At 39.0% G+C, this 144,179-nt stretch overlaps 1 protein-coding gene across 1 annotated transcript; it reads right to left on the bottom strand.

Annotated features, from left to right (window-relative positions):
- Nucleotides 1–29,495: 29,495 nt before the first annotated feature.
- On the bottom strand, nt 29,496–117,820 carry ADAMTS20 (ADAM metallopeptidase with thrombospondin type 1 motif 20). The gene is made up of 39 exons (XM_063396616.1): nt 117,653–117,820; nt 117,016–117,362; nt 104,027–104,189; nt 102,942–103,201; nt 90,069–90,152; nt 89,232–89,356; nt 88,377–88,417; nt 87,957–88,062; nt 86,720–86,866; nt 85,957–86,098; nt 84,551–84,655; nt 78,510–78,655; nt 76,948–77,129; nt 76,715–76,851; nt 75,490–75,607; nt 71,776–71,871; nt 70,415–70,581; nt 70,176–70,305; nt 69,043–69,169; nt 68,145–68,355; nt 66,605–66,769; nt 65,765–65,929; nt 63,991–64,113; nt 62,978–63,085; nt 61,794–61,958; nt 61,284–61,574; nt 60,769–60,930; nt 59,124–59,300; nt 41,697–41,864; nt 40,303–40,476; nt 37,419–37,589; nt 36,606–36,806; nt 36,342–36,471; nt 36,093–36,187; nt 35,900–35,994; nt 35,364–35,497; nt 34,496–34,587; nt 31,731–31,835; nt 29,496–31,096 (listed from the first exon to the last, which is right to left on the bottom strand). Exons 1-39 carry the CDS (start codon nt 117,738–117,740, stop codon nt 31,007–31,009), a joined length of 5,733 nt encoding a protein of 1,910 aa, XP_063252686.1. The 5' UTR covers nt 117,741–117,820; the 3' UTR covers nt 29,496–31,006.
- Nucleotides 117,821–144,179: the final 26,359 nt, after the last annotated feature.

The raw sequence follows: 144,179 nt of genomic DNA, 5'->3' as shown, positions 1-144,179 counted from the left end.
TTGCTGGTTTTATCCTGGTGGAAAGGCTTTGGCTCCTCCCACTGGGTGGAGCATCTCACAATGGAATGAGGTGATGTTATCAGTCATCTGAGAGGCCTTAAATGGCCCATTCACAGGTGATGTCCCTCGGAGGAGGATGGGTAAAGGAAGAGATAAGAAGGCACTGCCTTATCTGGTGTTATCAGGTGTCCTATTAATAGAAGGCATCCACCCTCTTTCCCCCCCTAGAGTTACAAGAGATAAGGAACAATATCTCCCAACCAACTTCAACAGATGAAAATAGAATTCGGTATTTTTGGTTACATTTTTCAACCCAGGACTCTTGCAAATGGAAACAACTTTAAGTAAATTTTGGCCGAATGCAAAATAACACAATAGGGTTTAGAAAATCCTGCTTAGAAATCATCTGTTTGTTTTCTTCCCTAAAAAATTAAAGGAGATGCAATGGGCCCTTTAGAGAATTCTTTCCTAAATGCAGCTTTAAAATTACTTTACCTGAATTGAAAGAGGTCTGTACCTTCACAGTGGGCCAGCTCTTGCCTGACTGACACTAAACAAAGCTCTGTGGCTCTGCAGGAGTGGAAAAATAAGGATGACTTCAAGATCAGCTCAATCTTCAGTAAAGATCAGAGAAGCCTGTTCTGATCCTGCTTAGTTGATCATCAGGGCACAGAAGTTACACACATTTTTAATCTTGAGATTGAACTGACTGTGGGGATGTATTCTACTTGAGGAGAGGCAAAAAGCCATCACCCTTGTGGTATTTAGAGACCTCTAGATAAATGTACATGTCTAGATAAATAATTTAGCTTTCTAGATAAAATAATTTAGAAATTTACCAAGAGTAAAACCATCTGCTCATGTCTGATAAGGTCACACACAGTTGCCTCATCAATTTGGACAGTATATTTGTTTTGAAGAGGCACACAAAAATTTTCATTTAGAACAAGTTACACTTAATGTGAGACTTAATTACTTAAAATTTTTAAATGAGAGCACCTGTAATATTTTGTAATGTTAATTTTCAAGTAAACTGAACTGATATGACAGCATTGCAGTTGTTCAAAAAGGAAGATGGTTAAAAATGGCTGTAGCACTATATCTGTACATAAAAGCCATGTGCTTACCACCTCTGTGTCCAGCATGGTCCAGTTCAACCACATCATTTCAATGCCAGATGGTCTGTGCAAGCACATGCTTGTGCTGAATGAGGACTGGAGTCCCAGAGGTAAGGGATTCCCACAGATGAGGGTGGGAATTGCACTGGGGAAATTAAGAGGAGTGATTTGTGCTGGGAAGGTGCCACTGGGAGAGCAGAGATGGGGAACTGTCAGGGAGTAAAGACAATCACACAGAGGTGGGGAAGGCAGTGCTCACCTACCACAGACAAGGTCTGACTGGGAAAAGGATGACTGGAGCTCAGGTCCTGGGGTTTTACTGTCTGTTCCCATGGTAGATCCTCAATGTGCCTCAGGCCTTACACAATTTTGGGATGTCAAACTCCCTGTTGAGGTGGCTCCGTGTCTCACAAAAAAAAACCCTAGACTTTATCCAGCACAAATAATCACCATACCATTCTCTCTGTCTACAACAAGATCTAACAGTTATTTCTTCCTTCACAGCACTCCTAAGTAATTGAATTTTTTTAGTAGATGTTCACATGCTAGCATCAAGAATGTTCACACACATGTAGAAACACATGTAGATATAATTGTGTTCATTACAGTGTTTGGATAATATGCTCTTTTGATGGGAAAACTATTTGATTTCAGTTTTATTTTCATGTTTCCTTCTCTCATTGCTCACAGTTCTGGACATGCCAAAGCCACTCCACTGTTTAAAATACTAAAGAATTGCATGTCATATCTAATGATCTAGTTAATGATCTAACAAATAGATAATTAATAAACCTTACTGTACATATTTGTGTTAAGGAGATGGAAATTGCAAGCACCATTATTTTAATTTTTTATTTTGTCTGAACTGAAAGTATTCCACCCCCTCCCTCTTCCTCTTTAAACACCAAAGGGAAAAACCACATCTCATTGTGTTCCTCAAAAGTCCCAATACCAGAGAATAAGGGAAGTTAGCTTCTGGTCAAAAGCAGCTTAAAAGATTTATGTCATCAAATATATAAAGAGGATCTTGGGGCAAGAAAATGATGGGTTGTAGGAAAGTGTTGGTTGTAAGAAAGTGTTAACACATTTATTATAGCTCTAGGGAAAGGTGTATTTTACATTCTTATCAGACCAGCTGTTAAACTGCAAAGGCACTAAATTTTGAAACTGCTTTTGAGCTCCCAGAGTCACATGATTGACACAATCCTGAGTTGAGCAGATATATTTTTTTAATTATCAAATGCCTTGTTACACACAAAACTGAGGAGTGTGGTCATTATGGTCTACAGACAACAGTGGAATTTTGGCTTGTATTAATTTTATTGTCAAAGATACAGCTGTTGTAGGAAATATTTTGAATTTTTAGTACCATCTGGTGTGCTGAAAGAAGAAGAAGTGCTTTAAACTTGGCATAAATCCATTTTCTAAGTGGGTAATGTTGGTGCTTTGAGAAAGGAGCTGTCAGAGCAGGAGATGAGAGGAGTTGTTTATTGGGGCTGTTTTCATTGCTCTATCACACTACAAACCCAACCCCACCTCAATTAAAACAAAAATGTTTATGACTCTTACCGGGTCCTCAGAATGACTTGTCATTGTTACCTGCATTTGAATTATCAAGCCTTTTTTTTTTTCAGGGTACAGCATTTAGCTATTTTGGGAAGTGACCGACATGGGGATTGCAGAAGGCAGCAAATGGAGAAAGCTGAGACCTTACTCTGAGGCAGTTTTAGCAGCCTCCCCATGAGATGAATTTAATGGCCCCTCTGTAGTGCCTGTACCTCTATTTGCCTCCACACAATGTCAAGGCAAGCAAAAATCTTACTGCTTTAACCTCCTTTTGTTGTGCAGATAACCGATAGTGAGATTTACCTTTGCTGTACATAGTTGGATCAGAGACAAATAACTGAGCATCTGAAGGAATGCTAGATGTGTGTCTCTGTGTAATGTCTCCTCCCCAGAGGAATCTCCCATGGGGATGACTTGGCTCAGAGGAGGAGCAGCAGCTCTGATGCAATAGCACATTTCCACATGAGAGCCCTGAGCTCCTCATTCAGACTCTCCAGGGTAACTATGAACATTAGGAATATATTATAACCACAGAAACTGAAGATAACAAAAGTTAAGCAATTTGTTCCAGGGCAAAAAAATGAGATGAAAAGTCCCATGTGTAAATATTCAATATATTCATAAAGTCTTCAAAAGTCCTTTTGAGCAAAACACAGACCTCAGTTTCCAGGTGATCAAATCTCTAGAGTGGACATTATAAGTGTCAGTTCAGTAAGGGAGATTTGGCAGCTGCAGGCTGTCAGTGGTGCATAAATCCTACAGAGTTTTGAGGAAAACTCATGGAGATCAGGAACCACGTGTGTGTATGCTGCAGCTCCACTGTGGGCTGCATGTCTGTCTGTCCTGGGGGACACTCAGAAATCACATCACCCAGAGCAAGGGGAGTAACTGAGATCTGACTGCTTCTCTGTTAAAAAACCATCCCAAAAAAAACCGCAAACAAACCCCAACTCAATTAACATCTTTTTGAGAATCATGCAAAAATAAAGTTTTCTTTCTTACTTTCCATAAACTACCGGTTTTGTATAATATCACCTTGTTGCACCAATAATCTTGCCAAAATATTACATTCTTTTTTTTTTCTGAAATACTACTAGAACCTGTTAGCATCATCTCTGGGTATCCCACAAGGGATTCTTTGTGCAGACAACTGGTTTCCTGAGACCAGACTTAACATCCTGCCTCTCTGTGGGATACTTTCTCCTTCACCAATACTGGGCTGTAATTTAACTTTATTGAGTCTACAGTTCAGAGGAGCTTCGACACTTAATGGTAAGCATATATTTTATTTTCATTTCTATTCCCCTCATTTACAAAGCTATACTTTGGAAACACATCCTTTTCACACTAATTGCTATAGTGGGGGCAGAGATGTTTTGAATACCACTTCTAATAAGCATTAGAACTGGATGCTCTTTCTCTCAGTGTTCAGTAATTTAAAGGCTACCCAAATGAGAGCTCTATCACCACACCATAGAGTGGAAATCAAGCCCCTGAAAACAGGGCTGAGGCTCATCATAATTATCTCTCCTTGGAAAAATACTTGGTCTTGCTCTGGCATTTTGTAGCAGCAGGAGACCATTTTGCGATGATATGCCCTTCCACCAGCATTATCACTTAATTCCCCTTTTTTGAAGATTTTTATAGGGATTGGGTGCAGCTGTTTCCCATCAGTCCCTTCTTATTAGAATTTCTAAGAATCCTGATTAATTTAAAGCCTGTTTCAACTGCTGCTTAAGGAGATTGAACATTTTGGCCAGCTTTCACAGTAGCATTTAAAACATTGTGTGCAATATTATGAATTTCCTTTTATGTTTTTTTGCAAATACATCCATAAGCCTATTGCTAGTGGAGATGTTTGTCTTGTTCTGAGGGGCTTAATTTTTTCTTTCTTCTTTTCCATCTCTTAATTTCTTCAAATGTGTCTAATTTGTAGGATAGGACAAAAATGTGGGGGAATAGTTTTAAGCTCAGAGAGGACTCTTACATACCTAATGCTGGAGGTTAACTAAAGCTAAAAAGCAGATCACTCGCAGTAACTTGCAGGATCTTCCATGGTTCCCCTCCAGCTGGTTGACTGTGAGTTTTCAGGGATCTAACCTGAAGAAATTCTTAGGGGAAAGGGTTTCTCTTCAGCAGATAGTAATTTAGCTATCCTATGAAGGATTTAAATACCTTTTTGTGTTACTTCCCTGCTGAAGATATTTTGCTCTCTCTCTTCTTGAAAATTGCTGTAGTTCTCTATGTTGCTGCAGCTGAAACCAAGCCTGAGGAATTGTGGTCTCAGGGCTCCCACCTCCCAGGACTTGAACTTGAGCAGGTGGACAGTGTTCTGAAAACATCCTTCTGTTATTCTTGAAGCAAAAGGAGATGGGCATGGCAGAGTGAGAGGGGCTGCCAGAGGCAGAGAACCGTGAGAGCACGGCTGCATTCAGTCACTGCCTCCCAGGTAAGGCTGGGGAAGGCTGTGCTGCATCTGCACTTCTGGTGGCTTTTCAAGCACACACTGCAAGACTCCAGGCAAACCAGAGGGTTTGTGACACCAAGAACACAGCTCCAGTGTTACGGGTGGGAAGAGCAGAGGATGGTGCCTTGAAGACCAAGCAGGGCTGTGGCTGAGTGAAAATGTCAAAGAAAAATCTTAGCAAGTGCTGATAGAAAGATCTTAGAAAGCTAGTTGACTGGAAGCAGGAACATAAATCCTGTAAGATGCCTGTCTGTAGGGTACAAGCATTTCTAAAATGTTTTTGTTTTAAATGCCAAGTAACTGTCCTTTAAAAACCCTAAACAAATAAATAAAATATAATATTATTATGTTGATTTCCTGCAGGTAATTTCAGGGATAAGGAAAGTAATTTCCCTATGGAATCTAAAGACTTCTGGTTTGGTCCTGTTTTAGTTTCTTAACCTCATGCCTCACACATGTTTCAGCAGATGTAAGTTCTCTTCTCCAGAAATCCTCCTGATTGCTTAGCATGGCCTGACCTTGTTCTCCCATAAAGTCTTTTGAAGCATTCTCCCCAGACCTTACGAAGATGGTTTTTGAGCTACTAGGCTCCTGAACTGAGTGAATTCTCCCTGAATTGAGGAGCAAGTTCACCGTTAGAATGCCTGGAAAAAAATCATTCACGAATGTATTTCAAATGTTGGGGGTTTTATAATAAACAATATTTTTGCTATTATTTACTGGTTTCAATGCAATGGGAGTTTGAAGCAATAACAATGAAATTAATACCCAACTGTTAGATAAAATGGAGTAATAGCCTAATTATTAACTAGATGATTTGATAGAGCCTGTATGCCTCAACCCAGTTGTCTTCTATGTAAAAATGTTGTATATTCATAACACCTTTACCAGTTTATTGGGGGAAAAGGGTGAATTAAGGATAAAACAGTTATCTTCTTAGATTACTGCAAAGACTATACACAACCACCACAAGATTCTTGTTTTAAATACTGTTATGGTTTCCCTAAGTGATTCATATGTTCAGTAAATCTTAATTTTATGCAGGGTATCTAATCAGTCCCACACAGTGAATGTGTTATATGGAGAATACAAATTGTCTCCAAAATAGGAATAGGATCGTGGGACTTGAGGTTCTGTATCCTTTTAGGATGTATTTGAGCTTTCTAACTCTCAGTAATATAATTTCAGCCTGACTTTTCTCCCCTAACAGGAGTCTACCTCTTTTTTAAAGTGAATGACCCAAATGTCTCAGTGTTACTACAATGCTCTCATTTTCTCATTGGATTGCTCTCCCATTTTCACACTCCTGTGGAAGTTCCCCTAATAGTCACAGAAATGTGTAATACTCAATTCAACAATATATTTCCAAGCCCATCTTGTTAAAATAGATCAGAAATTTACTAAATCAAGCCTGATATTTTTCCCTTTTCAAAAGGGAAAATGTGATCCTTGAGGATGTTAACACATTTGTAGCTAGGAGGTTCCAGGGAAAAATCTGCAGTAGGATTTTATTTTCAACATTGAAGGAGTTCAATGAAAAATCCTTTTCCATATGACCAGTGAGAAAATTCAGAACTGTAATGTTATCACACCTATGCTGTACAATATTTCCTTATCTAACCCAATTTACCCTCAGGTAGGCTTTGATTCAGGTGTCTAAAATGACCAGTGAAACTCACTTGCTTAGAAAAATCCCAGTCTTGGTTTTAATGGGCAGTCCACAAAGTTGTAGTGGGGAACGGAGGATTTTTGGAAGCCACAATTCAGGTTTCCTTATATACAGGTACAATCCAGAAACTGATATCCATAAACGTGTACCTACCCCTGACAATCACCTTATTTTGATTTCACTTATTTAGTTGTAACAACAGAAGTTCTTCATTTTTACAGCAGAGTAAAAGTCCTGAAGAGCCTGGTGCAATGATTATGAGACCAACGGGAGAAGCCTACAAGGGGCACAAGAGACTCAAGCATGGCTCAGTTCCAAATCAAGTTGAAGAGACCCTAATGGTGAGTGAAGGGCAGAGGAGGGGAGTTCACTGAGCAAGGCAGAGCTTTTGATTGACTGCTATTTCACTTAACTGAGCAAATGAATGTAGTCTTTAATAAAACTGTTTTGTTTCTGATAAACCACTGTCTGGTAATTTAGTTAAACTGTGTTAGTTAGAAGTTAATCCCCAGTTACTTGATTCCACTGTTTGCAGCAAGGCTATGGTTCAGCTCCAGCTGGGTGCTGATGGAGTGATATGGGCAGCAAAAGGGACTGGTGGGGGCACAACAAACACTGTGAGGTTTGTACTTGCTGTCCTTACACACCTTCTACTCCTTACAGCCTTTGGCAGCCAAGGCTGTTAGACGATATTTATAATGCATGGTAAACTTTATTTGTCTATCTAGGTAGCTTTGAATTTTCTGCTGCTAAAAACAAAGAGGGACCATAGATGCAAGGCTAAGTTACTAACAGGATGTTTATTCTCCCTCCATCTTGTTTTACTTTGCTATCAAAACATATTTTGTTTCTGCTAATGTAGAAAATTAAGCTGTAGTAATCTAAAGCCATTTACCCTGAATGAAACCATTCACATGCAGCTTGAATATGCTATAACTTACATAAATTGACTTCACACCTTTAGCTGATTGATTTATTTAACTTTCCCAAGTGACCCTGTGTAGGCAATCCAAAATGTTTAATTAGTAAAATGAGGACTGCCCTACAAGCTGTATCTCTTACAGCTTCTCTCAGCCCCATCCTGCACTTTTTCATTACTGTGCAAACGTAAATTCTTGCAAGGGGCCCTAGGCCAGCTTTAGCTCACTGCTTGGACAACACTTTGGACTCAGCCTTTTTCTCACTGCCATAGGATCTTGCTTCCAGGCCTGTTCCTGCAGCCCTTCATCCTCCCACCCAAGCAGATTTATGGGGTCAGGGCTTCTGGTGTGGTGTGCCAGGGTGTCCTCCTACATTACCCACCCACCCTCATTTTTCTTCTTTCCCATTCTGACAATTTTTTCTGCTTCTTTATGGTGCTATGTTAATTTGGTGTTTTTCCTGGAATTTTTTCCATCAAGGGCTCTCTCAAATACGTTTCCTACCAACACAGCATGAAGCAAAGCCCTGAGGTAGGAAATCTAGGAGTGCCCCCTCTCGTCTTCTTCCAGTAAAACAGCACAGACATCTCCATGGAGGGAGAGGAGAACGCAGGAATTTGGCTTAATCAGTCCATTTGCATTTCTTTACAGACTGAAATGGAATAAAATAGAGAAGTTCACAGCATGATAAATGTAGATGCCTGCACATACTTGCAGACTGAAAGGCTGGGCTGTCCCTTTTCGGTGTGAAGGAGATTCAAAAGGCACATGTAATATTAGTTTTTTCTGCCTACTCCACATTCCTCAGTTTTTTCTCTGCAGGCGGAGAAATGCTTTCGGTATTGCTTTGATCAGAAAGATCATAGATGATAAAATATTCCCTTTTTTCTCAGCCCTGCTTGAACCTTGGGATTCACTTTTCCTTGAAACAGGATCTTCAAAATGGTTACAAGACGATATGAAGAAGTCTGATTTCCCAGCTAGTCAGATCCATAAATATTAATGTTCTTATAGCCCCTCTAGAATAATATAGGAAAAAAAAAATCTATCCTTTTTAAATGTCCTAGGTGATGAGAATGGAAGTGGCAAATGGAGGTCACACCAAGAACTAGCAGGAACCTGGATCCCCCATGGTTGCTATAGCTGGGCTATCTTCAGAGCCAAGTCTGCAGAGCAGGGCTCTGTCAGGGCACTGTGCTGCAGGATGCCTCTGGACAGGGAAGGCTGTGGGGTAGGACCCACTGGGAGGTGGATTTGTGCAATCTGCATGCTTGACAATGTCCTCTGGCTGGGAAATCATCAGCTCCTTGCAGTTTGATGAATATGGAGAATATGGAGGGCTTGAATACAAAAATCCTAATCTGTGGGTTTAAATATTTCCCCCCAAAACCCCTGAAATGTTTTTGTATCATTAATTGAAAGTCTTCAACACAGCCTGATTTTTGTTCTCTCTTTGTCTTGTTTTCATTTTCCTGCACAGCTTTTGGTTTGCTGGCTGGAAAGTGACCCCTGGAGACAAAGTTAATCTTATTTCAGGAACTGTGCCCACAAAACTGGGAGATGGCTGCTGAGTTCTGGATAGTATTACATTTTTAAAAAAACCTGCAATGCAGCTCTGAAGTCTGTGTGAAGGCAGACCTTGGGAGAAGGGCCACACTGACAGTGACAGGGAATAGAGGCTCTGATTCACCCAGGTTACATGCAAGTCCAGTGCTCTGTTTCCCTGCTAGCACATCTATTGTCAGGACTTTGTCTTTACCATCTAATCAATCTGATGCTGTGGCCAGCCTAATTAGCTCCAATTCTTTGATTAGGCCAGTCAGGATGCTATGCTGATGTGGCCAGGCTGTGTTGGGACCTCAGCAAGTGTCTCTGCACATTTTGCACCGCACAGACCCGTCAGCTTGATGGGATTTGAGAGGCCACCCTGAGCTGTGAGGGATGTGGACAGGGCACTCGTGGGGCTTGTTTGGTGCTCAGCCCTTGCTGAACCCCCAGACTTGGTCTAACCGAGCAGCCTGTGTGCTTTGTTCGTGCTGGGGTTCTCTCCTGGGGCAGTGAATGATCCTGTAGCAATTGGCAGGACCAAAACTTATTTCAGGGCTTTGCCTTAGTAATCTCCAAATAATTGACTCAGTCACAGTTTCTGTCTCCTGGGTGGATTCGCTGAGGAGAGAGTTCATGTCTCACTCTTATTACAACTGAGTTTAAAACCAGTCATCTATGGGGAGTCCACCAGAAATGGGGTTTGATGAGTGCCAGAGGACTGAGAGAAGACGCCTCTCCTGGGCCCACAGGATGGGCTGACACAAGCCTCCTCCTCCACCTTGCCCAAGTCACCCAGTGAGGTGATTTCACTTATCTCTGATCTTGTCCAGTTTTTGTGTTTTTTTTCAAGCCCTTCAATGCTAACATATTATTTTTATTTTCTTTACAGCTTTGGGATATTTATGCTTTCCTAGGATACTCTTCCCAGCTGAGACTGCACAGTATTGCCTCAGATCTCTGCCAAATAGAATTACAGATGTTTCAAAGGAAATGTGCAGAAAGCATGTGGCTGAAACAGAATAAATTATGCTTAAAATGAAGGAAATGTCCTAATAAGTGAGAAATGCACCAATTTCTCTGAGAGCTTTTTTTCCCTGCCTCTACCACCTGTGTTTATTTTTGTTTTTTTTACTTTACTGTGTGGTACAGCAGATGGTTCTTTCACACTAAAAAGTCTGCAGTAAGGCCAAGGTTGGAGAGGATTTTTAGAACTTCTGAAATTTTCTAACTTCAGAGTACTTTACCAAAATTTACAGATGTGTTTCTTTGTCTGTACAACCAGAAAACATGGTTCTGGAGCAGCTCTTAGAATTGCAAGCCTTCTCTGACAAACCACAGATGGAACACTTGGCCCAGTTATCAAGCAGAGCCCCAAGTGTTGGCAGAAGGGTCCCCACCTTGACTCAGTGGAGTGAAATAAGTTCCTGAACTCACCTGGATGACACATCTCACTCTCTGTCTGCAACAGGCTGTGAGAGACTGAAATATTAAGGGTTATAATGGCTCTGTAAAAGCAGGGGAGATTTGCTGACAGTGTTAGAGGTAACAGCCCAAGAGCAGAGAGTGTGAGCACCCACCACCAGAGGCTGCACACTGGAGTTTGAGCCAGCCAAAGAAAGAAGCAGATCCTGCCTGGTGACATAGTGCTTTTACCATGCCAATGTCCTCCCCTGCACAACTGGCTCAGAGGTGAAAATTCCCCTCTGGGGAAGTGTCAGGACATTCCCACATGGACTTAGTTCCCTCTGCTGGGGCATAACTCCACTGATGTGAGAGGCAGCTGTCATGTCATGTCATGTCTCAAAGACCCCAAAAATGTCCCCAGACTCATTCCTGAGGCCTTCCACCAGAGGACTGCATGTGATATGCAGTGTTGAATCAGATGGTATAAAACTCTCTACCCTGCCCAGGGGGGGGTACCTGGACATTCCATAAACATAAACTTCTACAAACCCATTGAACTCATGTGTTTTGTAGGCTTTCCCCACTCCTGATGGATTAAGACTGAGACTATCACTTCTACCAACAGAATTTGAAATTGCAGCAATCTCATTGCTGAGTCCACAGGTGGTGGTATCTTTGACCCTTATCTTCTTTTTATCTTCCTTTCTTTTCCCAATACATTTTCTTAAGTGTTATTTTTTTTATGATTTTATATTGCTGTATTTCTACAGATAATAAGCAAAATGGCTAAATACCTTCTTTCCATTTCAGCCAAATCATTCTGAAATAAACCTGCTGATCATTTCATGTCATTTCTCTCTAATCCACCCCGAAGGATCTATAATTAACTAGGACCTCAGTTACTCCTGCTTCAGGGAGGGTTGTAGTACACGCTGTGTTCAGAGAGGAACATTACTCATTTTTGGTCTTCCTGTAGTTATATCCCAGGAGAAAATGCAAACTTGAGTGATGTCTCGTCTCCTTGCTTTCCAATGAGCTTTTCCCTTACTTAGCAATGCCCATTGCTTGCACATATATGCACTCCAGCAATGTAAAATATTTCTGGTCAGCTAATTTTAGACTTTTCCTTTTTTAACTCTACTTGAAACACTACTTCGTTTTCTGGCCCAAAGTCTCAGAAACCTGGTTCAACAGAAGATGCCAGATTTTTACACCTTCCTTGCTGAACCACAGCTACTAATCAAATCTGATGGGATCACCAAGTCATTCTGGAGAAAGGGCATTTCCACCCATTTCAGTCAGGAAAATACTTAGATTAAAGTTTATCTGAAGACAAAGATATTTTTCTATACATTTCTACTTTCTGCTGGATTGTCTTCTGTGTTTGACTTCCTTAATTTATCATATTCTCATACTATCAAAGCTCAGGTTCCCTGAAGAATCACAAGAATCACAGTAATCACATTCATACTATGAGGTCATCTGTCCTGTTATGGGAGAAAGCTGTAATTCCACTGGAATGTCACTATAATTTAGCATGCATTTGTGTCTGCTTATTTGAAAGTTTTTCTGGATAATGAATTGCATCCCTTAGGCATTCCATAATAGTTCTTTTTTTTGTAATACTACATCTTCTATGCATTTCTAACTCCAAAGAAGTCCATGTCAAGCAAAATGATCAAAACCGAATTAGTTTCCTCAGTGTAATTTAGCCCAAATTTGAATTCCTTTCTAGCTATGTATTTTAATTATGCAAACTAGGCACTCAAAGTAATTTTGCCATGTTAACAGAAAGGACAACTGATTTTCCCAGTGTGAAAAAATGCAAATCCCCTCAGCCTTTGCTTGGTTCCCAGACTTACTGTATTTTGTTGCATCTTACAACTCTGTTGTACCATGTACATAGACTCACCTCTCAGGATCTCATTGCCCTGAGTGTGGGTTGTAAATGTGTAGGGTTTTTTTGTAGTTTGTGAGTAAGCTATAGGTTGCACATTGGTTTTTTTGATAGTGTGTGATCCCCGATTGTCTGGTCTATGTTTGGGAAGAGGTCGAGCGTTTTTTTCACAGAAGTATTTGAAACCACAGAGTGGATATGAATCCTGAGGCTGTTCTCAGTGCCCCCCATCCACCCTGTAACACTAAACAGTGTGCCCAGTTAGGGCTCTCACACTGCTGGGATCTGCACATGCTATCCTGTGTCACTTCACACACTGCAGCTATTGTCTCCCCACGTTCCCCTCAGCAGACACAATCGTGCCTTCCCTGGCTCTGCTATCACAGCCACACGGATTGTTTTCCTTCAGACTCCAATAATAAGTCAATTAGGGCAGGATTAGCCTCTGGGAAGTGAAACCAGTTACTCTCTCTCTCCCAGAACGAGTTAAGTGATCTTCTTGAACATTTTGATTACCTTCCTTTTACTTTTTCCCCTCAATCTGTCGAATCCCTTCTAATTAGCGTGCCAGTCGCCATCTATCAGGCGTTTCTCTCATTAACTTACAGACAAAAGAGTCCTCTGCAGCATGTTGTCAGGCTACAGCCAAGTTTGGTAGAGCTGGAAAACAAACAACCAACCTATCCCACCTCTAAAAGAACTCTGCCTGACTCTGTGCTAAGTTTTCACACGGGATTTTCCTCCCTGGCTGATAATCATTTCACACCTCTAGCAATTGGGAAGAATCATGGTGGAGATCTTTTTTATAAACACCAACATGCCAGTGTTTAGAGAAGGGGACAATGATTTTCACTTCCTCCATTAAGACAGGCAGAAAAAAAGTGGTTAGCCAATATAAATGAGTTTTGCCCTTTTTCTGTGTTAAAAGGTAAGCAAATTCAAAATACCAGCCAGTTTACTGTGGCTCGAATTTTAAGGATCAGCACTGACACCTCGATATCACATCCAAGCCTTGCTGCAATGTCAGGAAAATCCAGCTCTTCTCCTGTTTGCCAGGCTGCTTTATGAGGGCAGTTGTTCCAATGGACTGTCATTTGCTCTGGAAGACCCTTAGGGTTATGAATTTGCCCACTGCGGTTCCCCAGAGCCTCTGCTCCCCCAGGAACAACAGCTGAGACTGGGAGTGGCAACTACAGGAAAGGCATGGAAAGAGCCAGGGAAGCATTTCAGCTGTGTGCACAGCTGTGTGAGGTCTCCCTGCATCCCCTGCTACTGCCCCGAGCCATGCAGGGGCTTCTCCATGGTGTTTGGAATTTTTGCACTAAGTTTCATACGATATGCATGATGCGGGTTTTGCTGCAGGGCCCCTCAGCCATTAGTAAGGAAGAAGAGAAGGCAGAGCATTATGACAAAATATGATGGCAAATGAGTTTCTGAGGAGCTACTAAGAAAAAAAACCTGCAAAGACCCTGGAGCCTGGCTGTGGACCTTTTTCAGATGTTTCCTTAGAGCCACAGAAAATATACATCTTGTTTCCAAACAAATCACTGTAACTGTAATCTGACTATAGCATGGGCCTTGATTTATCAAAGAGCATATCAGAAAATTTAAGTGAATGATGGCATGGATTTTTTTCAAGCAAACCTTTTGAGAAAAGGCTGTTTTCCTCAAATCTGGAAATACTTCTGCTTTCGACTTTTCTGCCTGCTGGGTGCAAGGAGACTGCAGATGTAGCTGGATGCTCTGGGTGCTTTGCTTGGGACTGTGTTCTGAATTGCACACTCACAAATCTTCATCTTCTGAACTGCAAAATGCATCCTATATTTTAAAGTTAATAAAGCAAATGTCCGTTGACAGGGAATGAGACACTAATGCCAGGTGGAGCAGTAAGAGAGACAAATGTAGAGATGTGCAGGCAGAACACATCCAGGCAGTTGCCAAGCAGCACTTAATCCACTCTGCTGGCAGCTTTGCACAGTGTTCAGCAGCACCAGTGCCTGCCATGGCTCTCCCAGCCATCCAGGCTGGACTCCCAGTGCAACAGGCTCTTCTCAGCATCCTCCTCCTGGCACTGGAGCTGTGATTAACAGCCCAGCCAGGCTAGGCCAGGGGCCTCCTGATATATTCGGTATTTTAGAACAAAGCCATCATTCTCCAGGCCAGCTGAATGTGCCATAATGAACTGAAATAAGGCAGAATGTAAAGGCTAGGAGATACAGGCACTCTGCTGGAAAGCAAAGTCATTAAAAATAATGAGCAGTCTTTCACTTCCTTCTTTTTATTAACTTTCTGCAGAGGACAACCTGGCACTTTATTTTTAACACAGTCTCCACTTTACTAATATCTGTCGGACAGATGGCTAATTTTTTTTTCTACAACATGCTCCACAATATTTAGAAAAACCTTTAAACGAAAAAAAAGAAAGAAAGAAAACCTGAACTTTCCCCTCCCAATTTCTTCTCTATGTACCTCAGATGGCTTATTTTTCAATAACCTCTGAATTTTGCAAGTTCTGTTTCTTTTTGTGTCAATCACATGAAAAGCAATGCAAAAGATGCCACTCCCAGCAGCATTTAAAGCATGTGCATATTAACTATCAGTGACAATTGGTGAAAATTTGAATGAATAAAGTTTTGCAGTCTCTTCCTTGGGACAGAGGCATGTCTGGAGCTACAGAGAGAACCCTGGCTTCCTGACTAGGTCTTGGTAAATCAGTCCTGCTCTGCAGAGCAGAACTGAAACACGTGAAAGGATCCACCAAGCATTGCATTTCTTGGGTTACTTTTGAAGTTGTTGCTCAGGCACAACTCCACAGCCCTTAGAAAGGTCTGATCATAAGAAACCAGGCTGTTAATCACTCTAGCAGCTCTCTCTTCTCCTATAACCACAGAAACCTTCAGCCGTAGCTTGGAACCATAAGGTCAGAACCTGACCCCATTCCCTGGACCAGTATCCTTGGGCTCCCCTGCCCATGCACACTGCCCAGGCTTGTAGCCCTTTGTAGACCCTGAGGTACCACGTACACTGAACATTCCATTGCTGTAATCAGACATGTGGGTCAACTCACTGCTCCAGATCTAAAGAGCTGTTGAGTAGCATTTAGGCTTCTAATTTACACTTGCAATTTGTATTTGTTGCAGCTTTAAACTGAGGGGGTTTTTTAAAATTTATTACTGCAATTCTACCTCCTGGCCAAGGCCTCCTGGGATCCTAAAAATCGAAGCCCCTCCCCAGACCCCCTTGGGTAAGATTCGTCCCTGCTGTTCTCTTAGAGGGGTTCCTGATTTCTGCACTCACACACAGCGCTTCCGTGCTTACATCACAAAAATCTGCCATGAGGCCAGAAATGAATATTTCAGAAGGGTGCAAGATAAAGTGAATGAAACATCAAAATGAATAAGCAACATATTTGCATCAGGCTTGAGAAGTGGGTGGGTGGGAAGGGAGAGGGAGCTTGCTGAAGATAGACAATGTCACACAGCCCTGAACTACCTTCAGGCTACAGCCTGAAGTGTTGGGAAAGCCTCAGAGGTAGAGCCAAAGGAGCCATGAGCAGCATTTTAGTGCTCTCCTGGTCTGCTCAAGCATGTACAACCCTTTGCAGAGCCTCCGAATGAATTTAGCTTCAGAGGATGACACCCTGAAGCCACAGAGGCCCAAATTATTCTTTACAAACACCTTCACAAGCTGCTGCATGGTGATTTGGGGTCTACGGTATAAAGGTGTAACGAATTTATATAGGCATTTTCCTACATGACTGTAGCAAAACTCCTATAGTTCATGTCAGCCGTGCTAGTCAGGATTTACAGGGCTGTCATGATAACCTAGTGCTGATCCCCTGATAAAAGAACAAATATTTAAGTCTGGCTTGGTTGCAAATATTTGCACTGCAGTTGTGCTTCCCAGTTGTAACTGATAAGCTGAGAGCTGCTGTTTCTGTCGAGGAAGGTCTGGTGACATTTTCACAGTACCTTCCAGAGGGATATCTCTCTGAGTTTGCAATCCATACTCTGGCTAGCTTTACAGCAACTTCCAGCAGCAGCAGAATGGACAAGTCCATGCACCAGCAGCAGGTCTGCATTTCATATTGGATGTTGAATTTTCCAAGTTAAATATTTTTAGACTTTCCTACTTGTGTCTGCGTTTATACATACGACTGTGTATAAAAATATGTCTGTCCTGGTTGGGACTGAGTCAAATTTTTAAAAATCTTAAACTTTTCATGAGCAGCATGAAACAGCAAAGCCTTTGTTTCAGTCAGTTCACTACAGAAGGCCAGAGGAAATTCAGTTAAGAGAAAAATATTCCTTGTGCTTATGTATCATCATGTATTAATCGTCTTCCTCCCATTCCACAAATTGCTTGGGGCTGTACTGGTATACAAGGTATACACCAGCTGAGGATTTGTTTTTGAAATCCCTTTTGGGTTTGCACTCCAGCAGGGCCTGTGCCAGAGACTATCTCTGACAGCTCAGAAGAGATATGAACTGTAATTGATTGTGCCCCTGAGAGCTTTTCTTCCTGTTTGTCTGTGTGTGTGCCTGAGAGAGAGAGGGAGAGAGAGAGAGAGAGACTGTCTTTTATCTTTTGCCAAAAGTGGCTTTAATCCAGCACTGAGCTTTTCTTCTTCACTCATGTTCTGAAATGCTCAACATTTTGTGTTTTCAGGGTGGGATCAGAAAAAGGCAGCTTTCAGGGAACATCTTGCTCCAGAAATTTCAGAAAGAAGCCCTTTTTCTTTAGTTGGGAGGAAAGGGAGGCAGCAGCAGTGATGACAGAGCTCAGTTTAACGACACGAAGGGAATAGTATTGCCACATCATGGCAGCCCTCTGTCATACTGAAGGACTCCACCAGCAGAGCACTGCCAGGGCAGTTAGAGGGGACACAGCTTGTCCTTTCTCTGCCCCCTTACACCCCCTCCCCTGCCCAAGCCCCTGTCCTGGTACGTGGGATGCCGTGGAGTGGAGGGCTGCATTTCACATCCAGCCTGCAGCCAGTGAGGAGAAGACTAGTCTTTTCACCAGGCTCTGACAGAAAGTAGAAGGGCATGAACCACTTTCCCTGCTGCTGCATCTGCCCATCTTAATGCCTATATATCAGAATCATAGATTCCTTGGACATCCCAGGTTGGAAGGAACCTCAAATGATCATTTGGTTCAACATTTTGTGGGAAAGGGAGATTATAGATGGTAGTAGCACCCTGACCAATCAGATATTGAAGTTCTCCAATGACAGGGATTCTACCACATCCTGGAGAAGTTATTGCAGTATATGATTGCTCTCACTGCAATAATTACTTCTGTATACCAAAATGAAACCTCTCTTAGTGCAACTTGTCCCTGGTGTCCCTTGTCTTCCCAATGTGACTGCTTGGGGAGAGAGAGACTCCATCCTCTTTGTGGCTGCCTTTTAAATACTGGAAGGTTATGGAGCTGTTTCTTCTGGAAGACAATCCAAAGAACATAAAAGATGGGAAATGTTTGGGAACGGCCAGAGTGGAGTGAGTGATGAGCAGCCTGGTATCCTCTGTACTGAGGTGACTGGGAATCAGGCAGGGGGGACAGGACATAGAGTTTTCTTTGACTGTACCAAGGCTTTCTACAGTATCCTTAGAGGAAAACTGGCAAGACATGGCAAGGCCCTTCAAGTACAGGATATGTGGAGATTGATTCATTGGATGGTGACCAGCAGGGCTTGTTCAGTCCAGAGAAGAGATGTCTTTGGAGGGACCTTATTCCTGTCCACAAAAATTTATTGGGGTCGTAGAGAAGGAGAAACCATATTCTATTTGGAAGTGGGTAAGTTGTAACACAGCAAATTTCAATTAGATAGCAAGATGGAATTTTTTTCCTCAGTATGAGGGTGGTCAAACACTGGAAGAGGGTTCCCAGAGACTGTGAAATTTCCATTGTTGAAGATATTCAAAACTCAAATATCCAGTGGGATCCTGAGCAACCTGATCTGCTTGGCCTTCCAGCTGGAAACCAACTAGGAATGAAGGGGTGGGGCTCTGCATTTTGTGTGGTAATTTTCATCCACATCTTAGTTATTTTCCCCCCTCATTCTTTTATAGGGCCAAGAACTAGTCCCTGTGGGGCCTGATTAAACAAAAGTCATCTCTGGATGTTTTCTACAGTTACATTTTCCTTGCTTCTGCTAATGAAAAAATCCCACAATGATTGTGCTAAACGCCCTACAGAAGCCTAAATAACTTTATAATCCTAAAAACTCTATCAACCAATCTTATTTTGCTAAACTTTCTGTGTTAAAATAGGTTGAAATATGTTCTATGTGAGCCTGATGGACTGTTTTACATAAAGCCAGATAAAGTGGCAAGGCTGATAGCATTGAGTTGCAAAGAGAACTTCTCATCAGTAACTGATGTTTTGTCCAGGATTGATGGCAACACCAGAAGCTTGCTTTCAGATCTCTGTATTTATGCCTCTAAAATAATGGCACACATTAAGGTCTTTCTTACAGGCCTCTGGAAACATAAGCAAAAACTTTCCCAGCTGGGTGCCAAAGACTGCACATTTAAATGATGTTCTCAAAGGCCATGAGAATGGCAGATGCCTAAAAGTAGGGCATGTTTATTTATGTGTTGAACATGGGTTTAGGCATCTAGCTTCTTATATGAAAATTATACAAGTGTGAATCGCCCGCTTCCAGACAAGCGTGGTTGTGCTTGTGATCGTCCTCCTTGCTCATATGCAAAAACATGCTAAAAGTGGGTGTAGGCAGCAGGAGCTCACACAGCATGGCTGTGCCAGCAGGGGAGGGCAGGATTTCCTCCACCGTCAGGTTTCCAATGCAGCATCAAACAACAGCAGAGGTGTGGATTGTACAATATGAGGGAAGCACCTGTGTGGGAATTTGCCATGGAGAAGGTATGGGATGGAGATCATGTGGCATTTGAAGAGATACAGAGATGCAGAGAGAGGGAAGGAGGGAGGGAGACACAGAGAGAGAGAGAATAATCCTTAAAATTAAAGTGGGAAAATGGTAAGTCCTGCCAAGTCCTGCTAAGCTGCTGCTCCTGGGGACAGGGCTGTCCCCAAGTTCAAACCATTGCACTCACTACCACTCACACTGCCATCAAAATGTGCTTTTCCAACTGGCTGCATTCGATCTCCCAGACTAGGAGTTACATACTGCTACAAAAAAATCCGACTGAATCTCATATGTAGTGTTAAAAATCATGAGCATATCACAATCCTTCTGTGTTGGTTGTGGCCAAAATCCATAGGAAAGAAATTCACAGCAAATGTCTTTGCAGTGCAGAGGGTGGGAGGTGAGATTTTGGAGGCAATCTAAGCACAAGCCTCAGCAGGGATGATTTTCCTGCATGGGCTCACGTGGGTGCATCATGTCTGATAGTCAAACAAGCTTGTTTGGAACAAGATGAGCGTCTCTGTACACCCCTGTTTTATCACAAAAGCTTTGGCTCCTGCCTGCATAAATAGTTTTTAAGTGGTACTGCTGGCCAGAAATGGAATATATTTAGAGACCAAGTTCATACTTAGATCACTGAGAATTAGATGACTGAATACCTTTGAACATCTGGTCATGTGGCTTTCACATTTCACTGAAATGCCTCTGTAAGTCTTAGCCAAAGGATTGATCTGATCTTGCCACCTATTGATAGAAACTCACAGGTACGGCTGGGAATGTATTTTCTTCACAATCTTTTTCTGGTACCTGAAAGACTGGAGCCATTCAGTGTGTTAAACTCGGCTACCCCCTTGACAAAAATAAAGAGCTTGTATTTACATTGTCCCTTGAGAATGTAATTTTTATTGTTTCTAAAACAGTAGGACCCTGGGAAACAACTGTTTCTAATACTGGATAATCCTTTCACTCTTCGAAGACCAGCAGTTTATAATGTAGAATACTTTCTCCATCTCCAACACTCAATTTGAGGGCACAACATCCAAGAGGCAAATTCTGCAGTTTGGGCCCAATTCAGGTTCCTTTGCTTGGTTGCTCAAAGAAGCAACTATCCCAAACTGACCATAGTTAAATATAAAAAGAAAGTCTAACAAAATATTTTGAGACTAAGTGTAAGGGAGAATGTTTCCAGCCCTCCCTAGCACCTCACTTCTAGAACCTCATTTCTTCCCCATCCTATTTCCTCCTGGTCTTGCCTCTGGAGAGCACTACTCTTCAGTGGCTACCTTTCTTATGTCTAATGCCACAAGACATGCCACTTTTCCATGCTTAATTCAGAAAGGAAGTAATTTATGGACCAAAAGACCTCACACACACACACACACACACAAAAAAAAAAAAAAAAAAAAAATCACAGAGAGAGGGATGGAGGGAGGGAAAGGAAGCAGACTGCCAAAGGGATGGATCAGAAGCAATAAAAATACTTTTCCTTCTCAAGCATCTAGGGAACTTGTAATTCCTAATGTGGAAGGACTGAAACTTGCTATGTAGTCCTGAAGTTAATATAAACTACAATCAACAAAGTACTTAAAAAGAATGAACATCTGTCAAATGAGTGAGCCATTAAAACATGTCCAAAGTATATTAGATAAACAGACTTTAATGCAACTGCATGGTAAGAAAATATTTGCAGTGGCTAAGTCTGTACATAGTACAAATCAAAGTGTTGTGTTATTACAATTGTTTTGTCACCACCTTGTGTGCATTAGGGTGACATCTGGCTTGCTCCTGATTTCAGTTTGTGGGTTCAATGTGTGCTGAAGAAAACAGTGAGAAAGTGACTACTCTAATATTACAGTGGTGCAATAGATGCAAATCATACTGCAAAATTTCAGATCACTTCAAGTGCACTTTAGGGCTCCTGCAGATTTATTGTGCTACTGAGCAAACTTTCCAATTTGCAGGTCAAATACTTTTCTCAAAGGGTGTATGCAGATTCTTATAAAAGTTGCACAATAAAGAGGGAAGAGAAATCAGATTGCTAACATAAACAGCTATGTCTTCTCAGAGAATGTCTCTGTTTCAGCCATCTGATTTCAAATGGTTTCCTTAAGCTCTAATTTATTACTTCAAATTCAGAAACTGTGCCTAGTCTGAAGATGCTTAAGAAATACACTCCCTCTCTCCATTGGTCCAAGCAGTTGGTGTCTGATGCAAACTTTTCTGGGTAAATGTGAAGCAGATGTTTCCCAATCCTAATTTGTGAACTTCTGTCCCAGGTTTCTATGCTGAGGCAGTGCAAGAGAGCTGTGCAGCAGTAAAGGACTGTCTGGGTAAGCACGCTGCTCCAGACACCATTCAGTGAAGCAGCACTTCTCTTCTTGTGCTTGGCCATCAAAATGCAAATCTCTCTCTTTCTAGGGCCACTGAACAGCACCCAGCATAGCAAAATATATTTGTACTGAACAAACACACCATATTGTGTGTTTCTAGGAGAGGTGCCAAGCCTGTGTGGGCTCATTATGGCAATTCCTCTGCCAGCTCTGCCCATGGAAACCACCTCACAGCCAGCCTCCTGCTGCTACTGTGATAGCCAAGGACATCATATCTGAGAGGTCTGGGCTCGAGAAATCCGGAGTCAGATTGTATTTCACAATTATTAATAAAACTTCTCTTGAAATAAAAGTAGAGGATCTGATGCCCCTTAGTGTTATTCAAAACCATGAATTCCCTCTCTCCCACAATCTGCCAAAATTAAAGACTCTTCTGCAACTTCTTAAAAATTTGAGATGTTTTCATCAAGTGAGCATCCTGCCCCTTCAAAATGCACCCAGGGATGTTTAGTGTTTCAATTTAGCATTGCTTTTTATGAGAGAGGGAAGGCTGATGTTGACCCAGCACAACAACATGCATTGGAAATATATTAGCAAGAGTTTCATCACTGCATTTACTCCACCTTTTGCAGAAAATATCTCTAGAAATGATGCTCTGTGGCCAAGGTGAAGAGTGTAAGCTTTCTGTGAGAGGAAAAAGGAGAATCTCTTCGCTGTCAGCCTCAGGGCTGCTCCTGGGCCAGCAATGAAACACAGCTGGAACATGGGATGACCTCTGTTTTGCTGGCTCTGGCATTGAATTATTGACACATTTCTTGGTGTTTTTTGGCCTCTACTGTTCTCCAGACTGTGTGTGGGCACCTTTTGGAGCAGCATGTGCCAGAGGCTCCCTGCAGCAAGCAGGGACCCTGCCTTGGAGTGGGTATTTATACCTGTAGACATGTAGAGATGAACTGTGCTGTGCTGTGTTGTGCTACTACTTACTAGGGCAGATGTGGTCAACGACAAAGGCAAGAGTTGAATTGATGCCTGGCAAGATCTGTTCAATATTTCTTGTCTGTATTGAGTCACATTTTCTTATTAAGAGGTGCCTTCGACTCTAATGCAGGTATGCAGAGAGCTGGATGGGAAATCATCAGATCATTTCCCAGATTTGAACAGCATGCTACCTTATGTCTTTCATTGCTCAGCATTTCACAGTCCCCCTGTCCCAAAGCCTCTGGCTATATAAAATATATATAAAATAGACCACTGATGTCAGATGGAGCATCTTGTTATTACAGTAATGAACTTGTAAGATTTGTTACACTTAATAAGCAGTCAAGGATCCTAAACCACCCAACTTGAGATTTGAAGGAATCTTTCATGTTTGATGTGTCTTTCAAATGAGCTGAGAGGCTGCTGGCTCCTGGCCTTCAGCAGGGCAGAAGGAGGTCTGTCCTGAGCAGGGCGCCGAGCCTTGGGGCTGCACACAGGACAGGCGCAGGAAGAGCTGTGAGATGGATTCTAGGAACCAGCTACCACCATGCCCCATGGTGATGTGCAGGCATGAGCTCTATGCCAGCTGCTGAGCCCAGGCTGGAAGCAAGCAGCTCCCTGCCTCCCACCTTACAGCCAAGCCCTCACGATGACAAAGAATCAGCACACTATCACTGGAGAAAGGGCAGGGTCAACGAGCTGAGTGAGGATCGCTTCCCAGATGAATCAGCAGGGATTTTATACAAGGAGCACAAGCAAGGGAGATTCTTGGACATACTCTGTAGTACAGCCAATGGGATCATGCTTTTTTTTAGGAAGAAGATCTAGATTTGAGAGTATCATCTGCTAGTTGAAGATATATAGAGATGACAACCTGTCTCCCGCATGCCAAGAGGTCAAGAATATTTTAATATTCTCACATTTATTATTCTGATATCTTTAGCACATACTTGGCATCACATGATTTAGGTTTGGCTCGTATGGTAAAGGCAGCATGAAGTAGCAGCACGGTATACAGTTAGATCTTGAAAGCAAAATAGGCCCTCAGATTTGCATGAAATTTCTGCTTTCAAAGCAAGTTATTCTTGTACAGCTACGGAGAATTTAACTGGCAGCCTCTCAAATAAGACAGAACTTTCAAGTAGCAACTCCTGATGAAAAAAATAACTCAAGAGTTAACTATGTTACACCATTTATCCTGTATTTCTATCAGCAATAGCACATTTTGAAAAACAACAATTTTGAAAAATAACAAATTTGAAAAATAATCACATGTTTTGTCCTGAACAAAATGCTAGAGGAAGGCATATGGCCAGGAACAAACATCCAAAAAAACCCCACAGCCTGAGATCTCAACATGGGGAGCTGGATCCTCATACAAGATCTGTGCACCAGCGCAGAATTACATGGGTATTATTGTGTTTCACTGAAGGACTAGAAGTAAGGCCAGCTTGCTGACTTGTGGAATCAGACCCCATAACCTTTTCTTATACTGAAGAGTGGTCATGCCAATTCACATACAGTTTTTGTAATGTCCCATATTACAAAGAAACCCAAACAACTTTGCCAGGTTGGTTCTCATGCTTGTGCTGGCTTATGTCTTTTGATATGGAAAATGCCACTGGCTTGATCAAAAATGTAAATGTGGGAGTGTGCAAAAATACTTAAGTACTAAAATATCTGGTTGCTTGAATGTGTGTTTCTAGGGCAATATCATTAAAATAAGAAACTTCACTTTTTACTGTGAGTAAAGCATAAAGAAAAAAAATTTAAGAACTAACGTCTCCAGAAGAATCATTTTTTGGTTAGAAAAATCAAGCACACTCAAGAAGTATGAAATGATGTTTGCAGTGTACAGAATAAAACAGAGAGAAAAAGTTGCTGAGCACTGCAAAATTGCCTGTAGATACTTTTTTTAATTAAAATTTTATAGTTCTTACAGCTTATATATAATTTAATATGGCAGTAAAAATGCAACACTGGTAACAATGGTGAGGGGGTTGGTTGCATATTGGCTAGGTAAGATTTTCAGATAGCCAGAAGCACATTTCCTCATTAAAGGCCTCTCTCTCTCTCTGCTTCAGCAGGGTGTAAGTTACTGCTGGAAACAGTGCTGCACACTTCACTTCCTTTGCTGCTTGCGAAATACTCTGAATTTCATATGAGGCAATGCTGTCGACAGCTGGTCAAACAAACACATTGCAGGAGGCTGAGCTCCCAGCCCAAAGACTATTTCCCTTCTTTATACTTGCCTATCTGCATTCTCCAGAGACCTGTCTCAAAATAATCTCTCGGTAAATATTTGGCAGCATGATACCAGTAATTCATTTGTCCACAAAAGAAAAAGCAGCAATGACTCTCTAATCCTGCCATGGAAAAGAGGCTTCTAGGAGCAAAATAATCACTGTGCACTTTCTGGTCTTGCTTTTATGTCAGCACACAGGTTGTCTGATTACCCTTTGAGGTAGTAACTATGAATTTACTTGTTTTCTCTTCTTTCTCAGAAGTTAGAAATGGAAATATAGTTAAGGAACTGGAGACATTTACTTTTCTGGCAAGGCTAGTAATAAACCCAAGACAGAAAACAATAATGGAAAGGCAAAAGAATTCTTAGTTAAATACCTTGTAAACCCTGATCAAAGGGGCTGCTGGTGGCAGCCTTCTTAGCCCTGTCTGATTTGCAGAGCTTCAAGGAATGCAAACACTAACATGGATGCTGTTCTCTTTACTGAGGTGTAAAATAAATGTTTTTACAACAAGCTTTTCTGCAAGATGTTTTAAATATAAAACAATAAAAAGAAACTTTAAAAAAAGTTTGAAACTGATTTTTACAAGCGCAAATTTCTATTTGTGTTCTGTGCAAGCACATTTTTAATTATTCCATCTTCCAAAAGTAAATAAAAAAACTCATGGAGAACTATGAACTGACCATGAATGTCATTAACATGATCAACAAATGACTGCCAGAGACAGCTGAAGTGCAAAGAAGGATTTCATCCTACAAGGTGTAAATATATGCTGCTGCTATGAATCACTTCAGTCTTCTGCAAATAGAAAATTCATGAGCTCTCCTTGAATGTCTCTTGCTTCTGTAAACCAGAGTGCAAAATAAGCCCATACAGTTATTTCAAAAAAAGCCTTTCAGTATTCATAAATGAGGGGTTTTGCTTTCCAAAACAAAATAGTAATGATGAGCAAGACGGAAATAGCTTGTTTTATTTCAGCTCTTCAGAGAGAGCCATTTGCTAGCATTTACAGCTTGCATTCTCCATGTTGCATGCTTTGTTTAATTATGCAAATAAGATTTGAAAAACATATGTGGACAAGAAAGTTTTGTTGCAGGAACAGAGATAAAACACACACACAGATTAAAGAGGGAAACATTTTTTTATTGAAAAGGAAAAGGTTCTGGATGGCAGCAAAGAGTCAAACATGAGACAGATGAATGCATGCACAGCTGTTCATGTTTAAAGGCAGAATATAGACATAAATAGAGTTAGATCTTTGCTCTGCTCTGCTGCTATGGTATTTTTATACAATCAACTCAAAGAAATATCTATCATAACTGAACACAAGGAGAAATTTATCAGAAACAGAGCACAGATTGCTTCTTTAAAAGCCAGGATAAACAAAGCTCTAGAAAAGCCTCTCAAGCGATAGTACTGCAAAATAAACTTAACTGTGCAAAAGCAAACCACGTTCTGTGGATGGCAATATTAAATGTCAGGTCCAACTCCAAGTCGGATAGCTTGTACTTCTGTTTGAGCAAATGCAGGTAGTTTACCCCTCCTATCATAGTTCTGCTCTGTCTGAAGGAAGGCCAGTACTGTGAAACAGGAATTCTCTTCAAAAGCAGTACTTTTTTTTTTTTTCTGTGATCTAGAAAGGTTATTTTCAAAGCACACCAGACAGAAAGAGCCCCCCCCCCGCCATGTTTTAATGATTAGATAATGGTTAGAGGCCATCCTGAACAATCATAAATGCTCAGGAAATGATGGCTAAATACTATAGGAGAGCAAAACGGGCCATACAAGAGAGACCATAAGCAGGTCTATAGGATACAAATACTTCCCCAGTGTTGCCACTTTCTAGCCTTTAGAGAACATTAGTTCATATTGGTTCAGTCAGACTTTACTTGCATCAAGGATGATACCACATAACTGCTCAAGGCATTTAAGTGAAGCCTTTAGTATTAGATGGTTCCATTTCTACAAAAGTAGAAACATGGAAGTATCATGAAAATTAATTCTTGGAAAATGCTCTGACAGGCTTCTTTGGTGTGCAGTAGGAATTGTTTCAATTTATAAATAAGCCCAACATAGATTAACTGCCAACATGGATTACTTTGAAATCTCAGCTGTGATGTTTATATATGATGTTCATTTTAATATTCCTTCTTTAAATATTTAATTCTCTTCCTTCAAAGTTATTCTTGTAAATAGTTTTCCTTTATATTTTTTAAGTCAAAGTTAAAACATTACAGCATATTTGTGATCCACGTATAATTCAAGTTCAGCTTTGACAGCCACAGAACATCAACTTTCACATATCTATTTGTTTCTTTATGGAGACTAAAAACAACCTCACTCCTTCCTAATCTTATTTAAAACTTCACAAGATGTAGAAAGCCCTTGCAAGACAGTAGTATTTTATTCATATTCTGAATTTCCCAGGAATCTCATGTTTTACTGCAATAAAAATGCAAAGACACAAATCCCCTTCCCTGCTACAAGTAACTTTCATTTCAAATAGCCAGCAAAACACAGAAGTTATGCTGAACGTATTCCAGGTTACAGAAGTGGAAGAAAACCCCAAACCTTTCCTTCATTTTGTCAAGTATGTTTTGGATATTAGAGCCTTTCAGTTAGATTAGAAAACACATGATTGTCCATCAGAAGCCTGCATAAACACACACATGTGCTGAAATCACTCAGTCCCAACTCTGCCCATGAATGTTGGATTGACTGTTTGTACAACACACATGTTCCAGATCCAACACATGGGCACATCCTGCTTCTCTGCACAGGGGGAGTGGCACAACAGACCAGGATGAACTCTGCTAGAACAGAGACCTCTTAGTGCACCCAGAGCCAAAGTTTCCATCTCTTCTGTTACTTCCCACATACAACCTTTGGGGAAACACAAGTAGAAGATGTCTAGAGGATGAATTCCTCAAGAGAAGTCACAGGTAGTGTCACATGACACATCAAGTGACATTTTGTTAGAAAAATGTGAGAAACAGGGTTTTTCACATCTAGTCCCTTTTTGGCACTTAATATTCAGATAAGCATTAAATACGAGTGTGCACACACAGGCAAGTTAAGTGCAGTTCTATCGCCTAATATGTAATGCTGCCATTGATGGGATTGAGAAGATCCTAGAAGCCATCTAACAAAGAATTGTTACAATCCTTTTTAGCTATTATCATTTATTATTATTTTTTTCTCTCTATGGAATCGTGATAGGGCATGAACCCAGCAGGGGAGCTGTGTGACTGTGACCAGCCATGGGCAGCTCAGCACACGCAGACCCAGGATGTGGAGCTCACAGCACTGCCATGGAGCACCCTGGCACTCTGGCAAGCATCTCAGCTGCCCAGTGGACTGGAAATTCAGAGTAATTTCAATTAAAGGATATGGAAACATCTTACTGCAAGTACAACCCATGATCCGCTTTTTTGTTTGCATGGCGCCCTAACATGTCAGCACCATCAAGTCTCCAATTTCTTCAGAGCTGATCATCAGGCTTCTGTTTTTCTTAAATTGCCCTCAGGATAAAAAGTTAGAAAGTTGAAATTGGGATGACTGATTAAGCCCTTTTTCCTCACCACTGTCCCCCACCCCAAAAAGAAAAAAAACTTCTTACAGAGGGAAGTCACAAAATGTCAGAACACAATGATTACTTTTTCCCTACAGCAGGGCTGAAACTCTAAATCAAGGGTATAAGAAAGAACAATGCAAAAAACTACAATACAATGTAGTGCTGTTCCATGCAGAAGTTTGAATCACGATATGCTAGATGTATCAAAAATACATTGTTACTCAAAAATAATTTTATTATCCTAGAAAAACATGGTGTATTGAATACCACATTAAAAGTCACTTTGTTTGGCAGTGGATTTTCAGAGTGACTTTGTGGCAGCAGAGCTGAACACTTTGTCGCTTTTAAATGAGATGAAAAGAAAAAGTCCTCTTGAGTCTAGAGGTGAACTGCAGTCACCCTTCTGCCAAAGCAGCAGGCAAGGGACCATGCTATAAAGGTTTGAGTGAGCACAAAGACAGGAAAATTATTTCAGATTTCTACATTATTTAACAATTTACAGGGCAATCCCCCCCAAAATATAGCTAAATGTGGGAGGATAACTGGAAAGAGCAGACAGACATGGAGTTCTTCCCCTTGAAGCAAGATTTCTATAGAAATTGTTCTTGTTACTATAACCTCCAGTTTTCCAGTACAAGTCAATGTATACCACTGTAAAGAAGTAGTAAGAATGTAATTATTCTGTGTATAAAGAAGCTGAAATGTTTTTGCAACATTTTGTACTTAGAGTACAATACCAAAAAGAACCCAGACAAAAGTACCTTGGTATCATTCACACAAGCATATTTATTATATAAATATTTTATAAATTACAAGATTTTAATTGCAAATATAAACACTTCTAGGAAATAATGTTTTATAGTCTCATTAATGTTTACAACTATTATAAGGCACATAGTGCAAAAATACATTTCTGATGCAGAGATCACAAAATAATTACCTATATGTGTTATCTTTAAAGAAGCTGCATACACTTCTGTGGTACAGTATTGTTTTTAATTAATACATATTGCTAATTCATGGCTAACTCTTTGTGGGTAAAAATATGACACAGCTGCCACTTGATCTACCAATTGTACTGGTATGCAAAATAAATATTTGTTTTACAGAATGCATATAGTCCAAAAAAGCATGTATAGTTATCTGGTACATTATAGTTATCTGGTACAATAATATACATTATGATGCAGGTAGAAAATTTTATTCCGAATACCTGAGAGTGGGCCCTAAAACACATTATCTATATATGCATATATTTCTACAGTTCTGGACCGTAAAGTAATACAAACTGACAAATCAAAGAGCTAGATAATTTTTTTAAACCTTGTAATTCTTCTTTAAATAAAAGATGTTAGAACTGTATTTACAAGTGTTGAAAAATCAAACTGAGTCAAAGATGGACACCAAAATCCCTGTGGGGCTTGATGCTACCTTTGTCCAGATTTTTCACAAAGGTTATTGAAAATTATGCTGAATCAGACCTGAAGGACACACACTACAGCCTGTACTAATGTGCCATTGGCCAGGGTGTGGAGTAACGTGGATATGGAAAGTCTTTAAGCAAATACATATTTGTGCAATTATACACAAGACCCTATGGTAAACAGAATTCACTGCTTTCACAGTATACTTGGATGAGAGGTGGGGATTTAAAATCAGGTTTTGAAGCAATTTGTTTCCTTATTTTCTTTTCCTGTAACCACAGCAAACCTAAGACCTGATGTTTAACATGTGCTACAGAGACTACAGAGGTTAAACCACACTTCTCAGTATTATTGCTAGGATTTCAGCACCACAAAGAATGTAATGAAAGGGATGGGGAAAAATGCTTTCACTGACAGAGAAACTCACAGACCTATAAAACTATCTCAAGCATTTGGGCTATGTACTTTTCTGCTGTGATTGACAGATAATTTCTACAAGTTTGCACAAAATTAGAAGTATTTGACATTATCTGTCTCTTTATATAACAGTAAAGCTTTCCTTTCTATATTTTAGCACAATCTAGCAAAAATATCAGTAGAGTATAAATTTTACTGAATACTGCATAAAGAATTATACTGGTAAGTTACAGGTAAAGAATTAGTTATGATAAAATTTAGAGTGATACCCATGGGAGTAATCCCAGTGCAATTTACTTGCTAATATATACTGCCCTTTGAATAAATGCTTGTCCTTTAATATCTGAAGGCTTCTGATTGTGATTTATGCACTTGCTAGCCCACAAAAGATAATACAACCTTGAGTAAATCCTGAAGAAAACAGGAACATTAGTGAACGTAACAGTAATGAGCACTACAGATATGAAAAAATTATAATATACATATACAGAGCACCTACAATTTGAAAATAAATGGAAAATGTCCCTGCTTTGATGCTCCTAGTATATCAGAGTTCTCACTGTATTTGAAGTTGGAGACCAATAATTGTGTTAGGAACACATTTTCCACAAAATCCTCCACATCTTCCATATATTTTAGTACCATCCTGGGGATAAGACAAAGAGAAGAGTCAATCAAGACAAGTGATTGAAATCACAGTTGCACAAAAGGCTTCTTGAGGTTTGCACACAAGAGACCTTTTGACAAATCATACCTAGAAACACTAAATCAAGAGACAGCAGCATTAGAGGGGAACAGGAACAGAGATCCTTTATCACTACCACTCTGCACCTAGTTCCCAGGCTTACCATCCAGTGTTGTCTTAAACCATGCACACTTACTGTTCTTGTAACAGTAAGTGGTGCTTTGGTTTCCCATGCTAATAAAATTGGGAATAAGCAACAAAAAGGGTCATCTGTAGTAGGATGATCTTGAACAAAATGTGGAGGACTGGGTGTTGTGTTTGGGTTTTTTAAAAAGCATCTTCAAAGCTTCTAATAAACCCAATTAATACAACAATAACCTCTTTAAATCAACTAAGAGAAGGGTAGTCAGGGAGTGCTGATGTGAATTAGACACTGGACAGTGTGATTAAACATTGCTGAAGATGACTTAAATGGGTCAGAGACCTTCAATGCTATTTCTGATTCACAAAAATTACTGTAGCTTTCACTACAACCAACACTTGCACCTCTTGCCCAAGCTGTAAGAGCAGGTAAAGGAAAAGAGAATTGACTCACTTGGGATTTGTGTATGTCAGCAGTTGCATAGTTGCCCTGAGCAATCCACCTCACTGTACTGGATAATCTCAGACCTGTACCAGCCAAGTTAATGCTGAACTGTCCCTAGGGAAAAAAAAAATACAGAGCCGATAAACAGAGTTCAAAACACATTGGCATATTTGCACATATCATTTAGGATGTGTCTTAACATGAAGTACTCAAAGGTGTGTACAAAATATAGGCTGGTTATGCTGCAATTTGCTCTTTCTATGGGCATTCACAACACAAAACCAAGTTATTCTGCAATAAGCACCAGCTGTGCATCAGTTGATCTGTAGCATCTGAGTATGAAGACAAAACCAGCATCAGACAACAGAAATTATTTTTGCCCTTCTACAAATGAAATTTTAATTTACAAGAAGTACAGATTTGCAATAGGCAAGAAAGAAGCTGGTTTTCTTGAAAGAAGCTTTTTTTTTTTTAAGTTCCTGAATTTTTTGGAAATAACTTGATCAAAACATGCTGCTGTCTGTAAAGACAAATTACTTCTTGGACATCTAATTTTCACGTTTGCACAATGTCTATGCATCTTCGTCTTATTATGTTCTATTACTTTTTCAGTATAACAAACAAAACAATTGAACAAGAACATAAGTGGCTGTTAAAATAAATAATTGTATTTTTAAGTAGAATATTTTGCAACACAAACCATTCACAACAGATATAGAAGATATTGATTCTAAAACATTTTGCCTACACAAATACAGTCTCTGAAAACTAGCTTCTGTCAGTTCCTATGAGAATAGAAAATATATTAAAAGTAACAAATTGCACTACCTTGGTAAACAAAATGGGATACAGAAAATTATTAAACTGCATTCACAGAGAAGTGCAATATGCTACAAATAAGTACTACCTCCACAAAGAGCCTAATGATCAGTTCAGGCAGCACTACAATCAGAAAACTTCACACCTCTGCATTAATCACTGAAAGCCTGGATTTCTGTATTCAGACCTAGTAACCTTTTATTGCAAATGGTAGCTTTTGTGTTTTATTGCTTAATAATGTTATACATATATAAATATATATATAGCTTTTATGATGATGATTCACTTAATTTCTTTTGCAAAAACTCAGTTATATTGCTCAGTATGTTAGATTTATTTTGAGAGCACTTCCATGTAAAGTTGCCGTGCTTATAGCAGTCATATAACTTGGGATGAGATCATATGGATAGGGCAGGTTGTTCTTCAAGTATCCACAGAGTGGAAGACTTCCATTTAATAAAGGAGGAAATTCATACAAATGGTGTGGAATAATTTCCACAATTAACACTCCCAGAGTAACGTCCTTCATGGAGATATAATTTTCCAAAAAATAAATGAGAAATGCTGTTAAAATTACAATGACAGCTCAAAGGCTGTCTGACATATCATGCACCATATGCAAGGCCAGATTTCAAATACTAAAAGTACAGGGATGGGAGCCTTTTGACTGCATCAGAAGTGTTAGCTTCGGCCAGAACTTATAGATGGAAATGTGTCGGTGCCAAGCCATGTAAGCAGAATGGCCTCCCAAGAGAAGACAAACATGGCAAACAGATTTGTATCGTACTGCACCCAAAGGATTTGCAGGTTGAAGGCACCCAATACTGTAATGATGGTTTTCTTAGCAGTTTTCTTGTCAGGGGTTTAAGTCTGTCAAACCTAGACACTTAATTTGTACATAAGTTGCCCATAAATTGTCTCTAGCTGCCCTTGTCTGTGTCCATCCACATAGCTGGTCTTAAGTTTAGGCAATCAGGAGAGATGGACAACAGGGATTCACTTCCAAGCAAGCAACTCCTTTATAATCAGTGAAAAGAAATTCACTTCCAGAGGACAGCTGATCTCATCCTAAACTGTCTCATACAGTAAAATAAGTGGGAGCATTTTCTAAGGAATCCTGTTTCTCCCAGTGGGCTCCAAAGGTTGATTAGTCCAGACTAGGGCTACATCTGCTTCATCAAGAAGGATAATGCAGTATAAGCAGACCTGTAAAGTAAATATTGTCCCAAAGAGCCCAATGTCTGTAGATAGTGCACAAATCAGAGGTTTATTTTGGACTAGTCCCATGGACTGAATCCTCAATAGCATTAGAGTGTATTAAGATCCTTCCTCTGAAGCTCATTGTTGGCTTTAGCTTCATCCAGAAGGGATCCTGCTCATGTCTTTCAAAACTACTCTGTGATGTGAAACAACAAACAGCAAACTGGGACATTATAGAGATTAATCTAAAAAGCTCCACCCAATACAACTGGAACACTAACGTAGACACAGCAATGCATGTAGAAATTTTAAAGTAAACTGCTCAAAAAGATTGATTTCCTCTGGTAGTCTTCAAAGACATGAAGCATCAGGAGAGAAACTGAGAAAAGATAGGGAAAATTATGCAGGATTATAGAAAAGTCACTAGAGGAGAACAAAGAATTAGAAAGCATTAGAGAAAACAAAGGATATATCACATCCAGAGGGAGGCAGAGCAATACATGAAACACACAGAAAGCTGGATACATGTACATGGAGCCTACAGGGAAAGGGTGTAATAAACAATTTGAGGGAGAAGATATGAGGGGGAGGATGGTGGAAAAGGAGACAAGAGAGTAAGAAAAAAAAATACTTATTAATGTACACTGATCTCACAGAACAGGAAAAAGGTTTAGAACCTTACAGATCTAAACAAGTCACACATTTATTTTCCCCTCTTAAGTAAACATTTCAAGGGAGTAAGAAATCATAAATACCTGTGGACATCTGGCTGCACTGTAGCAATCTCCAGCTGTAGCAAATGGTACTGCTCTCCCAAGTATAGTCTGAGCAAAAAGAAAATCTGTGGCTAGAAAACAGAAAATTACACAAACTGCTACATCTGAAGTTCAGGGTGAAACAGTGAATATATATAATAAAACATGGGTGTTTTATGGTTTGCATTGGGTGGGGTTTTTTGTTTCTTGTTGGTTGGGAAGGGAAGGGAAGGTTGTGATTTTTGATTTGAGAAACAATGGTTTGAATTTTGGTTATTGCACCAGTAGTCCAACCTACAAATTGAGATTTCTCTCTGAGATATGAGTGGGCTAGGAGGAAGATGATGTGCACCTGGACACTGCGCCAGGTGAGCTGGTTGGGGACCAACTCGCCAGCTCCAGGCAGGGCCTTAAAGCACTGCAAGATTCCCTGTCCGTGTATTTAGTGTCTGCCGAGGTCTGAGAAGGGACTAGGCACAGCATAAAAACGAAGCTTCCACAGAAATATAAGCCATGGATTAAAAATAAAATGAAATAATGGGAATAAAACCTTAGAAAATGAAGGCAATTCACATATAAAATATGAATCTGTGAGATTCATGTCACTTGACCACTTGGGACAAATTAACAAGATACGTAATGGTGTTCTTTTTTCCTTTTTCTCTTTTTTTTTTTATTTTCTTTCTTTCTTTCTTTTGAAATTGACATTGAATTCCTAAATTAAATTTTGTTTGAATTAAAAGAGTTTTGTTTGCCCCAAGATGGCACAGCTGGATCTGTAAGTGGGTGAAAATAATAATTTGGTAATTGTGACCGCATACAATTTCAATAGAATGCTCAAATTAGCTAAAACTAACAAAATGCTTACTTTTAACTTGCATAGAAGCTACATCAAATCTTATTTTGCTAAAAACCGTGAAGCCAGCTGCAAGGTAATCATTTTGACAGGCACAGTCTTGCCTTCTGCTTCCATTGAAAGGACATTCATATGGATTCTGCAACCTAAAGAATAGCAAATATTTAGTTTTCCTTTTGAGATTTTTCCTCAACATAATATCATGGTGAAAAATAAATGAATTGCAGTATGCCACAGAAAAAATATTAAACATCCTTTACTGAACAAGAAGCAGCTTTTAATCTTGGCTCAAGTGAAACACTAATGTGGATCAAAGCCATTTCAACCAAAGTCAAGACAGAAAAAAATGATAACCATTTAGTACAACTAACATAATTTCAGGCTGGAAGTATCTACATTTCCATATGTGTGCTCACATGCCTGGATATTTAAAACAGAAAATCAAGGGGAAAAAAATCCTACTCATATTTCTCACAAAAAGTAAATATTATTCTTTTACTTTGGAAGGAATAAATGCACATCATAAAGTTATAAAATCACTTCTGTACCTGTATCCATATACTTCCGAAAAGTTTTCTGCTTCACCTTTTACCAATGTCAAATATTCTTTGGGATTTTCTAAGTGCATGTCTGAGCAATAAATCTGGGAGACAAAATGCAACCCTTTAGCAAAATCTTTATTAGAAAAGTGTTATTTCATAAAAATATGTTCTCATAAAAACTCATAAATATTAACAGTACCTTTATCATCCTTCCCTTAATGTTGAGTAGGTATTCACCATCCTTTCTAATCCCTTTTTTAATCTGCATATCTTTGCAGGTGGTAAGAATTTCACCTTCAAAATGAATGATTAAATCATATTAATATTTCAGGAACAGAGATTAGCTTTAGGGTTTAATTTTGCATAATTGCAATCCAAATATATTTATAGCTTTAATATAAGTAACCTGGGAAAACATTAACTGCATAAATTCACAGCTATCACTTACATTCTTTCTGGTGGCAGATCTTTCTAGCATCTGGTTTTAAATGTCGCAGGCACAAGTCGCTAGACAAGCCATTTTCAGTCATACACTCTACTCTTCTCTGCTTTATCCCCACTCCACAAGATGCTGAGCACTACACACAGACAGCCATTAAGACTTAGTTTAGAAAGAAGCAAATAATTAACATCATTATGTCAGCAAGTTATTCTTGGCATTTACTCATTTTAGAGGCAGCTATAAACAATGAGCTCGCACATCTGTGCTCACCTTGGTCCACCTCCCCACAGCCCAGGTAGCAGCCTGTGAGCACCCTCTGACGTTGCATTTGTAGGTGTAGGGGGATGGCTGCACCGGGCACTCGCTGTACGCCGCCGCCCGCAGGCCGTGGGCGCGCCGCCGCTCAGCAGAGCCGACTCCAACGCAGTACGCGATCCTCTGCTGGACACCGAGCCCACAGCTCCCCGAGCACTGGAATAACACCCCAGGCACAGACATCACTGCTCTGACACTTCTGCAGAACTGCGTTACAGGGGAGCCAGCTCTGATCCTTGCTCTGGCAAAAGCCTGGCACAGGAGGCGTGCCGCCTTGGGCTGGAACACCTGCGCACAAGTGACAGTCTGCAAGGGTCACCTGTGCAAGGAGTCACAAAGCCCCATGGTGCCCTCTTCTCAGAGGTTCCAGAGTCATTCCCTCTCTGATACATGCACAGACATGTGCAGATGTGCAGGGGAAACAAAGCACTGATCAATCACTTCACTGAAATCAAGGAAAAGCTTCTTGGTTACTTCAGCGTGGTCAGCTTGCAAAGAGTTTCCTGGACACCAGCAAAGGAATCCTGTGGTAGGGGCAGCTCTCCTCTAGTTAATCATAGGCCCCGGGGGTTAAGGAAGAACTCATAACAACCTCTACAATAAATCATGGCTAACTTGGAAGGTGAGTGTGGAAAAAGTTTAGACAGCCATGTTCAAATGCAAATTAACTTCTTTTTTCTCCACAGATGTAGACTACATTTTACAGCAATATAATATTTTTAAATGTAAGGATGTATAAAAGATGTGTGACCAGGACAATTGGTGTACCTGTGACAGTTCTCCTGTGAGCACAACATATTTAGAGGGAGATGCCCTGCAGGTTTGGGATGATGGAGGCTTTGTGGCAGGATCACAGAAGATTTCATCCACTTGGAGCTGGTTTTCATTCACACATTTAACTTTCCGATATATTTCCTTTCTTCTAAATGATGCTGAGCACTAAGAATGAGAAAATCAATCACAGTTGAACTAGACATTTACAGATTGAAGTTACCTACTGATTGCTACACACCAGTAAAACCCAGACAACAATACTTTTTGACATCTGCTATCAATGTCAGACTAAATTATTCACTGAATCAGTCTTTTGCTTTGTTTTTGAAGTTCAGGTACTTCTAATCAGCTGAAAACAAAAGCATATATGACACTGTAACTGTTGGGTGAGATAGAAGAGAAAATGAAAATGTCAAGCCATATGAAATGAAAATGTCAAGATGATAGGTTAAGTGTAAAGGCCCTTCCATATGAAAAGGAAAGAGACAGAAAAGGATTTCAGTGAAACATGAAAGGAATATATTGGTCCTGAAAACAAAACAAGTTGATCTTGAAAGCAAAAGGAGAGGGTGGGAGAGGTCCTCAGACCTCTCCCCATGGTGAGAATGGTAGAATGGTGGAATGGTGAGCCATCACAGCTCTGCCAGGACAGCATAAGAACTTTGCTGCCTCCAGAATCCAGAAAAGTGGAAGTACAGGCCAAGTTATATATATATATATATATATATATATATATATATATATCTCAACAGCACATCCCCAGCTATGGATACCTGAAGTAAGCTAATTTTTAATGGTATGGAGCAGTTTAGAATATTAGGCATATAAAGAATAATCCGGTCACAAAGTAGTGGGGACAGGCAGAAGATTATTTTCCATGATGCTTTATATCTTAGCCTTGTGAGCTCTCCCTAGGATAAAAACGCTTCACCCAATCTGCTGGCTACAAACTGGAGAAATGTTAGATCTGGATATATTTCTGCTGTGCTGTGACTGCTGAGGCAAGGCAATGACACACAAGCACCCAGAGCTAAGAGATTTGGGCAAAACATTCCGAGTTTGGTGGAGAACAACCCGCACTGGGAGTGGCATGCAGACAGATAAGCACTTGAACTACTAACACTACATGTACAGGGCTGTGCACGAGTGTGGTGAGAGAAGGGAACAGAACATAGGAATTTCAAGGAAACAGCAATATACATGCGGAAGAAGTTATGAAATAGCTGGAGAACATACTGAAACACAATGGGTCTGTAGTGGAGAACTCCAAACACCCAGCTGGAATACACAAATGTTTGCTGGCAAAGGAAAATTCAGCCTCATTCTCTGAAAGTGTACATTTGTGCTAAAAGCGCATTCTGTACCACTTCCACTTATTCCTGATTTTGACAGCTACATATGATAATAGAACACTGGAAGGAAACGTGTATTTGTCAGCTTTCCCTCTGTTGCCATGAGTTTTTCCCGCTTTTGCTGAGCGTTCATATTAAAGGAGAAGTTCGTACCTTCTCACGCTCTTTTAATGTAAACATCAGCTATGTTCTATAAACATAGCCATTGTTTTTACATTCCCTGCTGGGACAAACAAGACTGTGTGACAGTCCCCTTCACCAATGTGATGTGGAGGTGGGAATTCCTTCCTCCAATCCACAGGCCTCATAGTAAAAGTATAAAAGTAGGTTTTTGTAAATAAACCGGGTCTTCTGCCCTGCTGCTGTTGTTGCACCCAGATCTGTGTCTCCAGTCTGTTTTCCTGGTTAGGCCTCCACAGTGATATCCCTCAATATAGCTTAACAAAGGAATATGGGTCTGAACTGCATTAATATAATCCAGGTTTTGCAGAGCACCAGCCAATGTTTCACATATTAACAGTTATCACTTCTATAGTACTGTGTCCCTGAGACTTTAGAGTCTTCATGTTCAAGGGAGGTTGCCCTAGAAAATTTAGCATGGCAGATTATTAATATGACACAAATGTACAAAGTTATTTTTTGTTTAATGTTAAAGAAAGGCTCTTCTCCACCATTTTAGGTATCATACACAATTTTTGGTTTTTTCTCTATTCCCTATCTTCATATGTTTGCATGTTTGCAAAAATAGCAAAAGCTATTAAATTTTTAGCATGTAGAAAATAGTAATTACACCTTTAGAAATGACAGCTCTCTCCTGAAGGTATCTGTAGATTTTCTTAAATATGAAAAAGCATATTTGGTAAGAGAATGCTGAGTTTTATTATCTTCCTTCCTCTTTGGTAGGAGAATAATGAGATTTATTTTGCTTCTTATCTTTTCTTTAACAAGAAAAGATGCTTCAAGTTTTTAAGATGCTTTAAATCCTCCATACAGACTCCTTATAAACATGATTATCCAAAGATTTTATCTCCAAGGTGTTTACTTCCACATGACATTTCTTCTGCATTTCTGTTCTTAAAAAGCTGCTTTCAAAAAAGATATTTTATAGTACGGATTTATTAAATATGTTATGCACTATGAAGAGAAGTATGTAGAGGCAGTCCTACCAATAAGTACTTGCTCAGAACTCCACCAGAGCTTTTGTCTACAACAATAGAAATGAAAATCCTGCAGAGATTATAGAAAGAGAGTATAAATAAAGCCTTTGACATTTTTTGTCACTTTTTAAGTTTTGCAAGGTTGACCTTGAAAATTTCCAGCGTGGCCATTTGTTACTCTGCAGCATAACAGCTACTAGAAAAGCATCCAAACATGGGGGGGGGGGGGGGGGGGGGGAAGGAAAAAAAAGGGGAAATAAAAGGGGGAAAAAAAAAAAAACCAGAAAAACAACCCAGAACCCCCCAAACTTTTTATGCCATATTACATACCTCAATTGAGTCAGCCAGTTAAAAGCAAGCCTTACTCACATTCTCCCAGTGGTGTGCCAGCCAGCGGTAGGGGCGGCAGGCGGGCAGCTGGCAGTGCCTGGAGCCGGCGGGGCGCGGGGCGCGGCTGCACAGTGCGTCGCTCACCCGCCCCAGGCCCCTCACCTGGCAGGAGACCTCCCTCTGCTGAACCCCCGCGCCACAGGACACAGAACACTAAAATTGACCAAAATCAGGTGAGTCACTGTGAAATGAGACAGGCCCCAGAAGGGAGTACAGCTGCCATTAGAAGTTCTCGGGTTATTATTTAAAATATACTCCACAGCCCTTGTGATATGAGTACAGTAACACCTGAAGAAACTTATGTTGAAAATGCAAAATTACAATTAAAATGTTTTTAAAATACAGAAAATAATTGCATCTGAGGTACCTAACTGAGCTGTCTGCCTACCTCAGTTCATGGTAGGGACAATCACTATAGACATATGCAAAGCAAAAGTTTACATTTTTGCAAGATCAACAGTTGAAGATCAGAGTTTACATCTTATCTTTATTAGAGACTGACTGTCTTGTCTGTTGTTTTAAAATGCAAATACTACAATAAAAGAGAAACAAATCTCAGTTTCAGGTTAGAAAATTTTGCAACAAGTGTAACATTCTGAGGACTATCGTTTGCAGATATTACTAAGAATTTTGAACCCTGAAGAGCTTAAACACCAAATACCCCTTTTGTTTCTTCCTGTCCAAAAGAATTTCACTATATTATTAAGCCTGCTGAGACAAACAGCCCCTTTCACCTTAGGCAGAAGCAGAATTGTGTTCCAAAGTTTGCCCAAAGGCCCCAGCTGAATCCTAAAGTTCACATTGTTCTATCAAGTGTGGCCAAAATGTGGAGAGTGGTGCTGTGTCTTTACCAAGGTGGGGAATTGTGTGTTGAAAGAGTGAGTGAAATGTATGAAATGTAAAATATTGCAATGTGTTCAGTTATACACAGCAAGGTGAGAGATGTTTTATAAGACCAAACCAGGGAAAAGGCGAGCACTTATGCACACAAGCCCTTTTTCTTGTCCTTTTCCCACAATCCAGGCTCTATCTCACTATTTAGACTAAGATAACAAAGTGATACTTCTGAATTCATTGCAAAAGGTAAGAAGTAAACTTTAAAAATTTACTGTTAATTTATAAGGTAAGATGAGGAAAGTCCTAAGTAGCTATTCAGTGCAAAATTCAGATTAGCAAATAATTTCAGTTTTCACAGACATATATTTTTCATTATTCTTAAAAGAAAGAAAAAGGAAATACAATTAAGTATGTGCTAATTTGTAACTTTCATTGCAATATGTGTACTGACAATTATTCCCATTGAAGCAATGTGTCATGACTACGATCTTGTCTTGTATGTTCATGGAGAACATAATTATGGAAGTTTTACATACCTCTTTCCATCTGTTGGCCTTCCAAGAAGGACATCTTCCAGCTCTACATATTTTGTATGCTCGTGGTTTTTTCAAATGTTTGCAGTTTTCTTCTTCTATTTTTGCTTGGAAGCTGTTAATACAATGCACATCACGAAACTTCAAACCTTTTCCACAGGAAACAGAACACTGAAAAGAGAAGTGCTATTTTACTACTTTGCTAAAAATCTCAGAGCAATAAGAAAACCAGAAGAAGCTGTGGCCTCACCCAGAATGGAGTCAGCCACTATAGGAGTTTTTGCAATATGGCACAACATCCTCTGTACGTGTCTGAAATTTCTCTGTGAGCTCTCTCATACTGAGCATTCCTGATCAGGTGCCAAATATCTCTCACATCTTGTTGATTCATTGATGTCATCATTGAGAAATACCTGCTCTCAGCCATCCATATCCATACTTGATAGTAGGAGCTCACAAGAACATGCTCTAGCAGCTGCCTGTTTCCAGCACATGTACTGCTATTTTCATGTAGGCATGAAAGCCTACAAGTACCAAAGGTTGTAGGCTTTCAAGCCTATCACAAGCACCAAAGAAAAGAAAATGTAATATCATGGCTATGTGTGTTTCTACCTAGTAGGCTACAAAGTCATGTTTACTTGGCGACTCCCCTCCATGAGCTTTGGGTATCTTGTGGCAAAGAGGCAAGAGAAGAGGTCTGAAGTAGACACCGCCAGTTAAAGTGCAGTCCTTGGAGGCATGGACTTGCCCCACCACCCCAGGACCCCATTTCATCCAGAAAGCTTCTACAATATACCCAGCTGGTTCTAGGACCTGCCTTCCTTCCTCCAATGCCAAACTGATGGTGCTGCAGGCTTGTTCTGTGAAAACCACCCTGGCAGTGCACCCTAGCCGAGACTAAAGGTGCCTGGTGGATCAGGCTCCTTTGGAGAAGCGGCCACTCCTCTGCTAAATTGCTGGGCTGCTGTCGGACTTCAGTGAGGTTTGATTTTAATTCATCACATCAGGGCTGTCCTGTACACCTACAGGGTAGGGCTGCAGGACCTTGAGAGCTTCCAGTCAAACAAGGAAGTCAAACATCTGAACTTCTTCCACGTCATGTGGCTACTCAGCTGATTTCTCTTAAACCACGAACAACATGAATATAAGTACTTTAACATTTTCTTCTTAAATATTAGAATTAATCCTATTTTACTTCTCCTGTTAAAAAGTTTAGATCAATAGAGACAATTGTTTTCTGTCTGGAAAGAGAACATGCTTAATTTGTTCTAGCATTTCATCCATGCTTTATTTTACGCTTTGAAGCTGGGACTAGCAGTGGGATCGGAGACCGAGCAACGGAGATCAAGCCAATATGGTTATAACACACGTTCTCCTCTTTATTCACGAAATGGCTGGTTATATACAGCAAGAATAGTTTACCATAACAGGCTCATTTCTATTGGCAGTGAGCATGGACAAATATGTAAACATTCACAGTTTAAGGCAGCCACCGCGTTTTCCCAGTAATTGCTCTATTCTATGGATACCTATACCTTAACCCAGCTTCCAGTGCCTTACAAGCTTATCTCGTTCTACGTAGGGTAAACGTTTGAGGCCTAGCAGGCCCAGGTCTGAGGCCTAGTCTGAGGCCTAGTTTGGGATAGCTCACATCTCACTCCACAGCACATTATGCCCACAGTCTCTAAGAAACTCGGTTACAACGCTTGAAAAAGCACTTGCTATGGGACGATAATTAATTCAGGTAAAAAAATAATAGTCCAATAAAAACTGAACTTTTTAGTGGATATGAAAATAAATTTAAATATAGTCTTTCCTCAAAAGCAATGAAGATATTTCTTTTCCCTTTATGTTACATAATCCTCATCCACGTCATTAGCATTACATTCTAACTTAACAAAGTGTTTTTGAATATATATGTCTTTGATTTCAGGAAATTAAGTTCAGGTCATTCAGCTTTCAGTATAAAACCTGGTAAACATTTGCCTGACAACAACAGCTGGATGAAAGTTTTTAAAATAGAAAACAAGCAGCTGAATAAATTAATCTGCTAGTTAGGAAACATTTTTGTTTAACAGAATCTCATCTTACTCAGTTGTCCTCAATATCACAGGGATTTCTATGTCTTTAAATATTGATATGTATAATCTGAAAGGTTTAATTGAAACTACCACTGTGTTTAAAATTAAATCTTTGCAAAATGAAGCAATATATTTATCACACAAAGCAATGGGTGGCATATTTCTCTTATGCAACTATATTTAGAAAAAACATAAGGGCACTGATTTGGCTACAGTTTGCCTTTTAGGGGTCTATTTTAAAATCTTCATAAAAGAACATTTGTTTCTAAATTAAATTATTTTGATCTCAGCAAAACCTTTCAATTTATCTTTTTAAAATAATGTTCTTGTAGTTTTACAGTTTATGTTTTATTAATTTGGAAAATGCTTTAAAATAGGAAAATAACAAAAAATACCCAAAATTTTAATATATGACTAATGCAGCTCAGAAAACTTAAAATGCTCAAATCATATAATTATAAAACTCTTTCTGAAAACTTAGCTCTATGCAAAGAAATGTCTTATCCTGCATCTCAGCCTTAGAAAGATCTTCCCATTTCTCTGCTCACTAGAATCAGCATTACATGTTGACTTTTACACAGGTGAGACCTTGATCACAATTTTTGTGTGGTTGGCTTTTTTTTTTCTTTTTGCTGGTTCAAATTTAACTGGGTTATATCTCTGTTATATTTAAATGCCCTCATTTGATTTTTATAATTTGTGCTATTTCTTCTAAAGAAAAAACTAAATATTTGTGTGTTAATGTATTAGATGATATTATTAGCAGTTCCAGAGCAATACCTGCTTCTCTTTTATAAAGATGTTCTACTTACTTTTGTAATTAGAATACAATTACACAGGAATTAAGAGGGGGAGTTCAGAAAGGAAAACACCAGCTTAGATGTTAAAAATAACAGAGGCTTCATGAACAGTTATTTCAAATATTTCATTCAAATGCTGTTTAGCTTTGGTGACTAAAAGCAGCTGAATCCTAGGTATCTTAATGTAAAAATGCAGAAACACAGATGAAAGATACCTAAAATCTGAAGGCAGAAATTACTTTCAATTATTTTAAAAATGTTTGTATTTTTAATAAATAAAAATTATAGTGAACATAATTTTTCTTTTCAGTAATGTAACTTGTATAAGTCATCTGATTTATTTTTTTTCCTTGCTGTAAAAGACAGTAAGTTACAAAATATTGCCAACTCATACCACGTAAATATCCACATTTAAATAAATTTTTCCAGGAAGATTTTCACTCCATATTAACTTAAGTTATGTTGAAAACTTAAAAAGACATGTTCAACATGTTGGGGCTCTATCAAAAAACATTAATTGCGTTAGATCCTTAAAAGTGTACAGAGATAGCATTTCTACATATAGATTAGATTATTTTTTCCCATGTTCATCAAGATCTAATTCTTGGTTTACATGTATCCAAACCTTCTGTTGAATGGACCTTACACTGAAAAAAAAGGACCATCAGTCTGCAGGAAGTGATTCACTTGTATCCTCTTATGGGTTTCAACTTAAGAGCTTTTCAATTGGGGATTTTTTGTGGAGTTTTTTGTTTGTTTGTTTTTGTTTTTGTTTTTGTTTTGTAATTGGTTTTGTTTTTTTTTACTTAATTCATGAAAGAATGCTGATCTTTAATTCATTACATTAATGTGGTTTTGCTCTGAAGGAATGAAACTCCTGATGCTTTTAAAAGCTAGAAAACACCACAGATATTATGCATCTGTAAACTTCTGCTTAAATATAATTGCCAAAACTTAAAAGCAAATAAAGCACTAAACTAAGAGATGCCTGTAAGCAGCTTTGCTACAACCAAGTGTTTGGGGTAGTGCATCTCCTGGAATTTCATGGAGCTGCTCCTGCCCACTTCAGAGTGGCTCCACAGTGCCAGACTCTTACATCTGCTGCAGTGACCATCTCCCATCAATCACAGTGTGAGGAACAGAAACCTAAATATCTCTAAGGACCAGATCCTTTACATTTTCGCTGGGACATCAATAACATTTAGGCAATTGATTTAAGGACTGTTATTCTTAAAGCCTTGCAAACATATCAGTTACAAGAAGGGCCTAGATTGCCCTGAGCAACAGCCAAGGACCTTAAAAAAGTGCTCTTAAAAAGTGCTAACAGTCTAATTCCACATGCATACACAATCTCTTTAACAGATTGGCTGGCTCAGTGCTTTACAAACCCATAAGGACAATTAACATCCTGAAAATAGATTTTCCTTTATTTCTAATAACAAGTTAGAGAAAGAAATTGCTCTAAGTGCACACTGAGTGCGCAGCAGGTGAGTGAAGCACATTGCAAAACAGTGATAGATGATATTTAGTGCAACTGAAGAAAAAAGAAATGCTCTGATTTTACTTTTTTTCAACACACGAAAAAGCTAATACAATTGCCATGGATGATCCAGGATCATCAGCGGAAAGTTTGAGAGGGTGCACTACTCTGCATGTACAGGATTCTCCTGAAATTTGGTATATTCTGGCTTCATTCCTTGGATAATTTATAAAACATTCTTAAAAAGATCACTTCCTTCCAAACTGCTTTGGCATCATATGCAGGCAGGCTCAGCTGTGTTCCTTATTGCATAGTGACCCACCTTCAGCAAGAGAAGACCATTCCAGTTCAAAACATTTCTCATGGAAGTCTCCTGACAAGTAGGTAAGTGTTGCCTGTCCTCCATTACAGAGAACAAACAGCAAAGACAGAACATCAAATCACTCAAATGCTGAATAAAAACATTTCATTAGTTTCAAGTGGTGGATGACTTTACATTTCTGTAAGGACAGATCCTGCTCATTTCCTTGAATGAAAATATAGATTCCATGGAAGATCTGAGTGGGGTTTTGAAGTGCCTAAAGGCATATAACTGCAGCTTACAGGGACATGTCTTGCATTGACCTCTATCCCCACCAGACAGTGTGTTCTTTAGAGAGCTGCATGCATACAGAACACTGACCTAAGACATCTGCCTGCCTGGTTTTCCTTCAGCTCTGTAACATCAGTAAGAGTCAAATTCTCACTGGTGCAGGAGCAAAGCCTTGCTCTGTGCTCAGGAAGCCACTCCTGTCCTCTCAGTGCATCGAGCCCACAGCACATTTCTTACAAGGCTGAAATTTACCCTCCACAAGCCTGTGTTCCTTCTTGAAGCTCCTAACTCTCCATGGAACACAGTCCTCTCACTGCTTGGTGCCCACCCTGCTGTGGTGGTGATCTTCCCAAGGCTTAACTCTCCTGACCAGGGAAAGTACATCCACAGTAATTCTGGCTGCTTGATCCCCCTCAAACTTGAACATGGTCCTTGACTACTTGAGTCTCATGGCTCCATGTCTATAATGGGGTTTCTTTTAAATGACATTCCACACAATCAGAGGTTTATGGAGACAGAGCACAATTTTTCATATATTTTCTGCAGATTAACCATGTAGGAAGAAAAAAATCCATAAGAATGTTAAATCTCAGAAGAAATATGAACATTTACTCAAAAAAAAATGTGAATTGAAAAAAAACCCCATCCTGTAACCATTTTACAGAGAAATTCTAGCACTTGTCTCAACATTGGATAAAGTAATATTTCCCATATGTCATGTTCTTTTAAAAACATAAATCTGCAGTAAAAAGCTGGATTTCATTACTATTGTTCAAAGTCATTCCATAAAACTGGTAACTAGGACTCATCTGTTTCTTCACAGCAATAAAGTTCTGTAGGGATCAGCCTGACAGAACTTTCTGTGGCACAGGTGGACTCTCAGACATGCATGCCATCATCAATTCTTAGCAAATCAGGGCTCTTTCTGCAGCAGATATGCAACTTCACTAAAAGCTTTTTGATTCTTTTGCTATTGTTATTTCATTGAAAATTTGAACACCTTGTATTATTTGGTGGATCCTTAACCTTTTCTTTAAAGGAAGTGCTTTGTGGAGTTTAGCTGGTAGCCTAGTGGGCTTCTGGATACTGAAAAACAGAGCAGTAAAGGGAAAGCGTGTAATAGTTCCTTTCTGTATTTGTATTAGAGAGACTTGAAATATAAATGCGTGACTAGAAGATGATAGAGGTAATTTTCTTCATAGTAGCTAGTGCAACCTTTTGGACTTGTGACCAAAAGAGTGTTGTAAATACACAGATATTTTAGTTGTTGCTGAACAGCGTCAAGGCCAGTGAGGATGCTAGATGTGCAAAAGTTTTGAGAGGACACAGTCCAGACCAAGTAATGTCATGGTCAGCAACAGAAGCTGTGGGGAAGGAGGAAGGAGACCCATGTGGAGTGATGGCATTTGTCTTTCCAAAAAATGATCATGCATGAAGTAGCCCTGCTTTTCTGGGGATGGCTGAACACCTGCCTGTCCATTGGAAGTGGTGAATGAATCCCTGGGTTTGCTTTGCTTGTTGGTGCAGCTTTTGCTTTACCTATAAAAATTACTTTTCTTAAGCCATGAGTTTTTCTACTTTTATCCTTCCAATTCTCTTCCCCATCTCACCAAGGGGGAAGGAAGGAGTAGTTGTGTGGTGTTCAATGTCACAACAGCAGCTATAAAGGATAAAATATATTACAATGTTATATAATATATAAATATATATATATAAAATATTTAATTATATTTATATACTATATATATTATATATATAATTTATATATTTTTATATATTATATATATTTTTAATTATATTTATATAATTAAATATATTACAAATGTTAAAAGGTATTTTCTTCCTTTTTCTGCTTTTTTTTTTTTTTGGTCAGGAACTTTTCCTGAAGTTCAGTTTAAAACAGGATTAAACACAGTAGTTGCTTGAGTTGTCTGGCAAACTGCATTTTGATGATCTCTAACTAGCCCAAAAGCTTGTTTGGACTCTTAATACTCTAGAAGTAGAGTGGGATCACAACTGCACAAGACATTAATAAAAACACTTTGAACATTGCTTAGTTGAGAATTACTTTCAACTTTTCATTTGCTGTACGAGAACTAGATCTTCTTGTGTCTGCCTCCTCTCCTTGCTGCATCTCCCCAAGAGTTTTTGTGATGCTTGAACACAATATGTATTTCTCAGATAAAAAGCACTCAAGAGTTGTTTGTTCCTTTAAGTATGTTGACAACTGTTAAGAAGAAACACAGACTCTGTAATTAGATCCTAATGAATTCTTTGATTCAGAGTCGGTAGTTCTTTGCTAAAACAAGTACAAACATTTAGGCCATTAGCTCATGCACCCAGAAAGAACCAAGGATCAAACATGCCATCTCTCCTGAGAAAGAGTGGATTGAACTCCAAGAAGTGTGTATTATTTACTGTTACATCTCAGTTATAGCTATGTCAGCTACAGAAGTTACACTGAAGATATTTTTAAGTTCTCTCCTTGAGTACAGCTTGATTTCAAAGGTTCAGTGCTATATCACATTCCTGTGATGTTCAGAAGATATCTTGATTTGATTAAGTTCTCCTTCCATCTGCAGTCTGTAAGTCTGCTTTGCCACTTTTCTGACTGTGCTTTTGCAGCTCTAGAAATGGAAGGGAAGAAGGCTAGACTAAGAAGGACTTACAGACATCATCCAATCCATGCTGCTGCTCAGTTTGAATCAGCTCTACATGGACCATTCCTGACAGCAGTTTATCTGGCTTGTCTTCAGTGACAGGGATGCTCCACCCTCACTTGCATGAAGTTCATATTTTTTTTCTTTCCCAGGCTTTAGGCAGAGAGAGGTCAAAAATGTGGGTATATTTTTGTTCAAGCTCTACAGTGAGACTTCACAGTACAAGCTGCCAGTTCCATGACATAAAAAGGCATATTTTTTACTTATTGCAAGTACTACCACCCGAACAATACAGTTTTAGATTGTCTGTCCAAGACTCAATGTCTTTTTTTAGACCTGCCTGATAGTCCTTTCTGAATCTTTGCTAAATGTGGATAATGGTTCCACAATTGCCATGCCTCACCTTAATCATAAAGAAAAGAATTTATAGACTTTGAAATTCATTTTTAGCTCCAGATCCTTATCCATACAATATAAGCAATAAATTGCTATGAGCTGTCAGGATATTTTTACAAGGAAACATGTAGGCAAGCTTAAGAGTCCCAGAGCCACTTTATTCTAACATGTGAAGAAAACCTTCCTCTGTGACCTGAGTTATGTATAACTAAATTCTGCAGATTAAAAATGTGTTTTTCTAGTTAATGTTGGCCTAAACTTCATCCAGAAAGTATCACTGGGTATTATTTTTGCATCAGAATTGCGGTACTTATGATAACACCTCTATTCAGATAGCTTTCAAGTAAGAGTACTGCTCTGAGTTAAATTTATTTATAGTGTTACTTCAAAATCTTATATTTGAAGACCACTTTTTCTCCCCACCGATTTCACTTCAATTACTTATAATTAATTGAAAAACTCACAAGTGTGGTGTAGTATAGATGCCTTTTGTAATGAAAAATACTGTTGAAGGTCAGTTCTCATTATTTTTTATGAGGGACATTTTTAGCTTTACTTTTCAGAAGCCATTCTCTTCAGCTGAGCAGCTCAGGAGGACAGGCCCTGTGCACAGGAACTGCCGTTTCCTACTGCCCTGAGTGGAATGGGTCGGAGCAGTCTACTCCAAGTATCATCATCTAATACTGGAATTTTTTAACTCAGAACAAAAGAAGGCAGTAATCATTTTCTCTAGGCCCCAGAGGGACTTCTACATTTTTTTCCCCTTTTCAGTCTAGCTACATATTCTGGCAGTGTAACAAGCTGAGAAGCAGGCACACCCGCATTGTTTTCCAGGGCTTCCAGGCATGTCCTGGGGATGGTGACACCAGCACTGTCACACAGTCCCAGGCTGTGCAGGAGCCCCTGGAGTGCACTGCAGTACACCCTAACAGCTGTGTGCAAGTGCCAGCTGAGCAGAGACTGCCGTGGCCCTCTGAGCTCATCCAGCCTGGCCACTGTCCCCAGCCATACCTTTTCTGTCAGTACTGAGCACTGTATGCTCCACTGAAATACTGCTTCTATTGGACTCCTTTTTAGATCATTTTCTTTCAGCTTGCATCTTAAGGGTAACAAAAAATTCCTGAATAACCATTTTCCAAGCATGCTGAAGTATTTCTATATAACAGATAGATATAAATGAGAAGGTACATACATCTAAATACAAACACAAAAAGCAGGAACGACGGAGGTTTAAAGAGGTTTAAAGACAGATCTCAGGATTGATGTGGATAACAGGAAGGAGAAACTGCTATGAGAGTATATATCTGGCATCTACTAGGAATGTACTATTCCTCTTAAACATATTCTGATTAAAACAAAGTCAGAACCATCAGCATGTACATTGAAGGTAAAAGGATTTCACATCTGAAGAAGCCACACTCTGCTGATGATGCTGAGAAACTTTAGATGACAATTTTTTAAGTTGACACCACATGGTCTAGATTCTTTTGTCCAGTGCAGCTGGCAGTATCCTTAATGCCAGAAAATGGCAATCTGCCTGGATGTCAGATGAACAACCATACTCTTTACAGCTGTTGGAAAAAAATCAAAACCAGAACCCTTGAGATTCCACTTAATGATCACCTACAGAATGTCTTTTATTCAGTCCAGTTACATTTATGAGTAAGTCTTAACTTGGCCCACTTTTCTGACATCTCAAATACTATCTATTTCTCCAAGTTCAGAACAAATAAAACAGATGAACAGGTCCTTCTGGGAAAGCCCTATCATGTCTTTCCCCTCAGGATGAACACCACTATTCTGCCCATCACTGCCTAAAGCCTGACATCCTTCTTGATGCCAACTACAGAGCATTTGAAAACCAGAGCATGCTCATGGGCAGACCAACTCCCCATGAGTTATTATGCTCATCTCCCCACCTGCTGTGACACCCAGACAGGCTTCACTGTGCTGTGTGTTCCTACACTGTCTACATGTATCTCATAAATGAGACTGAGCTTTTACAGTCAGGAACCTTCCCTTTGTTTTACCTGCATGACTCACATAACACAATTAGGCTTTCAAACAAGCTTTTAGCGATTACAATAGCACAAGAACAATGGATTATGGAGATGTTAATGTGGGTGGAAATTTAAAAATAATAATCCTACTTTCATGAGTTCTCATTCAACAGTGGTGACACACCATATTTGCTATCTCATTTACCTCTTCCTTTATATCTTCCATTTCATCTCTCAATTACAGTAAAAAATGAATTATTTTTTGGTTATTCTTTCTGCCTTACATGCTCTAAATTTGAGTCTTCTTTGTCTGGTTACCACCTGGGAATCAGAAAACCAAAAGGTATTTCTGCCTCCTCTCAGCAGCCATTTGGTGGGCTCAGCTACCACATGTGCAGTCTTAAATCTGTCACTGAAGGTTCTGCGTATCTCTGCTAGGAACTTCACCATCAGCCCTCATTCAAGCAATATTGAAACTGTTATTCATGGTGGTATATATTAAAACAATGATCAGCTATTAAAGCTATTTAAAGATATATTAAAGATATATTAAAGCATGATGAGCTTATTAATTGCTGGGAGTGAGAGAACAGACAAACTGCTGTGTTCAGTCAGCATTCCTGCAACAACTTATCTGGTATGTGTACTTTTTATCATCTTCCAGTTGAATGATACATACAACAGACAGATGGCTGAGACAAATCACAATTAAAAATACAGAAACATTAGTAAATGAAAAAACAAAACCAAAAAACCAACATCCCCAACAAACAATTCTGCCTTACCTTTCCTTCTGAAATCAGTGGCAATCAGGAACACAGCTATTCTCTTACTAGGGCTTTTTGAAAATCTAATCTACAAGTATAAATTTGTGTCAAAGTTACAAAATTGCAGTCTTGCTCTGTGCCTTTGATACCTTCTGCAAGAGCTTCATATGGGCATTTTCAACATTACAGCATCACAGATGTCAAATTGCTGACTTGGCCAGACTTCAGCAAGACTCATCTTTCTGTACCCCACATTCATGTAGCACTAGCAACACTTTTAACAATTACAGCAAAGCAGCAGCACTGGAGACCTTGAGTAAAGTGCAAGCATCAAGAAATGGAGACGTAAGACCTTAAGGAAATCTACCATGAGAAAAAGAAATGCAGGGGTTTCTCTATGTTTCAAATAAATGGAAAAAATTCCAGACACATTTTTCAAACAGAGAAAAACAGATGTATCTGTGTCCACCCAGCAACAGTGTTCAAAAACCTTCATGAAAACAAAACAGCGACCCAAAATGAATTCATTTATTGCTTCCAAAAACTGGACACTGTTTAGCAGACTGTATCACAGGTAGGTTAGCCTCCAGCCTCCTGTGAAGCTGGGGAAACCAAATAAATGCACAGGAATTACATAATCTGCACTCTCACTGAAGAGTATCTGGTCCCTTGAGAGGGACATTTTGTTCACAGGTCTTCACAATGAAAGTTGGAGCACATTTTTAATATGATGGAGGAGCTCTGTTATGGAAGCTACATTTCCATAAAGGGGTTGCTGCACAGTTAAAAAACCTTCTCTTGTAATATTTTAACTATTTAAAGCTTCATTTTATTATCTTAAGGGATAGGGTCTTTTCTATCAACCTTACAAAAGTAAGTAGACATAACATTTTACAACAGTAGATGAATTAGTTTCAGGTGAGTTTGCAAAAATCTAAATATGAGCAAAAGACATGCTGGATCCCAGCAAGTGCAAGCTCTGATTTATCACTTTTAGTGATGTTAGCAATATCAAAACAGTAGCTCAGAAATTAAAGGAATGACAAATGTATGAACTGTATGTGCCTTTCTGCACTATAAAAAATATTACTTCATATCACTTCAATTTTGTCATTTGATTAAAATCTAAGATTTTGTATTTGAGCTTTTAAAAACTGGAAATACAAAGCAATATATGCTGGCATAATATAGTATTGTCAGAAATTTTTTACACTTCTCAGAAGCATAGAAAATATAACTTTATCTATGGCACTTAACTAAATGTAACTTCAAGAATTACCACCCCCCAATTAAAGATAAATATTTAATTTATAATTAAATATTGATATTTAGTATTAATAATTAAATATTAAATATTTAATTTATATTAAATATCATTTTAGCATGAAAATATGATCTATTTTAAATGAGAACTGGAACATTTTACCTACCTTCACATGTTGAAATCCAGTTTCCTTTCAATCTAAACCACTTTTCTGTATATTTTCAGTTTACTAACAATATTACCAACATTATATCTCCTGGGCAGGCATGGAAGCTTCCGAAGGACTGATTCAGCAGGAAATCTAACTGTTTGATCCTGCTGTCACTGAAGTGAAAGGGCCATGGATAGATGTGTGCTAGAACACACACTGATCAACAGAGCAGCCTGTCTTGGGGGAGTCACCAGTCTCCCACAGTTAATGGGTTTCAAAGAAAGGACTAGGAACTCCTGCAATACAGAGCTACGGAACATACTATTCATTTCCTAACCCAGGTAATAAAAATATCTATGTATTGACCCTCACAAATGTTTGGAAATACTAATACTTTAATATACATTTAATAATTTTTAAATTTGAGTTCCAAAACCACTTTGAACTAACATTTATGAGTTCTGACCGGGGTTTTTGAAGCTGCCACATACATACAGGCAGCTCAGAATGATTTTCACAAGGATCTGACCACCTAGAACCCTTCAGCTTTTCTGAAAGTTCTAATAAATACACCAGTAGCTTCACATTCCTCTCATTCTCATTAAATGGCTGTATGTATTTAGGCATGATATTATGCCTCACCTGCTTCCTTTCCCCTTTCATTATATCCTTGTTGTTGGGGGTTTATATTTGGGGTTTATTTTGGGGGGTGTGTGAATTCATTACTATTATTATTATTTATTGTTTTTATTTTGACTATGTCCCACTCTTACTTGTCCTCTTTCTAAATGGAACGTCTGAAATTTCTGCAAACCTCTTCCGGCCAAAAATCTTTTAGGAATGTAAAAAACCATGTTATCTCTTTGAGATTAAGAGTTGAGCATTATATTATGATCCTCACTCTTCTCTGTGTTTTGTCACTCAAAAGTGGGAGAGGACTGGGCCACAAAATTCCAGTTCCAGCAAAAGATTCAGGAGCTAGCATCTTTGAGCTTTACCATCAAAGACTATGTGCCAAATATCTCTTTCAGTCCATCTAGTCAATGGCATCAACTGCTGTTTTTATCAGAAACAATATTTTTTTTTGGTGTTCAAATATAAGAGCTTTCCCCATGAAAATAATCTCACTAAAGTATCACATGAAGTTAATTTCAACACGCAGGTTAAAGAAAACCCTCACTTTCAGCAAGTGGTTAGTACCTGTTCCACCCTTTATTTTATTAAGGACTTTAAACATTAACATTCCTGAATAAAGAGAATAATAAATATAAACACAAAGCTACACAACATGCATGAAAAAGAAGGGTTAAAACACAACTGTATTTTCACAGACACAAGTCACAGTCATTAAATTAAATTATTACACATACATTATAACTTATTGATTATTTCAAGCTATACAGGCAACATAGCACCAAACAGGAGAAATTTCCTCTCAATGAACATTACATAAATACTTTGTTTTTGAATTTTGGAAACAAGTATTTTCTTTCATTTTTATCAGAATGACATTAAATAAAATTTACTATCCCAAGTCTGTTTTATGACATTATTTGGGCAGTGACATCTGCTATCAGTTATCTCTGATAAGGCCCCCCTCCCACTTGCAAAGTTTTAAAAAATGAATAGCAGATGCTAACATCAAGATTTCAAGCAGAGAGATATTAATTTAATGTGCTGTATTGGCAATGAGGTATTTTGAAGCTCAACATTAGGCAGCAGCAGAAGTAGAGGTAAAAAAATGAAGGTGGTTTTGAAAACCAAGTTCACTGATTCTGAATTCCCTTTTAATATAAAAGATTATTTTTAAAGATATAAATACTTTGTACACATTAGAAAAAGTGAATGAAGGCACTTATAAATAGCGAGAATTTTTGCATTAAAATGAAAACAAATATATATTTTACTTATGCAAGTCTGGCCTGCTTCTGCTCCTGGAGAAGTCAGTGGAATGCCTGGAAGTAACAACACTGGAAGGGAACTGGGACTATTTCTAAAAAATAGATTCATATATATTAAAACTAATCAAAGATTTCTTCCACTACAGCAAAGACAGAATTACATCTAAATTATTCTGGATCAAGTAAGTAGAAAACAGAAGCACTACAAAGACTATAAATAACAGCCACATTAAAGAATTATTACTTTATGTGTCTGAGGGGCAGTAAGAACATATTTCTGAGGCTTCAGGGTAACTTTGAAAATAATCCACTATTTTTATGCCTATTTTCTCTGAAATCACAAGTAATACTTATGAATTACATCCAAATCCTAAAAATGAGGAAAAGAAAAAGAATTAAAATCTTTACTTTATAAACATTTCAGACAAACAAAATATAATTATCTTCTGTAAGGAGTTATCTATTCTTTCTAAAGAAACAAGAAGGGATGAGAACCAAACATATTTCAAATTGAGGCATATCTGGTTAAAATTTTAATGATAAAATTAGGTTACCAACACTCATACAAGAATTGATTGCCCAAATGAAATACAAAGCTTCCAAGTTAACATCAACTGCTACCACCAACTGCCTAAGCAGAAACCTTGCTGTTTGGTGCCTGAATCTTCAAGGGTTTTTGCAGGCACTGAAAAAGTACAGGGGGCCAAAAATAAGATGAAACTCCTAAAATTATCAAAATTCTTGTTGTCCAAAAATGTGAACAAACTTTCCTCACCATGCAAAGCCTGAAGGTACTGTCTTCCCCTATATGAATAATTTATTCTATTCCTCAAGTGTGATTCCTGCCCAAGCTTCCTAAAATCTTTAGCAAATATATAAAACCTTTAGAATTTGAGATTTAACTTGCTTCACATGCAATTGGACAACTGCAGAAACTAGGAGCAGAGGAGTACACAGCCTTTACAGCTGTGTGAGGGTCAGCTCCAGTAGCACTGACAGACACTAAAAAGTGTAACAGCCAACAGCTGCTAAACTGCAGAAAGCATCAACCAAAATTCTGCCTTCAAATCATAAACTGAACCTTCCTTGCAGGGGCCCTTTTGTGCATTTGCAAGATGTGGTTTATGTTAATTATGTTGTGTAAAATCAATAACTATAATAACAATAAAATAAATGTACTTAGAACGCATACTGCTAAAAGTGCTCTGCTCTCAAATATATAGCGATAGGTAGTGGAAGAATTCAGAATTACAGAATCGTGGGGGTTGGAAAAGACTTCCAAGACCACCTAGTCTGGCATCACAGTTTCTGCTTAGGTTTTAACACTGGAATCCCACTAGTAGACACAAAAGCTCAATGCATTGCTCACCTGGCACAGAAATTTTACTCAATACTCCTATGAAAAAGATAAATAGTTATTTGCCTGGTTCTTGCAATCTTATAGAGAAGGGGATAAGTGTAGGTGTGAAAGGTTTAAGAATTTCAGCAGCCAGAGAGTGACTAGTCATTAACAGTTCCCTATATTAGAGCATATTTTATGCCAGAAATGTAAGATAAGCAGGGCCATGAGCTATGGCCAGACTAACAAATTACTAGTCAACCATGGCTAAACAAAGCTGTTTGTATTAGGCTACAAGCCTTCCTGTGAGTAAAGCTTTTACTGCTCCTTCCCAATAGCCATCCTTAATGAATGCATTTTGCTCTGCTTAAACAGCAACAAAAAACAACTAAGTCTCTGTGTTGGCAGCATTCAAACTAGCTAAGTTATTAAAATGTGACAGCACATTCAATATGTGAGCCTGCTTTTGTTTCCTAAATCTGCTACATTTGTTTCTGCAGCATGAGAGAGTGTCATGAAATCAAATCTTTTATGGCTCAACTATACAGCTTGCAATCAAATATAAAAGAGGCCTCTCTGATAAATAGAATTCATTCTCAACTTAGTTTTTGAAGGATTAAAATGGCTTTTTATGTCACTTGAGAAACAAACCAACAGGAAAATCTTTATAAAACTAAGCTATACACAACATTTACAATACAAGATCTTACAGGTAATCTGTTAATGGAGGGCAAACTGAATTACTCAGGGAATGAACAGGTTGTGAATAATTCTTGATCTAAAAGGAAAATAAACATTGAGTTCAAAAGTAATTGTGTGCTGAACCCTGTTTGTCTTCTCAGCACCTGATGAATATTAATTAGCAAGTCATGAGTAATTATTTGGAAAATAGCTAAATAAGATGGTGTCTGCTAAACACAAACCCTAAACTCTGCTTTGCATAGTGGAAGAAAGAGGTAACTGTGGTAAACCATTAAATCAGACTTACATTTTACAGTCTCTTTGCAATAAATTGGAATAGCTTATATAAACATTAACAATTGTTATAGTTGAAATTGGACAATTTTTTAAAATGCTGCCATGTTAATTCAAAGAGACAAATTACATAATTTCATAAATAAAAAAACATAAATAATTGTTGTCCCAGACTAACTTCCAGAGATGTCAGTGACAGAATTTTTTGCTGATTTTGATGGAACCAGAACTGGATCCAATCTCCTTTGATTGCCATGATTCCCCTTAGAATTGAGCACAATAATCAATATTGTTGTCAAATTCACAGCTTGGGAATTATAATGTGCTCTATATTGCAGAGCTTGCTATGATTACTTCAGAATGCTAATAATCTGCTAGTGGCAATTCTAAAGATTAATAGAGGTTACAGTAGGTATTTTGACGTATTAATAGACAGTGACATGTAGACAATAACATATTATAGTTACATACATAATTACACATAGATGACTTTCATTAGTCCCTGTTTTAAAACCACTAATATAAACTTTTATACACAAATGTACAAGTAATACAGAGCAAAATGTTTGATGACAGAGTATAATATACATGGATGTGAGTTATTTTGTACTTAAATATACCACAGGAAAAAAGTTATGCAGTAAAAAGTTTAGGACGTTTTTGCAAATATAAATACTATAGCATAATTTACAGCATAAACTTTTAAATTTAAATATATCAAATAGTAACCCTTCCAAATGGAACACCTATTTGGTACTGTTATCAGTTATGATGATTTCAGGTAATTTGCAAAATATTCCCTATGATGTTTTACAGAACATGATTCTGTTCCCACTGAAAGAACTCATTTAATTCTATGACTGCAGGAATAATTTCTTTATAAAACTACATAGACTATTTTCACATGCATTATTATTTCACTGTTAGCAAATAAAATAATGACATAAGATCTTTTGAAAGACAATGGGAAATAGAGTGACAGAAAGAACAAGAAAGCAAAAAATATTATTGAATGCTATCATACCGATTTCCACGGTGCCCGATGCCAAGAAACATCACCAGGGCAAGAATGCACATTACACTGTGCCATGTTAGGTGGCTTGTCTAGAATTTCACAGTTTTGGTCTCCCAACATTTGGCCAGTGGGAAGCTGACAAATAACCAGTCTTGTCTTTATTCCATCTCCACAAGTCTGAGTACACTGAAACACAGAATTTTATACGCAATAATTTTATTAACAGTCACATATACTATCAAACCAAAAGCTATAGCAATAATCAGAACATCCTATTATTTACTATGTCTATTTCCATATTCCCTGGACACTCCACTCAAGAATAAGTCCTTAGAGTCTAATCTCATGTAGTTGTCTCACCAAAACCTTTACCAAACTACATTTTTATGGTTTATCGAGTGATTTTCTGCAGAAAGTCTCAGTTACAGACATTCCATTAAGGAGAAGTGTAAGAATAAATGTACATGTATCTCTTTCTTTATTGAGAGAAAAAGAGAGAAAATTGTCTTAAAAGTTTTCCCTGCCAGACAGTGGCAGAAAACTCAGAAAACTCAGATACTGCACTTTCACACAATCCAATTTAAATAGACTAAGTGTAAAATACTTATAGGATGTGTTTTCTGGGTTTCAGTTTGCTTGTACTTCTTCAATACCAGTTCTCATTCCTAATGAGCTTTTAAAACCGATTTATAATAGTTCAAACCTTTTTACTGTATTCTCAATTATTCTAAATTAGAAAAAAACTGCATGAAAAAACTGCATGAAAAAACTGCATGAAAAAACTGCATCCCAAGTCTATGGCTATGGACAGAAAAAATATGACATTTAGACTGACCTTGAGAACTGAATGGCTAAATCTGGCTAAAACAAGGAGGAAAAAATGTAAATAAAAAAGTCATTTGACCAATTTTTCTTCTTTTTTCAATTGCAGTAACTGACTTTCAAAAGTAAGAAAAGTGGGCAAGAATCACAAGAAGTTAGATTAGAATAAATACAAAAATAATCAGCTTTAACTCTTTCTGTAGGTTTTGAGCAGGAGTGTGTGGTCAAAATATGACATCACACAGCACAGAGAAATATTCTTTGTCCAATAACATAAAATGTGTCATCAAAATGTTCTAACTCAGGCACAGCTTTTAGATGCATGATCCTCTCTCTATGCTTCTAATTTGTAACTACAACCCAGTAGCTACTACTTGCAATTACTATTGTTAATACCTATGAAATTATATGGAATAAAGTTTCTCTACAGCTTCTTATGTTCATTTTTTTTTCTTAGACTAGCTATTGCACTGAGGTTTACCTGCATATAACCCAGCTTTTTGTAACCCAATATAATTTTCTATGTCTCAAGATACAGTTTTGTATAGTTGTACAAAAACTATATGATTTGTTGCTGTTGTATATCTTTAGCCTCATACAATACTTACTACTTCTTTTGGATGTATATTACTCATATTTCCACTACAGTTCTGGATTTGATCAAAGAATAAAATTTAGATAAACAGACTGAAACTCATTATTTTTAAATTTTCAACTCTATTAAATAAGGAAAAACAAGGTGTTCAGTTCCACTCACAGTCACACAATTAGGTTTCTACTTCTAAACTTGGGCAGTAAACAATGTTCCCTTTTGTAGGTGAAATGCTCTTACTTCTCCCCAGCTCCCAAAGTTCCACTGTGGGCAGGGTCCAGAATCACAGTGTCTCCACTCCAAAGGTTTTGTTGCCTCATCACAGTTACTGGCACTTCTTCCCTCCTCATCTTGACATACTACAGCTCGGCGGTGAAATCCACCTGCACAAGTACTAGAGCACTACCAAAACAGGTAAACATACATTTTGCCATTGCATGATCAAAGAAGTGTCAAATATGTTGGTTAAAACCTGGTTTTAAGTTCGTTAAAGCTTGGTTTTAAACCTTAACTTTCCAAACTGAAATTTTCAAATAGAAATTACTACTACGTAGAAGTAAATTTCAAATTTGAAATTTGAAATCACAGGAAAATTACATTTAGAATTTAACATATTCTGAATAACAGTAAGAACAACAATACTTTTTAAAATGAATGTGCTTCTCTTTTGACCAAATCTGTACTGCAATAACATTTCTAGAAATGTTAACACACATGTGAAGAACAAATTAATATATTCTAAAAATATTTCTTACTGCTCCCCAGGGTCCAGTTCTCCACTGATATCCTCCCACAGAAGGACGGTTCCACTGGTTTAAATTGTCTTGTGGAGGATGTATTGGTAGGTAACCTATTTCTGGAAAATGGCTTGGATGGTCATGTACTTTTGGAACATGATGATAAACTGGTGGACATGGTGGCATGCTACATTCTTGCTCCTTAGGAGGTCGGCCTTCAGGATCACAGTAATTCTCATTAATTTGCTGATGATAGTTGACACAGATGACTTGTCTTGTTACTATTCCACTGCCACACGTAACTGTGCACTGACAGAAAGATGAACACAGTGTTTGTCACAGAGCATTGATAATTAATAAACAAATATATTTATATTTATTTTTGACAGGAACAAACATATACTTTGCTTTTTCAAGAGATTCAATTTCAATCACGCTTGCAAAAAAAAGGAGCTCTCAATTTCTAAACAGAGACTTGGCCAATAATCTACATACACACATTAAAAAATTGTTACAATTAATACTTACAGGGGACCAATTCCCAACTTCCCACTCTCCACATGGCGTAAAGCAGCTTGAAATTTCAGCTGGTCGTGGTAAATGAGCACACAAAGCTTCATCTGCTATCTCTCCATGAGCATCTCTGCAACTCACGTAGCGAGCACGATCGCCCTTCCCACAGGATGCAGAGCACTGTCAGTGAACAATTCAAGGTCATCACACTTCGGGAGACTGAAACAAGATCATGCAAGCACCCAAAATACTAACATAGTTTCTGTTGGCTTGGAACTGAATTGCATGGCCCTAATTCTCATGAATCATTCCAGTATATATAAACAGAAAGCATTTACACTATAACATGGAATAATTACATCATTGCAAGTAACAACAGAAACATCAGTAACTTCCATAACACTTTGTTACACAGGGATGCAATATTTACATAAACTAAAACCTGATATTAACAATCTGTTTGCCATGATGGTTTGTATTAGCAGATTCCACTAAGCCCCTTCTGATCTTTATATCTGAGAAATTAAAAGTGGACTTAATGAAGAACTGCTGAGTAGCCTCAGTTTACACACACTTTACTGCTAGTTAAAAGAGCAGTGCAAAAATATAACTGCATTATATGCTTTTAAAAATATCTGTGTCAAGGGATTAACAGACACATCCACATTTTATAGACAATTTTAAATTTTCACATTGCTATCAAGTAAAACTAATTTTCAACATTATCAAAATTTAAACCATTGCATCAAGGAAAACTTACATACTAACTGTTTTATTAATGCTTATTTTACAAAAAAACGTCAAATTAGAGCTTTAAAGACTCCAACTTTACACAGAAAAGATTTAGATAATATTTTAAAATCAAAGATGTTCTCCATACTTCAAAATGTGTCAATTACATTTAACATAACACTTCCTAGTGCACTATCAACCCTATGAAAACTATTTCACTCAGAACACCAGCTCCTAGAGCTTTTTTTCCTATTATTTTTCCTGGTTGAATTCGAAGCACACAATTTGCTGGGAGAGTCCATCTGCTCCTTAAGAAACAGTTTCTTGTCTTAAGAAAATATTAGAACTTCTTTTTAATCTATCCCAAGCAGATTTCAGTCTGAAAAATATATTAATGAAAGCTTCATGGAAAAATGGGTGAATGAGTACAGGACTGCTCTGCAAGGTGTGACTGCTACATTACATACTGGGGTCCATGATCCATATCTCCATTGGGTCACCTTCCCCACGTGAACTAGAGGAAGTGAAGTAGTCAATAATTTTGTATTTTCTGGACAAGAGGGCAATTCACATTCCTGTGGGGATAAGGAAAAAAATAAATCTTTTGAAATATACATTTCTGAAGAGCCAAATGTAAAGCAAATTGTTAATTAACATGTAAATATTAATTACATTAATTAACATGTAAATACCATATTTTATATTTTCCCTGGAATTATTCAAAGGCCTTTCATTGAATTGTTTTGTTTCATTTTAAATCGAGTATCAAAGAAAATTTATTTGCTCCTAAAACTGCATTAGCAATAACTAATAATATTGGCACTCTGAGAAAGAACAGTTTTGGCCAATTTGATGAAGAGGAGAAGAGACATGACAGTGTCCTGCTTCAGAGCTACAGGCAACACAGAAGGACCAAGCAAAGACAGTGGCTGTTAGCCTGTCCTTTATACCTTTACCTACCAAGAATACAAATTTGCCCAGTTTCAGTCAGTAGCCAAACAGGCTAAATGCAAGGATCCTCAAAAAAAATCCTAATTAAAAACGCAAGGATCCTCAAACCCAACATTTGCACAAATAAGCAGAAATAAATCATACCAATTAACCCACTTTTATATTTAGAAGCTTATTAAAGAAGCTGGTTGGGTACTATTTATTAAGCAGGATGGCAGGCAGCATCCTAACAGTATTCTACATGTTGGAGCTTTCCCCACCGCCAAATTATCACAGGCCTTTGGATTCCTTGAAGTCATATACTCTAATCTTTCAATCACATACCAACTTTCAAACATCCAGACTTAAAATTACCCTTCTTTTACTTAATTCCCTTGGCAAAATTTGACCTTTGTGAAGAAAAGCATAGAGTTTCAGGGTTTTTTCTCATTTTAGAAGCGATTTCCTCTAAGTTCCCACACAGAGTCAGTAGAAAAAAGTTGTATTGAGAGGGTTCTGACAGAGAAGCAGAGAGGTATTTTTAGCTTACCTGGCTGTCTGCAGGACGAGTGGCAGCACTGCACTCGCTGTCGTCGTTCAGAGGAGCACGGTACGTCCCAGGGACGCACTTGACTGCGCGCATCCGGTACCCGCGTCCGCACGTCACAGCGCACTGTCGAAGGCAAGAGTTTCACACACTTGAAATAGCCCTGTCTACAACCAAATTTCATTCTTAATTACATTTTCCACTCTAAAACTCTTTCCTTAATGAATAGGAGTGACTGCTGAGATGGTGCTAACTTCCACTGTGGCAGGCCATCAGGTACTGAACCAGTGTCCGTGGCGCACCAATGAAGAGTGTGTGTGCAGGACAAAGGCTTTCTCTCTTTCCCCTTTTCTATTCCCTGCAGTGAGTAGGCTGGAGGTGGGGCAAGAGACATTACAGGAGACTGGGAAGGAACACTGCCAGAACAGCTGACCTGACCTGATCGAAGGGACAATCCATGCTCTGTAATGTCATGCTCAGCAATAAAAACTGGTGAAGAGGAGGGGAAAGGGAGGAGTAAGGAGTAACTTCAAATGAGTCACTAACTATAGCTGTTAAATGTCTTTCCCTTCACCATAGAGTTTGATCAGAGTGCACTCAAAGAAGGCACCTAAAACATTAGATGGCTGAAAATATTATGATACAAATCCTATCCCTATAAATGTTGTGGTTAAAATACAAGTACTTGTAAAAACCTGGTTGGGAATGGCTATTACAAGGTAGCACAGTGGAAAAACTGCAATAAAAAGTTCTGCTCCAGTAACATGGGTTGGTAAACTACTTGTACAAGCTATTTCAGAAAACTATTTTTTATTCATAAGAATACTATCATGGGACTGAATTAATTTTTATTTAATTATTGCATTTAGCTTGTACGAATGGAAAGCCGTCACCTTGTGATCACAAGATTACATTATGTTAGATAACAGTGTGGTTATGTCTAAGGTAAAAAAGTAAAATCTACATCTTAATTGAAAATATTTGTATGTAAAAAGATAAAGATCAGCTGTGATTTGGTTATGATTTCCCACTAACATCCAAGAAACGCTGAATAATCTTCTGTTGGTTTGAGCAACCTGATCTTATAAAAGCCACATGAAGCTGAGTACCTTACTTTTCAAAATTAATTCTCATCTATTTACTGACAAAAGTTTCCTTCACAAGTTAATTCACTTTCTTCTAGCATTTTAAATCCACTCTGGTTTACATCAGATGAGTGTCACACAGGAACATATTTTTCAATAGCACTTTCACATAAAGAGATAGCAGATCTTTTATCAAGGTAAAAGCAAAATGTAACAATAAAATACTAAGTCCTTTTCCCTGTTGTTAGCATATACATTTCTATGATTGATTGAAATACATTGTAGATTGAAGCCTAACTATATTAATTGAAACTACCACTTGAATATGCCCACTTACCTATAAATATTTGGTCTTTTACCTGTCTCATTCATATGAACATTTTGCTACCGTCATTTTCAATATTCTGATGGTGTAATACACTGATGTGCAAAAGTATTTTTAATATTAAGGCTCAGGATCAATTACTATTTTAGGCATTTAACTTATATATGGGTGTTCTTAATTTGCATTATATTACGCCCTAAATTTGTAATTTACAAGTCAAATACCCTATAGGACCCTGCAAACAAATATATGAATCAATTCAACTAAAACATCTGCTTAAGCTTCAGCTAAAATATTTAAAAAGTACTGTTCTGTGATTACTCATAGCCTGAACCATAAAACAAGCCAGGAATCTTTATGTACTCACTGATCCCCAAGGCCCTACTTGCCAAGATGCACATTCATGAAGTTCACACGATGTTATTGACTCTGGTCTGTCATCTGGGTTACAGAAATCATCTCTCAGTTGTTCATCATTAAGTTGGCACCAGACTTGACGATGCTTCATTCCTTTGCCACATGTCACAGGACACTGTAAAATTATAAACATCAGTTTGCAGAGACATGAATCTGCATTAATGACTTCAATTTCTTTTTAGTAACTTGTTGGATTTTAAAAATCACATAAATAGCAAAAATATTCCATGAATGTTTTTCAAAACCCCCTGTTTTTTAATGAACTTTTCATTTCCTGTTAAGTTCAGCTCAAATGTTAATACAAAGAAATTATTATCCAGATTCTAAAGCTAAAATTATGAAAACTATGTGCAGATAATTTATTTCCAATACAGTAATAGCACATATATCACAGCTTTCACTGGAGAAATGTTTAAACTGTCCACAATTCTTTTATATCCATCTAACCTATAATAAAATTAAAATAATTCTATTAAACAGGTGTCTGTCTAGTTCTCATTGCTTCATAAAAAAGGTATGCAAATTACTGCCAATACATTTACTTTACGTATCTTCACTACCTCATTTGAATGTAACAAAATTAAGGAGAAAAATAAATTCTAGGAGCATTTTACACAAGTTCTCATGCCATTCATAGATGTGTGATGTGTATCAGGCAAATCATAGGACTTCAGAACTTTAATAACCACATGGCTCAAAATAAAATAAAACCCCTACACACTTAATGCAGCTTATTTTAAGATCGATGACCATGACCAAATGTGCTTTAAGTTTTAGACAGTTTCATTACCTCACTCCAGTCAGTAACTGACCAGCTTGGACATAAGAATTCATTGCAACTCTGTGTCACAACTCTTGGAAGTTCCTGGCATTCTCTGTCAGGAAGATGACGACCCAAGTTGTTCATACAAAAAGCTTCTCTGGTTCTGACACCTCTTGCACAGCTCCTGGAACACTGTGGTGTATGGTAATGAAACAGGAAATAGAATGCAATAAAACCAGACCAAAATAAATTATCAGTCTTAAAGGTAAAATATGTTAATAATTTTGCCAGACAAAAGTGTCCTCCATTTAACCCACAGAATGCTAATGTGTTCATTTGAGATAAATTCAGCCCTTTGTGCGATAGTTCCAAGATGAAACTCTAATGAAGAACAAAACCAAAATTGTACAGAACTAAATTATTAAGATTTGTAACTCTGGAATTGACATGCAGAATAACAAGGTGGAGGCAAGAGGTCCAAAATGCAGAGCTGCTCCCTCAAAAAAAGGATGAGCCTGTTTATTTCTTTCATTTTTATACATTAGTGGGTCAGCTGTGGATTGGCTTCTGGGGTTACTTCATCCCACTGGCCAGACCAGCTGTCAACTATCATTATTTTCAGGCTAGAAATATGTAAACAAAGGACAGTGAACAGAAACAAGAAAGTTTATGTTCCAAGGCGTGAGAACCTGAAAAATTGTTCCTAATATTGTGCAGAACCTAAAGAACTAACTCCATCTTATGAACAAGTAGAAGGCTTTAGAAAAACTCAGAAAATCTAGAGCGACATGTAACTAAAATATATACCTTTAATTACCATGTCTTTGCTGCTGATATCCAAAACCTAGCTGCAAACAAGCTACCTATTCTTACAAAAATATGAGGAAGTTGGTGAAGTATAAGGGTTGGTATTAGCTGATTCTACATATCTGTATTTGTCAAACATTGTTTCCTTTTAGTTATTAAATTAAAAAAAAATATAGAGGAATAGAAGTGATGTTGGGAAGGATGAAGTAGAAAGACCTTGCAAATATGGTGGTTTAGATTCTGTGAGTCTGAGTTCAACAAGCGAGATAGAAATGAAAGCATGCTTTGAGATTTAGGGTGTGGGGTACAGGGCCATCAGCTTGTGAACAACGACCTGCTAAGCTGAGGGCCAGCCCCCTTGATTAAACAATATACTTCTGCTAAGCTGAGGGCCAGCTCCCTTGATTAAACAATCCCCTTCTGCTTGCCTTAGGTGACGGGGCATTTCTATTGGCTGTATGTAAATGTTGTTATCTTGTATTAGATTGGTTGGTCCAACTCATACTATTCAACTTGGAAAGATATTTAATGTACGGTATTCGGGGCTCTGCTCTCTGTTCGCTGTTCCTGCTCTCCTGGCCTGCTTTAGCTGTGCCCAGCAGCTACAAGCAAGGCCCTCACAATAAACCACCTGCTACCCCTGCAACATTGCTTATAGAGATACTTTGTCGCCAACTCTTCAGGGAGATACTCCTTCAAAGTTTGGTGTGAATGTTAACCAGAACTGTAATGGTACAATTATGAAGTTCTAAATCTGTACCTCTGACCACTCTGTGTAGTGCCAGCTGCTCAACATGCAGTCGCCATGGCAAGGCTCCCTGTTGGCTGGTTTCGGCTGGTGGGCGCAGTGCCCATCCTCCACTGGGGCACTGGGCCCTCTGCCAGCAGAGTACCTGAGGCAGTGGATCTCAACAGACCGATGGCCCGGGCCACACCGCGATGTGCACTCACTTCTGCCAACGCTGTGCCACCTAAAACGACAAACCATGGGAGAAAGCTAAATACGTTTTAAAAAACATGACCATGGCAATTAGAGCACTCGGAGAATGCACCAGCAATTGTAAAGTAAATATAGATATGTGTTTTAGAGAACAAATAAAACTGTAAACCATATCTCATTACTGGATTTTCAAAGCAATGTAAAAGAATTTGACTCATAGGCTTAAAAGAACATTTTAAATTTAAAGGATCTTTTGTCTTAATCTCCTAGGTGACTTTGAAAAATGTAAGCTATAATTCTAACTCTCCATCCTCTGAGTGTTTCAGCGTGGGCTATCTTGGAGTGCAAAAACCATAAGTCTGTTTCAAATTATTTCCAGTTGTGGGTACAATTCTGGTGGAAAATGTATTTCATGCAGCAGTATAAGTCTTTTGCCAGAATATATAGAACAGATCCACAATTCTAACAAGAGATTTTGTCTTTTACCGATAAAACTTAGAGAAGTAGCCTAGTTCTACGTGGAGTTGAAGGTGTAAATATCATGTATAAAGCCATTACACCAACAGATTTGAGGAAAACAAGGAGAGATGGGAAGGATGAGGAAGGTAGAGAGGGATGGGGTACAGAAGATAAAGCAATCTGAATTACCTTGTTTCAATGTCAATTAATAAAACCATATAAGACCACAATAATTCCATCAGTTAGGAACCTTTTTTACCTCAATTCACAGTCTGTATTACACTCCTCAAAGATACTTGGTACAGTGGGTATAAGCTCACATCTTTGATCAGACACTACCACATGATCACTTTTACGTATACATGTCATTCTTCTTCTTCGAATACCTTGAAAAAGAACCAAAAGAAGCAAATAAAGGGCCAAAATAAGGCTGCCTTATGGATTCCATTTGTCATTTAGAACTGAGATACCCCTTTAACACAAATTGCTGTATACAGCAGATTCTGCACAAACATGCTCCTTTGTGCAGCTCACTACATTCCAGGTGGAGAACAACCTTTCCCAGTCACCTTTTCCACCTCCCAGCTGTCCTGAGAATTACAAAAGTGCAACAGTCCATTTACTCATCAGGCTAAGTATTCCAAATGCATCATGTATGTCCTGCTAATTAACATATTTCCTAAACCACCATGTTAACACAGATGTTGTGATCCTTTCCCTTAAGGAAGCAGAAAATATGATCACAGGGTACTTAAAAGATGTGGAGTTCTGGAAGAAATGAGCATGTATGCAGCCTGACTCAAAACCAGAAGAAACTCATCATGACATATTTTCAGGCTTTTCTAGCACCCACTAATATTTGTCAAAAATCTGTGTACATACACTTTTATATATACACATTTCATAAATGCTGTGGCTTTATTTTTATACTGGAATGACCTAGAGACTAACCATTTAAAACAGACAAATATGTATTTAAACAGCTTCATCCCATGTGGCAGATAATCAAAAAGACAAATAAGTGAATATGAAAGACACCAGACAAATCAGTGATCACCTGGAAATGGTATAATGGAAGCCTAATGAATATTAATAGACATACAATATCACTTTATAAGAATGTATTAGATTTGATTCACTCTTTTTTACATAAACTGCTCCTATGTCTGCAAATGTAGATTTGAATATAGAATTGTACTGAATAAGTACTAAATATAGCAAAAACAAAAATCAGAAGCTATTCTGTCCTTAAAGGCTTTGTGAACTTAAAGCTTGCTGAGGGTAACAAGTTTCTTCGTTACAAGTAATGGTGAAATGTCAGAGAACTTAAGATGAGTCCACTCCTTAATCCCACCAGGTCTTTGGTTCTGGTAAAAAAATACTTCATAGTACCTTGGCACATCCTGCTGCAGTCTTGCCAGGGTCCATAAGGATCCCATGTAAACAGATCACTTCCATCTTCTATTGGGACATTGAAGGAATAACGCACATCAGGGTTGTACAAATTCCCTACACACAAAACCTTGATTGAGATAAAATGATAGCTGTTTTTGAGTGAATTTGAACATAAAGTTATGAACATTAGGATCATGTAGGAAATTTTCAAACATATGCAAAATGTAAACATGCACCTGTAAGGTCAGTTCTTCTTCAACTCTGTCAGTGCAGTTAATTCGTTCTATTGTATTGTTTGAACCACTGTATTCAAAAATGGCTCCTTGTATATTGATTTCTCTTTTGGACATGCTTACAACAAAATTTCCATTCAAGATAAAATTTCCATGGCTATCTGATAAAGCTGTAAGTGAAATAAAACATTGGAAATCTATTTAGTTAAAAGATTCTAAAGATAAAACCTCACTAACATGTAGCTTTAGTTTAGTCAATGTAAAAAGTTGTATCAAACAGTTCAAATTAAGGAACTCAATCCTAATCATCAGTAGCTTTCACCTGAGCACTGGTCAAGGATTTTCCAAGGCATGGATTTACTCTGCATTATAGTAATTAAATAATATTTATTCTGAAGGACTGACTGCAGTCCTGACTTTTAAATTTGACTAGATTCTACTACTGCAGAAGAAAACAATAATTATTGGTATTTCTGCCCTATTCTACAGCCCACATCCTTGTATTTGCTTCAGCGACTTTTAGTGAAGTGGGTTTTAAAAGTAAACTTGAAAATAAAAAAAAATATTAAGCATTTGTGATAGTCAATAAATACAATGACATATTTGCAATAATAAAGGTTAATGACAAGTTAAGCATTTTTAAAATAAGGTAAAATTTGTAGTACAAGATGCTATTCAGGCATTACTACATTTGAAATGGAAGTAAATGTCAGGGGGCAAGGGTTGTTTCTGGGCAACAGGTAACAAGGAGAATCTTTTGAGAATTCTACAATTTGTTGGCTAGGATAACAATGGAAGAAGAGATAGAAGGTAAATATGTTTCAACATTTTTTCCAGGCACTTCAGATACAATGTAACTACTGTGAAATAGAACAACCAAGATTTTTGGCAGTTTGTATTTATGAATTCTTTGTTGCCTACACACATTTGCAAATCTCTCAGCATATCCCAGACGTAATAGAAAAAGAGATATATGAGACAACTGGGAAGTTTGCTGATGGTCAGACTGCTTTGTTCATAAACAAAGTATATGCTCCCAAGACTTAAAACAGCAAATACCTGCATTATTCCTGAATTCACTTGTGGAATTCCAATTAACATTGTGACAACAAAGTAAAAAATTGATAAAATTATGCAAGGTGCTATAAGTCTTATTCTCTGATGAATGAACACACTTATCTAAGAACTAGCAACCTTAAGAACATCTCACTGATTTACATACTAGTTTTCTCACCAATAAATAAAAAACTAATTAGATATTTTCTCCAATGTCTTTATCAGACTTCTCATAATATATATCCAGTGCAGATCTCTGTCAATAGCACAAAACCTATCCATCAATGTTGTACACTGGAGGCTTTTACCAAGGTAGTTGTCATCTTCTGGTTTCCCTGAGTAGCTGTGCTGTTGAATATCAATGTTTGTTGCTCCTCTGGGAATATTTACTACAACATTGTAACCTGAAAATTAATTATATATAAAAATAGTCAAGTATTAGTAAATACGAAAATACATTTTCATTTACAAAGCCCTACAGTGCACCAGAGACAACCAATACTGAATGCCTTCACATGTTAGGAAGTGTTATGTTCTGTGTTCAGATATGTGAATTCAATTTCTTACCACTGACATGAGCTCAGTCTACTCAGGAAAATCCCTAGAGAGCAGAACTACTCTAGAAAGCAGTCACGTCTATCAAGAGGGACTCAGGAAACACTGTGACTGCTCAAAATTTAAACTTTTACAGAAATCTGGGTAAGCCACTTAACATGACATATCTTCATTCCCTGTTTACATGATTGAGGTAGCTTTTCTCTCACAAGAGAATTTAAAGACAGCACACTAAAGAATGAGTCGTAAATACTAAAATATTGCAGCGTTGCAGGCCATATGCATAGGTAGATACAGCTGTTAAACTAGCCATGCTTGATCCACCTTCTTTTGCTTAAAATATTGAGTTCACTCCCTTCAAAATACAAATGCTTCACAAATGAGTCACCATTTCTCGTAATATCTCCAAGTAATATTATGGTAGCCTTGCAACCAGGTAACAAAATAAGGTGCATCAAGATCTACTTTTTCAAAAAGTCACGTTGCATATAAACCTGTGTTAAAAAATCCAAACATGTTTCCCACAGATGCTAACTACGAATTCAAAAGGATACTTAAGGCTGAGAAAAACTGAGTATGGCAAACATTGGAAATATATAATAAATACAAACATGAAATCTAGAGGTATTAACAATTTTGATAATTTTTCCACCCATTTCACTGTGTTTCGCAATATTACTGTGGATTTGGTTGATGCACCTCTGTGGGTAAAAAATTTAAATGCCACTGTCCTTTTCATTTTGTACTGGGTTCAACTGGGAGAGAGTTACTTTTCTTCACAGTAGCTGGTAGGGGATGTTTTTGGATTTGTGCTGGAAAATGTTGATAATTCAGGGATGTTCTAGTTACTGCCAAGCAGAGCTTACAGAGTCAAGGTCTTTTCTGCCCCTCACCCCACTCCATCAGGGAGGAGGCTAGGGGTGCACCAGGAGTTGTGGGGGGATACAGATGGACCCCAGCTGACCACAGGGATATCCCAGACCATACGGCCTCATGCTGGGCACATGAAACCAGGGAAAAAAGTAAAGGGTGGGATGTTCAGAGTGATGGCATTTGTCTTCCCAATTCACTGTCATGCATGACAGAGCCCTTCTTTCCTGGCTGGACACCTGCCTGCCCATGGGAAGTGGTGAACCAACTCTTCCTTTGCTTTGTGTGAACATCTTTTGCTTTACCTATTAAACTGTCTTTATCTGAACCATCTGAGATTTCTCACTTTCCTTCTTCCTCTCTCCCATCCCACTGGGAGGTAGTGAGTGAGCGACTGGCTGTATGTTTCCAGCTGGGGTTAAGCCATGACAAATTTCATAATTCATTAACTTCCAAGTGCTTTTAATCTATTTAAACTATGTCATGCATTTAAATGAAGATTTAATCTAGTTACAGGTCCATCACATTTACCAGCTGGGGGCAGCAGTGCAATTGCAAATTGACAAGATGCATGCTTTGGATAAACACACGGTTTGTCAATCTTTCAACATACTGAGAAGAAAGCCAAAACAGTTAAAAAAGCCCCTCATCTCACACACTGAAGACCTTGTGGTCTATGACCTTCATAGAATGAAAGAAGACAAAATACAGGAGGAAAGTATAAACAAAATTGCAAAGTATGTTTTCAAGGATACACAAAGGGAATAAATCACATACTAGGACACTGAGAATGACCATAGAATAACCATTGTCCATGAAAGTCTCAGATACTCTAACTTAATGCAACAATAATAGCCAACAAAGTAATAATCTGTACATAATTAGATTATCATCTCCTAAAATGGAAGCCAAGTAAATTAGTATTTTGCTGTAATGAATTTTTGATTATTTCTTCATTACTGTTTACAGAGTTACTGACAACATCATAACTGCATGAATATAAGTACACACCACCGGCTGCTATTATCAATTCCAAATTCTGCCTTAGTATAATGGCTCATTTCAGTTTGAAAGGGAACCAAATGAAGATAAAAGAAAAAGTTCAAGTGCACACCAGCATTCTTAGCTTGAGATCCTAATTCAGATTTTTTTGGAAAATAGTGTCTCCTCAGACAATGCCTTCAGCCATTAGCCTAGGGATGTGTTAGACCTCCATTGACACTGGAATTTTAGTGATCAGCTAAGTATAATTTCTTGTTTGCATGGCTGCATTCCTACTTGAGCACACCTTGTGATAATCCCAAATGTTCAGCATACTGTTCATGCATATAACTCAGTATTATCTCTTATAAACTATAATTCAAGAATTTGAACATAATTTACAACATTCCACTAACTATAAAACCAAATAATAACTTAAAATTTTCCTCATTCCAAACATGGGGGCTTTTTTCCCCTCCAATTAGAAGCAAATAAGTCTGTGACAATGGAAAGTTGTTAAATAGGAGAGAGTGACAGTCTTGACCATATTTGCATAACGGCAGTTTCATATAATGGTCACTTGACTTGTAACAAATGTGTGTGTGACAAAATTCATGTGCTATCTATAAGCAACTTCTTAGAACAGACACAAGAAAAACTACATGTATTTTTATTGCAAGGGTAGCTGTATAATTTTTGGTAATTTTTGATGAGTGTGTGCCTTCAACCAGGGGAAAAGAAAATCCAACAGGATACTTGGCATACTTTTCTCTTCATCAACTATCCCTTTATTCTATGAATATCCTATTTTGGTAGCTCCCTAGATATAATTTTCACTTCACCTATGGTCTCTTTCAAGCAGTGAAGTGGAATGAAGGAGCCTCTAGGCTGATATTAACCTGGAGACTCCTGTGTGTAAATTCTGTGCTCTAACTAAACCGCACTGCTACACACACAGTAGTCTCTCCATGCTTCACAGAAAAGACCACATAGATAGAAGATAGAAGAGCTATCAGTAGCTCTACTAGAGAAAATAAATAAGTAAGAAATACCAGGGTTATTCAGAACTTTCTCATTCACTACCTGTCAATGAGGAAGAAAAAACATAACCATTGTTAACCCTGTTCTCTGGAAGGAGAACAGGCTCACATCTCACAGGCTATATTTTTCACTCAAGGAGAAAAGGAACCTCATCAGCTGCTTACAACACAAACTTGTTGCTGTCTCTTTACACAACCAAAACAAGACTTTGGAATATTTGGTCCAAATATTTGAAGGACTTTGGTCCTTCAGCTGCAAAGTTTCAGACCAGAGAATGCAAAATACAAAGCAAGAAGCATTCATCCTTTTAAAATACTTTTATTCTCATAATTTCTTTTATTTCTGGCTTTGGTCTTTGAGGAGATTGATTTTTTTTTCACTTGAATGGGTTAGTATGTCATAGTGTTTGCCTCTGCATCTTTGAGAGGGAATGTGACTGAAAATCAAAGATATTTTTGTTGCCAGAGGCCCTAAAGAACATACACTGAAATACTGCTTCCTTAAATGTAAAGAATAATTTCTAAGCCATAGTGAAGTGTGCATTAAGATTAAAAAAAAAGGCAAAACAAACATACCATAATGAGCACTGTTGAAAGTACCTGCAAGTGTCTTACATGAAGAATTATCACCACCACAGATTCCACATTTGTCTCTCCTTGCCTTTGAATTCAATACATGATCACAGCCTGCTTGCTACAAAAAATAACAAAAGTAAAAGGCCCTGTGTCACTCAGCCCAATGGAAAACAATGCAAATAAGTAATGTAAGCTTCCCACTACCCCAAAACATTGTTGTTTACTGTATATATCTAGTCTTCCTTGGCAATTCATTGAAAGCCATCAATGATTTTGGCTTCCGCAATGCAAGGGCAAAATAGGATGGTGCAATCCCAATATGCTCTATATGTCAAGAACTGCATAAGAATACATAACAGTACATAAAGATTTTGTATTAAAAAAATCAACATAATTTATGAATTTTAATTTATATTTACATTAAAAATCTTAGAAGTCTAAAAGCAGTATGCATATATACATGGTCATCAATTCATTTAAAATCTGTCATTACTGAAAAGAAGCAAAGGAATACACATAGACTGTGCTGGTTAAACTAACATAAGCACAATTTTGTTTATGTATCTTTACTTAAACTTCCTGGGGTTTTTTGAATATGATAAACAGGACAATTCTTTGGTATTTCTTCTTTATTCAACCATATAAAAATAAACTATATTTTCCCCTCATTCTGAATTTGCTCAGTTTCACTCCAATCAGCAAAACCTCAACAAGGTTTGACAAAAAAGTCTTGAATTGTCAAAATATAGCACCTTGCTTCTCCCAACAAACTCTTGTGGCAATGCCGCAGCTGCTACTAAGCAAAGAGTGCTGAATTGATTTAAGGGTCAGTTCCTGATTTTACAGTAAAGTAATAATTACATAATCTATCTACCCTTGGATTTTCTACTATTTACTTCTTTGGTAGCAGAAATACAATGCTAATAATCATACAGCCTGATTCTTCTTCCCTTTATGCTCATTTTGGATCTCACTGCTCACTTGAACAATATTAACTCTTTCACATATGAGGCTTAATGAGGCAAGATTGTGGGTCTTCAGGTTCAATTATATTTTCTTAACTTAATTGTTTCCGTTTCCAGATCTTTAATTTAGTAGGTAATAAAATTAGCTTAAGTGAATTAAGAACATATTTTCAGTAATGCTTATTTGTATTAATATTTAATATCTACTTTAACACCTGTTAAAATTGATTTTAATAATTAATAAATTTAGATTTAAATACCCTGCATAAGCCTTGAACACAAAGGTCATTGGTTTCTGCTCCACAGGGAGTACCATCAGCAACTCTGTCCTTCAGCTGATAGTAGGAAGTTGTTCCAGAAACTCGGCAAAAAAGTTTACAGCGATCTTTCATAGAAACTGGAAAGAAAATCCAAGAGGTTTCTTGTCTGTTTTAAAACTTTATTTAAAGTAGCATTTTCATTGTGTTAATTGAAAAGACGTATAATTACTTACTACCGCTGTATTTCGGAAGCCAGCGAACAGCAGAGGTCAGACCATTGATATTGAAGTGTTTGCCATCAAATTCAGAGCACTGCTGCTCCCGAAAATCTTTTTTGCCTTTTGGACATGAATCAGTATTACAAGACCGAAATTTCATCCTGCGACCAACACAGTACTTTCCTCCATTTTTTGGCCTAAAAAGAAGGTAAATGTAAAACACTCATTTTCTAAAATTGCTGTTTTCCACGAGAAGCAGCCTCAGCCATTGATCTAAAGAGGAAAATCTCACACAGCAATCTGTCAGCTGTGTAACTGACACACACACTGCTTTTACTGTGCATTCAATTATACCCAAAATAAACCCAATCCTTGTAAAATACTGTTGTTGAGGTGGTAGTCTCACTACGGATGTTTATTATTATGCATTATTATTTTTACTTCTCTTACATCGGTAACTATTTTGCCTGGGCAAAAACATTAGTAATTTTAATGCTTTTATCAATTTAGCTGAGATTACAGTCATATTTTTACAGAAGCAGCACCTCCCTCAGTAATTTGAAATTAATATTATTTTACAGAGTGACACAGAAAGAAGACAATTAGGAGCTGGCACGGTCTTTTCTGTAGTGCTAATATTGGTGTCACTTTGGGGATAAAAAGAATAAAAAGGGAAGGCTGTGGAAAAATATCCCATTTACTGTAAAGTCTAAAATACATTTTAACAGTTATAAAGCCTGACACAAAATAATTCAGTATTAGTATGTTCTTGGTGAAGAAAAAAAAGAATAAACTAACAGCATATTAATATTATCAATCACTACAGACTGAAAGCGGCATTATCTAATGGCAATCTAGTCTACTGCCTCTTACTTATCAGAGAAAATAAAATAACTTGGGCCATTTGTTTGAAGTTCATTTGTCCTACTGGTAATACCAAGCTGACATGACTTCCTAGAAAAACCCTGAAACTACTCAGGCACCAGCTGTGGTTCTGCTTCTGGACAAGTTAAAGTTCTCCTTGAATTTACTACAGAGAACAAAACCCACATGGAATTATTCAGTCAATGTACTGTTCTAGTTATAAAGGTAAGTTTTAAATGACTCTGTGTAACCAGTGCTCCTTGTGGTTGTTACTGGTGGTGCTGTTGTGGAAAAGCCTTAAACCAAAGCAAATCAAGTTTAGTTTCACTAAAGAGTACGGAATACATATATTTATTTTTCCAGTTCTTACTGCAAAGAAAGCACCTAATGTTTAAAGAAACCTCAACAGTTGGGGTAAACCTAGAAAAAAAGACCCTGCCAAACTAAGATTTTAGGAACATGTGCAAAAATGGAGAATATTGTTGAAAGACGTGAGTAATCTAAAAGTCCTCTGCATATTAGAGTCTGTAAACTTAACTCTTTCCAAACATGGCTGAAACAAGCATTTTTTTGGTGCTTCAAACTGATCTGCACAGCCCACAATACCTCTATTTTATTTTGAGCCAATCCATAATTTTTTAATATCTTCATTATGTAAATGTAAAACATATCAAAACACACTAAAAAATGTAAAACACAATTTAAAAACATACTCTGGTCGATTACACAGCCTGGTGGTGCTCTTAATTCCACCTCCACAAGTTCTTGAACATGAGCTGTAAGGTCCCCATGGTCCCCATTCTCCATCTACAGGACGCAGCTCCAATTCTCTGCTCACACAAATTCCATGGCGGCAGTGCTGCACAGTTGACAAACAAAATAAAATTCATAATTCAACCAAAAGGTTACTGTATATTTTAGGCACAAAAAGAACATAGTTTCAGTGCTCACTACTCTTATCTGGATCTGGATATTTTCTAAAACATTCAATTTTCTTTAAGATAACTTACTCACTAGTCACGTTTTAAAAATGCTATCTAGAGTTCTTCGATTTCTTTAAAATCTGCTGAATATTTATATGTCTTTTCACTTTACCCAAATATCTCTAAAAGATCTTAAATTCCTGATACACTTTCATACATAAGGTCCAAAAATAGATTTACAACTGTTTTTTATGTACAAGATTTTTTAGTTTAATTTTGGATTCCTGCTGATACAAAAAGTGAAAAGTTAAAAGAAATCACCAAGAAATTCAGGGTGCTTTCAACGTCTCAAAAGCTAACTATCTAGTGAGATTGCTTGGGAAAAGCAGATAAGCATGTAAGACCTTGATTAGGTAAAGCAAGATGATGCTATAGATTCATTTCATCTGCTGGGATTTACATTATTGAGAAGACAAAGACTGCAAGACTATTTTATTGTGGTCACGTCAGTTATGAGACTTCACCACATTGTAACTGTAAGCGTTTATTATTTATAGAAAGTAATTATCTTTTTTTCCCCCTGAAGCATCAATCTCTTGCTTCTAAGTATTTACTATCCCTGTTCCTGACTGCAAATATGTGTCCACTTCAGTGGTTATTCAAGAAGTGCATGACCAAAAAGTCTAAATGAGAATCTTATGATTGGTGCATGTGTGACTTTTTCCAAAGAATATGCAGGAATTACCAGGACTAGTCCTACTGATTACTTATGGAATTTGGAATTCTGACTCACTTGTATGCTTTAGAAAACCCCAAGTTTTATGCTTGATCACAGCACAGTGGAATAGTTTACATACTAAAATAGAATATTTACGAGATACTATAATTTCAGTACTATATATCCTGCTGACTTCTAGGTGGAAAATGTGTCCAGTGTGTACTTGACTTCAAACACCTTCTGAGCATCAAAGACTGCTCTTATCTGGACACAGGAACTGGCACAACTGCATACGTGGGGTCAATACTCATACATAATAGATTTCTTTACTTTAGATGCCTGTTTGCAGGTTCAGGATTAGACCATCCATTAATTAGGTTTGTTGTCAGGAGGGATTCTGCTAGTTGTATTGACAGGGAGTGGCTCATTCCATCTTTCCCTGCAGGAAATACAGTATATGGATCAGTCACTAGAGCAGGCTCTATCAACTCAACTGCTTGTTATTTCTGAAGCCTAGGCTTTGCCTCTCTGCAAGACAAAACAGCCTCCAATTACTCTAGAAGGATCTTGATAAATAAAGTCTCTGGCACATAAAACAGTTTAAGAACCTCTGATACACAAAAGATTAAATAATAAAACAAGCATTAAACCTTCTTTTTATTAAAAAGAGAACTAAAAGCACAAAAACTAATGCTTTAACTTAAAACCAAAAAGCCACCATTATTTCACTGCATATGAATTCTCACTGGAGTGCTTACTGTTATTTTGTGTTTTGTTTTCAAGATGGCCTTTGGGTACCTTTACATCCAAGCCTTCCAGTACCCAACATCAAATTCCTAGCAATCAAAGGCAGACTCTCTACATAGTCCATCCATAAGGTGAATGAGGAACATTAAGAACTTGCCTTTCCAAGAACTGCCCTTAGCACCTTAGGAAATAGTTTTTTACACTATAGACTCAAGCATCTAAATCCTCCTTCACAAAATGAATACTGCATTCTAATAGACACCAACCTAGCATTTGGGTTCTTCTTCCATCCAGAAAACCATTTACAATAACTTGAAGGGAGATTTCAAGAGAAGAGTTGTAAAACAAAATTTTATACCCATACACAACAGTATAATTTTGATCCATAAAAATGCAAAGCATATGCTCACATCTGGGATTATTTTAATAGCTTATCCAACAAACTTGTCTCAGCTATTATTCTGCTGCATTCCAACAGAAGCAACATGATGAAGTCACGGTAGAAAACTCCATCACCAGACATGTTCCAGATGTTCCTCTGTGTTTGCTTGAATCATTGTTTCACTGAGAATAGTGTGACATAGAGCTTTCCTAAACTTAAATACAATTGCTAACAATTTTTTTCTACATTTTTGATAGCAAATATAGCACATGCATCATGTAATGTGGTATCACACAATTCCAAACATACAGATTAAAGCAAGTGGCAAGGCTGGTCTAGTTAAGATCAACAGTTGGTTTGTCAAAAAACCCAGAAATGTTTCAAATTTGGAATCAATAAATCTATGGGTGTCCAAATTTGTTTTTATTAATAATCTCCTTACAATAAGCACTTTGAGTCTTTCCTGTGGATTAACCTAGGTTTGATAAATTCATTTTGAGAGCTTCCAATTTATCTCTTACTGAACTTGCTAAATTTCCAGGAAAGCATTCCTTGACGACGTTTAACTTTGACTGAATCAAGGAGAGCAGTAGATGCATGCAGAATAGGACTAGAGCTCCTCTGAAATCAAGCACTTCCCACACAGCCCACCAAGATGAGAAGTAGGACCCTAAGGCACTTAAAAGGAGCTAAGCCAGAGCAGTTAATAAAATGAGCATACAAGGCAGAAGAAATGGAGCTTGGAAAGACGTCTGACTGAAGGTGTCTCCACAGCATCTCAGGTCTTTATCTCTGTGGCATGGATTTTCAGATGGGTCTACATTTATCACTCAAATGACATTATCTACAAAACTCACACAATTTGAATTTTTCCAATGTTTTCAATTTTTCTTGCAAAAAATCTGCATACTTTATTTCTCCCTTCAAACTTATAATTTTTCTGAAATTATAGCTCATAGAAAAATATTTCATAGAAATACCACTTTACAGAAAAAATTTACGGTTTGAGCCCATACTTTGCTCTTGAAGTTCAAAAGATCTGCTGCTGCTGTGTTCCAGATGGTGAACATATTCTCCTATCCCCAACTCTGATAAAATCCACCTGAATTTTTTATACTTACTTTACATATATACACATAAAATGATTTATTCTTTCAGATTCAATATCTTCATCTATTACATTCATGAGGTAGTCAAGGTATGCTATGATTTTTAATAGTAATCAATAAATGGGTGCTACCTACAAGTGAAGAACAGCAAACATACTTCAGAATTAGACAGGTATTTCTTTTAGTCTTCAAAGCAATTCTTTGTTCTTCTGCATCCTCATTCTCAGTTGTCCCTGTATCCCTGTCTCCTATGCCAAAAGGACTAGGATGAAATCCTAATTTACCTGATAGCTACTCTGAATATTTTTAGATGCTAGCTCAATACACATTATATATCTACAGTGACTAGAATTAACATATCTCTAAAACACAAAAAGGCACGTTTTCCAATCCAACTGTTACTTGTATCGTGTGAATTCCTTCCTGCTGTTAAAGAGATTTTTCCAAACTTCAGTGACAGTTTTTTGTTTAAGTAGCAAACTGCCATCATATAGAACACTGGGATATCCCCAGGGCATGGAAAAGTTTGGGTCAGAATCATACACCTACCTCCTACCTCTCCATTCCAATGCTCAAGGAATCAAGAGGATACTGGCATATTTCTATATTCCTCAGGAATCTAGGAAGGATCAGACTGCAACCTTCTGGAGTGCCTCAAAATAATAATAACAAACTACTCACACTATTGGGTATTTTTGCTCTTATTTTCATAGCAAAAAAGGGTGGTTTCAACAACTTTTCTTCTTTGGAGGTAGGGGTTTTTTTGACTCAGATATGCTTCACTAAATCCAGTTGTTAAAACAGTCCATACAGCAAGATCCATCATGACATGACATTTGAAATCTGAGATTAAAAAGTTGAAACTAAAATAACAAATGCCATAAATGGATCTTTTCTGTATTCATCACAGCAATAATGTCACCAGTGCCAAATATAAATCATTTTAGCTTGCTGGAAAATATTAATTACAATTAATAGTCACCATGTCTTACACCAATTAACATCAGCAGCAACTTGCAGTCTGAGCTTGAGAAGAGCTGTCCCTTAGTCAGGAACAGATGACAATTTGTCAGATTAATTAATTGCTGTTCTTTCTTACATCTTTCAGAGGTAATGACTGTAATTAGCTCCTTATTTCCTAAGAAAAATGGTTCCACTGCACTAATTACATAAAATAGGATTTTTGTACTCTTATATAAAAGAAATCCTCTGATGTTGGCAAATTAGAGTCAATTTAACTGAAGATTACAAATGAAGTCTACATAAAAGATGAACTTCCTTTCTGATGCGTGACTGACTGAAAAATGGGTTAAACATTGTAACACCAACGGCATACATGGGCTGTAATCAACCAAAGCTTCCACTACAGCCTTCAAGTAGCTTTTTCTAATCTTGCAAGACAGAAAGAAGCCATTTCAGACACTTTACCCACTACATTTGTTTTCCATTAAGACACTATTTTCAAATTCATTGCTAATATTGTCTTACCAAACACAGAATCTTTAAAGATTAAAAGTTATTGGAGGAAATTTAGAAATAACTGAGTGAAATGTAGCAGCCTATTATAAATAGAAATTAGAGATTTAAATGATTTTTGAACATATACAATTATTTTTTAAAAAATTAACATTGTTCCCACAGCCCCTCAAGCTGCCAAAGCACACTACTATATAAAAGCAGCTCAACATATTAAACCACCCACAATTAAGACAATCACTGTCATACCTGACCATGTAAAAAATCTAAAAAATATTTATTCTCACAATACCCTGGTAAGTAAAAACAATTCTGTTTGCTGGTGGTGAAGTGAGACCTGAAGAAGCCAAACATTAGACCAGTAAAGAACTTAAGCATCTAATTTCTGTTCACTTCCCAAACTACATACAAATCCAAAACTAAAAGCCTCAGATCTTCACTGGAAACTGGATACAACTATCAAGGTTCTGTGAGTGCCTTGACTATATCTACTAATTAGATGTTTATGACCCTTATGGACAGCCCAAGAAAGGCTATATTGTCCAAATTTACAGATCAGGATCTGCATTCCAAGACTTGCAAATGAGGAAGCACTGAGCAGCACCCAAAAAATCTTTACCAGCCAAAAAATCTTTACCAAATAAACCAAGGAGCAGAATATAGGAAACGCTGTTTCCGCTTCTTTTTAATCTGTCAAAGCAATCAATCCATACTTCAAGCAGCCAGGCAGTCTTACACATTGGGGTATAAATGAGAACAGAGAGATCCTCTTTTCAGTAATGACAGACCCAAGTATCCTGAATTATGTTACAATAGGCAAGACAGAAAATGAACGTAAGTTATGTGTGCTAAAGGTCCTTTCTGGAGTGGGTGAAGAGGTACTGACACGACTTCATATTTTCTCTGAAACATATACATACACAAATATCTACTGATGCTAATCCAAAGACTCCCTCTTTCCAAAAAAAGACCCGTACCTAAGTGACTCATACTTAATTTGTTCTGGCTCAATAAACAGTCTCAACAAGATGAACTGGGGGAAACACACTTTAGGGATGTCATATTTCAGATAATGCTACTTTAGACACTACCAATCAGGAAAAAACCAATTCATTAGGCATGAACTGAACATTTCAAATGGAAGGAAAGATGTCAACTTTTCCCTGACTTCTTTCACCTATTTTTAACCAGTGTGTAAACTTTAATAATTACTCTGAACAGACAAACTGTGGGTTTTTATGTCACAAGATTACAGAACTAAGAGAAACTGCAGGTATAGTCAGGTGGACAATTTTCACATAATCAGTATTCTGTAGGCACAGGATCACCAGGCAGCAAGCACTGATCTTTCTTACTTACATCCAAAATTGCAACCACTGAGAAACAAAACAAGGCTTACCATTCCTACACCACAAACTGTTCCATCAGCCAAAGGCATGTCCTGAGTACGACAACCCTTGTGAACACCTTCTGTGCTTGTGCACCATAAGCGTTTGCATTGTTTCTAAAAAGAAAAGCAGATTACTTTTGTTGCTCCTGCAATACCATTTTAGATATCAGCTGTGACTTTTTAAATTTTCTTACACTGTGCAGGCTAGGTGTTTGCTATTGTACTACTATTTTTCACAGATAAAACCCCACAAAACCAAAATAGATTTTGCTTAAAGCCAGGCAGGGATTTGGAATATCTGAAATTGATCCAATCACATTAATAGATAACTTAATTTTCTACTTCAGTAGAAAATTTTATTTAAAAATATGTAAGCGGTTACAGTTAATACTGTATGGCACAGATTCCATATAATCCCCCAGAAAAAGACTCTAAGTGAATTTAACAGGAATTAAATGTACTGACTAGAAAATTAGGCAAAGTGTCATTTTCAAATTGCTAAAAGACTCTGAACAGACAATTAACCCTCACGGATTACAAAATTTACAAAGCAGTCTTCAGTAACACCATTTTCAGGTGTTTGAAGCCCCCTTTTCCTCTTCTTTAATATTTTCACAAAGCCTGACTCCTCTTAAACAACACTTTACCTCAACAAAAAGCTCCACTTAATTCAGTCTGAATCTTAAATGCTTAAATTCTTTACACAGCTCCGACAAGATGTACAATACTGGTAGAGGAATTTTACAAGTTGGTCCAAAATCTAACTCTACATGAAAACCTGTCAGCAGCGAATAAAGTAATAATGTTTTATTTGTGTTTATATTGCAATGGCCAGATTAGGTTTTCAAAATACAAACTTAAGTTTCAGTACTAATCTGGTCAAGTTTTCTTTCCATATCTCAGTTTTGTATACTAAATATACACTCTGTCAGGCATGAAAATATTTCTTGACTCTGCAAAGCAGAGAGAATCCACATTTTAGAACAAACATTCAGAAAAAATGTTTGAGATAGTTTATTTTTAACTTGTAAGTCTCTAAAAAGTATTAAAAGAAACAAAGAAGCAAGATGTGCTAATAATTCACCTGTATAATTTCACCTATACCATGAAAACATTTGCAGGAAGTGCTGAAATAAATCCTTTTCAATTGTTGCAGGAAACCTTAGTTTATTTAGCTTTAGATATCTTAAAGGAATTATCACATTCACAGATATGGAAATCAAAATGAATGCAACCTATTTTCTATTGCTATAGATTTATCACATGTCAAATTGCAATGCTGTCCACTGAACTCTTCCACTTCAAAACAATGTAACCTGAAATCTTACTTATTTCTGGATAAAATTATTCCCAAACCAGTAATATCCAGTCATTTTTAGTATAGATTAAGCATGACTTTTTTGGTTTTCACTCACCAGGTAAGGGCATACTTGTGACCCAATACCAAACGTAAGTTCACACTGCTTGTTGACATCATACACTGACCCAGGCAGCTGAGAGGAAAGCTCATATGTTCCTCCACTAGGTTTGTCTAGGAGGCATTCACCATAACCAGTACTGTGGTAAAACAGAACAAAATGTGAATAAATCACTCAGTTCATCGGGAACCTTCTCATTATTCACACAACAATTACACATGCATATCTCAGTGGGGTTATGGGTTTGCATGCCTACTTCCCTATGTAATAATGAAATCTACCAGGTCACTTGGTTTCCCTTTTTCGCATTTTGCATTTAGATCTACCAAAGAAAAAAAAAATTTTTCTCATTTTTTTAAAAAAATGAAAAAAATGGTACTGCCTAAATTATACTTATCACTTATTTTTAACATAAAAACTTTAGAAAATAAAGGGTGCCTGTTCTAACCTACTAAATAGTCCAAAAGGTATTTTCAATAAACAATACCACTACATTAAAAAAAAATCTTCTAAGCTTTTCAGGCTCAGCGCAACTTAAATGAAGTCATAATTCACAGAAAAAGTTCAATACATGTATTTTTCTGGAGGATTGAGGCCCTGCAAGTCAGTAGTTAAACCGAAGAACAATGCAAAAATTATATTTAAGTAATACCTTTAAAATACTTCATAGAAATAATGTAAATTGGTAAGGGAAAAAAACAAAACAAAACAAAAACAAAAAAAACCCCATTCCAAACCATAGCATTATATTGAAACTCACTCAAGAAATTCAGTGATATATTTTTGACTGCATTTTGACCAGGTCCATGGACTTGTATGATAATTTAAAGTTGGAGCCATCACATGATATTGATGTTTAATTCCAGCTTCTTTACATTTAAAACTATCATCATGAGGCACATTAAACCTAAAAAGCAAAACAGATAAACTCCAAAACCAATTCAGCAATAATTAACTGAAACTCTATGCAGTAGCAGAAATGCTTGAGTTATGAGTCTGAAAATGTCTTTAAATTGAATGGGACTCACTTAATACATCTATCTGACCTTTTGGCAATAGGTACTCTTAAAATGCCTTACATAATTATCCCCTTATCCAAATGCTCCTAGTTATATAGTGGTGAGTACATGAAGAAATTTACAATTAATGTAATGTTTTAGCTTACCAGAGAAATTCCAGTGTTTTAGGAGTGTGCCACTTAAAACGAACAAGCCATCTCCTCAACTGAATACACAGGCTGGTCTGTCCACAACATGCAACCCCAATGCTCAGATCATAACCCTGACTACTCAGTAACAGAAACTGCAGAGCACATCAATGTCACACTTAATGCAACTAGCACATCATCTTATTTTACTACCTCAGTTCAAGCACCAAGACAAACAGCATGTGTCTAAGTGGACTTGCAGGGACATGAAAATGAGCAAGCTAGCTACTGAGCTCTGTAACGTCGTGGTTACCTACACTGTGGCATGCTCATGGAGCTAGAGTATAGCACCCTCCTGCCATCACTGATGAGGTATGCTCCATAAAATAAAATGCTGTCATCTCCTCTTATTTTTCAGTGTAAAGTATTTCTCTTTGTGTTACTTTACTGTATTCTGAAAGGATCAAACACAAGGAAGAATATTTCTGTGTTATATTAACAACTGTCTTTTCTTAAAGGTAAATTCTTAACAGGGCTAGAATATACTTCGAGTTAATGGGAGTACGTTGTACTACCTAGGGTATGTCCCAGTGTCCCAACCACTTCATATGACAAAAGGACAGAATTCATCTCTTTGGACAGTTTTTCCTGAAATTCAGGATATCAACCAAGTTATAAAATTCACAATTTCTTTACCTGGCTCCCTGCAAGGGGCAAAAGTAACAATTGTTCTTAAAAGACATATCAGACTACACCCTCTTAGAAACACAAAGCCCACTGCTGAAAATTGGTCATACTTAAAAGGAAATTTAAAAAAAAATAAATTACCTGCCAGGAAATAGGTACTTACACATGTCCAAGCTCATGTGCTATAGTAAAAGCTGCACTCAATCCATTTTCTTCACTTACAGAACAACTGCGCAGTGGGTCGCACATTGTACCTAGCTCTGCTAAACCTGCAAAATTGAATCTTTAAAGAAAAGCTTAAGAGAATGAATTTTCACCTATTGCCATGTGTTACAATGAATGCTATGGCACTCAAGTCAGAAGTCATGCCTCAAGTATGCAGCAAATTTATACAAAATGAAAAATCACCCCACACTGAAGCACATGCCAGGAGAGAACAACAATAAGAAATGTGAAACCATTATTTTTGTCTGTGTGGCTTGAATTTTGTATCTATTTTCTGACTTATTGTTAACAGATTTTTTTCTCCTCACACTGATACTCTCATATATAAAATCACATTGATGAAAAAAGAGTAACTCACCAAGAGTATCACACTTCTCTCTAGCTCTGCAGATATCTTCCCTTGAAAGAAAAGATTTATTTCAAATCATTACAGCATATAAAAGAATATTTTAAAAGTTATTTCACTGTTGCTGTTCCTACACTAGTTACAACAATTGCAAATGTGATTCTCAATTTTTAATGTTACAGGCCATTGTATTCTAGTGAAAGAAGTAATCTAAATTCACCAGACTAAGCCCACAGTACTGCTTTTTATCTAGCATGCAAAGAATAAAAACTTATTACATTCTTTCTCTACAAGGCAGAAGGTAGATCAAGTATGAAATGGTGCTGAAAAACATGAGGATTGCAGTATACTTGAAACTTGAACACTGGGGGGAAATTAGTGAAAAAAAAAAGTGAAAAAGAGACTATTCCAATGAATGAACATCAGAATCCTCACTGAGGTGGCTGATGTACAGGAAGAAAACATAGTAATATTTACATGTTTTCCATTTAAAGCTTTTGCTACTTCTGATTACATCAGGGCTGTCAGGAGCTGTCTTTCACTGCATCCTTCAGCTGACAGTATTACACACAACACTCCTCCCCTATCACATGTAAGTACTATAGCTGAAGACTTAATTTCCTTGAAACACTTTCAGTTCTAATTAATTTCTATCATTTTTAATGGAAGGATCATCAGATGTTTATCTACCAACATGGCAATGTCAGAATAATTGCTCACATATTGATAATCTAGAAGGGCAAGGTAGTGTTATTCACTTATCCATGAACAATATCAGTGGAATGGTTAAAAGAGTATATTGCAAAAACAAAACTGAGGCTTTTGTCTCACCTAGCTGAGTAATTGTGGCTATTTTGGATACTGTACCTAGTGATGAGAACAGCAGTATCGTGATGAGAAGGGTGAGTATCATCCAAAGTGTTTTGTGCTTGCTGCCATAAGCAAAAATTACGAAGAGTAGTAGCTGCATTAAAAGTGATAGCTGGTCCTTCCTAGCAAGAAATGGCCAAAAACATAAAATAAGGGCTTTAATATTCATGCAATTGCACTTACTGCATTGTCATTTGTGCTGCTAATCTGCAAAGTAATGACTTGTGCACGGAAAGGAAGTCAGCAGGGCTCCACATAAGAATTCCCTGAGCAGGTTTGTTTGAAGGGTCAGGGGTCAGATCTGCATTTAGCTATAAGTCCTCAGTCACAAGAACCCATTATTCGAAACAATGTATGTGAGCATTTACCATGTGTTAAATATTAGAAAAATATAGTGACAAGACATTTATGATAAATAAATATGAAATTCGTATATTTGAAAAGCAAGTACTTCCTTACAATCTTAAAGTATTACAGATGTTAGGGCTGAAAGCCTTCCATCAAAAACCTCTATATAAACTACCATTTTCCTGCCATCTTTCCATGAGCATGACCACACTTCAGGTAGTTCTGACATAAGCTTCCATATACTATCTGATTTATGTCAGTATAGGTCAACCGGATACAGAGACAGGAAAATAGAGGCATTAAATACAGGCCCTGGAATTAACCTTGCATTTGACATACTGTTTCCTATTTTAAAACAAAACTACATAGTTTAAGAAAATATTTCATATTTAAACTAAAAAAATTAGATTTTGCCATTACAGTGCAAGTTCATGCATTTTGTTTCTTATATAAGAATGAAATCTTTTAAATATTTCTTTTTCTTACCTGTTCATTGTGAATTACAATTAATTTGACAATAACTATATTTATAAGATTTCCAATAGTTGAGTCTTTATAGATTGCTGCAACCTAAAGAGAAAAGAAAATTAGAGTATTAAACTCATCTGTTAACCTATCTCTTTTAATGAAACAAAAAAATTACCACAGAAAAACAGGTATCTCAAGCATCCAACTGTACCTTCTACCCAAGGACATGATGACAAAAAAAAGAGTTTCTCAGTTTTTAATATCCAAATATCTTCAAATCTATATTCATTTCCAAAAAGACATACCATATTGAAATGCTAATGTAAAAAGTACGCTTATTATACAGTTTATTGATATCAACAAAAGGAAAAAAGTAATGTTACTGTGACTACGAGGCATAAGCTGCTTTATATGGAGGATTTGTAGAATCAATACCTGAAATATTAGAGCATTTTAAAAAGCAACTTTGAAAAGTAAGTTTTTACCTTGCTTTTAATTGAAGCTGGACTGAGTTGTAAAACTGTATTGAAAATATACGACATACAAAGGCATCTTTCCACAGTCATAAAATTTGTATTTATATACCCAACAGGCATTTTTATACGTACTCTTGCAGAAAGATAGTAAAAATCATGAGTCAATTGCATACAACAAAGTGAACTACTTTGAAAGTTATTTTTCATAAAAGTAGTAAAAAAGTTTATACATTACAAGTAACAGATTCTGATATCTCATCCATGTGAACTCCAGCTTAAAGCAGTAGTCAAATGACAGCCTTATGTAAACAAGAGTTGCCACCAAACACAGAAGTACTGCCTTTACTCCTTTCAAGGTTGTGCTAAGGCTGCAAGGCTACAAAAGTGATCAAGGAACTCATCCAGCTGTAAAATTGGGGTTTTTAAATCACATTATACTGGTCAATATGCTCTCATTTCTAGTGCAGTCTCCAACACAAGTGCTGGCAGAGGGAAAGGGGAAGAAGAACAGACTGATTTCAGAAGACTTTTGAGCCACTTAAACTGGCTCAAATTGCTTGTGAAACCACAGCCTTGTAGTATATAAATTCTATTTACCTGAGGTCAAGTAATACTGCTAAAACTTAGAACTGACAGAGCACTGGCTCCCAACTCATGCCCCACCTTTCTCTAAATTGGAGAGAACACAATGTGCAGCACTGTCCCTCATTTCTTTGTTGACAAACAAGCTGGAAGTAGAGGATTCAGTAAGAGTAGGGAGGAGCCAGAGCTTCAGAACCCATGTGGAGAACATATTTCAGAGCAGTACAGCTATTTTTTGCTTCTTTCCAAGTGGACTCTTTTCTCAGTTACTAACCAGCAAATATCTAACTATTCTTAGGTGGGAATAAGGAACATCTCTCAAATACTCACTGAACTGCTGAATCCACTGGGCATGGACAAACTCAGAAGCCTTTACAAAAGATATCTGAAATGCTCAAGCACAATTTAGGCAGAACTTGAGAGGAATAAACTATTATTTTTCTAATATCAAAATTACCACCATCAAGCTCATAGTGTGTTCTTATACTTTGAGTTCCACTTTGATAAACTTAGAAAGGATATTTCTGGATATTTATCCTCCCCACAGTCAAGGCACATTCCTGTAGGAACTGCTGTCTTACAATAACACAATTACCATATCCATCTAACTCATGTAACTAACAGGGAGCAAATTCCATCAATGGTCAGTTGAGAAGGAGAAGGGATGAAGTGTTCTGTAGACATGACTACCTACAGATATGTATTTAAACATGCATTTTCATACAAGACAGGAAGACTAGCTATTTCACTTCTTCATCCCTTTACTATGGAAGGAGACAAGATGTCTAATTCTCAGATGTATGAGGCTAAGGCAGATTAATTCCAGTGCAGCTCTTTCAAGTTTTGTTTCTCTTCGGCAAAGAAGAAAGAGAATATGGGTTCACATGGCATTCCAAAATCATGTCAGAGAGGAATGTGAAATGAGATCTGTGAGGGTCTTTGGCTTATTCCAAGGATTGGAAGATTCTTGTTCCAAGGGTTGATTCTAATACAATTTAAGCTGATATAAGAGGCACTTACAACAGAGAATTTGTTACAGCATAAACCTATACAAGCAGATTACATGTGTATAGCATTAACACAGACTTCTTTCACTGGACATGGTTGTTGCACTTGCCCCTGTAGACCTTCGTGAGATTCACACAGGCCCACTCCTCAAGCCTCTCAAGATCACTCTGGATGGCATCCCTTCTCTCAGGCAACTCAACTGAATCACTGAACTTGGTGTCATCTGAAAGCTTGCTGAGGGTGCACACAATTACACTGTCAGTGTCATTGATGAAGATATTAAAAAGTGTATTTAAAAGGTTCCAATATGAACCCTTGAGGGACACCACTCATTACTGGTTTCTGTTTGGACATTAAGACATTGATGATAACTCTTCAGACTGGCCATCCAGTCAATTCCTTATCCATCTAACAGTCCATGCATTAAATCCATATCTTTCCAATTTACTGGCCAAATTCTAGTTGGGGGCTGTATCCAAGGCTTTACAGATGACCAGGCAGAGCTCTTTCCTTGCCCCCGATGCAGTTACTCCATCACAGAATGCCACTAGATTAGCCAGAAACATCTCTTAATTAACTTGTAAATCAGTCTACTTAATGTCTGGTTTTGGAACAGAAAGCTCTGAAAGTCAGGAACCAGATGCATTTCCCTGGCTGTCAAGTAAAGAGCATACAGCTCATCTGAGGGAGTGACACAATTAACAAAAACCAATATACTCTAAGGCTATATTGCCTAGGTCGGGTACAGGTATAACGTCTCTAAAAGGTCTTACAGCATTTTAGTATCTAAATAGAGTAATTTATTTATACAAAAGCACATATCTGAAGGCATAAGAGTTCTGAGAGCGGCCTTATTCTACAATCAATTATAAACCCAGGCAACCAAAGTCTAAACAAGACAATAACCAAAGCATAGAAATCTTAACACACACAACTCTAATGAAACAGCGAACAAAGCACAGAATTCCTAACAAACAAAGCTCTAATAAAACTATAGGCAAAGCATATCATTTACAGCCTCAGGGTAAAGCAACCTCTTATTACTGTCAACATTTTCAATCGCTGGGATCACACTAACAGAGAGGAATCAATCACAATTTTCAGACAGGGATCTCAGCCGCAGGGATCATGGCAACAAAAGGGACCCCGAAATTCCGAACCCACACAGAGTCCTCAGCCACAGGGACGCGGACGCAACGGGAAATCCCGAACCGCACAGAGCTCCCCGTCCGGGGGATCGCGAGGGCAGTGGGGCCCCGGGGTCCCTCCCCACGCTGAGTCCCCGGCTGTCCCAACCAGCGCTCCGGTAGCAAGTGCTGCAGGGGAAAAGGGAAGGGACTGGATTGCAGGGGCAAGGAGGGATCCCTGGGGTCCCAAACCCTTGCAGGAGGAAGGGACGGGACCCCAGGGCCCAGATCCCAGGCTACCTTTAGAATCCCATCCAGCTCCCTGGCAAGGCTCCTTCCTCAGGCTGCAGGAGGTGGAGGTTGGATCGATTGATCAGATTGATTGCTCAACCAATTCCTCCAATCCGTCCCCCTGACTGACTGACACAGAGGCTTTTTATCCCAAATTGCAAAATGCATATTCATATTTTTTATCTACACCCTAACCAACCTAGGTACAATTCTAAAGTTCGTAAAACTACGAAAATCAGCGTCAAAACCTACGCACAAAGCATATCTATTAACGTAAAACTCTATCTTACTAGCATAAGGTTCTACCTTGTTGTACATAAAACTCATACTAAAAATTATAAACAGTACCCTACTCTATTTTTGTTATGTCTGTACTCTATCACTAAGCCTGAAGCTGTGTCCTTCTACACTGAACTAGGACTTAGGGCATGTAAGACTTAAGGCTAAGGGTTAGATTTCTACTTTATGTATCTAAAGCTTTTATATATTCTAATTTTTCTAAAGGTTTTAATTCTATCTCTGTACTTTTCACTCTCTGTGGAGGATCCATGGAAACATGGACTCCGACACTATATAATCAGGTAGAATAGGCAAAGGGATTGAGAACTGAATGGGAGAGTTAACTAGGTTCAGCTGAAACCAAATAATGCCTGAGTGCCTAAACTTTCAACCTTCAGCGTAAAATTAGCCTGAAGTTTCCCAAAAGCCTCCTCTGCTGTAGTAGAGATAATTTCTGCTCCTGGGTGATTACAATGATCCAGGCAAAAAGTTGAGGCTGGAGCCTTCTTATAACTAAAACTTAGCAGTTCTTGTTCATGGTTGTAGTAGTACTTATACCGTCGCTGATGGATGTTCCCTCATACACACTAATAGTTCCTTGAAAAAAAATCTTTTACTGTTGTGCAAGTGCTTTCTGTCAAGGCTACCCTACTAACAAAATCTGGAAACATAGAGGAGGCAAAGAAACCAACACAAAACACAGTCAAGAGTCCTCCTTCCTGCCTGTTGACCCAATGTCCATTTAAAATATTTGAACAAAAGTGTATATTCAAAACACAAAACTCATACCTCAGAGGAGATGCATTAGACTGAGTAAATATATGAGAGAAAAAATATTGCATTCCTGAAGAGAACCTGTTGCAGGGCTTTCAACACTGTATCTATGCACCATCTGAATTAGATACTGGTTATCTCTCCGGAGAATAGCTGAGGACTGAAATCATGTCATGTAGATTGCCAGAAGTCAGCAGTTCCTGCCAAAACCTGAACCATTATGAGAGCAAGTTCATGCTAAATGTAAAATAACACTGTTCTCATTAACCCTATGTTTGAGTCAAACTATGGATCCTTTGCCTCATGAGCACTTTCACGACCTCCAAACATTTTGTTATTACCACTGCTTTCAAAATATGAAAGAGCAAGATTGTATGCTGATAACAAGATATCCTTAACCAGTAGAGTTCTGTATACATTCTCAGCATGGCAGAACACATGTGAAGAGAAAAGTCCTGAAAACTGATAACCACAAATCAAACTTGAAGATTTACCTGAGGAACTAGGCAGACTAAAATGATCCACTGAGACTTGAAATGATATAATGATGCTGAGAACTATCAAAACTCTGGAATATAAGATTCTTATTTTTAGTGAAAAAAAATTAAGAGGTAAGTACTCCCTGCTCCTGTATTCCAAGGATACGCCTCTCAATCATTTCTTATTGGAAGCATTCATGAAAAAGGATGATGAAAGGGGATAGGAATTTAATAGACTGCACCAATTCTTTACAATTTCCAGATCTACTTGCTTTACAGTGATCTAAATACAGGCTTCAGAGAAGTAGGAGGTAATAGCCAAGATAAAATGAAATGAGTTTCAAGAGATTTATCAAACTCTCAAAACCAGCCTCCACACCAGAGGCAACAAAGAATGGGGAAAAAAATAAATGAAACCAGGTACACTTTAGTGGATGGATCACAGCTTTTATTTTCATGGAATTTTGAAAGATTAAGTCAGACAGCTGTGGCTGCCAATTGACTGAAAGAAACTTGGTCACAAAGTTTAGTTTCTCTTGACAACCTTGTTGCAACTGTCCATGAAAGTCTGACTGTGAATAGTGGCAAAATGCCCTATTTAGAAAAGATGCTCATAAACAAGTACACCTGGAGGCTGGAATGTAAGTAAATGATATATCCAAATCCAATTAGATATATCTTGTTAAGCTCTTTTCTTCCTTCTTATTTTTCCCCCCTAAACATTGTATCACAAGACCTCTTTCTTTGCTCATGTCTGTTACTCACAACCATAGTACCAAGACAATACATTCACATCCCCTGAAAGAAACACGGTATCACTTCATCACTTGTATGTAGTTTGCAGGCTCCAAAATCTCTTATGTATCACTGCAGTGCTGAAAACATGTAAGATATCCAGGATCTGGGAGATTTCTCCTTCACCTTTTCCAGTGTCATACCAATTCCATCATATATTTCTTAAGACCCAAAACATGTATTTCTTAAGGCCCAAAACTTGTCTGAAATCATGAGATATATGAGCAGTTACTGCTTCAGCAAAAGAGAAAGAACTGTGTTATTTCTGTTGGTGCTACTCCTATTCTGTTGCATGCATATTTCTGTACAAAACTGGCTTCCACAATTGGACCCAATGGCAGCAAAGATGTCTCATGCAAATTTGCACAAGTATACCTATGCCTCAGACTTACCATTTTTTCCCCTGTAAGTTTTAGGTCATCTACTGCTCCCTCACCCAAGTACTGTTCAGTCTACTATCCTCTGAGTTAACAAGAGGTTGCTCATGTCACCTAGTGTAGTGCTTTAGTGGAGGAAAGAATACATCCCTTTTAAAGACTGAGTTGCCTCCTGTGTTGGTTTTGGCTAGGGTAGAACTAATTGTCCTCATAGTAGCTGGTATGGGGCTATGTTTTAGATTTGTCCACAAAACCACAGGGGTGATAACACAGAGATGTTTTTGTTATTGCTGAGCAGGGCTTACACAGAGCCAAGGCCTCTCCTGCTTCTCCTGCTGCCACACTGGGGAGGACACTGGGGGTGCCTGGGGGGCTGGGAGCAGACACAGCCAGGACAGGTGACCCAGCCTGGCCACAGGGAGATTCCAGACCGTGGGACACACGCTCAGTGCATACAGTGCAGGGAAGGAGGAGGAAGGGAGGACGTTTGGAGTGATGGAGTTTGTCTTCCCCAGTAACCATCACATGTGATGGGGCCCTGATCTCCTTGAGATAGTTGAGCACCTGTCTGCCAATGGGAAGCAGTGAATTAATTCTTTGCTTTCCCTATTAAATTGTCTTCATCTCAACCCACGAGTTTCTAGCTTTTATCCTTCCAATTCTCTCCCTGATCCTGGTGTTGGGGTGTAAGCAAGCGTGAGGCTTAGTTGCCATCTGGGGACACCCTATGAGGAATGTCTATATTCTGTCTTGCCTCTAACTTGTAACTGAGATGGGTGTAAAGATATCCCTTTACTATTGCAATAACTCAGAAGATGGTGACAGTTATGATCATCACCACGTACAACTATTCAGTGAAAATACATACCAGTTATAATCAGATTATATCAAACGCCATCACGTACAGCACAATGTCAATGCATCCTTCCTTTCAGAATCTAAAAGAAACTACACTAAAAGATCATTTCACAAGACACAGCCATAGAAAGGCTTCTCTAGCTGTTAGAAGCTACTCAGAGAAACACATGAGTGTTGCTTGGCAACATGTCTCCTTATTTCCCTTGTTCCTATTCTTATTATATGAGATGGGTCCCAAGCAGTTTAAAGAGAGGCTTTTGTCTTAATTGAACAGTACCAAGACTTCACCTTAGGAATACTTCTTATATGATTACTACTGAAGAGAAAGTCATGGAGACAAGTCTAATAATTGAGTATCTAACCAACAACAACCACCACCGAGACAAAAGTAGTGGTAAATACTATTAACAGCAGTGAAGTGTAAAGACAGGCAAGTATGTGCCTACCTACATACTGCAAAATAGAATCACTTGGGTAGGAAAAGACCCTGAAAGCCATTGAGTTCAACCAAACACTGCCAAGTCCATTATGAAACCCTATCCCTAAGCACCACATCTGCACATCTTTTACTTACCTCCAGGGATGGTGGCTCGTCTGCATCCCAGGGCAGCCTGCTACAATGCTTCACAACCCTATCCATGACAATTTTTTCTAAACCTTCCTGGTGCAGCTTGAAACCATTTTCTCTGGTCCTTCACTTGCTACTTGGGAGACAAAGTTGACCCCCAGCTCACTACAGTCTCCTGATAGGTAGTTGTACAGAGTGGTAAGATTCCCTCAAGCCTCCTTTTTCCCAGATTAAACATCCCCAGCTCCCTCAGCCACTCCTCATATGACTTGTGCTCCAGACCTTTCATTAGCCTTGTTGCCTTTCTCTGGCCATGCTCCAGCACCTCACTGCCTTGTAGTGAGGGGCCCAGAACTGGACACAGCACTCAAGGTGTGGTTTCACCAATGCTGAGTACAGGGGGACAATCACTGCCCTGGCCCTGCTGGCCACACCATTCCTGATACAGGCCAGGTGCCATTGGCCTTCTTGGCCACCTGGGCACAACTCTGTATTAGTTGGTGGACCTCAAGATAGAGAGAGGTAACATTATGATATTTAATATACAGGCACTCTGGAGTTGCAATACAAGACCAGTCACAATTAAAGTAGTAGGCTTTTATACCCCTACAGATACCCATATGTCAAGATAAGTAAGAAGGCTAGCTCAGAGATTTCATATGAATGATACTTTGAAAATAATTGTTTCCAGCTATGTATATTCACTGGTGCATAAACAAATACCCACTTTCATTTTAACCACGCCAAATGCACAAGATCATGGGGTTTCGTATACACAGAAGAAATTTAACAAGGTATATTCTTGGCTTACCAAGAAAAATATGCCTTGTCCTGGCCTTATATATTTTACTAGATGAGAGATAAAAAGCACTGAACATTTCTGTAGCTTTAATACTAATACACTTATCTGAATGAGAAAGGGGCAAAATAAACTACTCAGGTTCTAAGGACCAGAAACAAGGAATAATATATTCATCTCTAAATTTTGACTGTAACAACATTCATTGCCTTTCAGATGTAGCCATACAAACTAAATTATTAACCTACAAACTATTTAGGTCTATTGTCTATTTTTAGATGGTGACTATAGGCAAAATCAGTAATGCCAAATATTCTTAAAGGCCAGGATGCATCTATGTTTTCCCAGTGTGTTCTGGAAAGATGAACTGTTAACTATTGTATAGTATGAACTGCAAAGAAAGTATTAAAACAGTCTTTAAATTCACCCCATATATATGAAGATGAAATAATCTGTCTGGTTTTAAAACTGGGCACATTAGTACACACAGTCTTTCCATATAGAAACTACTTCATGGTCAATGCTGATGATGACAATGGAAAAAAAAAAAGTCTAAACAAGACTAACTAGAAAAACCTTCTGCTGTTACGACAGACTACTTCTCACTACCTTCTATTTCATACATAAGTAAAAGATGGTAGCCATAAAACTTTACTAAAGTTTTGTCTTAATGAAAATCAAAAGCACTAGCTTTTAACACTGTATTATAGTGATAGTGATCAAAAGCACTAGCTTTTAACACCGTATTATAGATAGTACTGTTTTATCACGATCCAACACCACTTTATGGTTTCATAGTCTCACTGCAAGTTAAATGATCCAAACTGATGATGCCTCAACCCCCTCCTTGAACGCCTGGCTGCCCCCCTCCCATGCCCCACTTTAGCACTCACATGACTAGGCAGTCAGCCAAGTTCACAATCTGCACTGGCCATCACGGCCCTACCACAGGTGGTTTTACATGTCATGATTTCTTTTCAGAAAGGCAAGATTACAAAGCTTTTGTTGCAAGCAGACTAAGAACAGACCAAGCAGTTTTTTACTACCAAACAAACTACATAAGCAGTACAGTATTTAAAAGGATGTCAGTAATCAGGTTCTTGATTCAGAAAATGAGGACAGTACCTCAAAATGTTTCATGGAACCAAATTTCAGGTGGTTTTGAATTTTATAGTAAACTCCAGCATCTTAATGAATTATCCAGTTGCTAAGATCAAGCTTTCATGTTTGGAGCTTTGAACTTTCTGAACATAGTCTAGGATAACATCCTCCAGTTACTAAATCTATTAAGACAGTACCTACTGCCTGCTCTGCTGATACAAAGCTTGGAGAAACAGGAAGAAACTTGATTGTTAGTTGTGATTGCAAGTTAAGCAATTACAGTATCCTTACTGTTTTATTTATTGTTTCACATTAAATAATGCCACTCTGTGTTGAAATACAATACAGTTTTTCATAAAATCTATGGCAAAGGTACTCCTATCTTGAAGTACATATTTCATTCAGAATGAGTATTTCCAAGATATAATGTAAATAATGTAAATACTCATATTGCCAACATTTATGCAGTTTTAAAGAAATGAGAAAATGCATTGCAGTTCCAGTTGAACGGGATTACATGCATGCTGAGAGCTAAACCTTTTCAGGTTGAATTGGATGAGTGACAAGACACTTAAAACCCAAAAAATATTTTGCAGTATATTTCAGTTCTTATTTTCCACTCATAAAACAGCAGTAAGTTTACTTTGGTGGCTTTGTTGATGCTAAAAAAAGCCCCAAAGAAAATAAAAGAAAAATGGGCCAGGATTTCAAAGGTTCTTCTGGGAGCTAGATGTCTATGTTTCATTAAAATTTAATGCGATTTATATGCTTTAAATTTTTAGGTTTCTTTAAAATCCAAGCCAGAACTGAATAACCTTAAAAGTTTCAGAATTATTACAAGAGTAAAGTATAATGCTTGATTCACTTAAAAGTCCAGCAACCTGACAATTTTCCATAACAGAAGTTGCTTGACCAGACAAAAGTACCAGTAAAATTTAATAATCAAAGCTATCTGTATAATGACAGAAAGAATAAACTTTAAAAGTTTCATTTCTTTCCTTTACAGGTAATCAAATAAGACTAAAAATGGTTCTGTTTCAAACCCTAAGAGGCTGTGGGGCAAGAAATGACCCACCAGCATACTGATAAACTCTAATACAGATTACATAACAAAGAATGGTAGTCATTTGTTCTCCTATCCTTCACATTTTTTTACTAGTTTACTGAAAAATAACTGTTATGGAGAAGAAGTGACTGAAGGCTGTATATTCATACACATTATTTGTTATACAAATCATACATATGTCAGGAGAGGGTTGGATCAGATGACTTCCAATTGTTCTGTGATTCCAAGCCATTGCTGAAATGCTTCAAGGAGAAGGGATATGAGCTGGGCTATGTATTCTGTGGGGGAAATGGAGGCAGGGGAAGGGAGAGGGAATGGGATTAACTAAACTTCGTTTAAAAGAAATTCTTTTAAAATTAGATCTGAATTTATATTTTTACATCTGCATTTATAAAAGCTCAACATTACTAGAAATAACATCTTAACAAAATTTTTGTTTCAAGATTACCTTTTGCATATATATATATACGTAGAATAGAGCTGCCAACAGATGCAAGCAATAGATCTTACCACCTATAGAGGTATTCAGAGATATTAAACTCACATTAAAGATTTAGTGGCTTATTGAATGCTATTACCCAAAACCAGCAATAAGTGTAAAACCGTAGTTTTGCAGCACAGAAAAGCACAGGAAAGAAATGACAAGTTTTTCAGAAAAGAACTGGCATTCTTTCACTCATACAGCATACGTTAAATCCTAGATCTTAAAAACAGTTCATATATAGGTTCTCTTTAAAAGTAATTATACAATACTTATTTTATTAACCCAAAAGTCCAGTGGTGTAAGTAAAAAGACAAATATTGCACTGCAAGAAGTAGTACTTGAACGTACAACAACTACAGAGTCAGGAATAATGTTTTCTTCTTAAAAAAAAATCAGGAATTATATTACCTATAATCACAACAAGACCTCATGAAAAAGATATAATAAATATTCCACTTCATCTTATTGTAAAGTTCTGTAAAAAACAGCCTCTATTTTCTATTTTAAAGTGATGTCTTTACCACTTCACTTTTTTTCTTAGTACAACTCTTTAATAAAGGAAGTAATTGTAACAGAATAGCATCTTAGAAAACAATTGTTTCAAAAGGAATTTCAAACTGAGTCTGCACTATAAGAGAAAAAACAATTTTTGGTATGAATTTTTTTAGGTAATACATGAACTTTCATACCTTCACACCACTAAAAGTAGAAAAATTCAGAAGACTTAAAATAACATCTGCTAATCTCCATTAAAACATTATTTTTTAAATAAACTAATTAAAGGAAACTCCATGTTATAAATTTGGGTATCTATATCATCTGTGTAATAGATGGCAGCCCCTCTGCTGTCATCAGCTGGAGATGTGCATATCAGAGTGAGCAGAATTCAGCTCAGCTGTTACCCAGTGTCCCTTCACACACTGTAGGTTATCCAAATGCACAGCTGGCAGATACAGCACATGATTTACAGGAGACTTGCACAGCTGGGTGAAGCAGCAGCTGAGGTCACGTCAGATGTCCTACAACTTCTTAAATGGCATGGGGGACTTCTGTGAAGCACATTAATTAATCACGATGAAAACTAGAGTACTATTCTGTTCATCCAAAAGTAGATGTCTGTAACTGGTCAAGTTAATACCCATCTAAAAAGCAGATGTCTCTATAGATACTTATGTGATAGGTGTTTTAATTTGCTAGCCACCAAGCTAGATGCAGTTTCATATAAATTAAGCTTCTTGAATAGATGTAAGGACAGAAATCTAGAAATAATTACAATGCAGAATACGTTAGCATGCCTTTTCCTAACGGATGGTTCAACTGATGTCATGGTAAAACTTTTTATTTTAGAGCTTAGTGTACTATATTCTGAATCAATACAAGTAGTGACTTGGTTCAAGAAAGAATTTACCACATAAAGATCACAAATAAATGACACCAATTCAAAGTCTGACCCATATTAATCTTGAGAAAATTTCTCGAGAAATTGAAAAACTAGGATTACTATAACCAAGATTTTTTTTTATTTTCGCAATGCCATTTTAACATGTCTGCTGTAATTAATCTGTATTTTTCACTCCCTTAGCTTAAGAATTCTTCTAAGCAACAGAAAATCAGGAAATGGGTCCCATCATTTCATCTACACACCCTACACTGCATTAAACTGAAAAGATCCATTATCTTACATTTTGACCCAACCTGTTTATTAATGTTTATGTAATCTCTTTTTATTCAACAGAATTTGATCAAACCAGAAGACAGGAAAGTTGCAGAAAAGAAAATAACAGAACAGAAATAATTAAAACTCCTCATACTTAAGAACTTACTTACTATTGACATTAATGTTAGAACATAGTGCTGTAAATTCTGCCCATGGTGACGAACCATTTTGGTGTCAGCTGTGACCATCACTTCTACATATCTTGGATAGGAAAGAAAACGTTTTTTCCTGGAATGTGGATTGCCACCATCCTCTATAGAGAGGTTATTTAAAGCATGCTCTAAACTGATAGACTTCTGTAAAACTCTGCTCTTTTCATTTAAACTGCTGAAGGTTGGATGTAATAAAGTGCTCTTCTTCAACTCTTTCTCTGTAAAGTAAAAAAATTATTTACTGTTGAATGCAGTTGCTAAACAGTAAAAAGGCAAAAGGCTGCTCAAAATAGAAAACTTATATTTATGATCTTTTTTCCAAGCAAAACTGTACAAGAACTAAAAAAAAAAAAAAAAAAAAGAAACAAACTGAGAAGTAATAGGAACATCAAATGAGATGTCTTGTATATTTTTATATAGTTCTACCATAAATGGATTATTTGTTACAAATTAGTTAAGAGACAGCAATATGACAAAGTTCCTAGTATACAGTATAATACAAACAGGAAGGCTGGTAGGAGATAAGCACTACAGCTTAATCAGTACAAAAAAGTACACAATTTACTTAAACAAAACACATTTTTACACGCAAACTTTTGGCACCAGCAGAACCAATAAAAACAAATTAGGTCCAACTCCTGAATTCAAAGACTCCTTTACATAACATTATATTTAAATATTTAAAAATATTTAATATATTTAAATAAATATGGAGTTTAACTTCATAAGCAAGTACACATCAAAAACCTTAAGTGACCTCTTTGATAGTTTTTTAAATATTCATTATGTAGAATCAGGCTCTAAAAGAAGTACACAATCTACTCAGATATCTCCTAACTAAGTACTGTCCTACTTTTGAATTTGCCACTGTCACAAAACAAGAGGAACAGCTGACAACATATGTAAAAGAAATGTGTAGGTTCTAATGGCACACTGTGCAGAAAAATTATTTATGAAATAAAGTCTTGCTTTTTTTTTCCCCTTTAGAACATCTGACATTTAAAACGAAATGAAATTCAATGAAATTTAAAGGATGACTATACCTGAAACTTCACAAGGTTTATGGGATTTCTGATACCCTTTTTTAAGTTCATCATGCCTGTATATAAGATGTGGTTTGTTATGTTCATCTTCATGTTCACCTCCATCCACTTTCATCAGAGGTTCTAAAATGTATTCACCATCATGTGCCTTGAAGGTGCCCATCTGAAAGTAAGAGAAGTAAATACTGATATAAAATACTGAAATTCTGACATAAAAATAATTATCATTGAAATAAAAGCTATTTATGGTAATATTTGGAAGTTAATGATCATACACATGCATGTGAGATTGGGGAAACTCCAGTGAAATCTGGAAGGTAAAGCAAGAGAAGTTTGGTTTCAGGGATTTGCCCCACCAGAATACCTCTGACTACCTTGCATATTAACAATATATCAAAGATAATTACTATAAGAGTTATGAAACAAAGGAAATCACAAAAAATAAAGAGAAACTAGGTATAACCAAGCAGGACCAGTTGGGAACTATGCAAAGGACAGCAGAGGGCATCAAGAACTTCAGAATTTGCTGTCCAAATTCTGGACTGATTTGTTGCCTTCTGTCCTTAACATAATTTATATAATAGTCTTCTTCTAAAATTGCATTTTCCCCATAGATTAGAAATAGTGTTAACATGATATTCTTTTGGAAGATTTTTGGCTGGAACACCAGAAATTCAAAGTTGACACAATTAAAGTGTTTTTCTCCTTGATTCCCCTAACACACCCCCCGTCCCCAGCACCAGAGACACACATGGGTAACTATGTAATGGGAACCACAGTAACTTGATTACTAACAAAAGCACTGGCACATACACAAAGAACAAAAATTAAGCTCCTTTCCCCCAGCCCCTGTTCCATAATCCTTTCAATTATGAAATCCTAAAGCAGACTCTCCTCTTTCTCACAGCACTTCTAACTGAATACATAATTTCCTATGGCTTAAGTACTCCGCCTCAGGAGACTCTAAGGAGGAAAAAACATGCAAGAACTTCATCAATTTACTTTCAAACTTTTTAGCAACTGCCTTGTTTCAGCCAATTAAACATATCAAGTGAGTAGGTACACTGCATCCTGATAAATTTTTTGCCAGTGAGGCATAAGATCGACCAGTAAAGACAATAGCAATAATCTACATAACATGGTTTAAAAGATTAAATGTTCATGTCAACCTTGAGACTCAAGGTTATAGAGACAGTGGCAGAGCAACATAAATGAGAACAAGCAAGAAAAGGGCTTTTTCAAACAACCTACTAAGTCCTAAAAACTGCTGCAGACTACTTCAGTCTCCAGGGTTTTGTGTTGGAATTACAAAATCCCCTTGAATTTGGGATCCTTCTAAGCAGTTATCAGTAGTCTATCTGTAAGAGTCTGTTAGTCTGACACACGCCTGAAACCCTTCTGCAATCTTGCCTGATACATAACATTATTAGAGCTATTGTCAACACGTTGTGGATGAATCCTGTGTACCAACTTTGTCACAGAATGAAAAAAGACACAGCTAAATAGTATTTTCATTTCAAGACTGTTTACATCTAACTCACATAAGCACTTTCCCCCCTCAGTTTCATTTAAATTCTTCGCAAGTAGTCTTCTTGCTGGATCCTTTATATCTTTTATCCAGTTTAGCCTTCTCACATCCAGTGTTCCCAGGGCATGTAATTTGTAGAGGACAGCAGATCGAGCCCAGCAAGAATAGCCTGGAAAGGGCTTCAGGAAAACAGACATGCCACAGCTTCTCTTGTCACAGGTAGTCTTAAGGAACAACCTCTTGGGGTAAATGACAGGGACAGACAAGAGCTGTCACTCAGGAACAAAGCATCAATTCTTGTTAAGATTCATGTTTTATTACATACATTATAAAAGTCCCAGTTAATAAAACATCATAAATCTGGTCCCATACTATTTTTCAACACTAACATGCTAATTAATTCTTTTCTCCTGATATACCAAAACCCATATTTCTAAATAATACATATTTGTAACATGTTCTTCTAGATTTAAGCAAGAACTTTATTGTTCCTGCTTTATTTCCCACATATATGTTACTTCCCTCCTGTCCTTTCAAACAGGTGGAGCAGATAATCTGGGTTTGCTTCCTCAAGGGCTTTTCCATCAAACAGACCTTCAGATTTTACAAAGGAATGGTTCCAGTTACAACACACATGAGATTATAAGAACAATACCCCAGAACTAATAGGGAAAGAGTTCGTACTACATTCTAAACTAAACTTACCAGAATATCAGTCTTCCACTGGAAAAGATTAACTGCAAGGACAAGGTTATATTCTTTTTCTATGATTTTATTCTAAAAAACCCCCCAAACCCAGTATGTTTTTGACTGAGTCTCCTCACTTCAAAACTTCACAGTAACAGACCACAAATTTACAGGTCAAAAAGTTAGGACAGGCAGCTGGAAGGGCAGAATCCTCTACTATGATCCATGGCCTCAGAATTATTCTTTGCTTTTTTTATTAAACCAAAAGACTAACACAAGATGGTACAGTCATGTCCTTGAGACTGGAGAGTCCACCTTTACAGATACTTGGGACAATCCTTTTAGAAAAATGGAATCAAGCTGTCAAGCTTCCTTTTGCGCACTCTTAACCCACTGATTCTCACAGTATCCTGGGATCAATGACCTGTTTAGATTTGGAAGAAATAGCTGAGCAAAAATCTCTAATGGAAAAAGCTTTCATTCTTTCTACAGTGAATTCTCTCCTCTTCAACAATGTATGGGTAAAGAAGCAATTACTACCACTGAGTAGTTAGGAAGGCCTCCTACCAGTGGTCTATGAAAATTTTTGCACATCTCAATTGAAAAGAATTCATTATGTTGTATGTAAGAAAGAGTAAAATTTAAGAGATGCAAACAGTGCTCTGTCTTAAGAAAGGCATTTGATATTTGTCATTAAGAGCCAAAGGAGGTATGGAACCTGTAGTGACACATTCCAGTCCTTTAAATCCGCTATTACAACACATGGTTAGCTCCTCATTTTTCTAACACGTGCATCTACAGAAATTCAGCCACCAGTTACACTGCCTGTTTACAGTACCCCAGTCAGGAAAGTGATACTTCACGTGGTGACCGATTTTGCTGATACAAACGGAGCTATTGCTGCTCCTTGGGCACACAAGGAAAAGAGCTGTGAGATCCAAACAAAGAATACTTTTGGTAAAATGAAACAAAGTCACTTACATGTACAGAGGCAGGCTGCTAAAAGAGGAGCCCAAGCATTTGCAGGAAATTAAATAAGAAATGAACTGGATTTATTTATCATCTACAGATGCTTCTCAAATCATCTAACAAGAAATGTTTCTGCCTGAAACATTCTATTTCTGTTCTTCAGATAACAGAGATAAAAGTACATTTAAAAGATCTCTTCAGCAGAGTGCAAAATTGAAAACGGTCTCTTGCACATCATAAATAAGTGGTCCAAAGAAGGGGTGCTACTCAGAATTATGCATATGCATAGATTCGAGAAAATTTATGACAAAGCCCACATGAGAATGATAACTTATTTTTTGGATTTAAAATATTATGGATGATCTCAATCAAGGTTCAGGGGATCAACACAGCTACTCAATATCTGGTATCACTTAGTGGTAGAAAGTGGCTTAAAACTGTATAGTCTTAACTCTATTGCAAGAGTTATAGAAGTAAATATTGCAAAATTATGTTTAAAGAATGTACCATCCTCATACACAATTACATCTCTGTCTGTAAAGTTTGCAGAACACATGGAAAACATAAGGGACATACAGCATTTCCAGAAATGAGGAATTAATCTTAATATGTCCAACAGCAGAATTGGAACAGTTTCATAAAAACTCTAAAAGAACAACTGAAGCTCTGGAAAACTTGACTCTAAACTGGCAGACTGCCTCCCAGGTAAGCTCCACTCCTGTGCTCAAGTACTTCTGCCCTTAAAGTATGGCTTCTTAACTCACTTAAAAACCTGCAAGAGCACTTTAACAGACAAAGTAAATTTAAATCCCTTCCTTTTATATTATTCTCTTCCCCTCTACTATACCTCCCATTTGTTTATTCAAAGCTCTTGAATCAGAAAGAATCCATCCCCCTTTTTCTTCCTGCTTCACTGTTAAAATACTTTATTATGAAAGACCTCAGAAGCATTGCATAATTGAAGAGAAAAGTATTAGAGTGATCATAGTACACTGCCAACATCTGGAAAAGTATTTCTACTAGAAGATAATTCAACTAGAAACACAATAAGAGATAGTAGTTCAGGCTAATGTATTAGGATCAGAGCTAATATAACAGAAATAATAGTAATAAAATTATAAACAATAACACAAGCTAAGCAGCAGGGAAGAAATATCTAGCAACAAATGTTTTCTCATGGAATATGTTTTTAGAAGTGATTGAAAGCAACATTACTTCTGAAGTTCTCAGAGAATAAAATGCTAAATGTTTGTTATAGGCATCTAACTACACCTTACAAATTCTGTGCTGTTAAGGTTGCATGAGCTGACCAGAATCACACCATGAAAAGTATTGATGGGGTGTTCACCTATGGTTGGAAGTGTCCTGATCTGCAAAGACACCTAAGCATTGGTTAGATAAAATTTCTTAGTTCAAGGTTGAAATTTCAGTTCCATGTAGATACTTAAAGAGATTTTACCTGGTTTTATGTTTAGAGCACTGGTTATTTTTACCAATAACCATAGCACTGGATCCAGTGTCCTTACTGCCAAGCTAATTTCACTCAGGAACAAGGAACATATAGCGGAAAGATCATTCTTGTAGGAAGTATAGGTACCAGGTACCCTGGGGATTCCTTTGTGAAGCTATTCAAGGCAAGAAAGTCCTGCTGAAGACTGATGAAAATTGTATTTCAGGAGTTTCTAAATAAAATTAGTAGCAAAAACAGAGGGGATAAATAGCAGACAATTTGTGAGAATGTTAAAAAAACCCTCAAAACCACCTGGAAAGAGCAGAAGTTCATGGAAATTAACAAGATTAATTGGGGTGGAACAAAGAGGGAGGGGTCATTTATTTATTTTTATCTTTATACACAATTCACAGTGAACAAGCTAGACGAGTCAACTAAAAATATGCATAACAACTTTTTTTAAATAAACATATACATGGAGATTCCATTACAGAAAAGCGGTTATCTTGCAACACCTGTTAAAATTAGCAAAACAAAATATATATATACACGAAGGGCTTTTCTTGTTTGTTTGGGAGTTACTTTGGGAGGGAGCAGGTTGTTGGCTTTTATTTTTGCATTTTAGGGGATTTGGTTTTAACACCTAAACTATTCTGACAGAACACAGACCTAGGGGATCCATACACTTTATCTTGGAGAAAACTACATCATATCATCTTGGCTGTCTCAGAAAATGTCAAGCAAATTTACATTTACAATTTATCTTTGTTTAAAGAGAACTTCCTAGTTTTGATGTTTTTAAGTAAATGCAGAATCACCTTTTTGTCTCACTGGAAGATGAATAACTCCATACAGTCCTTTTGACCTCATAAGCACCATCACAGGCAGTTATCTCTCAAGAACACACAAGCTATGGCTAGATTTTCACCTTAGTCAGCTACACAGTAAGCTGCCTTGAGTACTTCTGTCAATATGTGCATTCCCAGAAGGTATTAACTGTTCTCAGTGTCTGGCTTTGCTACCTTAATCTTGCCATTTTCTACATGAGGATATGTCTGAAACCGAATGAGAACTGAGACTCTTGCAGATACACTATCTCATGTGGGAAGCCTATCTATTCCCCAAGAGTACAAAGTTTCCTGAGATCCATGACAGCTAACTGTTGACTCCCACCTGGGACTGGAAGCATTAAGTTCAGACAAAAAAAGAAAACACACACACACAACACGCCCCCCTCCAAACATACACTTATTTGCATACCAGAAATTTAGCTTAGTGACAGCAAAGGGCCATGTATTATCCACTCTGCCCTCTCCTGACACACAAATTTCTGTGTACTTCCTTGAAGTTTAATGAACACATGTGTGTGTATATATATATATATATACACAGATAAAAGTAAATCGAAGTTCCTTTGGCTGCCCAGAGCATACCAGCAAATTCACCTGTGTCACACAGATCCAAACAATAAAAGCAGCAGCTGACAACAAGCTGCAGCCATCAAAACAATTTATTTGGCAAATATATGGGCAAAGAATGTGCCCAAGTAGCCACCACGGAAAGGCCACTAGACACAGGACAAGGGCAGAAGGCAGAAGGGCAGACATGACTGAGCACCCTTGACATAAAATATTACACAGGCACATCACATGTCTGCTGAAAGGACAGTTCCTGCAGAATTTTGCTGGTGAACAGGTAGACACATACTCAGGTCCTACTGCTTTTGCTAAAACATTTTCTGTGACAGACCTGCAGCGGCACAATCCGCAACTCCATGTATCTTCTCAGTTTAGAACTGCAATTACCACCTGTATTTGCTGATCTGTGCTGGTCCATGTGTGAAGGTATAGCATCTGTGGAAATATTTCCAGGAAAAGATGAGATGCAAAGAGCCTGAGGAAAACATGCTGGAGAAGTTTTTAACAGCTGTAAGGGGGACTTAAATTGTCCTACCATTTCATAACAAGCCAAAGAGAAATAATATTTTATCTTAAACTTGCAAAGTAAAACCTTTTACTTGAAACCACTCTGTGCTAATCAGAGACAGTGCAAGGTATAATGAAAGCACTGACTCTTTCTGTTTTGCAGATCCAGAGCCAGAGACAGCTTGCTGTCGTGGTTGCGGGGGGAGGTGAATTTTTTCCAGGGGGATGTGGGCAGGCCAATCAGTGATCAGCTTTTCTGCTGGCACCTGGATTGGTCACTCAGAGGTTTGGACACACCTCTGAGGACACAAAGATTTAAAAGCAGGACTCCAGGTGGGTTCGGCCTCTTTTGGATTCTGGTTTCAGCAGTGGAAACATCTCCTCTCCTCTGCTCAACTTTAGGCTGAGTGGGGGAGGGGAGCCACGTGGCCGGGCTCAGGACAACCACGCGGTGGAACTAAAGTAAGCTGGGGCCCCGGGGGGAGAAGAGAGTGGACAAGACTAGAACTGAGCTGCCCCGTCCAGGATGGAGGGGTGGAAAACTGTGGAAGTGCCTTCTGTGTGTGCTCACCCCCTCTTCCCCCCCCAAACTCCGGGAGAAGGTGCCGAGCCACGTGGGAGTTGCCGAGCCTGGGAGTGCCTGAGCCTGCAGCCTGCTGGGAGATAGAAGCTGTTAACCCTTGCTTGGCAGAAAGAAACTTTTCTTAGACATTGATTCTCATGACTGGTGGTTTCCGAAGAGAGAGGGAAGCAGCCTAGGACTGAGATGATAAAAGGAGATGAAAAAAACCCAGATGGGCAGAGATTGAAGAAGAGTGGCTTTTGAGCTGGACTTTTCTTGCATAATGTTAGGCATGGACTGAACTTAAGTCTCTTTTGAACATAAACTGCATTTTGGGTGGATACAGCTGCCCCTGCTTTTGCTACAGTGACTGGCACTTGAAGAGCGGAGCGAGCAGAGAAGAGAGGGGGAGGGTGAGGTGGCGCCCTCTGCCCTCAGGGCAGACCTGCTCCTAGAACCCCGGCCCCTGGGTAAAAAGGGGAGAGCTCGGCATGCAAGTATCCTTAAAAGAGCCCTGTATGCAGCTTTAGACTATGGACAGCGGTGAGAGGACTGGACATAGGAAAAAGAGAGTGTCACCCTGGCAGACTTCTCCGGGCGGTGCCACGGGTGACATGGAAACACATAAGGGGTAGACCCGTGTTTTCTGAGGAACAGTCTGTGGTGCGAGAGAGACTCCTCTCTCCCTTGCTGAATTGAAGATTGGGGTTTTTTTTGAGTGGTGATTGTTTGATTTAAAACCCAAAGGTTTAGTCTGTGAAGAGTAATGTGTGGGGGGGTGGAAACTGGGAGAAGAGAAGAAATGTTCTGAGAAGTTTTTATTTCTGTCTCTGTGTGTGTTTAAGAGTTTTCTGTCTCTGTTTTTATGTAATGTAATAAAGTTTTGGGGTTTTTTTGTTTTCAAGATTTAAGCCTGCTCTGCTCTGTTCCTGATCACATCCCACAGTAGTTGTTAAGGAAAAAATATATATTCATGGGTGCATTAACATCTGGCCAGTGCTAACCCATTACACTTGCATACATGTATAACACTAAAAACCAGAACTATTAAGTGGAAGTCTTCACATCACCCAGCCAGTAGCAGTAAGACTTTGCTCAAGCAAGAATCAATTGCCTTGAGTTGACATTTTAATGGGATTGTTTTCCTTGCTTATGATGGAATTGGTACACTAAGATAAAAAACTGAAATCCAGTATGTGCCTTATGGATGCTCCTAGCATTTTACATGTAACCCAAACACTGAAACTATCCTGCCTTCCAGATTTAGAAAGTAACTTTTTTGAAGTGACAGCTTAGAAGTTAAACCATTAAATTACGTCAAGGTGAGCATATTTTTCAGTTACAAGTGTTAAAGTTTCTTGGAAGAAACAATGTACTTTCACTCATTGTTAGTACTAAGGAGCACAAAACCAGGGAGTTTGTTACCTGCTCCAGAACTTCACAAGAAACTAGATGCTCGCTATGCTAGCTGTAGCTTCTAGCAAGTTTTTGGGCTTTGGATTGTTGGTTTTCTTAACCAAACAGTTAAAAATTACAGTTTTTAAAGACAAATTCCAGGACTGTTTACTTTTTCTTAAAAGGAGCCACTACTCATTCATAGCAGCAGAGAGAGCTGTTTTCAAAACCCCTCAGAAAGGTGATTCACTGACCCGTATTAATAAAAAATAAACACAACCTCCTGTACGGAGGATTGCAAAGATCCACACTTAGGTTCATACTCCTGCCATTCTCCAGACAGAGTGTCTGAGGTAAGGGAGTAAGGGAGCACTACCAAAGGGCTTCCCTGAGCAGCTGAGGAAGAAACTCCAAAGCTACATTACAACAAAGTGGTCCTGGCTTCCCGCACTGCAGGAAGCTGACAGCTGGCAAATCCATACAAGAAGAGATTCACGTATATTTTTCTACTCCTAACTTCTGCCAGTCAGTGAGCATGTGAAATTGCTCTACACACAAGAGACCATACACAAAAGAATGTATTTTTTCCTTCTTTCTTACCTTTTCCTCTCTCACAGTAAACACCTCTCACATAAAACACCTTTGGCACTTAAGCATTCCTCCAGCTCAGAAAAACTGACTTTAACTAACCTCAGCTTCAGCCAACACCCTCCTAACCCCTGAAAAAATCCCCTAGGTTTCTCAAAAGACTAAACAGTTTCTATAGCATTCATTCAAAATGATGAAAAAAAAAATAAACCCAACCAAAAAAAGCTCCTTTCTTTAGATGGGAATTGAAGGTGCATTCTAATTAAAATAGGTGAACTATCATAATTTATAAGACACTTCATTCACTGGTATTAACTTGCATTTGTCATTAAACTCCTAAGTCACATGTTCTCAAAAGTTAAATGATTTTTAATTATTTGGGGTTTTATCTCTTTGATTTTGCTGTCTGCATAACATTTGAAGGGTCTCTTTAGTATACATGTGCCCAGGGACATCCTTGGCAGATCCCGTTCCCTATGTTTGTAGGAAGCCACAACTGACTAAAGTAGTAAAAGTAAAAAAGATGGAACTTAAGAAAATAAAGTGAAATAAAGCACGAAATCTCAAACATTACTCCAAAGATGCAAGAAATATGCCTGTATGTGATCAGATGTTCAGCTAGGCACCCAGACCATCACTCCAAATGACCTTCTGCCTTTGATGGATCCCAAAGTTCCCTAATTATACACTCCCTCTTTGCAATTACCCCAGACTCCCTGCTGACCTTCTAACCTCCCTGTGCCATTTGCACCCCTGAACCCAGGGCATGCTCTGAAATGTAACACAACAGAACTGCATACAGGGTGTCAGGAACCATTAAGCAATGCTCCATGGCTACTCTGGGCTGTAGGTGCTCTTAGCACATGAAGGAAAAGGCTTAACGAGGGTGAAATGGCAAAGCAGAGTGGAGGGGGACAACACACTCAACCTGAGAATGCAAAAAAAAGAAAAGAAGGAAAATGAGGAGGAATGAAGCCGTAAATGAATGCAGTCAGACCTTGAGGATAGATGCCTACAGCATAAAGTGAACACAAGTACCGGGTTTCACTTCACATGACTCAGGCACATATCAAGAGCACCTTTTAAAATTCCATTTTTACACTTCCTTTACCTTTATAACTAAGTACAAGTCATTTTTTCCTCCCTAGGTTTTACAATATTGGTCAAATATAAGCAATTCCCTTATATATGCAAAGCTGGAAGATAAAATTATACCTAGTAGTTTAAAGCAGTATCTTAAATTCCATACACTAAATTTAAGTTCAGTGACCCTACAAAGAGCAAGGATTTTACTTGAAATAAATATAATGCAAGGCTACTGAGTCACTAGCCTGGTTTCTACTCTCTTGCTCCCAATAAATAGTATCTTACCTCAGCAGCAGACTTTAAATGTTTTCATTCATGAAAATGATGATGCATTCATGAAAATTGGCACTGTTCATTAAAATTAAAAACTAACTATTTATGCAGGTACCTTTGTTGAATGCACAAACCCAGGAAATTTTAAAAACTTTGAGGATAAAAATATCTTTTTACTAATTTTTGGGGGTAGTCTTGTCTAGGAATAGAGAATGCATTCAGGGAGGAGAAGATCTCACAGGACAATTCCACCTGGTCTGTAGTTCCTCTTTTTTACATTCATTCTTCTCTGAACTCAGAAAAGTTTTCTCCTTTGGCAGTCACACAAGGCAGAAAACATTTGCTTTGAATCCATAAGGATGAGGTAGAACATCAGCTGGAAGGTTCTGAGTCAGACTGGAGGACACTGTGCAGTTACAAGCAACCAGCTGGCTTTGACCACCAAACAATCCCTCCCTGGAAAAGAATAGGTGTATCCAACAGAAGTGCAACAGCATCCATGGAGGCTCGGCTTCCTGTTCTGAAAACCCCCACCACCAAGAGGAAAGCAGACACAAGGAAAGCAGACACAACACTGGCTATGCTACATACCTTCCAAGGCTGCATCTGCCTGGGCAGAAAGTGAAATGAAAGGTGAGAGAAAGTCCTGAGAGCAGCAAGACAGAAAGGTCTTTGCTGGTGGCTCACACTGGACACTCTGTGAGCCAGGTAATGACTGAGGACTTGAGCTGGAAGCTGCAGAGAAAAGTTCACAAGGCTCATCTAGAAGAGGCAAAGGCCTCATTTAAAGGCACTCAGGATTTCTGACCACTCACATTCATGATGATACTGTAATGTATCAGTAAAGTGGAGGGGGGAGAGAAGTGAGATGTTCAGCTCGTTGCAGGCAAGAAGATGGTCTTGTGATGAAGAATTTGAGAACTGATAAATAAGATAGTTGAGACAACTTTTAACAGCAGTAAGTACATGTTCTGCAGAAAAGTTATTTTCAATGCACATGGTCCCTTCAAGTATTGCAAAGCAACAGTTTACAGGAATAGAATTCACACAGGTAGCAAAGGTTGTGAAAGTAAAAATTCTTACAGCTTCTTGTATATATTCTGTATAACGTATACCACTATTCTCAATGACACGGCATTTGAGCATCTGTTAAAACATGGAAAAAATAAACCAAAACCCACCATATTTGTGATACCACATCTCTCCCTCTCTTAGTAAACATATTAAGGTATTTGGCACAGTTTTGAATTAGGTTTTGGATAATGTAGTCAAGAAACAGTAACAGTGGTTAGTAAAGCAAGATATATAGACAAAACTTAGGACGAATACAGAATTACTGTTTTCAAATGCTTGCTTCTCCGCTAATTTTCAAGGACTATCCAAAGTCCACACACCTCGACCCAAAGACAAGATGGTATATATCCAAATACCCGAGAAGCACAAGAAAGGTGTGTCTCTCAAATAGCACTTATTTCTGGTTCTCTCTTCTATCCTGTGTATGACCTTCTTTTAACACACGTTAAACATTCCTATATACATCCAACCAATTCCATTCTATTTTGTGTGGGCTACTAGAAAGACCCTAGTATACGAAGGTGGATTTTCTGGAGGTCCCAAAAATAACAGTCTTGTATCTTTAGTTTCCTGAGTGACAGCAAAAAAATGGAACAACCCCAACTTAAATTCACAGTAATATTTACAATGCTGTATTTCTACAGTGTACACGTCCCACAACTTGTCCTTGGCATTTCAATAGGTAGTGATGTGGTAAAGCACAAGGTACCAGTCTTCATGTTTCTAGACACAAAACAATAAAATTCAGCAACACAGTGCAACTACTTTCAAAGACATTTGTGTGATACTATTTCTCCATTATCACTTTGGAAGACATAATAAATGCTATCAAGGGGTAAGTACAGAATGTATATCATTGCAATTTTGATTTGTCTGCTCCATTCAACTCTTACGTGTTTCACAGACACATTCCCACTGAAGTTAGGAAATTTCCTATTCTCTTTTATCAGCAATGTATTTAGAGAGAATTGCTGCACAGTTACTAGGATATAACATACCTTGCCAGTATCGTTGTAAGCTAAGGAAGAAACTGATCAACACCAGCTCTTCTCTCACCATCTCAACTGCCTTACTCCTCACTCACAACCACAGTATCTGTTCAGCTACAAACACATAACTGATGCCAACTGACAGCATCATTTTATCAAGTCAATAGCTTACTGTGTTTCTAAGGCATGTTTTTTCCTCCATTCTAACGCTCTTGGTGTCAGGAGTTACATCAACCAACTACATTACTGGCCAGCAACAGATCCTTTGAAAGCGGCATTTGTATATCCCACTAGAGAAGCATCATCATGACTGCACACTGCTGATGCCAAGACATTTCATGACCAACTACTTGGAATGATGCCCAAGAGTTTCCAGCTTAGCTCTCCAGCAAAGGCATCCACTACATTTCTTTCAGGGAGGAGAATATGAATGGAGAGAGGAAGCAGTGACCAACATACTTACCAAACCACCGCAGATGCTGAAGACAGCCATGTGCGCCTCCTGGGCATTGACATGCCCGCGGTAGAAACAGTGGCGCAAGTCAGGGGACGGCTGCTCCTGCGGGGCCCCGACGTGCACCACCGTGTACTGAGCAGCAACGAAGCCTGCATCAGCACTCAAGTTGAGCTGGAAGACCTGCCCGTATGCTCTGAGCCGGTAATGTGTTCGGAAAGCAGCAGGCTCCAGCGGTGCCTCCAAGCTCCTTTTCCTCCTTCTGAAGTGATGCGTGTGCGGGAAAACCTCTCCAAACTCATTCACTCGGACAGGTGTGACGATCTCATAAGAGGAGAGCTGCTTCACCAAGGTCTCTGCAGGAGAAGGCAGGAGGCTCAGCCTGACACAGCAGCAGCAAGCCCTCGCTGGCATCCGCACGGCTCCTGGCACGGCACTCGTGGCGCCAGCCCGGGCTGCGGTGACAGCCGGGGACAGGGGGTGCCGCCGGCGCGCCCGGCGAGACCCCGCGGCGGCCGCCCGGCCCCGGGGGCGAGCGCTGCCTCCTCCCGCCCGCCGGGGAGCGGCGGCTGCTCCGCAGGGCACGGCGCCCGCCGCAGGGCCGGGACCCCCGGGCCGCTCGCCGCCTTTGTTGCCGCTCGCTTACCTTGTCCAGGGTGGAAGCGGACTCCCCACGACGCGGTGACGAGCAGGGCGAGGGGGCACAGCAGAGCCGCCAGCCTCGCCCCGCGCATGGCTGGCTCCGCGGCGGCCGTGCCCGCAGCGCCCCGGGCCGCCGCAGCCTCAGCGCCCGCCGGCCGCCCGGGCCGGCCCCGCGCCGCGCCGCTGCTCCATGCGCCCGCGCCCCTCCCCGCCGCCCGCCGCCCGCCGCCCGCCGCCTCCGCAACCCCGCGCCCGCGCTCCCTCTCCTCCCGCCCCTCGCCTCCGCTCCCCCAGCTCGCTCTCTGCCGCCGGGGTGGGCGAGGGCGGCCCTTCCCTTCCCGTCCCTGCCTCCGCCTCCCGGGCCGCTGCCCCCGCGGCCGGCGGGGCGGCGCGGAGGTGCCCGCTGCCCTCAGGCGGGGCCGTCCCCGCACTCACAGCGCCCGGGGCAGAGCCGCCCAAGGGCGGCGGGCAGGGACGGCCCGGGGGCTCGGGCCCGTCCCGCCGCCCCCGCCCCGGGTGCAGGCGGTGTCACCGCACGCGAGAGGTGTCGCTCCGGCCAAAATAAAGGCTCCTGACGAGCCTGGCAACACCGCATTCCCACCGGGAGCGGCAGAGGCCGTGCCCTGAAATCCAGCGGTGTCAGTGTCCCACAGACTCAGACCACCCAACCGCACCTCTCCGATCACCTGTCCCTGCTCTGGCGATGCCGCTTCCCCACGCAGCTTCGAAGGAAGGGGATGCCCGGGCAGAGCCTGACTCCACGGTGTCCACAGACAGGAATTGTTCTACCTCCAGGTCCCCTGCTTAGGTTGTTCTGTCTGGGCAAGGTCTTCATAAAGCTGCTTGTCCCAGCGTTCAGGGAGCCCGGCATCCCTCGCATGGAGTGTGTGAATTATCTGTTTTACCTGAATATTTTCCAACTGAAATGAGGGAATGGGCTAATCAGGCCTTGAGTGAAGCTGTGTAGTACTGACACAGCTGTCACTGCTAGAGTAAAATCATACATCTCTTGTCAAGAGTCCAGGATTGTAGAAGGAATACCTGGATTGTTCTGATGCATATTGGTATCCAGCATAATCTTGAGAACATAGAGTCTTGTTGGGAATACCATATTTCCTCTTGAATACTCAGAAGATGGAAGCTCACAGATGGATATTAAACTGTTTTCTCTGTGTGGGGTCACTGATAAGCACAGTTATAAGAAAAGGAAAAAAATACTTGAAATCTGAAGAGTTCTGCAAAATAAAAGCAAACAAAAACTTACGTCTCCAAATACCATGAATATCAAAGAGATCCAACAAGAAGTAAGAATTTCAAACTATTTCTTTTCAACTGCATATACCAGAGAAGACTGATCATGATAGGTAACCAGAACTCCTGTTCTGAGAACTGAGTGTGAGAAAGGAGGTGGGAGGAGAGAGGTCCGTTCTGCCCACCACAGAAGCATGAAGGTACAAGATTGATTTCAGTACCCTGAGATGTCCTGTTGCAGAACACACATGGGCAAAGTAGAGTGGAGGAGAAGTAGAGAAAAATTTAAGGATGAGTGCTTTGGAGTGCTTTGATTTTACTGGCATGAAATGTACAAACAATAGTAAGACATTAAGTTGGGAGGAGCAATTGTTGTACATGCCTCAGACTTCTCCAGCAAATTAGAATTTTCCTGTTCCTTGGATCTTACTCGTTGAAGCAGTCATCAGAGTGCAGCAAGTTACCTCATTCCCACCAAATTTAAATGGTTGTCAGCAATGAAGCAAATGGGCACTACTTCATTAAATGGAAGCAAATACCCACAGATTCAGATGTGATGTTTCACTTGTTCATGATTTCCAAAATTACTTTTTGTAAAAATAAACAGAAGCACTAAGCACCAGGAAAGTCAAAGGTCCAGTGAGCCCAATTCAAGCACAAAGCTTTGTTGGGGACCACTTCAAAGCAAATATAAGAGGACTCAATGTTTTTAACACTGTATGTGTTTTTAGTATTTTAGGAAAGACATTAGCTTCAAATGCAAATATTTTAAAAACAATAAAATCACTTCTTTAAATCTCATTTTAATGTGTTTAAATTTCCCTGTATTCTTTGTGAGAATGGAAGCCAAACTCTGCTATGGTAAACACTGAAGATCTATCTCTCCCTGAAGATTGACTGTTTAGAACAATTTAAAATTGACAACCTTCATTTAGATTGATACCTGTTCCAGTAGCTCCTGTCAGTGCCATGAACAAAAGCCAGTGCCAGCTAAGGCACTTTTTTTCTAAATTTTCAGCTGAAACAAGAAGTAAATCTCCAAACGTGAATCTGGCGATTCAGGCAATGTGAGGCCTGGCATTTGAACACCTTTTTATACTTAGCAGCCAATATTCCTTCAAAAACTACTGGAGCTCTACAGGTATTAGGCACAAGTCTGATTCTCAGATGTGAGATGGGTTAGCTGTGCAGGAGCAAAGGACAATAGGGCAGGAGATTAGGGCATTTCTAGTGGTGTTCATGTTACCTGAATGGCTTTGGGCAATAGGCTGCGGTCATTCATTTGACCTCTACCATATGGCATCAGTTTGAACCTTGTGAGGAGCACATATAACCCCGTATATCAAAGCAGTGGTACATTTCTATTACAAAGAAATACAAGAACATCAGAAAATTCAGAAATCGTGGAAAGAGTATGTTTGCTACAACTGTTAGAGGTAGAAGGGTAGGGACAGGGATAAGCATGAAATGAAGATTAAGAATTATGGAAGTTATTCAAAGCAGAACTGCAAAAAAACCCATAGTGAAATATTAAAAACTAAATTTTAAAAAAGGGAGGGATAAGTACGGAAACAAGGACACAGACAGGTTGTGCAATCTCTATCCTTCTATATACTCAAAACTCATCTGGTCAGGAAACCCTGAGCAACCCAAATTGACTTTTAAATTAGTCCTGCTTTGAGTAGGAGATTGGCCTAGGTGACCTCCAGAGCCTCCTTCCAGCCCAGGTTATTCTATGATTCTATGAAACAAAAAATTTAAAAAGGTTCTTGGAGAAAGCTGAAAAGACTGAAGTGGAGAGGAAAAAGGAAAGAAAATACCCATTAAAAGAACAGAGATATGGGGGGAAAATCAGGAGAAAATAGTCTTCAGCTACAAAGAAACAGAATAAGAAAGGAGACACAGTTGGGAATATTTAGTAAGATTTTTCAAGTCTAGAAGTCATATACTGGTAAAGCTCCAGCTAAGGCAGTGGAACTATGCTGGTTTACAACTGCAAATGAAGTCCTCAGAGATGTAATGTATTCTGACTTCATTAAATCTGCATTGACATTAAAGCTTGCTATTGAATAGTTGTCTTTAAAATGCCTCCTACATTAGTGAAATAAATCCATCTATTTACAGTATTTATTCTTTTCACATTTGTCTTTCAGTTGATATGTTTGCAGAGAAGTAAGTTGCACCAGCTACTTTGCAAGTCAATGAAATAGAAGGATAGTCTGTGCTTGCTGAAATCATTTGTCCTCTTTGGAGTTTCTCTAGGATTTCATGGACAAAATGAATTGCAATTAGTTCATGATGACTCAAATATTTTTATTTTGCACTTAAAAGGCAGCAGTAGATAAGGCTTACCAGATAAAACAGTAGGATTTGTAAAAATGCATACTGAAGAATTAATAAATTTCTTCCTTAGAACTACAGATTAGCTATTAAATCCTTTCACCTGTTTTTGGCTCTTTTTTTATTTAACTGGACTTTTGTAAGTGGTTTTGGCTGAAAATCACAAAGTGGAAAATAGAGTTATAAACATCAGTCATTCAGAAAAGGCAAAGATAACATTTCACAAGTAAGTGAAATTGTTAAAAAAATAAGACTTATGAACTAATTTTACTTTAAAAAGGAGACTGTATGAAATATATATTTTACTTCTTTACTATTATATCACGGCATTTTTCTGTCTTGTGCAATGCAATTTAAATCAGACCTTCAGGCTCTTATTTACTGTTCTTGACAGGACACTAAGCACATTGCACAAATCTGCTCAGATTGCAATCACTTCTCTTATTCATCCACTTATCTCACACTCACCCTGAGATATTAATGCTATATATATATATATATACACACACACCATGGAGCCACCTGACCTCCAGCACAGGGATAAGAGTGGCCCAAGCCCCTGTTGCCCAGGCTGCTGCTGTCAGGAGCAGTCTGGCCCTGTCCAGACCTGAGCCTTGCAGTGAGCCTGGCTTGCTGCCTGTCCCACAGCCCTTCCCATCTGTGCCCCACCATGCCTCCTGCACAATTCCATCTGCAGTGAGCCACGGGAGCTGGGCTTGTTGGAGGCTGGTGTCTGACTGGGTCAGTCAGGATTCTCTGTGTTGGCAGCTGGGTTGTTCTTGCATGACCAGACATGTGATTTTGATACATACTGCTGCAGAAAAAAAGTTAATTCTTTTTCCCCACCATGTGCATACGTTTCTGTTACTACCTGCATTCACACTATAGTAGTTTTTCAACAGCAGTGATTTACTCTAAGATTAATGTCTGTAAATTTACTTTTTTCCTTAATCAAAAGTAGCAGAAGGTTCCTAACTCTTATGTTATTTAACGTGAAGTTGTCAAGTTTTGTCCTGTGAAATACAGGTTTACATAGACAGTGAAAGGTACTGAATACCATACCATGTAATTTAAACTTGCTTCACTTAGTTTTATTGAGATCCTTTCATATTGATCATTTTGTAACATTGTCTACTAAATACTAACTTACTGGTAAAAAGTATTATTTGCAAACAGGTCTATACCAGTCATAACTACTAATTTAAGAAGCTTATGATTGATTCATATTATTTTTTTGTGTTACAAGTGAAGACAAGCACCCTGATATCATCACAAATTCCCTGAGTGGGAAAGCCAAGAGGGATATGCCAGCTACAAAGAATTACACCAAGCCTTGTGCAAGCAAGTACCAAGGATGTACTTGCTTGGTACAAGGATCCTCAGTGATCCAGGAAAGAAGCAGACTGATTTGTGCCTTCTGCTAACCCTGGGTCAGGAATCCTCCTCCAAACTTTGCCCTTTCTTTGTGCTCCGTCAGTACAGAGCACCTGTTGAATTGGATGAGAGAATTTCAAGGAGAGGCAAATGTAGGTCACAACAAACTCCTAGAAAAGCATCCACAAGAAAAAAACAAACCTCTAACCTGGCATGTACAAGTGATTTCATACAAGTAATTCAGAAAAATAAGAATTACTGTAGTGTGAAGCCAAAGACATGTGCACTCACTGCCAAAAAGCATGCTTTTTTTTTCTTTTTTAGGCCAAAAGCACACTGCAGCTGTTACTCTGACTGGAGAGAAAGTAAAGAGACATAGGGTCCAATTCATTTCTCATATCAACGCTGTTAGTTATGCCAAGGATAGTTTGGCTCACATAGCACTCTCCTAGCTACCAGCCTTTTTCAGTCCCACTCTGGTTAGCACCTAAAATTAGTCTACAAGAGAATATACATTCAACATTGCAAGACACTAACTGCAGTCATAAAATCGGGCATCAAATTATTAATAGCAAGTGAAACAATTTCTAATTGTGCTAATTCAGTGTTTGCCCAGTGGCACACTGCCATTTAGAAATGCTTTAGCAGGAATTAGACTCCTCAAAACCAGAGATTTGCATTAAAATATATGTCCATATGGTGAACTGCATGAAGACTAGGAAGATCCAGAGGTATCTGAACTCCAAACATTCTGCTAGGTATATTTTTTATAGCATGATGGAAAGGATTACTTAGAGCACAGCATGAGACATCCTCATATCCCAGTGCTGTTTGAAAAGATATGAGCTTGTTTTGCATTAATGTCACTGTTCTGACATTATAGTCATATGACACAAATATGGGAACATCACAAATTCACGGATCATTGCAGTATCTTATTTGTCTTATTTGCAGTATCTTTATTTGGCCAAATATTGTTATTCATTGTTAGAATACTATTCATGTGTTAGAACTCATAACTCTGACTATGAAATTGCTGAAGACAAAAGGAGAGGAAAATCAAGTATAGTGCTAACAAGCTTTCCTGGAGAGAGTATATGTCTTCCAAGAAACTTCTAGGAAAACAATTGACAGCTCTCTGCCAGCTGATAGTCACCAAATTAGCATACCACCATCTTAATTCTGGGTTTTTCTCAGATATGGGATATTCTTATCTTCCTTCAGACATTATTTCTCCCAGCTGGGAGACTCACAAGAAAAACACCAAACTGATCACCAAGACAATGGATGGATGAGGGCTTCCATGGCAAAGCAATACAAAGCTGTGTGTAAAGAGCTACATTGTGTTCCCATCTTTGATAATTCTGAAAGATTATCTTCTGACAGCCGAATTGAAAACACTGACATTGCAGAATGTTGTGATGCCCTATCTACCAAGGAGATTACAGAGAAATTGTTATTCTGATAAATAAATACAAGTTCAGGAGATGATTTCATCTAAATTTAGTTTTGGATTTACAAAACTAATTAAGGAGTGTTGGTTTATCCCATCCAGTAGTTACAGAATTCATTCAGGAGAAAATCCATGTTAAATTCTATTCTTTCTTCCAAAGAAAACTTGATTTTGTGTTTCCATTAACTGTTTGAGTTAGAGTAAACTGGGCATGCTTGTTATTTGTTTTCTTAATTATGTTCCTCATACACTAAAAACTCAACATTTCACTATTAGAAGAGCTGTATAACAGATATATTCTGTACAGCAGTTAGATCTGCTTTCTGTTGCATGACTTCATACCTCATTAAGACACCAAAAACAAATGAATGCAACCATTCCACATCATTCTTCTTGAGGTCTCTAAGTCAGAGTTATTGGGCAAAACTTGTTTTTCATGAGCTTGAAAGAAATGGCATCAAGCTTTTCCAGTTCTTATATATCCTTTAGTCAAAAATTTTGAGGACTAAAATACTTAGACTAAGTTTGGACAAAGGAACTAAAATAAAAGATTGGTTCAGTCACTGAAAAAAAAAAGGTAATAACCTTATATAGTGCCAAGCAGGACCTAAAATATATGTCTTGAGTTATTACTGTCCTGAATAGATTTGAAGTTCATACTGCTGAATGGACAAGCCACCAAGTCATTTATAAGTTGTGGGAATTTATTATGGCAGTACAATGATACTTTCCTTAGTGCTTTAAAAACTGATTTAATAAGTTTGTAGTCCTTTCCTGAGATGCCACTGTTTCCCTTTATCTAAGACCCATAAAGTGACATCCAGGCAGTGAGAAGTACAAAAGTGAGGCATTTGTCTAAAACCAGTACTGAGAGAGAACACGTGTGCTTTCTGTAACCTAGGACAGGAAGTTTAATGTTGCTAGCAAAATTCAAACAACTGTTATTAACAACCCTAAAACTTTCCTGCCAAGCAAAGGGTATTGTGCTGTAGACCTGTTTGCTAAATACTGAAGTAAAATCATCTGGTTGTTTGATTTCAGACCTTGGAGGGCCACAAGATGGACAGTATTTAAATAACAGTAATTTAAACAAAAATACTTAGAATTTGAGTCAACAAGAAAGTTTCATTCCCTCTTTTTTCTTCCCAAGACTAATTTCCTCTTCTTTTAAGCATTTTCATTTCTAAAACCAGAGAAATATTACAGTTCTGTACTCAGTAATGCATTTACTACTAAAGATTAAGAAACCCTTAGTTCCACTGTAATTTTAATGTCTCCCACACATGCATAAAGATAAGCTCTCTCATTACCCATTGAGGCAATAATGAGCACTTTTATTTGGTACTTAATAAAATTATAAGACTGTTTTCTAGGCACAGAATAACTTAGAAGCCTCAAAGAGACTTAAGTGCTTGTCAGAGGGGAATATGTGTACTTTGCTCACATGCACATTTCCTCCTGAAAAGTGCTGCTATAAAGCAAGAAACTGTAGATAAGGGTATATAGTGAGTTACATAGAAATTAGCCATTCTTTAAAACTGGCAACGTCAAACCAGGGCTCCCAGGGAGAAATTACACATGGCTCTGTCATGCTTGCATTCCTTTGAAACTGTTCAGGCAAAAATAGTACTTATGGTAATTTCTGAATGGCTGCCTCTTTCTGATTCTAGAAAACGTGGACAATCTACATCCTAACTGGTACGTAATGAGATGTTATTACAGATACTATGCCATCTTCCATGGCTTGGCATCTTTTTAGTAATTTACCCTATACAAACCAAGCATAAATTGAGTAAAAAAGGTAAAAGATCTACAGTAAATTCAGTATTTTTATGTAGTATGGAACCAAAATGAATTATAAGTAAGAAAAGCATAATTTTTAAAACCAGAGTCACCAGGTTCCAATTTTTTAAATTCATAATTGCAGAATTTTTAACTAATTAAAATTAGCAGAATATTCCAGGGGAAATGCCTAGATTAAAACACAGGCTGCCAAAACAGCTACAGTCTTGTCACCCGAATGTCAAACATCAGCTGGAGTCCATCTCTATTCCATGCAGCAGGTGGTGGAAGGAAATCATCTGATAGAATGATCCCAAGTTAGCAGGTGGTGGCATCAGTCAGGCTTTTCATAAAAAGCAAATTGTCCTCACCAGAAAGTTTAACAGAGAAAAATACAATTCCACTTTAGCTTGTGTTTCAGCAAGTAATTTCAGAAATAATTTAACTGGCTATGGTGGCTCAAAAATATAAAAGCAATCTTTAAATTCATAAAGTTGCCACTATACATATCAGTGTTGTTTAGCTACTTAGCTTAGGGTTTTTTTCTAATATTCAAATTATTATTTGCTCTTTAAAATTAGTATAAAGGCTGCCTAATGACCACTGCCCTGTGATCATTTTCTCATAAGGCTTAGTGGATCTGTGTGTACACACTATCTGTGGCTGCAAATTTCTCTGCTCCCAGAACTCCATGAAGGATCACGCTCATAACTTTCCTCTTCCTACATGCATTACAACAAGATAATTTTATTTTAAAATATCCAATCATATTTCATCAATGTCAACTGCTCTGTAATCCCCATTTTCTAAACAATCTTTTTACTTATAATATTTTATTGTTTATATTTATATTTATATTTATTTAGATTTTTTCTTCTTTCTTGCAGTTCACGTACTTATCTATTCAGTAAACATACAAATAAAAAGATTTTTAAAATGCAGTAGATATACCTGAATCACAGAATCACAGAATAATGAGGTTGGAAGAGACCTCTACGATCATCAAGTCCAACCTATGCCTTAACACCTCTACTAGACTATAGCACTAAGTGCCATGTCCAGTCTTTTTTTAAACACATCCAGAGATGGTGACTCCACCACCTCCCTAGGAAGACAATTCCAGTCCTTTATTATTCTTTCAGTGAAAAGTTTTTTCCTAATATCTAACCTGTACCTTCCCTGACGTAGCTTGAGACTGCGTCCCCTTGTTCTGTCAGTTGCTGCCCAGTGGAAGAGACCGACCCGCACCTGTCTACAACCTCCCTTCAGGAAGTTGTAGAGAGTGATAAGGTCACCTCTAAGCCTCCTCTTCTCCAGGCTAAACAACCCCAGCTCCTTCAAGCGTTCCTCACAGGTTTTGTGTTCCAAGCCCCTCACCAGCTTTGTTGCCCTCCTCTGGACACACTCAAGCATCTCAACGTCCTTCCTAAACAGAGGGGCCCAGAACTGGACACAGTACTCAAGGTGTGGTCTCACCAGCGCCGAGTACAGGGGAAGAATGACCTCCCTGCTCCTGCTGGTCACACAGTTCCTAATGCAGGCCAGGATGCCATTGGCCCTCTTGGCCACCAAGGCACATTGCTGGCTCATCCAACCGGCTATCGACTGGTTGGACCCCCAGATCCCTTTCCGCCTGAACACTGTCCAGCCACACTGTCCCCAGCCTGTAACGCTGTAGGGGATTTTTGTGGCCAAAATGTAGAACTCGACACTTATTAAACTTCATGCTGTTGGACTCTGCCCAACCATCCAACTGATCTAAGTCTCTCCGCAGAGCCCTCCTCCCTTCCAATAGATCAACACAAGCTCCCAGCTTCGTGTCGTCTGCAAACTTACTAATGAAGGACTCAATGCCCTCATCCATGTCATCTATAAAAATATTAAATAGAACTGATCCCAGTACAGACCCCTGAGGGACACCACTGGTGACTGGTTGCCAGCTGGATGCAGCACCGTTCACCAGCACTCTCTGGGCCACGCCACCCAGCGAAGAGTGCTCCTGTCCAAGCCATGGGCTGCCAGCTTATCTAGGAGTATGCTATGGCAGACAGTATCAAAAGCCTTGCTGAAGTCTAAATAGACAACATCCACAGCCTTTCCTGCATCTACCAGACGAGTTACCTGGTCATAGAAGGAAAGCAGATTGCTCAAACATGACCTACCCTTTGTAAACCCATGTTGACTGGGTCTGATAGCCTGGCCACCTTGTAAGTGCTGTGCAATAGCACTCAGTATGAACTGCTCCATTATCTTACCTGGTACTGAGGTCAGGCTAATTGGCCTGTAATTACCAGGATCCTCCTTCCTACCTTTTTTATAAACAGGTGTCACATTGGCCAGTTTCCAATCACCTGGAACCTCACCAGTGAGCCATGACTCCTGATAAATGATGGAGAGCGGCTTCGCAGGCTCATCTGCCAGCTCTCTCATCACCCTAGGGTGGATCCCATCTGGTCCCATCGATTTATAAATATCCAAGTGTCCCAGCATCTCTCTGACTGCCTCCTCTTGGATAACAAGAGGACCATTCTGTTCCCTGGCACCACCTACCAACCCCTGAGGACAGTTATCTTGAGGATAAGCTGTCCTAACAATAAAGACTGAGGCAAAGAGGGCATTAATTCAAAAGCCATTTCTGCTTTTTCCTCATCTTTAGTTACTAAGTTGCCTGCCTCATCCAATAAGGAACCGAGGCTGGTTATACCCTTCCTTTTATCATTGATATATTTGTAAAAACTTTTTTTATTGTTTTTAACAGAAGCTGCCAAGTTAACTTCAAACTGAGCTTTGGCCTCCCTGATTTTTTTTCTACATGCCCTAGCAGCTCCCTTAAATACTTCTTGAGAAATCAGACCCTCCTTAAAAAGATGATACATCTTTTTTTTATTTCTAAGTTCCTTCAAAACCTCATTGCTCCTCCAGACTGGACGTTTGCCTCGTCAACTCTTCTTTCGGCACACAGGGACAGTCTGTTCTTGTGCCCTCAAGATTTCTGTTTAGAAATACACCCATCTCTCCTGGACTCCTTTGTTTTCAAGGACTGTTTCCCAAGGAACTCTCTGAGTAAGTCTCTTAAATAGGCCAAAGTCTGCCCTCCGGAAGTCCGGTGTAGAGATCTTATTGATATTTCTCCTTATTTCACCAATTATCGAGAATTCTATAATTTCATGATCACTGTACCCCAAGCGGCCTCCAACCTCCACATCACCCACCAGTCCATCTCTATTTGTGAACAATAGGTCTAACATAGTCCCTCCCCTGGTGGGCTTGCCCACCAGTTGTGACAAAAAGTTATCCTCCACACACTCTAAAAACTTTCTAGATTGCTGTTTTTCTGCTGTATTAAGTTCCCATGAACATCTATGAGTTCTCTCTCGATATTTTTTTCCAAGAAAATTAACTTTGTTTTCAATAATGAATTTCTTTAAACTTCTGTTTCTAAAGGATTTTGCTGATAAATGTACTCTTATTGTTTTTTTAGCAAGTACACACACACATTGTTCTAATAGTTTACTAAAAGCTATACACTATGTTTAGTATTTGATTTTCTTTTACTCATAAATCATGGCTCTTAGTTAGAGTAATTTTGATTTTTGAAACATTTTGCATCCAATTTTCTCAAAAGCATACCATGGAGAATTATGTTCTCTAGTTGCTTAAAGTAATTTTTAATAATATGTGGAAATATTTTCTAGAGATTTTAGCACTCTGCTTGGATACAGATAGCTTACATTAGTGAATGCCCCAACATGCTCTTGTCTTCACCCAGTAATGAATTATATAATATTTCAGGTGTAGTAAAAGACTCAGGAATGTGGCAAGCACATTATTTATCTGGAAGTAGAAACCAAACTCTTTGCTTGCATATTACTACTATTATTACTGCATCTTATTCCAATTTAGGAAATAATTATCTCTTTCCACATACAGGACTAAACTTTTCTGTGAATTGCACCATACCAGCCTAGTGAGCTCGGCAACCTTTGTCTGGTATAATTTTCATTTACAGATATCTGATACCTTGCAGAGGAGTATTTAAATATAATTATCTGTAACCTTTTTATAGTGTTGTACAGGTGGACATTATTAGCTGCCAAGACTGACTGTGATGGACTCTTAGACAATCAGAAATCTACCTCACTTGGGTCATTCCTTCTAGTAAGCAATTAAATACCCAGAATGTGACCTCTGTAACCATGGGGAAAAAATCTACAGGGCAGCAGATACATCCTTGAACTACTAAATCTGTATATATTGGGAAGCTCTCTTATGGTATAGTAATTATAATTAAAAATTATCATACACATAGCAGTATAGTATTATGGATCATGTTACTTCAGCTTTACTTAGGTTATTCCCTGTAGTTTTCCATTTTCTGTTATAAAATCTTCCAGTTTCTGAAAATGCCTCTGTCCATACACTGGCAAGTTGCAATCACCACTTTTTTATATATCCATTTGCATACCCATTTATATATCCATGTAAGTCCATTTTTTTATATCTTAATGGTTTTAGACTTGTGTAACATATCAAAATATAAAATAAAACAAAAAACTTTACGAAAAAAATAATTATATGAAATTTCTTTTTAAACAAAAGTATTTCGTAAGTAGCATTATTGTATTAAATACTCTGGACCTCACTTAATGTACTTAATAGAAGTGAGTGTTATAAAATGTAGGTTGCAGCAGAAAGCTTTAAATCTGAATGAAACAGAAAGGTCCTAAAATTAGAGAATTGGAAAGTGGTGTCTTTTTACGAGCAGTCTAAAAGTAAAAGCAGACCAAATGTCATGTATCCAACATGGGTTCTTGCCAGCCAAATAGCCTGGCAGGAGATTAGAGGGATCAGCAGTTACCCCAGTGACCTGACAGAAGGCTGGTGAGGTGGATTGGCACTAGGGTGGAGGTGAAAACCAGGCACAGAGCCACTGGCCATCCATGTCAGAGACAAGAGGGCAGGAGGCCAGGCAGGATGCCAGCATACTGTTCCTGCCCTTATTAGAAGGCAGAGCAGGCTGAATGCAGTGAATACTTCCTTCCAGATTCTCACATACTTGAAATCCATGTGTGCACTTTTTTCTCATTTGGAATTTCCCTGATTTGCTGCAGGGAAATATGCAGAAAGGTAAGTCTCTTGTGGTGAAATCCTTTGTGCAAAGTGAAGGAGCAGTGAGCACGCATCAAAGAAAATATTCAAGAATTATTTTTGCCCTGAATTCCTACTGGTACTTTGAAAGTTCTCTCTTTAGATATCAAGATAGGGAAGGGTCATGCAACTATCTCTACTGGGAGCAGTTAATTCCAACAGTTATGCCAAATGGAAGGACGTTGTTCTCTCTCAAACATCCTCTGGTATACAGAAAAATGGAGGGGGAAAACGCTCATGCTGGGGGATCTCCTGTCTAGTGCCACCAAAAAGAGCAGCAGGCAGAAGGATTGCAGTATGGCATGTTCCTCTGGGTGCACAGAGAGGCATGACAGACAGTAAGCTGTAGTGCCAACTAAAAGCAGTGACAGTGAGCAACAGCCCTGAGATCCTGCCAGAGAGGTAAGGTTGTTTAATCAAGTCAGTTTGAGGTTGGTGCATAGCATCATGACTCACAGTACTAAAGAATATGCTTACAGTTCCCTCAGATACTTTACAGCACTTCTAGAGCAATGACAGCAGACTTGTCTCAGCATCTAGGAAGAAATATTGATGAGATGATCATCTTGTAGAGTGAATTAGTACATTTTCCTACATCACTGCTAGGTTTTTTAAATTATAGCCTTTCAACCAATCAAGAGAGCTTTACCATATAAAATAGACATTAAACAGCTGCTTTAATAATATTGTTTTTACCTAGACTTTTTAGTGCAGGGAAAGTGATTATCTTAGTTGTACCTTTGGTAGTGGCTCATCTGTATCAAAATGTGACCTGTGAGTCAAGACTGCTTCTTTAGGGATGTACCAAAAACCACTCTGATAGGAGGAGATGAAAGACAAAACCTGGAAATTAAACATTTTATCAAAAACTTCCATCCACTAACCAATGCAAAAGCAAGACTGATTGAATGTGAAACATCAAGTGAGAGTGGGCAGTGGGGGTGGACTGCAAGGAGTCCCCACCTCATTTCAGGTGGTCTGTTCAAGACTCCAGCATTGTGTCTCTCTCTTAGTAGCCCAGGCTGTGCTCACTTTTTTGTCTTCTGTAAAGGTTACAACCACCAAACTGGACAGATGTATCTTATTTCACTCTCTGCTCGCCCTCTCACAGAGCAGGAGGCTATAAATAGGTATTACTGTAAGCCTCAGCCCTTGCCCTGTGCTTTGGGTAGTGGGACAGATCCAGGAGCAGAAGTTCTGCAACTAACATCATGGACTAAGGGATTGAATTAAGTGGGAAAGAATCCTATAAACACTCATATGTTTTTAGAGTGATAATGTGTTTTTGCTTGAACAGAATTAGTGTCAAATTTACCAGTTTACATAAGTAGGTATAGTTTCACTGAAGCAGTAAATTTTGGTTATTGTTTAAAAATTAGCTCTATTACTGACTGAATATCATTGAAATATCAGCTAAATATTTGAGCACAAAATTCACCAAGTGCACCAGAGTGGCTTAGACTTCCAAGTTCCCAGATACTCCTGGTTCTACTGAACACATCTGAGATTCTGTTTACCTTGAAACCTACCAGTCTCAGCAGGATCTGGGGATGCATTTTTCTGTGAAAGCACCTTGCAATTTAAAGTGGGAACATTTGTGATGATGCTCATCCATGTTAAGGTCATGTAAGAGCTTAAACTGCTTTTCAGATCTAATTAAACTTTTTTGGAGCGTAAGCCACCACTATAGCTAGTTATAAAACAGCACACAGATGTTGCACAGGGCTTGTACAAACCTGTGCCTATGAACAAATGAAAAGCTTTTAAGATCACAGAGAGTGTTTGAAGTTAAAAATTAGCCATGATTATGTACACAATAACCTGTCACTTCTTCTACACTTCTGTAAAATAAAACACTGTCAAGAAGAAAGTGTCCTGAAGAAATGCCAGAACATAACTTTACACTTGCTTCAAATGTACTTCAAAAGCTGCTAAAACTTGATTATTAAAGCATATCTCTTATTTTAAAAGATCCTTTTGTTATCATTTTGTATTGACATGAAAAAACGTGTAAGACAAAAAATTACTTGCAGAAAAAAGCTTTTTCAAACTTATGTTGCATTGTTAGTAAACCAAATGCTAGAAGGAGTTATCTAGTATCCTTTTAGGAAGAGTGAGGATGGTGTACTTGCAACTTAATCAGCACAGAAGCTGCAAAGAAATAAAGCAAATTCAATTTGGCAAAAGCCTGTAAAAGATCTAGCTTGTATATTGTGGGAGCCTAGTGCAGTCTGAATTTTCAGAAGATTCTATTTTGCCAAAATCTGGGAGAATGCAAAGGCCAATACACTATGATATATCAAATTTCTTCGCTCCAAGAAAGTTTCTTTCAGGTGAGAAGCACTTTGTCAGCAGGTGCAAACCAACTTAGTGTTAGCATAATCAAAGTATCAGAGATAGTTATGATGTTTTATTTGAAATTTTTCAAATATAATCAGCCCAAAGTCTGGTAAAGTTAAGAATAATGGCAACAGCATCCTACAAAGTTTGCCTTGTACAGTCTCAATACTAAGTAATCATAGAAGGTCGACCTACCACAGCTACGTACATTGCGAGAAAGTAAATTAATAAATATTTGATACTTTGGAACTTTAGATTGACAGAAGCTCTAGGGAAAATGACAAATTAAAGATATAGCTGCCTGTATTTTTTTCTTAAACGTGTGCTAGCTGGTTCTTTTCCACTTCTTATGAAAGGACATAGAAGTCAGACCTGTCTCTTTTTTATCTTCACAAACCAAAAGACTGATTTGATCTGTCAGGAACAAGACACTGAAAAGCTTCGTATATCAGTCTGACTGCTGGGACTGACCTTCCTCTGCTAAGGCCTCACCAAAACAACAGAGTAGATGTAGGATACATGGGAAAAAAAAGACCATGGTAGTTAATTATTAAAGTTATTGTAGCTAAACTTATAGTGTTTTAGCTTGCGATCTGGAAACAGCTTTTGAATACAAGCCAAAAGAAGCCCGGAACAACTCTGGTTTTCTCTTGTAAGGAGAATACACTTCTTTATGAAAAAGATAACTGAATTTGGATCTTAAACTCTTTTTATTAAAGCAGCAGTTGTTCATGGTGGCAGTTACTGTACATGCATACTAGAAGACAAGTGCCAAATACTCCTGCTCAATTTCTTTAACAGCTGAAAGAAATTTTTTTTTAGATTTCTGATAACAGACGAATGGCATGCCTTCAAACTTCCTTGTTAAGGTAGATAGGGTTTGCAGTCCAAGATAGTCAGGAAGAGATGTAAGGTATAAAGCAGCATCTAAACTGTAACTGTAGCATCCCCTGAGAGTAAATAAATTACTCAGTTACAACAGTAATCACTGCATATTTATATTTCAAGTTCCATCTAGAGGTTCCAAAATGATTCAGTGAAATATTAATCATTACAACCTTCCTGATGAGCAGGAGTCATTATCCTTATTTCAGAGATCAAAACACTGTAACACTTCATGATTTAAATGACTTGCTTAGCTTCACTCAAGAAACCTGTAGCAGAGCCATGAAATGTGTCTAGATACAAGGACTTCACATTTTAAACTGTCAGTTCAAAGTCTTACCCTTTAAATGCAACATGCTTTTGCATTTGATCTTTGTCCAGAACTTCAAATTTAATTTAAACTCCCATTTTGAAGCCTTACCATTTGTATGCTATGTGGCCTGCAGGAAAACACTGTTCACATAGTTGGAGACTTTATTTGAACATAAGAGGAACATACCTTTCCCACAAATGTCTTTAGCTAAATCATTAACACCTTGTTATTGTACCACTTACCTCAGCATGCATGGATCTCAGAAATGGTGTTAAAGTGAAGAGGGAGTGAGGTATGTGGCTTTACATTCTTTAGAGAGATATATTAGTTTGTACTTCCAGCCTGAGCAAGACCATTTCCACACCCATCTTTGAATGCAGGTTATTTGGGGCATGCATGATGGGGAGGGATGTGCTTCAGTGAGATCCAGTGATTTTAATGGTTGTAATTCTGTGTTCCAGTATGATGGGTACAATGTGAGTTACTTTTTCCAAACGTGGAAGATAAAAACTGTAGCAAGACAGTTCTTTTAATTCTGAAGTGTTTCTGTTGAAAAATACCAAAGACTAGTCAAATTGTCATGCTCTTTAGATAAACAGAGAGATCACAGTGTGCTGCTTTCTTTTTCTTTCCTGAACAACAATGTGTTTCAGTTTGCCTAGAAATAGGCATATGTAAAAGAAGTATTCTTCAGTTATCAGACCCTGGGATGTTGTGCTTTATTTAGAGACTTTCAGAACAAATATGAGTTTCCAGTCGTGAAGTATCATTGTCTGAATTCTGTTATCATAAAATCATATAATGGCTTGGTTTGGAAGGAACCTTAAAGATCACCGAGTTCCAATCCCCCTGCCACAGGCAGGAACACCTTTAAGTGGACCAGGTTGCTCAGAGCTCCATCCAGCCTGACTGTGAACACTTCCAGGCATGAGGCATCCACAACTTCTCTGTGCAATCTGTGCCTCAGTACCCTCACAGCAAAGAATTTTCCCCTAATAACTAATCCAAACCTACTCTCTTTCAGTTTGAAGCCATTGTCCTGTCACAAGTTGCTCTTGTAAATAATCTCTCTCCCTCTTTTTGTAGGCTCCCTTCAGGTACTGGAAGGCTGCAATTAGGTCACCCTAAAGCCTTCTCTTCTCTGAGTAGCTGTTACTTTTTCTGCTTCCATTAGGAAAGGGAAAACCTTAAGAGATTCTGAAAAGCTGGGGACTGAAATACTGGAGACTAAAACATTAGGAAAGTACTTGGAACTTTGGTAGAATTTCCAAGTTTTTCTAATGGCAATGTTATAAACAGACTTGCCTATAAGCATGAGATACCTTGTCACACCTTTACTACATCATTAAGTTTCTGAAAGGGAGACACTGGCATATGTTCATTTTTCCCCTCCTTGTCATGAGGCATCCATATAAGAGAGATCATGCTGTCCACATTGTGGCCAGAGAAAAATGAAATTGGATAGCCAAAGAATACTATATTGAATGGAAGGTAATGATCCTACTCCAATAGACCTTAAGAGATATCTTGTCCTGGCAATGTTTGCAGCAGGAACCAGGAACTCTTAATTTTTATGAAAAAAAAGTAATTCTTGAAATTGTGTCAGAGGCTGATATTGATAGATTTGTACATAATGGAGTAAACAGACAAAAACCATTTCCTAAATTTTTGATACATGCAGACATTGACAACTAATGAACCAATCTTCACAGCTGACTTTAGAGAATCTGCTTACTATATCCCATTAAAAATAGCCCAACTAGAAAAGGTTTTATGCACGACTACACCCATCCATCCATCCATACATGCATACATACATACATCACAGGTGAACCAGACCTAGGCCTTCCTCCATAGGGCCTTCCTGGCAAGATTCTGAAGAATGGCTGCTGGGATTACACAGTAACATAAACAGATATGCAAAAATGAGTGTCAGAGAATTTCACCTGTTTACATGTGTTTCTCTCCAGTCTGGTCTCGGTTTCCTCTAAATGGCAAGCTCTCCCAGGTCAACTGACAGAAGAAGTGAAGTGTTGCCTAGCTGTAATTCTAAGTAGAAGACAGATCTAGTTCTGCACAATATTTGTATGAAGTTTGAGATTTCTCTGAGATGTGCTCTTTGGAAGAATCCAAACTCTCCAGTAGCTTCTCCTGTGTAGAAACTACTTCAATACCTACACTGAGCAAGATCCTAAGCTGTCCCTTAGACCCCTGCACTGCGCAGTGCAGTGGCTGCATGGATGGCTGATGGCATCGCACGATTACTCACTGGCAGCAACTGAGGCATCAGCCCTTCCTTCAGGAACAGAGGTTTGCTGTTAGAAATTTATGACACAGAAATATAAAATGCCTGCCTGCTACAAGCCTCTCTTCAAGCTTAGCAGGATCCCAGAGAGGCCTTTGACATTGCCTCTTGCAGGTATCTCTGAAGAAACTGCACACAACACTCTTTCTAGGTTCAGCACAACAGCTCTGATACCCTCTGGGTGTCTCCTTGCTTAACATGATAACATTTGACAGTCACTGAACTTCCTTCTTCCATAAAATGCCAGGAAGGGGAAATCCCAACATCCTGAAACTGAAAGAAAATCGTGAACTAATTCCAACATGCTCATGAGCACCAAAAGGCTCCTTGTCTGCGTGCCCCACAGCTCTTGTTACCCCCCTTTATGAGATGAAACTATGGGCCCTCTATAGGCCCTACTATTTTGAATGAAATTTTGTCGCGGTGCCGCTACTAAGCCCCTTGGCTTCACCCCGAGCCAGCCCAGGCACCGGAGCAAGCGGAATTCGAGCTGCCCCTCAGCGGAACGAAGGGGTCAGCCCTGTGGGTTCTTGACCCTGGGAGAGGCCGGAACGGCAGTAGGATAACTGAAGCGACGCGCTAAGAGCGAGAAAGGAGGATCCAGCCAGCCAGAGAAACCACAACTTTAATCCAACAGAGCACTGTCCAGACCGAAGTGGAACCAGGCTGAACTGGAACTGGATTCCGAACAAAGAAATGCACCAGCTTATATGCTTTCGGGGTAGGGGAGGAGAAATGGGAGTCCCTCTTTGCGGCAACCAATGGAACCTTGACACTTGGGAGATAAGGGGAAGGGTTGCAAGCCTTGAACCAGTTAGGGGATAGGGGAGGGATAACACAGTGGCGGGAAGAGGGGAAAAGGTAACATGTGACCAAGGGGAACTTATGAATTTCAATTAAGGGGGGGTGTACAGAACATACAACATTGTGCAGAACATACAATATAGGACCCACCAGCCTTTCATCTTTTCCACATATCTAAATCCTTCCTACTTGGTAAACCACCCATATATCTTTCAACCTCTCTCTGCCTCAAAACCCTCTTTCCTATATCCTTCTTTCAGCACCCTCTCCTTCTTCCTTAAGTCTCTCTCTTTAAATCCTCTCCCTCGTCTGTCCTTCTTTTCCTTGTCACAGTCCTTCACTGCACCTGCTTGTTCCTGCTTACACTGTCCCAACTTTCTTTGTGGAGTCCAACTGAGGTTTAACATACTGAAATGGGGAAAGTCCAACCATCCACACCACCACATCTCCCCCTTTTCTTTTATTTTTGACCCTGTGAGTTCTATCTCAGATATCCGAATTGAGGGGGGTCCACCAGGTATTCAGAACGTGGGTATGATTCTGCAAACCACTGCTGTTGAGTAGGCCATTGTTCTCGAGGAAAGCTGCGCACTTCTTCCACGATGATTTCAAGCTGTTCAGCCTGCTCGTCCTCATCAACGAAGCTTTCCTCCTCCTCCTTGAACACTTCTGGGCCTACTTCAACGGCTACTCGGTGGACTTCAGCTTTGAGTGGTGATGTGGAGGAAGAAATCAAATTCTGCAACATCTTTTTCATTAGTCCAAGGCTGGCAATAGCAACAAAAAGCACAAAAACAATTAACAGAACAGTTCTAAGAATCGATCCCGTCCAACCCGAGATCCCCCATCCCTTGAACAAATTACTGAGCCAGTCCCCGTATTCTTGCTTGATGTCTCCTATCATGTTTTCCATTTGTTTGAGTGCCTCGCGAGTCCCCTTGGCCCTAGATGTCAAATTAAAGCAGCAGAGCCCCTCAAACTCCTCACACGAGTGACCGTGGAGGAGCAGGAGGTAATCGATGGCTGCACGATTCTGGAGGGTTGCCTGCCTCGTAATTTCCTCATCTTTCAGGAGGTTTGATAGGGCCCTAGAAGTCAAACGGGATTGCTTAGCTACCCAACATTCCAAATGGCCTAATTCTCCGAGGGTCTTAGCAATGGCGACCCACGGCGCAAATACTGTGATTGCGATGCCTTTAGATCTGCTCCAATGGATAATTTCCTCATCGCAATCGTCTGCCAATTTTTTGAGAGAGTAGTCTTCTCTCTTCTTTCTAGAGTGTGCCAATAGATGTGCACCATTTGTAGAATTTTGTGTAACCCAATCCAAAATTTGTGATTTGTTGGGTGAAAACAATCCGAGGGTCCCAAAGGTGCACGGGCCTCCGGAGAGGTGAGAGGGGATACCTGCCCATGCGTGGTCTCCGCAAATCAAGAATGTTCCCCTAGGAAGCTGGCGGGGATGGGCAAAGACTTGGGCTGATTTTTGGGGAGGGATTGGAGGATAACTAAAGGACACAGCGTTACACCAATGAGTATTAAAATGGGCTTTGGAGGAGACAAAATGGCGGTGGTGACGCTGGACGTGGTCGTTGCGGATATGAAAACAAGATTCGGCTCTGGCGGAACCTAGAAGCTCCAGCTCCTGAGGCTCGTTTTCTAACTTTGGAAGACTTTTAATATAATTGTACCACGCGACGATGTAATGGGCATGCTTTAGGTTATGCTCCATTTTAGCAGCTTCTTGTCTAAGTTTTTGAGCATAACCTAGAAGCATCTTGGGCATCTCACGATCTTTAAATGGGATCCCCACGAGGCAGGATGCCATGGGATTCGCGGCACTCGCTTGGTTGAGACATATGTGGTCTTGGCCCAGTGATTTGGCCAAGACAGCCCAGACGTTCTGTTGCGGCTGGGGGACGAGCCACGCCTGGGCGATGGTCAGGAGACTGGCGAAGAGGACGGCTGAACTGATGGCAGTCTTGGCGCTCATGGTTGGACGGATCTAAACAGAAACTCAGAAAAACAAATCGTTACAAAGTGGGAAATCACAGAAAAAGGGGTCCTCCCAGCCTTCTGACTGCTCCTCCTCTTCCTCTGAGTCACTGGACTCACGCCTTTTGCGGCGGAGAGCCGCGGAGGCGACTTGAGGCTTTTCGTTATCTCGGACTTTTGTTTTTCTTTCGATATAAGGCTTTACCCATCTGGAGGGTATCCACTTCGGCCCGGCATCAGTGGAGACGCAGGCGTACCCGCGCCCCCACGTCAAAAGCGTCAGTGGACCCTCCACTTTCCCTGTTTCGGGAAACCTTACGGTCACCGGCGGATGCTGCTCACTCAGGTCCCAGTCGCGGTTGCTATTGAAATGCCGCACAACGGGCGGATCTGGTTTTTCATAAGAACAATTTAGGAAATTTAACACATAAAGTGCCCTTGCCAATCTGATTGATGGAGTTTCAACCTTCAGGACTGGTCTTTGCTGTTGAAGGACCCGTTTGACGTTCTGATGGGTCCTTTCAACAATGGCCTGACCCGTGGGGGAGTGAGGGATGCCCGTTTTATGCTCAACTCCCCATTGCTGCAGGAAATCTGCAAGCTCCCTGGAAGTATACGCAGGGCCATTATCTGTTTTAATTTCCTTGGGGATGCCCATGAAAGAGAAGGCCTGAATGAGGTGTTGGATGACGTGGGAGGCCTTCTCCCCTGCGTGTGCGGAGGCATAGACTACACCCGAGAAGGTATCAACGGACACATGCACGTACCGGAGCCTCCCGAACGCCGCCACATGGGTGACGTCGGTCTGCCAGATTTCACAACTTCCCAGCCCTCTGGGATTGACTCCGGCGTGCATGGTCGGCACGGAGTGGGATTGACACGATGGGCACGAAGCCACAATCGCCCTGGCCTGTTGCCGGGTGATACGAAATCGGCGGACCAGGGCTGGTGCATTCTGATGGAACAAAGCATGGCTGAGCTGTGCCTGTTGAAATATGTCAGGCAGTGGGGTCTTTGTCACAGGAGCAGCGAGAGCATCTGCTCTCCTGTTGCCCTCTGCAACAAACCCTGGCAAATCTGTGTGCGACCTTGTGTGCATCACGTAGAAGGGGTGCTCTCGGTGGGACACAAGCTTTATAAGCTTCGAGAGCTGCGCATAAAGCGCGTCGTTGGAAACCTGCTGTAATACTGCCTGATCAGCTCTGGACACTACCCCTGTAACATAGGCAGAGTCGGTAACTATGTTTAGCGGTCCGGGAAATCTCTCTAATGCCCTGACGACTGCGGCCAACTCAGCGACTTGAGGCGAACCCTCAACGATTTCAACATCACTGTCCCACTGCTGAGTTTCGGGATCCTCCCAGGTCATCACTGACCTGTGAGAAGCCCCGGACGCGTCTGTAAAAACAGTCAAGGCCTGGAGTGGTTTTGCACTTCGGACACTCCTCAATGCCAATTCAAAATTTCCATCCAGATTGAACAATTTGTGGGCCGGCCGATGAATTGAAATTTGGCCCGTAAAAGAGTCCAGAGCGAATTGTAGAGCTTCATTATTTTGAAGCAGAGTTTCCAACATGGGTTTGGTGATCTGGCCCGAGGATAATTTGATGGGGAGATGGATGCACTCAAAGTCACAACCGGCCAACTCGCAAAGGCGCGTACGTGCCTTGCGGATCAGCTCAGCCATGATTTCTTGTGGCCTCGTAAGTCTCTTGGGCCGGTGGTGGCTAAGAAAGACCCACTCTATGATCAGCAGTGGATCTCTCCCCCCATGGCCCTTGGTGTCATGCTGTGTGGTGTTCGAATCCCACTGAAAAATGACCCCAAAAAGATGCGGGAGCTTACCCAGCACCACGAACCGAAAGGGTAAGCCGGGGTCACATCTGTGCGCCTGGCGTGATGACAACGCCTGTTGTACCTTCTCCAGTGCTTTCCTTGCCTCCGCGGTGAGCGCCCTGGGAGAGCTAAGCTCATCTCCCCCCTTCAATAAATCGAAGAGGGGTGCTAGATCCTCCGTGGAGAGACCCAGCCAGGGCCTCACCCAATTCAACTCTCCGCAGAGTCGATGGACATCCGCAAGGGTCCGGACTGATGTCCGGATAGCCAATTTTTGGGGAACAATGGTCCGCCGTCCGATTTCCAGCCCCAGGTATTTCCAGGGTGGCATCCGCTGAATTTTCTCTGCTTGCAGCTCAAACCCTGCAGCAACTAACAAATCTGTTACGCGTGTGAGGACTCTATCCAGTTCGCTTGTTGTTGGGGCGCAAATGAGGATATCATCCATGTAATGGTGGATGATAACCTCCTCCGCGGCTGCGCGCACAGGACGCAGCAAGGAAGAGACGTACAGCTGGCACATCACCGGGGAGTTCTTCATACCTTGGGGAAGAGCCCTCCAGTGATACCTCTTCCTTGGGGCCGCTCGGTTGATGGTAGGCACCGAGAAGGCAAAACGCGGTGCGTCATCCGGATGTAAGGGAATTTGGAAGAAGCAATCCTTCAGATCAATAACTGCCAGATTCCAATTTCGGGGCAGCATGGCAGGGGATGGCATTCCTGGTTGGAGGGATCCCATGTCCTCTATAACGTTATTAATTTGTCGAAGGTCGTGAAGGAGGCGCCAGCGCCTTCCGTCACTCTTTCGAATGACGAAGACGGGCGAGTTCCAGGGGGAATTCGTTTCCACGATATTACCCTTCTGTAACTGCTCCTCCACGAGCTCCTCGAGCGCCTTTAATTTCTCCTTGGATAGCGGCCACTGGTCAACCCACACTGGATTATCCGTTTTCCAATTCAGTTTGAGGATTGGGCGCTCCTCAGTGACCGCTAGGCAAAAAACCTGAGGGGGGTCTGGGATACTAATTGTGACCCCCCATTGGGACATGAGCTCCCTACCAAGCAGGGGCCGTTCATATTTGCAAACGAAAGGGCGCGTATATGCCAATTGCCCTTTCGGCCCCGTGAATTTCACCATGCGCGCTGATCTCTTAGCCGATTGAAAACCCCCTACTCCGGAGATATTCGCCGGCGCGTCCTCCAAGGCCCAATGTGACGGCCACTCCCGGGTGGGAATGACCGTGACATCTGCTCCTGTGTCAAAAAGAAGACCTTTATTAACGGACTCATCCCCAATGGACATCGTACATTGTATTATAGGTTTTTCTTCTGTGATCCGATGCACTGCGTTGACTGAAAGTGGCCTTTCCTCAGGGTAAACCTGATACTGATCTGGCCTGGTGTGTGGAATTGCCTGGGCCACTATTTGTCCCTTTGGGTGGAAAGCTGGGGGATGAGTGGAACGCAGCCAGACATTGAGGAACCTGGGGTCACCCTTATAGGTCCCCGGGTATACCTCAATGTCTTGCGGAGTGTATTTACAGTCCCCAACAACAATGAACTTACCTTTCCTTTGAAACGGCCAGTCCAGAAGGTCTTCGCAATCCACGCGAACTGGGTACCAGCTGGTATCTCTGAGGTGCGCACTGTGAGTGAGCCTCAACCTGTAAGGTTTACAAAATGGTGTTAACGTCAAGTCCGGGAAAGTTCCCTCCTGGGAAGGGTAAAGGAAATGCCAGTCCGAGATAGTTGTCTTGGTCCAGTGACCCCCAAAGGCGTTGACTGCCTTCTCTTCTGCACTGCCCACCCTGTTGGGGTCATCATGCCGGGTGGGCCCGCACTCCCCCCCTAGTTTTTTGAATTGTGTTCGGAGTCCTCCTGCTGCGGCCGAGGCTTTGCCAGCAAGTTATGCGGGCATTGGCTCACAAAATGCCCTTTTTCATGGCAGAGGTAGCACTCGACCCGTGCTCTGGCTGGGTTCGACGCTGCCGGCTTGCGGGCCTGTGGGCGACGAGGAGTCGCATCTTCCGCAGCATGCACCTGCCGAGTTCCCTGCTTGCTTGTGGTGGTCATATGTTGAAGCAGGAAAGGGACCTTTTGCTGGCAAACTTGCAGCATCACCTGTAGAGTCCGTGGGGGTTCTGGAGGGAGACTTAAAATCGCTTGTTTGCACACATTATTAGCATTAGCAAAAACAATCTCCTCCAAAATTCTCTTACGGGCGAGCCCGTCTGTTACTTGTATTTCTAAAGCCCTAGTCATCTTGTCCACGAAATCTACAAATGATTCTGTGTCCCCTTGCCTAATCTGGGTGAACGGCGGCAGGGGTGCACGAGGCTGCATCGTGAAAAAGGCTTTGCAGGCCAGGTCTCGCACCCTAGGCAAAACTGCTGGTGGAATGAGCAGTGCCTGAATTTGAGGGGACTCGAAGGAACCTTCTCCTCCCAGCAATTCAACAGTAAGGGGATTACCCCCCTCATCAATTGCTGGGAGTGGCAGGTGCGGCAGCTCTTCCCGCAGGGCTTGCCTAAATGCAGCAAGCCATAATTCAAATTCAGCCGGTGTCATCAGGCAAGAAAATAATTGCTTTAAGTCTGCAGGAAGGGTTGTCGCAGCTGTTAGGTCTGCCTGAAGGAGGCCGCGGAAGTACGGGCTCTCTCTCCCAAACTCTTTGTGCGCCTTACATAAATCTCGAATTATAGTTT

Source organism: Prinia subflava, chromosome 4 (genome assembly GCF_021018805.1).
Source record: "Prinia subflava isolate CZ2003 ecotype Zambia chromosome 4, Cam_Psub_1.2, whole genome shotgun sequence".
Lineage (NCBI taxonomy): Eukaryota > Metazoa > Chordata > Aves > Passeriformes > Cisticolidae > Prinia > Prinia subflava.
The sequence above is the reverse complement of the archived record's forward strand: the minus strand, read 5'-3'. Positions and strand labels throughout refer to the sequence as shown.

Excerpts from the sequence above, each read along its gene's own strand:
- ADAMTS20 (XM_063396616.1), bottom strand. The coding sequence starts at position 117,740 with ATGCGCGGGGCGAGGCTGGCGGCTCTGCTGTGCCCCCTCGCCCTGCTC. Across the intron at positions 69,170-70,175 it reads CTGCAGCAGGATGTGCCAAG|GTATTCGAAGAAGAAGAATG; the intron begins GTACTATGAAGT and ends TTCTTTTTCAAG. Across the intron at positions 36,472-36,605 it reads CTGTGGGGAGGTGGACCAAG|TGCTCAGCATCTTGTGGAGT; the intron begins GTGAGCACAGAT and ends GTCTGTGTGTAG.